The sequence below is a fragment of the Ruditapes philippinarum genome, unplaced genomic scaffold (assembly GCF_026571515.1).
Source record: "Ruditapes philippinarum isolate M1 unplaced genomic scaffold, ASM2657151v2 ctg3268_1_1_1_1, whole genome shotgun sequence".
Taxonomy (NCBI): Eukaryota; Metazoa; Mollusca; class Bivalvia; order Venerida; family Veneridae; genus Ruditapes; species Ruditapes philippinarum.
The window spans coordinates 1-112,357 of record NW_026859261.1 but is presented as its reverse complement, the minus strand read 5'-3'; the positions used below and the strand labels follow the sequence as shown (position 1 = coordinate 112,357).

At 31.4% G+C, this 112,357-nt stretch overlaps 6 protein-coding genes and 1 long non-coding RNA gene across 7 annotated transcripts; 5 read left to right on the top strand and 2 right to left on the bottom strand.

The window, feature by feature from the left end:
* The first annotated feature begins 15,676 nt into the window (after positions 1-15,676).
* On the top strand, positions 15,677-42,376 carry LOC132755869 (uncharacterized). The gene is made up of 28 exons (XM_060746804.1): positions 15,677-15,861; positions 18,054-18,354; positions 18,882-18,905; positions 20,089-20,207; positions 20,434-20,504; positions 21,158-21,294; positions 21,907-22,245; positions 22,659-22,781; positions 23,414-23,557; positions 24,023-24,179; positions 24,784-24,962; positions 25,362-25,406; positions 25,734-25,872; positions 26,172-26,335; positions 26,961-27,149; positions 29,114-29,377; positions 29,624-29,713; positions 30,255-30,331; positions 35,840-35,903; positions 36,604-36,758; positions 37,383-37,581; positions 37,809-37,904; positions 38,975-39,061; positions 39,507-39,582; positions 40,476-40,645; positions 41,062-41,231; positions 41,412-41,649; positions 42,198-42,376. The coding sequence occupies exons 1-28, from the start codon at positions 15,829-15,831 to the stop codon at positions 42,374-42,376; spliced, it is 4,029 nt and encodes a 1,342-aa protein (XP_060602787.1). The 5' UTR covers positions 15,677-15,828.
* LOC132755873 (uncharacterized) lies at positions 29,622-35,904 on the top strand. Its single transcript, XR_009629260.1, has 3 exons — positions 29,622-29,713; positions 30,255-30,331; positions 35,840-35,904. It is a non-coding gene; the product is annotated as an uncharacterized LOC132755873 (long non-coding RNA).
* Positions 42,377-42,451: 75 nt separating the features above from the next.
* LOC132755868 (uncharacterized) lies at positions 42,452-61,659 on the top strand. Its single transcript, XM_060746803.1, has 29 exons — positions 42,452-42,470; positions 42,799-42,942; positions 43,542-43,727; positions 44,000-44,104; positions 44,526-44,758; positions 46,567-46,678; positions 47,266-47,379; positions 47,759-47,845; positions 48,203-48,523; positions 48,902-49,033; positions 49,472-49,606; positions 49,896-50,163; positions 50,329-50,444; positions 50,986-51,054; positions 51,479-51,579; positions 52,261-52,424; positions 53,882-53,988; positions 54,206-54,457; positions 54,789-54,908; positions 55,061-55,245; positions 57,153-57,300; positions 57,744-57,857; positions 58,472-58,596; positions 58,817-58,880; positions 59,381-59,513; positions 59,935-60,110; positions 60,763-60,843; positions 61,166-61,381; positions 61,622-61,659. The coding sequence occupies exons 1-29, from the start codon at positions 42,452-42,454 to the stop codon at positions 61,657-61,659; spliced, it is 4,065 nt and encodes a 1,354-aa protein (XP_060602786.1).
* A 2,309-nt stretch (positions 61,660-63,968) lies between these two features.
* LOC132755874 (uncharacterized) lies at positions 63,969-80,699 on the top strand. The gene is made up of 22 exons (XM_060746807.1): positions 63,969-64,191; positions 64,623-64,768; positions 66,431-66,617; positions 66,905-67,051; positions 67,316-67,636; positions 68,271-68,663; positions 68,927-69,031; positions 69,286-69,429; positions 70,323-70,537; positions 70,888-71,041; positions 71,571-71,687; positions 74,513-74,695; positions 75,098-75,314; positions 75,610-75,791; positions 76,446-76,556; positions 77,263-77,431; positions 77,826-77,974; positions 78,479-78,592; positions 78,850-78,912; positions 79,546-79,659; positions 79,941-80,064; positions 80,512-80,699. The coding sequence occupies exons 1-22, from the start codon at positions 63,969-63,971 to the stop codon at positions 80,663-80,665; spliced, it is 3,732 nt and encodes a 1,243-aa protein (XP_060602790.1). The 3' UTR covers positions 80,666-80,699.
* Positions 80,700-81,091: 392 nt separating this feature from the next.
* LOC132755872 (chymotrypsin-like elastase family member 2A) lies at positions 81,092-86,969 on the top strand. The gene is made up of 7 exons (XM_060746806.1): positions 81,092-81,192; positions 81,599-81,776; positions 82,136-82,230; positions 83,540-83,734; positions 84,141-84,310; positions 86,223-86,379; positions 86,809-86,969. Exons 1-7 carry the CDS (start codon positions 81,123-81,125, stop codon positions 86,817-86,819), a joined length of 876 nt encoding a protein of 291 aa, XP_060602789.1. The 5' UTR covers positions 81,092-81,122; the 3' UTR covers positions 86,820-86,969.
* A 600-nt stretch (positions 86,970-87,569) lies between these two features.
* LOC132755870 (uncharacterized) lies at positions 87,570-98,364 on the bottom strand. The gene is made up of 11 exons (XM_060746805.1): positions 98,095-98,364; positions 96,163-96,405; positions 95,560-95,714; positions 95,076-95,136; positions 93,945-94,162; positions 93,299-93,497; positions 92,411-92,512; positions 91,598-91,633; positions 90,101-90,229; positions 89,391-89,474; positions 87,570-88,908 (listed from the first exon to the last, which is right to left on the bottom strand). Exons 2-11 carry the CDS (start codon positions 96,394-96,396, stop codon positions 88,642-88,644), a joined length of 1,485 nt encoding a protein of 494 aa, XP_060602788.1. The 5' UTR covers positions 96,397-96,405; positions 98,095-98,364; the 3' UTR covers positions 87,570-88,641.
* Positions 98,365-101,254: 2,890 nt separating this feature from the next.
* On the bottom strand, positions 101,255-108,911 carry LOC132755875 (uncharacterized). Its single transcript, XM_060746809.1, has 10 exons — positions 108,622-108,911; positions 108,131-108,291; positions 107,700-107,760; positions 107,197-107,396; positions 106,557-106,755; positions 105,788-105,889; positions 103,616-103,651; positions 102,988-103,116; positions 102,641-102,724; positions 101,255-102,190 (listed from the first exon to the last, which is right to left on the bottom strand). The coding sequence occupies exons 1-10, from the start codon at positions 108,847-108,849 to the stop codon at positions 101,924-101,926; spliced, it is 1,467 nt and encodes a 488-aa protein (XP_060602792.1). The 5' UTR covers positions 108,850-108,911; the 3' UTR covers positions 101,255-101,923.
* Positions 108,912-112,357: the final 3,446 nt, after the last annotated feature.

Genomic DNA, 112,357 nt, shown 5'->3' with positions numbered 1-112,357 from the left:
TGAAGAGAAAAACATGAACATATACAGGAACATTTTCCCACCTTTTCACACTTATCTAATCTAAGGATGTCTTCAATGTTCATATTTACCACATGACATCCCTGAAATGGATTAGAAAGCTGCCGTAACATGCATGCACACCATTTGATTAATTGAAATAACGAGAAAACCAATTTCATGCATCAATTTGTAAACTTTGTAAACAGAAAGTGTAATTTGAAATTTGATATAAATTAGAATGTTCCATCTAAACAATTATCACAAGAGTTTTAATGCGTTGAATGACTCAGCGAAATCACAATTATAACAAGATATGTTTGTAAAACATGTATGCCCCCTATCAGCAGCCAATTAGTCATGTGATAAGGTTATTATGCATGACTTCTGACCCAGTGATCAAACAATTAATAAGGGTTATAAAGTATCTACTGGTCATGACCTTGACCTTTGACCCCTTGACCCAAAACTCAATAGGGGTCATCTGCTGGTCACGACCAATCATCATACAAAGTTTGAAGTTCCTAGGCCTAGGCGTTTTTAGTAAATTGATCAGAAACCGTTTTTACCTACAAGGTCAATGTGACCTTGACCTTTGACCCCTTGACCTCAAAATCAATAGGGGTCATCTGCTGGTCATGACCAATCACCATACCAAGTTTGAAGTTCCTAGGCATAAGGGTTCTTAAGTTATTGATCGGAAAGCATTTTTACCTACAAGGTCAATGTGACCTTGCCCTTTAACCCATTAACCCCAAAATCAATAGGGGTCATCTGCTGGTCATGACCAATCACCATACCAAGTTTGAAGTTCCTAGGCCTAAGGGTTCTTTAGTTATTGATCGGAAACCGTTTTTACCTAAGAGGTCAATGTGACCTTGACCTTTGACCCCTAGACCCCAAAATCAATAGGGGTCATCTACTGATCATGACCAATCACCATCTCAAGTTTGAAGTCCCTAGGCCTAAGGGTTCTTTCATTATTGATCGGAAACCGTTTTTACCTACAAGGTCAATGTGACCTTGACCTTTGACCCCTTAACGCCAAAATCAATAGGGGTCATCTGATTGGTCATAACCAATGACCATACCAAGTTTGAAGTTCCTAGGCCTAAGGGTTCTTTTGTTATTGATCAGAAACCGTTTATAATTAAAAGGTCAATGTGACCTTGACCTTTGACCCCTTGACCCCAAAATCTATACGGGTCATCTACTGATCATGACCAATCACCATACCAAGTTTGAAGTTCCTAGGCCTTAAGGTTCTTTAGTTATTGATCAGAAACTGTTTTTGCTTACAAGGTCAATGTGACCTTGACCTTTGACCCCTTGACCCCAAAATCAATAGGGGTCATCTACTGGTCATGACCAATCACCATACTAAGTTTGAAGTTCCTAGGCCTTAAGGTTCTTTAGTTATTGATCGGAAACCGTTTTTGCTTTCAAGGTCAATGTGACCTTGACCTTTGACCCCTTGACCCCAAAATCAATAGGGGTCATCTACTGGTCATGACCAATCACCATACCAAGTTTGAAGTTCCTAGGCCTTAAGGTTCTTTAGTTATTGATCGGAAACCGTTTTTGCTTTCAAGGTCATTGTGACCTTGACCTTTGACCCCTTGACCCTCAAATCAATAGGGGTCATCTACTGGTCATGACCAATCACCATACCAAGTTTGAAGTTCCTAGGCCTTAAGGTTCTTTAGTTATTGATCGGAAACCGTTTTTGCTTACAAGGTCAATGTGACCTTGACCTTTGACCCCTTGACCCCAAAATCAATAGGGGTCATCTACTGGTCATGACCAATCACCATACCAAGTTTGAAGTTCCTAGGCCTTAAGGTTCTTTAGTTATTGATCGGAAACCGTTTTTGCTTTCAAGGTCAATGTGACCTTGACCTTTGACCCCTTGACCCCAAAATCAATAGGGGTCATCTACTGGTCATCACCAATCACCATAATAAGTTTGAAGTTCCTAGGCCTTAAGGTTCTTTAGTTATTGATCGGAAACCGTTTTTGCTTACAAGGTCAATGTGACCTTGACCTTTGACCCCTTGACCCCAAAATCAATAGGGGTCATCTACTGGTCATGACCAATCACCATACCAAGTTTGAAGTTCCTAGGCCTTAAGGTTCTTTAGTTATTGATCGGAAACCGTTTTTGCTTTCAAGGTCAATGTGACCTTGACCTTTGACCCCTTGACCCCAAAATCAATAGGGGTCATCTACTGGTCATGACCAATCACCATACCAAGTTTGAAGTTCCTAGGCCTTAAGGTTCTTTAGTTATTGATCGGAAACCGTTTTTGCTTTCAAGGTCAATGTGACCTTGACCTTTGACCCCTTGACCCCAAAATCAATAGGGGTCATCTACTGGTCATGACCAATCACCATACCAAGTTTGAAGTTCCTAGGCCTAAGGGTTCTTTAGTTATCACTCGGAAACCATTTGGTCTACGGACCGACGGACCGACAAGTGCAAAGCAATATACCCCCTTTTTTTCAAAATGGGGGCATAAAAACTAAAATATAAAATTCAGTTGTACAGCTTTAATAAAAGCTGTTAGTTTTTTTTCTTATCTGGACAGAACCTTGCACTTGAATCAATGTATATTGTTTAAATTTTAATTGATTAGTCTTTTATATAAAATAAAATGGCAGGGAGTTAAATCAGTGCAGTATACCTTATGTATTTATATATTCATCAAACCTGATTGTTACATAGAATAAAAGACAACAATTTACAAGTTTTCAAAATTACTGTTTTTAGTCTGATTAAAAAAACGTTGTCTGATTGAAAAAAAAACAACGTTATTATATTTAAATAACACATTGGTTTGTGGGTAACAGTAAAAATATCATCGTTACCCGAGGCGATAGCAAACTGAGAATGAATGGAGATAAAAAGGCGGTCAGATTTTATACTGTTAAAAAATTGTTAACCTGTAATAATACATATTTCTTAGTCACGTGGTACACGTGCATTGACAGTATAAATAGCTCCTTGTGGCCTTTGGAATATCAACATTTCACAAAAAGTGAGGGGTAATAAAACATTATTACATTTATTCTATGAAATTTAAAGCATTTAATGTCGTTTTGTCTAGTAAAGAAATTTTCAGTTGATATGATGCAAATTCGTATGAACACATAATAAAATGTTGTCATTTTCAAGCTTCAATTAAATTGTTAATGATATCTTCATTAATTACCTAGGCTCAATTCAACATTTTCCATTTCACAGGAATCTCTAATTACACAAGGGAAATATCAGAATTCTAGAAAAAATAGAGTTGATTGATATTAATTTAATGAGCTGACACTCATTCCAAAGATATTTTTTTTGTCTTTACTATAATCAAATGAATAATCAATCAATAGCCAAAGACTGGTTGATGAGTTCGTCTAAATCGGTTGATATATATACTATGATAACAGTTATTATGTAAACAAAGTAGTATTTTGACTTCCATACAATATTACTAATTCACTTTTATTATACCAATTGCCAACAATGAAAACGAAGCAAAGATAGTTGATATATATGGCAAATGAGTAATTCTTTGGAATTTGTAACAAGATACCAAAATACAAGTTTGGTATATTGACGTGTAAGCATTTCTCATATATTCCTTTTTAGTGTTGTGCATATATCGTGTATGATCACATACCCCAAACTCCTCACAGTGATTACCCCCCTTGGCAGAATTGTAATCACTGCCTTCACAGACGTCACATGAAGATGAAAGTCACAAGACGTAACGTCGAAATTCAAATGTAAATATCGACCGTTACATAGAAAATCTAACGTCATTTTTCTCTTTCTGTTTTATTTTTAACTTTTTGTACCTACGTCTGTTATATTTTATCAATAAATTATCAAAAGTATACAAAATAATGAAAAATAGATTAAAAAGCTAAAAAATATAAATATCCAAATATTGATATTTCAATGTTTGTGATGGCAGAGATCTCTGTACTGATAAGGGGAGATCACTGCGTAGGAGATTGCACATACCCGTGCCGTTTTTTGCGACACCGTAAAAATGGTATTGCACGGTCGTGCATATATTTTGATGTGACGCCATTTGCGTTACAAACATAGCGTTAAGACACGCTTAATATTATTGTTACACTATAGACGCGTCAATGAAAAATGGTTGTTATTTCACTTCAAACGGCATTCGGAACTGCCTCGGCTATTATCTATTATAACCTCGGAAACAATACGGATTGAGAGTAGTTCTACCACGTGGTTTCAGATGTAAACATAAACAGAGATAATGTAAAACGAATGTATATATTTGACATCTAATGTCTGTTCCGGTACTCTTTTGCTTGAAAATATGTCTGACAACAATATGCCCACTGATGTTCAATTTTAAACAAATCCGACTAAATGTCAACAGGTTGGATTTTTGTACTTTCGGTTTCTACAACCATAATACAAAATATATAAATAATGTATTGTTTGCTTTTGTACCTATGAATTCACTTATTTTAGGTGGACTTTTACTACCTATATTGATAAACAATGTATGTTTTTTTCTCAGAGAATTTTCTTTAATTTCTCGAAAATATATTAAATCAATTTTAATTACACGTCACTGGCTAGTTTAGTCAACACTGACAAAGAAAGAAAGAAAGAAAGAAAGAAAGAAAGTAATAATGAACTATGTAGCACAATGCACACATCTTATTCTTTTCCATTTGAAGTCAAAGGAACAAGAAACAATACAATTTTTTTAAAAAGTAGGAAACCTTTTGTTTTCTTAAGTTCACTTTTCCGCAAACATGGCTATATCTGCAACGAAATCTAACTTTACCTTTATTCTGAGATGGAAACAGTTTCTGCGAAATTTATAAACCAATTTAATACTTTCAACTAATTATGTTGTACTAACTTTTAAAAGAGCTTAATTAGGCTCAAAAGTTTCCCTAGGGATATGTTCTCCTTTTCAAATAAGATGTCTGTTCTTGCAAAATGAAAAAAAAAATCATTAAAAGTTAGTTAATATGTAGGCCGGTATAGCTGTAATTTTATTTCGAGCTGAATTTTAAACCGATAGACTGGTTATTACAATAGCCTTATAGTATAAAATAAAATATTGGAAAGCCGTTATAACTCGAATCAAAATGCATTATTAAGCAAACCAAATGGGGTAATAATGTAAAAAGGGCGACATTTAGCGAAAAAATACTTAGTTACGCAAAACGCATGGCGTAATAACTCGATTGAAGGCGTTTTACGTGAATAAAATCGTTATAAGGCGATGGAAAAGGCGTAATAACGCGAAAAAGGCAATAAGATAGATCATTCAAAGACGTTATAACGCGATACAAAAGGAGTTATAACACGAATAAAGGCATTAAACACGGACGAAAAGGCGTAATAACGCGAATCAAAAGACGTTTTAACGCGAATAAAGGCGTTATAAAACGGACCAAAAAGACATAACAACGCGAAACAAAAGTCATTATAATGCGAACTGAAAGGCGTAATGACGCGACTATGAAAAGTTGATCAAACCCCGTCAGGGGCAAGCCGTTGTTTTCGTGAACAAGAAACTTTACATTCATTGCTTCGTACTGGTTGGTTCCAGCAACTGATTCAAGAGTGTTCCAATTAGCATAAAGCTTCAAACAGAATCGAACTTTGATAAAACTAAACTAATATGTGTTATATTTTGTTAGAGTATAATTGTACAGACTGAGTATAATTCTCAAACAATGCAATTTTAATGAGTAGCAGACATTTTGTCACCTCAATGATGTTGCCAATGTTAACAGGACTAGACTATATCTGCAACATTGTGAAATAATTGCTATCATTGAGAAAGGAAAGTATAGAATTTGAAACACCTTATTGTCAAACTTCAAATAACATGTCTCTACTCGCATAAATATCAAATAAAGATACAATTACGATCGCAATATTGTGAGATAGTATAAAACGTTTAAAAAGAAGACTTAATTGCTATCATTGAGAAAGGAAAGTATAGAATTTGAAACCGATATAATGTATAGTAATTGAGCAACAACCATCGTAAAGCAATTAACATAATTAAGAGAATAACCCAATAAAATAAAATCACACAATTATTTAAATCACATCTACAACTAAACTGAACCAAATTACAAGCTGACATATCGTGCGACGATTTGGAGTTGATCACCTGTACTCCTAGACGTCGTCTAAACCTCCAGACAATAGACAATAAAATGCAAAAGTCGTGACATGTAAACGACTACAATAAGATAGTCTCTCGTAAAAAGCAAATTATCATCCCGGTCCATCCGTCAGTTCAACAACGTTTCAAGATCTTATACACGAGCTTTACCAGAAAAGCGTTACACTTAAATCAACGAAGCATGGAATATAATAAGACACATCAAATGAATAGGACAACGAGAATGAAAAAAAAGGCAAAATAGACCACACCCAAAATAGCAAATCGCTATAATTAGCCAACATATCACAAACAAACTTCAACATTTCATGTTTCATATAAAAACGTACAATGTTCCCATTAAATTGGAAATAAAGTTTACATAATATGCTACAAACATTTTCTTGTTGATTATACTGTGCAGCCAGCGACAACTGATAGACATAAATTCGTCACCAATTTAACCTTTCTTAATTATACTGCATGTTCCTCTCACTGAATTTCAAATCGATTCTTAGTAATCCGTAGAGTTGGAAAAAATGACCTGACATAATTATAATCGTATGTTACATACACCAGATTCATTCATTTGTTAGATCGAGTGCCTCGATTCAAATCATTCTTCAAGTCCTACAACAAAGGAAACTAAATCTTGTACGAGTACCCCTATTAGACCCACATAAACAATAAACCGATACTTCCCGTACGTGAGTCCCAATATAGAGTTATTCCCAATATAATGCAAAAATTTATTTATGTAATATTATTGTACACATATTATCCACTATCAAGATATATCTCTACATTTATTATATCAAACTATAAGACGTTCTTTATTATTACCTACATCCTATTATTCTTAATTGCGAATTATCGTAGAGAGAAATAAACAAACATGTATATGTACTCCACACCCCACATGAGACCATAAGTACACAATAAAAACTAGTAATTAACTAATCATATCATACTGATCTTGGTATATTAAGAGCGATGCGCGAGTGAGCGTGCCAGGCATTCTCTTTCATATCATTTAGTATATATACAATAATACTAAAACCGTGTTTTACCAAAACCTGCTCTTCTGAGCACTATTAATTGATTAACTTATCTAATATATACAAAACCGATTTTTATCTTTCATATATAAGCTCCCTTACTGTCAACAGTTTTGAAACCATGTACAGCCCTCGTAACGGAATTTTCAGTGCACTATACGAGCTTAACATAAATATCACTTAAGAACACCAATTCTAATCGTTCAGTAAGGACCCAATAAGTAGTTCCATACCCCTTATACTCTGAAAAGTAGCTCTTCACTACATCGCAAAAGAAGTAGTATTCTTCTGAATTGGAATATAAAGAAGCAGCACATATTACTCACCATTACGATTAACATGAGACTTAGTTTCGTACAAAGAATTTCTTAAGTGTCTTTTTTGCAAACATTTGATATTATTGAAGTAAAATCTGTGTGAGTACATGTGAATACCAGGTATTATGAACGGAACCACTCAATGTGCTATAAAACACTTAGTATACTTACGCAAATTGAAGTTGTACGATTTGTAAACTGATTACTAGATAGATATGTTTAATCCGATAAAAATATCCATCATAAAAAATCAAAACTATCTCACGAGTCTATTAAATACTGAGAGAAAAAAATCTCTTCTCCCTAAGACCCATCTCGTGTATATAAAGATTATAAATGACATGAAATGTCCCTGAGACTCGGACCCAGCGCAAACCAATGTGTAGATCTTGTTCCCGGCTCATTCCATTCTCCTAGTAATACCTCATTAACCAAAAATTTTCGACAAGAACCACTAAGAATAATACATTCTATGTGAACTCTAAAATGTTAAAGAACGTGTGAAATAAATAGATTTAGGTTTGTTCCAATCAAACATATCCGCAATAAATCTTTTATTTAACTTCCATTACTAATGTCTTAACAATCACTATTGTGTACTTAGTATTTATAAAACAACAGACTACTGAGTTAGATTCTTGTCTTGTCTCTAGAAACTTCAAAATAACTGAGTACTGAAGTATAATAAAACCAGCATCCCAATATCTAAGACGACACATACATTAATGCCATAAACGACACAGAGCGCTATAACATGTTCACAATTCTCAGTATTATAAAAGAATATTTTATTAGTGTCAAATTCATTACAACGTACTAAAAATAAAACTGAAAGACCTGTTCCAACAATACCACATGACCAAAAAACTATAGATAATCTATTAACATCATTTTACAAGCTCTCGAGTATATCAGATAAACAATAGCCATGTCTATTTGTTCGCAAAAATCAATATGAACAGTAAAAAAAAGTGAGCGAGAGAGTTTCCTGTTTACATTCCCCTAAACCCATATAAAGAGAGATCGGAACTTAAATAAAATGCACATCATTTCTCCTTTTCCTCAAACTTATTACATATAATTAGAATACACCACTAGCACATCTCTGACAAAAATCCACACAAAGGAAATAATCTAACTAGACTCGGGAGGAGAAATCTTAAAAGCTCGAGAAAAGATAAACTAGTTCATAGCTTTAAGCAAGAAACACTTATATTGCAATATAATGCCTGAACAGTTCCAGCTCTTACAGACTAGTACAAACGAGTAGCGTTAGAAATAGAGCTAGAAAAATCCTTATAATCATGCCCATAAGATTACGCTAAGCGACATGTCATAAATTCTGTTTTCGCCGCATTAATTACATATCAGAACAGAAATTACTAGACTACAACTGATATCAATTACGCATACATAATTGTTTTCTACCTAATATAAGATATATATATAGATATTATATACTACCCAAATCTATAATCTTACTTTCACTAACGTTAAAAGTAGCAATCTAATCTCGACATAATAAATCGCAATATTTACCATTCATAAATCACGGGCTTCCTGAACCCATGCCTTCTATATTACCTGACAAATCATTAAACGCAGTAAGATATACGATGGCTATTATCACTATTGATGCGAGCCCTATTAAATAGTTATGAATTTCTAAACAACTTGTGCATGAGCCATATGAAAGATAAATTCTCTCGATTAATTTAGTACAACTAAATACTATAAATAAAAAATCTCATATGGAGATATAGTAACTAAGAGTTTGCATTATCGTATAAATCTTTTACCTAAACAAAATCTCACAACCCAAAACCCGCGCTCCGAGAGAGATCTGTGTGATACCAAGGTGCACAGTCGATATGACTGAATATCTTGAGTGCTTCTATCCCAATAGCTTTCTTGATGAATTATAATAGTTGTGACAATAATGATAAGATCTTTTAGGATACGTTCATGTCGTAATAATGAGTTGTAATACAACACTATCATATAAGTCTATAAACCGAACATTATAAGAAAAAATGCAATATACCACACCACGTATTTAATATCATGCTAATCACAACTTTCACTATTTGATATATACATCTATAAATATAGCATTACACATCAGGAAAAAGAAAATACTATAGTCAATTTCACTCAGCAATCAGAATACATTAATCTAGTCTCTACTAATCTAGAGCAATGCACTATGATTATTTCCCTATAAAAAATTACTCTCCTCAGAAAAGCGCAAACTTATTTGCATGCACCAAAGAGACAGCCAGACCACCACATATTAGAAAAAACTCATACAAACATATATAAATGTGAGCATCAAAATCTTCTCGTTCTTGCACTTCCAGATTATCAATGATTCGAACATCGAATGTCATAACCTAGTCGCCGTATTCATTGCAATCCACATAACCAAGATAAAACTGGATTTCTGTATTCAACCAACGAAATCGTCAATCTAAGATCAATGTCCTCCTGCCACTTCTCTAGCATCCGAACTAATCAAAACCAAATCGATCATATATTAAATCTTACTTATTCAGCCGAATGCAATTACCATAAAACGGTAAGATCAGTACTCGTGTATGGCGTAACATACCCTATATCGATATCCACTGATCACACTTCGATAGCAAGGCAAATATCTGGCATGGAGCTCATTTCCAATTAAGCCAGGACTGGTGAACACGCAACCTACTTTCCACTCTAACCACAAAAAAGATATTATCTTACGCCATCAATTTGTTAACTTTGGCGATGCACACCATTTTCATTAATTAAATAACGTAAACAGAAATGTGTAATTTGAATAATTTGATATAAATTAGAATGTTCCATCTAAACAATTATCACAAGAGTTTTAATGCGTTGAATGACTCAGCGTAATCACAATTATAAAAACTAAAATATAAAATTCAGTTGTTAAGCTTTAATAAAAGCTGTTAGTTTTTTTCTTATCTGGATAGAACCTTGCACTTGAATTAATGTATATTGTTTAAATTTTAATTGATTAGTCTTTTATATAAAATAAAATGGCAGGGAGTTAAATCAGTGCAGTATATCTTATGTATTTATATATTCATCAAACCTGATTGTTACATAGAATAAAAGACAACAATTTTACAAGTTTTCAAAATTACTGTTTTTAGTCTGATTGAAAAAAACGTTGTCTGATTGAAAAAAAACAACGTTATTATATTTAAATAACACATTGGTTTGTGGGTAACAGTAAAAATATCATCGTTACCCGAGGCGATAGCAAACTGAGAATGAATGGAGATAAAAAGGCGGTCAGATTTTATACTGTTAAAAAATTGTTAACCTGTAATAATACATATTTCTTAGTCACGTGGTACACGTGCATTGACAGTATAAATAGCTCCTTGTGGCCTTTGGAATATCAACATTTCACAAAAAGTGAGGGGTAATAAAACATTATTACATTTATTCTATGAAATTTAAAAGCATTTAATGTCGTTTTGTCTAGTAAAGAAATTTTCAGTTGATATGATGCAAATTCGTATGAACACATAATAAAATGTTGTCATTTTCAAGCTTCAATTAAATTGTTAATGATATCTTCATTAATTACCTAAGCTCAATTCAACATTTTCCATTTCACAGGAATCTCTAATTACACAAGGGAAATATCAGAATTCTAGAAAAAATAGAGTTGATTGATATCAATTTAATGAGCTGACACTCATTCCAAAATATTTTTTTTGTCTTTACTATAATCAAATGAATAATCAATCAATAGCCAAAGACTGGTTGTTGAGTTCGTCTAAATCGGTTGATATATATACTATGATAACAGTTATTATGTAAACAAAGTAGTATTTTGACTCCCATACAATATTACTAATTCACTTTTATTATACCAATTGCCAACAAAGAAAACGAAGCAAAGATAGTTGATATATATGGCAAATGAGTAATTCTTTGGAATTTGTAACAAGATACCAAAATACAAGTTTTGTATATTGACGTGTAAGCATTTCTCATATATTCCTTTTTTTGTGTTGTGCATATATCGTGTATGATCACATACCCGTGCCGTTTTTTGCGACACCGTATCAATGGTATTGCACGGTCGTGCATATATTTTGATGTGACGCCATTTGCGTTACAAACATAGCGTTAAGACACGCCAAATATTATTGTTACACTATAGACGCGTCAATGAAAAATGGTTGTTATTTCACTTCAAACGGCATTCGGAACTGCCTCGGCTATTATCTATTATAACCTCGGAAACAATACGGATTGAGAGTAGTTCTACCACGTGGTTTCAGATGTAAACATAAACAGAGATAATGTAAAACGAATGTATATATTTGACATCTTATGTCTGTTCCGGTACTCTTTTGCTTGAAAATATGTCTGACAACAATATGCCCACTGATGTTCAATTTTAAACAAATCCGACTAAATGTCATCAGGTTGGAGTTTTGTACTACAACCATAATACTAAATATATAAATAATGTATTGTTTGCTTTTGTACCTATGAATTCACTTATTTTAGGTGGACTTTTACTACCTATATTGGAAATAAACTTGTCAACAACTCCCAGCATTAAATTACTATTTGTTTACATGTTTAGTTTCTTAGCGTAGGTTAGACCGAAATACCGCATCCGTTCTGTGTATTCATACTATTGTGTCCGAAGATTGACGGAAAGGGCCGAGTAGTTGCGATTGTTCAAACGGTCTATATTTTGGTATATGATAAATAGAATATTAAATTCGTGTAAATTCATTACTGAATTTATTGAACTTGTTGAATAAAATAATATCATGCTCGCTAGAGGCTCGCAAAATATAATTTTATTCAACTCGTTCAATAAATTCAGTATTAAACTTACACTCATTTAATATCTTCTATTTATTATAAATCTAATAAATCTAACCCATCGACAATCTGCATTTGTACCTCGTGACCGTCTAATATATTCCTGTATTGGATCCAAAAAATATTATTTTCATATTGGGCGGTTGGGTACATGTGCACTGAACAACCGTGCATATATTTTGACGTGACGACAATTGTGTTATTTAAACATAGCGTTAACTCGTACACAGCTTGAAAAGTTATATTTTCAGGCTGTGTACTCGCCCAAATATATTCCCGTATTGTACAGTAAAATGTATAATAACCTACAAAATTAAATTAAATCAAATGGAATGCCACCATTGAGCGGATTAATGCTAGACAATATAAAGGGAAACAACTGGTATTCGTTAATGTCATCAAATACAAGCTTGATTGTAAACCTTGATCAGGGCAGGTAGAGAAATTCATCAGTGGAATAATTGGCTTATCAATATGATGCAAAAACATGTATAGGATAACAACGAATATAATACAGAGTAAACATCTGAATGGACAAAGTTTAGAAAAGGAAAAAATACTAAAAGATTTTATTGTTTTGTTTTTTTTTCAGCAAAAACATTAAAACGATGATGCAGATCAAAGCATGACAAAGCACAAGTGTGTAATTACACGTGTCATTTACACGTACATATATGAATACGTGGCATTTATCTGAGTTTGCTATTTGAACAAAAATACACTAGTGAAACCTGAGTATTTTGTAAAGTCATGAATGTTTCATTTATTATTATTTTATGTCCTGCAATAAAAAATCTAGAATGTTATCAAAGGAAATAAAATGTTTAATTTTATCAGTTAAATTATGTATCGTTTATATCATCTACGTAATAAACAAAATTTTAATAAAAAAGTTAGACTAAATATGCATGTATATAAATGTATGTAAAATAATCTTTATACTTTGAAATAAATGAAATAAAATAGAACACATGAATACAGTATATATCTAAAATAATGTTTCAGGGTTCATTCTAGAATACCGATATCAGTATGTTAAACTTGGACTTTTTTCTAATAATCTCCAATTAAATTTGCATATTTAAACAAAAAGCATGTTCTCCGAAATTTAAGGTTCTTTTTGTAAATGTGGTTCCTTTTCACGAAATTAAAGCATTAGGAAGCAGCCAAATTTGAACAATAACATTTTTGAAATCAATGATTACACAAGATCTAAACTATTTTACAACACTGAGACGAAGACGGGGACATCTTGCTAGTTGTTGTCAAGATTATCGCATTAAGAGAGCACCTTGCTAGTTGTTAGTTGTTGTCATGGTTATAACATTATTTAGAAAAACAATTACATTACAATGTCAGTCACATGTCCAAGATAAGTAGTACGTCAATTTAGACGTAACTGTATGATTTAATTCAATTTTGAAAACCCCCCAATTAACATCTGTTAACGTACAATTGATATACCCCAGCATGATGTTCGTGTGTATCGCCATGATGTGACAAAATATTTGTATGGAGTTCACAAATCATGCTGCGTATAAACTCTATAAGATTGACAATCAAAAAAGAAAATATCTTTAAATCGCTATATTTCTTGTACACATTTTGATAAACTATATATTTATGTAACTTTTATTTTATTTGTAATTGTGTTCGTCTATATTTTAGATATCTTCGTTTCTTGATTAACGGCAAAACAAATCATTTTATAAAATAAACGTTAATCGGTATTGAATAGTAACACATTTTTCTCCTGTCAAAGTTTTAAGAACATATTAACTATGTCGTATATTTCAAATTATTGATTTATTTATTCTGACTAAATGGAAATTTAGTTTTTAAATAAGATGATAAAAATAAATATAGTTATAAGGCGTGTAGTGATTTGATATACACAAAGCATCTTAAGTTTTCATTTAAAACATTTAAAAATCAAATATCTGAAGTGATAGAGGAGATATCGTAGGTTTTAGTGATTGACAAAAGCTGTGTCAATAATAAATAAGATATAACTTAATAAAATCATTACAACATCAAAACACTTCAAGCCTCTATTAACATCTTAACAATGTTACACAAAAATATTTAACAAAAGAAAGCTCTTTTCAAGTTTGATACTTGAAGAAGGTAGTTTCAAATTCATACATAGTTGCGAAAACGGTAAGATGTTTTATGTCTGAAATATAAACGTTTATTTTTTCGTTACAAAACGTTGCTATAAACCATGTTTTATTCGTTAAATAAAATTAGAAATTTCAAATACCGAGTATACGAAGTTAATTTCACTTAATGCACCCAGACACCAAAATATTTCTTTCCCTCTAGTCAGTAAGAAATACATTTTTTTTTAAATTTTTAAATTCAAAATTGAACATAAATATATTCAATAATAATTATGAAAAATCCGCAGATAAGTTCATGCGGTGGTTTTTCACAAAATATTCAGTCTCAAAACCCTTTCGCGCCACACCTTGAACAGTGCCGTATGGATGACGAGTAAATAAGCAATTGATGTAATGTCATATGTATATACAGTTCAAGCTTGATATAAATGCGATTAATCAAAGAAAAATATATTGTGATTTCTTTTACATTTCAAATTTTAAAATGGCGCTAGTTCCTATTAAGATTGAGTCCATGTTAAATGGTTGGCTTAAGCCGGTGCTAAGGGGCGTAGTGGTAGCTTGCAATAACAACTTACATCCATGAACAGGCTTTCAATTTTCCCGTGTTGGACTTTCTGTAGGGATTCTGTTTTTCATCTTTTTCATTTTTTTAAAAGCTAAAGAAATTATCGCTACAATTACAACGATTAATTATTTTAGGAAAAAAATCACAATAAATTCTTACTAAATAACGAAGAGGGCAGACCAGACATTGACCTGGCAACACGGTGTACCAGCTAATCATTATCTGCACCGGTTGCATTGGTACACGTGCATTGGTACACGTGCATTGGTACACGTGCATTGGTACATGTGTATTGGTACACGTGTATTTAGCTGACTGAGGGTTCACTGAGCACAAGAACCGAACAGAACAGAGCATTCACAACTTTATGTCGCAATATTTAATCACATTTTTCAACTAATAAAGTGAAATAAGAAGACTATCTTAAAATTTTGGTTAACGTCTTATTTATAGCTGAAAGTAAAGAAAGCGCACTTGTTGAGAGCATTGTATTCAAAGTTTCATAGTTTTTTAATGATGAGACATATCATATTTCTTGGAGGATGAGCGGTGCACGTCTCTACCTTTGTCACTTTAATTGAAGCCGCTTTTATTTGTCAAACACGTGACACAAAGCCCCGACATTTACAATACACACACATCTGGACAGTTTAAAGTGATTGATACTAATTATATTGTAGGATAAAGTTTAATATGTTGATAAAAGGATTACAATTATAAATTTAAAAAATGTGGAGTCGCGGAAGACATGGCTCTGATCAGGTGAGTCTAGAATTTGAAGTTATATTTTGGAAAAACAATAATGACAATCTAGCAGTCGGACTGTATTGATGAAATGAAAAATGTCAAGATTTTATTCATTGAATCTTTTAAAAATGAACATTATCATTATAATATTCATAAAGGACATTTATTTGTTTTTAAAAAGATCGAAATATATTTCACACAGTAAACACCAGTTACAATATTTTCACGAGTGGCGTAGCCATAAGTGAACATATAAAAGCTGGCGTTCACGAGTAAAATGTACACAAAAACAAAACAAATTCTCTATTTATGTCAGTTTAACTGATTTTTACCGTCTCTTATTCATGACGTCATCAAACAACTTGTTAGAAAATAACTCACAAATGTTGTGACATTTTAACATATATGCAGCTATTTGTGTTTTCATTTTTAGTATTCAAGCACATTTTACAAACGACGGAGTGTATTTTTGTGTATTTCCACTAAGATATTAAGATCTATAACAAATCATTTTCATTCGCATTAAAGTATGGCAGGCTACTGTGAATAATAGTTTCACTGCGAAAATATCAAAATATAATTTCAGTCAAAAAGCATGGAAGAAAATAATATATTTTTTCATTAATTTAACATACCTACTCGTGTCTAATACATATATAAGCGCGGTTTTTCCCTGCCAGATATTTCGAAAAATTACCTCATTCTTGTTCATGTTATACTTATGGCTTAATAAAGCCCAAATATCAATCTCATAACATGGTTGTTTCTTATTTCTCCATACAAGCTTCAATTGAGTTTTTGGTGGTTGTTGCAGTTAATATAAATAAGCCATGTATTTTCAAGACGAGAAGATCTAGAGCTATAACGTTACCAGTATCTGTTTGTATATTCATTGCCGATTTTCATATCATTTAGTAAATCACATGTATATTTCAACGTTGTCTTTAATGTTAACATTATTGTTTCGGAATTATATGTTGATACCAGAAAATACCAACAAAAGAATGAATACGATATACAGTATTTAAGACTATATTTCTGCCGCCTGTGGTGTTAAAAAATCCTCTAAAAGAAATATAATTGTATATATCCTAAAGAGCTAATGGCGCATTCACAAGTTTCTAAACGACACTTGCATAATATTTTCCGAACATTATGTACAATATTTGAGTTAAAGATCCTTATGTTGTAATCAGGGTCTTCTATTTGAAAAGACCCTGGTTACATTATACAGGATCCTTAACCCTGTTGTAATTAAGTAAGGGAAAGTTTATATATGTATATAAGTATTCTTTTAAAACAATTTCAAACATTGCAGAATATGTTAAATGTTTATATGAATTATAAGTAATTATTTAAAAATACCAATTCATTTCTAATTGAAAAAATTGGCTCAAACTTTATCAAAAATTAATTTCTAATTGCCTCCCTTTATTTAGAATTAAATACATGTATATATTAGGGAAATCGACTATATTTTATATATTTTATGGAAAAAAAATCATTAGATATAGCTTCATACACTTTTCAAAATCCTTCCGAAAAATAGCAAAAGAGAATGATAACAAACCATTAAGAATTAAAATGTGTTTGTTAATGCACAAAAACGATTATCAATTTATGAAATGTACACGTAGTTATTTGTAGTGCGTCACTTGTGTTAAAATTTAGTGTTTTTACGTATTTATGATGATCAACAGCTCACATGTTTCAAAAATGGAAAATGCATTTGTTAATTCCCTGCGAATTCATTTGCAATGAAAGACATAAATAAGACATTACATTGTATAGTACGTAATGCTTAAAATAAATGATTGTTTGTTTTAAAACATATCTTCAACATCATTATCAATAACAAAAGCAACAGCAGTAAATAACAGTAACAGAAGCAACACCTAAGACGACAACAGTTTTATCAGTTTCTGGGATTCATTTGCCATGGCGAATTTAAAAACTATGCTATATGTTGCGGTTCCGATCGGAATATCCGCCCCGAGGGTACTTACCCATTGGATGGTTGCGGGGCTTGACGGGTATCATCTAGCACCCCCATATCATGTGAATTCTTAAGTCTGAATTACCTATGCAAGAAATAATAAGAAATCAGTTATATATGTATTGTATGAATAAAACTCTTATTTCGAAGGAGCTGTTATAGCATGAACGATAAATATTCATACAGTCATAATATTTTTTGTCATATATAGAAAGACAACATACAACAGTTAGCATATCGTCAAAGCTATTATGATAAAACTGGTTACTATGACAACCGGAGTTTTGACGATGAGGCACAACCGCCACCAGTCCGCTACAATGGCGACAGTGGAGACGGTGTTGGTCGATACAGGAACAGATCTCCATCCACACAGAGAAGATCTTCTAGAAGTTCTAACAAACGAGGATGTAGCTTAAAATCTGTGGCAGTCTTTGTTGGCATAGCAACGTTTGTGTTAATCATTGTGTGCGTTGTCATAGGGGTGGTTGTAGGGGCATTTGATAGCAAAGGTAAGATAAACTTCATTCATAAAATTCATATATACAATATATGAGACATGATTTAACAATACTGGTAAATTTTACTGATGAAAGCTTTGCAAAAATTCATTTTAAAGTCGTATAATTTATGGAATCAAAGCTTTGTTCAAACAATTGTTTTGCCTCATAAAGTTATTATGCTCACTGGTCTTTAACTTTAGAAGGTTTGAAGTTGTTCTATTTACTATATCGTTGTTGAAAAAATATTTTATGGAGAAAAAAACATTACATAAAGGTAAAGGTAAAGAGACATTCTCACCAGAATTAAATATGAAAGAATATATCCATTATTATGACATTTTTATGTCTCAATGAGGGTTCAACATATATTTTTATTTTATTTGTAATGAAAATAACTGATACGTGTAATATTATTATGGAATAAAACACGGTTATGGCAATTTGGCCTAACATATATTTGAATATTATGAACGCTTGGTGGGTATTCTTGTTCATTTAACGTTACTACTATTTTTCTACAAATATTTTTTATACAGAATCTGAAGATTCACCTGAAAAAGGTAAGTTAACGGCAATAATGTTCAGATATTTTTATCATATTTTTAAAAAAAATGTTCAGTGTATTGAGTACATAATAAAACCAGAGGAGCATTACATTATAGAAGAATTGTTAATAAATTTAAGAATCAGTTCTATTAAGAAAAGTTTATAGAAGTAACTAACTAACTGACTGACTGACTGGCTGGCTGGCTGGCTGACTGACTGACTGACTGACTGACTGACTAACTAACTAACTAACTAACAAGCCAGCCAGGCAGCCAGCCAACCAACCGACCGACCGACCGACCAACCGACCGACCCCGACCGATCGACCGACCATCCAACCAACCAACGAACGGACGGACGGACGGACGGATGGAAACGAAACGAAACGAAACGGAACGGAACGAAACGAAACGAAACGAACGAGCTGAACGAAACGAAACGAAACGAAACGAAACGAAACGAAACGAAACGAAACGAAACGAAACGAAACGAAACGAAACGAAACGAAACGAAACGAAACGAAACGAAACGAAAACGAAACGAAACGAGCGAGCTAACTAACTAACTAACTAACTAACTAACTAACTAACTCACTCACTCACTCACTCACTCACTCACTCACTCACTCACTCACTCACTCACTCACTCACTCACTCACTCACTCACTCACTCACTCACTCACTCACTCACTCACTCACTCACTCACTCACTCACTCACTCACTCACTCACTCACTCACTCACTCACTCACTCACTCACTCACTCACTCACTCACTCACTCACTCACTCACTCACTCACTCACTCACTCACTCACTCACTCACTCACTCACTCACTCACTCACTCACTCACTCACTCACTCACTCACTCACTCACTCACTCACTCACTCACTCACTCACTCACTCACTCACTCACTCACTCACTCACTCACTCACTCACTCACTCACTCACTCACTCACTCACTCACTCACTCACTCACTCACTCACTCACTCACTCACTCACTCACTCACTCACTCACTCACTCACTCACTCACTCACTCACTCACTCACTCACTCACTCACTCACTCACTCACTCACTCACTCACTCACTCACTCACTCACTCACTCACTCACTCACTAACGAACTAACTAACTAACTAACTAACTAACTAACTCAGTCACTAACCTGATATTGATTTATTTTTTATAAAACAAAGCCACGAGACAGGTGAACCTGACGGGTGATGTGATACTAGCAGACACAGAATGGTCATCAGATCTTGATGTAAAAGACTCGAACCTGTACAAACAAACACAAGACAAATTTATTGCTGATGTAAGTTATGCAGTAACACATATATAATAGACAAATAATTCTTGATTTACTTTTAGGAAGATATTAACTTGAATGTTCTAAGACGAAATTCGAAATAAATCATAAATATTTCAAAGAAAATACTATCAATTATATTATGTATTATCATTTATTGCTATCTGTGAAATATAGTAAATATTGTTTATAAATTGTTTCACTATATTTTTGGTTGTTTGACCCCGTGAAGATGGACAAACTATTCAAAGCTGATTCAACTACAAAGGATATATATAGTAAAACAGAAGTTGAGGAATTCAGGTAATGAAATATCTATGTTTATTAAGTGGCTACCTGTATATTGAGAAATTTGATAATTATTGAATTGTTATGTCAGTCCCACATAGCTCAATCGGTAAGAGCGCGAGACTTGTGATCTCGACATTCTGGGTTCGATTCTCGGGCTGGCCAACTAAAACTACTAATCAGTCTTTCGGTTGAGACTTTAAATCGAGGTCTCATCTATGATTAAACATTTGGCACTTTAAAGAAAAGGAGATACTTTTGGAATTTGGGCATCTTTCTGTATCTTGCACTACCCTCCAAAATATAAAATGACTAACACTCTTCTGGAGGACTCGCCCTTGTGAGCAACCGATGGCAAGTATAAATAAACTCAAATACACACACATCCTTGAATTTATAAAACTTAGTTTGAGGGACCCAACAATGATGCAAATGTTCAAACTACATTGTACTTGCAGTAAAAGTACAACTAGAGATCTCGTATATAAGTCACATAAAACATGACTCTATTCGCTTGGAATTTGCTTACACTTTTGTGTAAGAAAATAAAAATTGTCTTGATTAAACATATTTGAAATAATAATTAGATACTTACATTTCTAGTGGTGTACCAAAATAGTAGAAAAATAGTGTAATGTTAATGTTAAAACTTATGTTTTATTTTACAGACCTGGAAGTGTAAGGGTGATATTTGTGATCATCTTAAATGTTCAAGTCGACACTGCTGATACAGATTTGATAAAGATATGTATTACAGTTCTTAAATCATCAAATAAAATAAAGCAAGACAGTGTTTTAGTTTATGGTAAGTTAGAAGATAACGCATTTTATTAATAATATTTACCTTAGAAGCAATCACATGAAATGTTGCAGATTGTTAAATTGAATTAACGTTAATTTTTATCTTTGGTAAAGGCATTTTTTATTTTATGTTATCCAATTCAGTCTCAGAGTATATCTAGCATATTGATTTGTTTGAAACTTTTTTTTAAAAATTACATAAAATATTTGTAACAGTTTGTATTTATTATCAAATATCATACTTTCCTAACACAATTAAGTAAATAACAACGCAAGGATGAATAAACACAATCTTAAATTACTATATTGCGTAGTGTTGACGAAGCCATTATACGTGCGTCTGTTTCATATGCTTCAATAAAAACAGCAGAAACCGCCTAATTTTTCTTTATAGATAAAAATAAGATTTATCTATTATAGCTATTTGCTTTATATCATAAAACTAAGAAGTGAGGAAATCACTTTTTGTCAGTAGCAATATGAGTACAAGTATAAATTTATTCATATTTGCATTATTGAAGGATAAATTCTTCATGTTAAAAAGTCAAAATGTAATTTCTATACTAGTTTCATTAAACTGTAGAAATAATTTCAAAATTAAACATCAATCATACAGTAGGTGCAGCACAGCCGACATCGACCCTTAGTTCACAAGTCACAAATCCAACAACGAGATCAGTAACGACACCTTCTAAAACAACTGGAGAAATTACATCAACATCCGTACCAAGTACGACTTCTCAAACAACGACAACACCTGGTCAAACGGCACCAAACACAGCATCATCCTCAGAATTAACCACGCAGACGACAATGACGTCATCAACAGCAGCGCCACCTGGAGACTGTCTAGGTAACGAGTTCCGGTGTGTATCTGATGGAGAATGTATACAGGGAGACTGGCAGTGTGATGACTGGGACGATTGTGATGACGGCTCCGATGAGGAGGGATGTGGTAATGTTGATTTATTGATGAGGAGGGGTGTGGTAATGTTGATTTATTGATGAGGAGGGGTGTGGTAATGTTGATTTATTAAATTTAAGTTCTTTAGATACATGGTTTTTACGTGTAAGTTTTAAAGTGAATTGAAATTATTTTTAACTAAATACCCTATTCATGAATTTATTTATGTTTTAAAATACCTATATTTGTATGCATTTTGATTAGTTTGGTTATAACTGAATGTATCGTATGAATATATGTTAAGAACTTTGTAATGCTCTTCTGCTACAAACAAGACAGTGAAACGTGCTGCAGTTTAATTATTGTTCTTTGATAGCATGTGTTGTTACCATTTCCAACATTTACATATCTACTATGCATTTTGTACACATCCATTGATTTTTTTCACCATTGTGTTATATTAGGATGTGGGGAGGAGGAGTTTAAATGTACCGATGGAACATGTATACCTCTATCACAAAGATGTGACGGGAAACCACATTGTGCAGACTTTATAGATGAAGAAGATTGTAAACCACGAACTGTTGGTAAGACAGCAAGTTGTAAAGTATTTATGCCGCGACATGGTAAAACCAACGTAGTGCGTTTGCGATAAGCATCCGAACAGTCTGATCAGGATCCATGCTGTTCGCTAACAGACCCTATTACAAGTACAGAAACTGATAGCGAACAGCATTTATCCTGAATGCTGGTTGCAAACGCACTATGTTGGTTTTGGCATGGCGCGGCTCATTTATGGAATCAGAATTTTAAAATCAGCTCGACAAACTATTTTAAAACCATACTTAACGGCTCCGATATTTAGCGTATAAAGCAAAATAATAAAATGGAATGTTTTAATGGAATATCTAGTGAATTTAAATCATGATTTCCAGTGATCAAAATTTTGAAGTAAATAATCCATTTTTTTGCAGGGAAAGTCTTTTTTCCAACAAACTTTAATAACGTTTACTCGATGCAGTCCAGTGATTTTACAAAATGCAGGATACCAGGATACTGGTGTTATGCTATGTTGTTGCCAGTACATGTATTTACTTTAGGCACACAAGAGGGTATCAGGAATACTTGTTAAATGGTGCAGATTATTCTGGTAATTGAAAGAGGCAAAAGTTATGCTAAAACTTCATTCATTTTGAAACCTTAATACTTGTATTTACAGAATGTGAAGAAGAAGAGTTCAAATGTATTAAATATGAGGAATGTATAAACAGTAGTAAAGTATGTGATGGTGTAAATGATTGTAGAGATAAAAGTGATGAATGGTTCATGTGTAACACCACGGACACTCCCTGGGAACCTGTTGGTAAAAACATATCACGCTAGAATTTTACATTTTCTTTTGTATTCATAAAAACACATATGTTTTCAAGAATGAGGTCAAACAGTCAATTTCCTGGTGACTTTCAACGATATATTTTTTCGTAAGAATAATTCTATAGTTTTTAAAAACGATATAAATGAATGCATTCTGAAATATAAGAAGAATACACATCGTATTTTAGGTTTTTAAATTAGAAACATGTATTATTCAATATTGATTATGCTGATAAAAACTTCAATGTGAAAACAAGTGTCATTTTGTCTTAAGTGTCAAATGCCATTAAGCCGGTGCTTGAGCGATTCTGTTTCTCTCTCTTTTTTTTAAATATAAAGGGTACATTTTGACATTTTGAACAAAGACAATAAAATGATATTGTTAAACAAAATATTTATTCTGTATTTTTTTGTAATTTTGTATTTATCTTACTGTTTTGCAAAATTCTTGAAGATTTGGAGGTGAGGTTGATAGACAGAGGTAAAGAGTCGATGGAGAGAGGTCGTGTTGAGGTTAGAGGAAATGGTACAACGGATGCTTTTGGTACAGTATGTGGTGACAACTGGTCAATAGAGGAGGCCATTGTTGTATGTAAGATGATAAACTCCAGGTAAAATTAGTTTTCTTTGTAGAAATATGTTTGTATTTTAGTAACGTAAAGATGAACATTTCATATACAATAATTATGTCCAAACACAAGTTTGAAGAAACACTTAAAATCTTAACAAGCATTACTTTCATTTAATTGCGTGCAAGAAAGTGTGATAGCAGAAGATAAACATAAAATATCATCTGCGTTTATTAAAAAACTTTGTTTAAAAAGTAAAATGCCTGCTGTGGATGTAATGTTTACAGGCACATATCAGTGTAATCGCACACTAAAAGATATACAAACTTTACTGTATCGCTTTGTGTGTGTGTGTTTGTTGTGTGTGTTTTTTCCAGTGATATTTAGCTACTTTAAAGAGAAAGTTATTTCTTATCACATTTCGATAATAAATAGAGGATATTGAATGAGTGTAAGTTTAATACTGAATTTATTGAATGAGTTGAATAAAAATAGATTACGCCAGCCTCTGGCAAGCATAATATCATTTTATACAAGTTCAATAAATTCAGTAATGAACTTACACAAATTCAATATTCTATTTATCACATACCCAAAATGAAGACCTTTGATAGTTAACTCATCATAAAGGATATCCTCATCTCAGTTTCAGTGGTAATGTATATGCCTACAATACGGCTGTGTTTGGGGAAGGTATGGGTCCGATCCTGATGTCAAGAGTGAACTGCCAGGGCGATGAAAGTAATATAGGACATTGCAAATCAAATGGGTTTGGATATGGGCGTGTCCACTGTGCTCATAGCCAGGATGCCGGTGTTTCTTGTGGTAATAACATGCAACTTGATATGGTCTTCATCATACATGTTTTTGTTATTTAAGTGATAATCGACAACACAATTAATTTCTAGGAAAAAAGGTAAAAGAAAACCGTGAGGAACGCCGTAAAAGCTATAATCAGAAAAGTTGCAGGCTCTGTTTGCTAGGTTTGGACGGTAGTGGTAAAGGTAATGTACCGATCACGCCATAGCAACGGATTCAATAACACTTAATGCGATATCTGCTTTCAAGGTTTCGATCATTAAAACGCTAAAACACATTTCGCTATAATTCAATTGACAGAAATTGATAACTGACTAATACATGATTGACAAAAATAATTCAAAGTATAGACTTTTGTTGTTTTGTCCTGGTTATTTTAATTTCTATTTTATTTTTTTTTTTAAGATGGAATTGAGGTAGCAGCAAGTCCTGCTCCAGCCATTGTGACACGTAAGTGAGCTAAACTACAACTTTTGTACGTAATGGATTGTTTGTAATTCATAAAATATTTTCTTTGTATCATGATAAAAATCCAACCTAGGTACCTAAAATTGAAGAATGGTATTTGTAAATAATCCATTAACCAACAAGCCCGAAATATTCATTGAAATAAAACTTTACTTTTTTTGGTCACCTGAGCTATCCCAGGGTGAGCTTTAGGATCGTTGAATGTCCGTCGTCCGTCATCCGTCGTCTGTCGTCCGTCGTCCGTTCACACTTGTTTGTAAAATGTTATAGTGTATTATCCTTTTAATTGACTTTATATTTTTCTTCTAGCGGACGTCCGTCTGGTCAATGGTGACACATGTTTGGAGGGGTTGTTGCAAGTCCGTTATAATGACGAATGGCGTTTTGTCTGTGACGATTATTTTGACAGTCGTGACGTCACAGTTGCTTGTAGAATGCTTGGCTACAAGTAAGTCGTGATTCTTTTGTTGTTTCGTTCTGTTTTTAACGGAATGAATAAGTTTTAATAAAGCATGCATGAAATGATTATTGTCTACAGAAATGATAAGTAAAATTGATAATTGTTTATACGAACACAAAATATAATAAACATGTATTTATGTCTTCAGTAGTAAATCTTTTATATTCATTGAAAGGCCGAAACAATAAACAATAGCAGCGAGGTTTTGATTCTATAAAGTAATGAAGTAAGATTTAACTTTTTTCAATTGATTTTATGACTGAAGATGATTTTGGTATATCATTTAGCGCCAGGCCAGGTTATGTAGATGATAGGTTTGGTATCGGAGACGGTGTTTTCTGGCTGGATCAGGTGGACTGTCGAGGAGATGAGCATCATATTGCCAACTGTTCCAGTAACCCCTGGGGTGATCATGATTGTGCTTATTATGAGGCAGTCGGCATTGTATGTGGTGAGAACAATTACATATATGAGGAGTATCATCCCTTGACAAAAGTAGTTTAGAGTTAGCCAATATAACTAAAATATGACAATACATCTTATCGTAAAAATCGAGTTGGTTAACTATTTACTTAAATAAAAGTTAAAAGTTGAACGTTTTGAAGAATTGTTAAACAACTTCGAACCGTTCAGTCATACACAAAACGGAGTATCAAGTTCGAGGTTAACTTGCGGTAATGAAGCTCTGTAGCGCCACGCTTATTACTTACCCGAGAACTGAAAATTTCCTTCCGATGTTTCATTCATTTTCTTGCACTCTACATATAAATCCTTTTTAATAACGGATACTAATATTCTTTTTTCTTACAATAGGGTATGAATTTGCAACTTCATTAACTAAGGCGAAATATCGTCATCCTAACCCACAATTCATTCATTAAAGGCGTGTTGATGACCTCATTTAAATCATGCGACATGTCTTATACGGAGGGGTCGGATATTGGGGGGGGGGGGGGGGGAGTGTGAGTGTAAAATAAGACAGGCTTTTCTAACACCGGTGTCGACAGCAGAAAATATTGTCTGATATGCAGGATAACTGATGTGTGAGTGTTTAACATGTGAACTTTATTTAAAAGGCGGGGAGCCATCGATCGACTGTGCTGAGAAAGGAGAATGTATCTCTAACGTTACTTGTACATTTGATTACGGTAACTGTTGTTACCAGTTTCTTGATCCGGGCACCAGTGGTAAAGGTAGTACACCGTGGGTGAGGCATAGAGCGTCACAGATACGACAAGTTGACCATACACAGAATAATAGACAAGGTAATGCAACAACGATTTTCTAGAATATCAGTATAACTTGATGTAAGAAATATGTATTGAAATATGTATTTACGAAATGTATTTACGAATGAAGTGACGTTCAATAACTCAACAACAAACACACTGATGTGCCTGGCAAGCAACCTTGTTTTTTTTGTATTAAAAGATAATGAAAGGATTTTTTTAAAATCCGGTATCTTACACATGCTATTAATTAAAACTCATTTTATTGAAAGTAGAATGGATTTTAATATGTGTAAAGTTAAATGAACAGAACTTAAATACTAGTAATATAAAGAATAGGAAAAATGTAACTGATAATCTATTTCAATTCAAGTTCTTGTCTACTATATACAGCAATAGTAAATGTCTTTTGTTGACAAATATTCCATTTTCTATTGCTGTTATATATATTCAAATATGTCGACAGTTATCCATTCCGAGGTTTCCAAAGTTTTATATATTTCACTAGATTCATAATAGACTAACTCCGGAATAAGAATATATGTGTTTTTCCAATTTAATTCTGGGCTTAAAGTTACAGCTTCGAAATTAAACGCGGCAGGTTGACTAATCTATTGATAGATCCCTACTCTGACCTTTAATAGGAATAACAAAAGATTTAACCACAAACACGAACATATGCTTTCTTGTTAACAAAGATGTGGTGGTGAAATTGTTATTGTATCCACTAATCTGATAATTAGAAATAGCTAGGTCAGGGATCTATGCATTGTGCCCGATAGTGCACCGTGAAGCTATAACGGTTGTACCGGGGGATTAACATGGAAAACCCCGCATTTGCCGAGTTCTGGATAACATCTATCGATTGATATGTAAACCGGTATTATAGCAAAATTTCGAAATAATCTTGCTTTAATTCCAATCACACTCTTTATAAAACGTCATTGTCTTATTCACTGTGTAGAAACACGTCCACTTCTGAAGGAGTTGAAATATATAAACGTGCACTATATGATACAGTGTGTAATTATTATAACCTATACACATACAGTGATTCCATCACAGTGGTCTTACTGGACAAAATACATGAACAGCGTTAAACTGCCACCTCTCCGAATTGATATATCTGATATTTAACATAAACACCATGTGTTAGAAAAGCAACATTAATAAACAAGAGCACAGTTTGCGATCACAACGCTCGTTTGTTAAAAATTCTAAGTTATAAAGGGACATAACTCTAGAAATTTTGCTTTTAGAATTATGCCCCATTTCTAACAACTGCATCTTGTCATCAAGTGTCATGTTGATAAGTTTTAAACTGATTGAATAATGGGCAATGTTAAAGGCTTTACACGACGCCAACGACGACGAATCCGAAGCCATTTTCGGCCTTTCTTTAAAACAGACGAGCTAGCATGAAATGTTACCCGAGTTTCGAAATAAAAATAATCTAAAACAAAAATATAAAGTTAAACTAAAGAATGATATAAGTAAAATGATCTAAACCTAATAAGTATTCATGTCAAGGAATTAGAGAATACGAAACAAACTTACATGTGAATATTAAATTCCTTATTCCTAATGAATGCACATCAAATAACACAATTTTTCGAAATCAAATAAGGTAGTGCAATGGGTTAACGGGACTTTGGGAAACAGGTTTTAATAAATTAGGCTGTTAAAAAGATTTTAAAGACTAGTACATGTAAACAGTAGGCAGTTTTTATTGATATTATATTTATCATAATTGTTAACATATTGCATATACTTACTACAATAATAGAAAAACACATTTAATGGACAATGTTGAATTATGTTTTTCAGTTCAATTGTGTTGGAAGCTATAACCAGTACTAGATAATGAGTGCATAGTTTCTTGCTTATGGAAACCCTAATTTATTTTGCTAATTACTGTACAAAATATTTAAAAGTCATTCTATAAATACTATATTTCACTTCTAATCTAAGAATGTTAAGTTCTTATTATTATATTGCAGGGTTGTTGGTGTATTATAGAAATATATTTGGCAACGCAGACGACTTTGCATATCTGAAGCTCCCACCTATAACAAGGACGGATACCCCACAAAAACTTGAATTTTACTATTTCATTACCTCCCTTGGGAAAGGTTCTTTTTCGTTGGAGTTGGATACAGATGAGCGTTCTCTAGTATGGGAGTCACGTGTTCTCACACCGGAAATGGATAGTATCTGGACATACGGCTGCTTGGACGTTAATACAGCATCTTCTACAGACGAAGGTAGCACATTTTAATGGGAAGATCCATTATGTCTATGATCAATCTTAAATTTTGACGCTCTCTTTCTGTCACATTTTAATTTAAACCGACAATTTCACTTCACGTGCACCACGTGCATTATTCACGACCACGTGGTTAAGTTGATATGGTAAACTATTACTCTAGTTTGTTGAAACATTAAGGATTAAAAGTTAAATGTTGTGCATTTTATTCTGAAAATTAAAATACTGTTACTTCCATTTACAGTGAATGTGCAGTTTGTAGGTCGACGTGGTGCAACAAATACTAGAGTTATTGCCCTTGATGACGTAAAACTGTCAGAAGGCCGATGTCCAGGTAATATGCTTTCCATTCCCTTTTCGGTTCAAAAATAGCCTTTGGAATTATTTACTGAATAGAACAGAACGTTATTCACTTTTATTGAAGACTGAGAGATAGTATATTTTTAACAAACACTTCTAATATACAAGAAACATAAAGTATCAAAGTGATTTACTGCTTTTACCAATGATTATTGAAACAGTATAATTTTAATGTTAATTATCTTCATAAGGCAAAGCTTAATACCATTTAAAGGATTCTTCTAGGAAAACGTTTGACCAACATAATTGTTTATATGAATATAAAGTAATTACAGGCTGTGACATATGGAGTTTATCATTTCCATATGTTACATGATTTAATCTCTATTATTTATTAAAACAAGCCAAATGGGTACCTGGCACGGTCAGTTCTTCTTTTGTAGGTAAAAACAAACTTTTACCGTTATAGCTTCACGGTAATTATTGATTGTTAAGTTGTTCATTCTGTTTTACTAATGAATTAAAATGTATTAGCATTGAATAAAAATAGTTTCAAAGTATTTCTTATTCTTCAGATATATCGACTACCAAGTGTGATTTTGATGATTTCACCTCGTGCAATGCTAGAATACTGTGTGATAACTGTGAAAAAGTAGGTTTGATGCCATACAGATTTTTCAAAAAATTGTATTTATGTAAAAAGAGATAAAATATGCCAACAACACTCCTTAAAGGGAAAAACAAGGTTAGAATAAAAACTTGATTGCAGAAAAAGAATACTATAAATAATAAGTCTGCAAATTTTCTGCCGCCAAATAATAATATTAAACGAATGATAACAAAATTTAAATCGCTAAATCACCGATTTCTACAAATCGGTAAGCGCGGCCATGTTTGTGTATTGGCCGTATAAAAACAGGTGCGCGTGATGTCATTTCCCCACATCTTTAGATTCATGATAAATGCAAAACGAAAATATAGCTATAAAGAGAAGACAACTCTATCTGTCTTAAGTAAAACAAACCCCAGAAAATTTTGGAAATACGTTAACAAATATAAAAATAAATCTTATTCCAGTAGCAATGATATAAGCATGCAAGAATTCGTTGATTATTTTAAACAATCATCAAATACAGCTCATTATAGTTCATTTAACTCAAATGACTTTACAGATAATACAGATGTTCCAATAAACATTGAAGAGTTAGATTGTCCCTTTACTTTAGATGAAATATTAAGAACAATTACATCCTTGAAAAGGAACAAAAGTAGTGACTTGTATAATAATGTCGCCGATTTTTTCATTGACTCAAAAGACTTTATTGCACCATATTTGGTCAAAATATTCAATTACATATATGACAAAGGCATATATCCGGAATCATGGTGCAAAGGTGCAATTGTACCGATATTTAAAAAGGGGGACCGTAACAATCCAGCTAACTATCGTGGCATTACCTTAGTTAATATAATTGCAAAAATATTTTCTTTATGTCTTAGAAATAGAATAAATAAATGGTGTGAGAATGAAAATGTATTTAATCCCCTACAGTTTGGTTTTAGAGATAAACGAAGTACCACAGATTGTATTTTCATTTTACACACTATTATACAAAATGTTTTCTTACAGAAACACAAACTATATTGTGCTTTTATTGATTATGAAAAAGCATTCGATACTGTCAACCATGAAGCTCTATGGAATCACGAATAAGTTGTTAAATATTAAAAATGATACAAGACATATATGCAAATGTTAAGTCAGGCGTTACAAATGCCAACGGCTTGTCATTTTCAGACTTTTTTGATGTAACGATTGGTGTTAAACAAGGAGGCCTTATCCCCGCTTCTGTTTACATTGTTTTAAAATGACATTAAAGACTGTATTGATAACCTTACAAATAACGATTTAGAGCTGTTATCCGTTTTATGTTATTATTTGCTGATGACATTGTACTTTTTACTACAAATCCAATTAGTCTTCAGTCGCAATTAAATGCTGTCCACCAATACTCAATTACAGGGCTTTTAAGATAAATGTGAACAAAACCAAATATGCATCTTTGAAAAACATAGAACACATTGCAATTTTAGGTGGAATATAAATGGTGAAAGTATTGAAATTGTTGACAGTTTTTTTTTATCTAGGTATAAATTTAACTATACTGATAACATGACAAACATTGTTAAGACATTAATTGATCAAGTATTGAAAGCATACGGTCACTTATTATCATTTTTAGCCGTGTTAATGTAGATGTTAAAACGAAACTAGAATTATTTGATGCACTTGTCACTCCAATTATTATGTACGGCTCTAAAGTTTGGGGAATTTATAAAACTGCAGAAGTTGATAATTTACATTATAAATTTTGCAAATATGTGTTACGGGTCCGTCCTACATCCAATGCAACCGTTTTTGGAGAATTATGCAGATTTCCCTTATTATTACAATGAAACAAAGATCATTAAAATATTTCATTAATATACTTAATAATCCGAATTCTTTGATGTACAGTGTTATGATAGATCAATTTACTTTGTATGAAAGAAATGATATAAATACTACACGTTCATATGTATGGTGTAAATCTATAAAAACTATGTTAGATAATCTTGGATATGGATTTTTGTATAATAATTTGAACGTAAACTTGTTCTCAATAGATAGCTTAACTCAAAGACTTAAAGGTCAATATGTCCAGGAATGGAATGACTTAATATGTAACCAACCTAAATTGAATTATTATAAATTATTCAAAACAGAGTTCAAATTTGAAAAATACATTGTTGATATTGTTAAAGAAACACACAGAAAACAGTTGACTAAATTTAGATTAAGTGCTCATTGTCTAGAAATAGAAGTTGGTAGATTTAATAATATACCTAGGTCGGAACGTAAATGTAAGATGTGTAATCAAAATGTTTGTGAATCAGAATATCATTTTTTACTTTGTTGTCCAAAGTACAACGAACTACGCATAAAATGCAATATTAGATCAACTTGGCCTAGTATAAATAAATTTGTCTCAGTTAAGTCTAGCCAAAACACCAATGCATTGAGAAGATTGTCAAAATTTTTGTATGACAGTTTTAGACTAAGAGAAGAAAGTTTAAATATTTTAGCTGCTTCATAGTAAAATCTTTGTATTTCAAAAGAATATAGATATAATACCACTATTATCATAATCAAGAATTTTTGTTCAGTTCGCACATAACTCATTAACTTGTGATTTTGTATTGTATGAATTGCAAAATTGTAAAGATATTGTCTTGATCTTTATTTGTATGTATGTTTGTATATATATGGCCAAAGGTTTTTGTACTGATTTGCCAATAAACTTTGAAACTTTGAAACTTTGATAAATCTAGTTGAATCGTAAGGAAATTTCAATATAATAAAGTATTGATCAGACAATTTAATTTTCACAGGAGGTGTAGAGGAGATTTTTTATGGTTCAAAATACGTAACAATATCAAAAAAAAAAAAAAAAAAAAAAAAAAAATAATAATAATAAATAAAGAAACGTACGGCTAGCCAAAAGTTCTAGCCGTACGTGAGTCACGAACGACTAGCCAGGACGCACTGTATTGTCTAGCCGTACGGCAATTTTCAAAATTATATGGAAGTCGAACGTTATAAAATTGTTGATTTACATGCTTATCATTTGTTGTTTGATTTGTATGAATTATTAAATCATTTTTGTTTTTATTTTATTTTTAGCACATGGATCGAATAAAAAATGATCGGAGTGGAGTAAATAAATAAAAAGAACATTGAATGGAAAAAAAAAACGGTGAAATGCAAAAATGATTATATAATTTTCAAAACAGTAGATAAATATCGAACATAAAAGCACAGTCAATCAATTAATTAGCCTTAATTAAAACCTATCCAGGGACTGACAATAGAATTTTAGAATGCCTTTCACGTAACATGCAAACTTTCCTTGATACAGTACCGTCGGTAATTGTCGCAATTATCAAGAGCCTAACAACAATCATTTTCAGTGTTTGTTTTTTGTTGTTTTTTTTTCATATAAAAGGTGTCGAAAATTAAACTTAATGAAACAAAAAAGGATTATATATTATCAAAAATTTGTAAACTATTTCAATTGGTGTAAATGCAAGCAAAGGCTATTTTTTCTCGACATCTTGCGATGACAAAGATCGATATATATAGCGATCAAGGCGATTAATCTCTAAAAAGTTAACATCCAAAGACAATTAATGCTGTTTCTTGGTTAAAATCCTCGCTTAAAGTCATAGCGTGTCCTTGCTAGTCGTACGTGACTCACGTACGGCTAAGACTTTTGGCTAGCCGTACGGGCCCGTGCGCTAGCCACTTCCATTATAAAAACCCTACTAAAACGTGTTTTTAATAGTACATATAATTAATTTTTTGCAGTTTGATTCTGACTTTCAAATTTAAAGGTGTCAACATATGTTATAATTGATGTACACATTTCAAAAATATAAGCAACTGTTTTGAAAAGTAAATTGTTAACATGTCTGTCAACGTATGATGCTGCGCATCGTAATCGTAGCCTAATATTAACTGCAGGCAAATCATTTTTATTGGCTGCTCAAAAATCTAATTTGCATAATTTATTCACACAATTGCTGGTTCTTACTACTTATGTCTAATATTGCGCATTGTCCATTTTAATTGTTCCTAATTTGCACCAAATGCTCCTGTCATACTGTGTACTGACGATTTTTATTGGCCCTTGTATGCCTCTGTGCCGGCAGACCTTTTGATCATGCACAATGTTGCCCTAATTGGTTAATCTTCCTTGCCAAATATTATAATGACGAAATAGACATCAATTTTTTTACGCTTCATCAGTGAACTGAATGACCTTAGGGGGAAATCGGTTCCACACCTGCCAAATTATACTGTAGTAAATTACAGCACGTAATAAAATAGCAACACATTTTTTTTCAGTTACCAATAATCATTTTTAAACATTAAGTAGATTTATGATTTTTTGTTTTATTGGATTAAATTTACGGTAAAAGAAATGCGTATCTGTCGGGGAAAGGAATTTGGTAAGTAGATAACGTGGAAAAAAGCTTTGGGGAACTGGATAAACCCGAGAATATGCGTAATTATAGGGGAATGGGCAACCTAGCTGTTGGTACCAGTTTTGACTAGGTGCCTAAATAACTTTACGGACAGTTTTGTTTTCATTTACGATATATTCCTGGCTGCCGATTTTCTGCGCCTTTCTCATTTTTAGCGTCAATGGCGGAAAATCGCGTCCTCAGCATATTGGATTTAGTTGATATTTTACCTGAAAAAAGATACATGACCGGCGATGTACCCTATTTGGATAGCTTGTCTAGCGAAAATTAAGTACAAAATAAAAGGATATATCGTCAATTTGAAGAAGTTTCTCATAGTACCCAATGTAAATTTATGGTTTATCTTTGAAAATTAAGCAGTCATTGCTTACATCATGTGGTTGGATCATCAGCAAGCTTGAATATCGCTTCACTTTTATGAATATGTGGAAACAGTTTGACTTCGGCCTAAAAACTAAGCATACATATAGTTCCGTTAACCTTTTTTTTTTTTAATTTTCGATGTAAATCTCAGAAATTATGATTTCAAAAACGAAAATGTATACGAATTTTAACATGCTAATGAATGCCATAATTAGTGTGTGCATGTGCAAAGACAAAAGAAACGTTACAATGTTATGCTATAAAACGGGTTAGTTGCTATGTGACACAGGGTTAATGTTGGTTTTCCCATTTCAACCAAGATGTGCAAACACCCTTTTATCGTTATATCTTTCCGTTGCACTAACCTACGGTTCACACGAATAAAAGAAAATATAACACGGAAATATAGCAGTAGATTATGAAGAACGACCCCTGAGCTGCTTCTTTAAAGCCGTTTTTGTTGATTTTCTGTTCAAAATTGAATGACCCAATGGCGGAGTTTCTCATACAAACAAAATTGTACAACTTGATTTCGCCTAAAGGACGTTGCCGACTTTTGCGCGTAAAACCCTATTTTAAGCAGTCTTGACAACAAAATAAGAACTAGAATCGATTGGAAATCCATTTATAAATATAACTATTTTTTATGAAATATATATAATGCATCATTAAGTAATTCAATTTTCACCAATGATTTCTTTTTTGACAGGATTACAGATGGCACTGGACCAACAATTCTCAACTGCTCACGGAAAATGATCAAATATTAAATGGTAACTACTAATCTTTTCCTCGACGTTAATCTTAAACTGTGTTTACTCACACGAAATTATGTGTAGTTTGAAACATAGTTTTATATTAAAAATTTAAAGCTTCTCTCCCGCACAAAACGGGTCTAAAAACTTCAACATATTTGTTTACAGTTATTAAATAATAATTATGCATAAAAGTAAAATTTCCTGTTTGCACGTTTTGACCTAACGGTTGTTATGTTTTACTTGAAAAAATATAAATAACCCTTTTTCACAACAGTGAACATGTTGCGAGTAGGTTAGAACTTACTATATAAATGTCAGTTTTTAACCGGATTACCGCAACCAACTGAACTACTTGGAACCAGTTAACGGGTATGTGTATAATTTAAGTCAATATTTACGAAATAAAACGTTGCAACGATTTAAAATTACAGCAAAACTTTACTTTTTTAGTTTTTTATCTTTTTTCTTCGGACAAGACATGTACTGCAGTACATGTATTAATCATCTAATTCCATATAAATGCACGAGCCTGTGGTGAAATTTCATCTTTTGATGGCATTTTATTTCAAAAACACCCAAACTACAATATGTGGGATAGTAGCTTAAATGAATTAACCATATCTTCTTATTGCTATTAAGTAATTATGCATCCATACAATTTTAAATGATGCACTTCAAATTGTAAATGTTTTAAAATAACATTTTATTTCATCAGGATCAGGATATTACGTGTACTCAGATTCGTCATATGGTAGAGATGGAGATGTTGCTAACATAGACTTTTTTCTCACCTTGCACACTGGATCAAAGAGAGGAGTTACATTTAGATACCTATATATTCACCAGGAAGATTTTAAAGATAGGCTAAAGGTTTGTTTCATAATGTTTTATAGTGTTTAAAACGTTACAAACGTACTACACGGCTGAACCTTTACAGGAACTCCAATGAGTTAAAAAAAATATTTCCAAAATATCAGACCATTGGTTATCTTCGTTTTTTTCCCCAGAATTGTCATTTATATGCTGCAAAACACATTAAAATGTAAGACGTTTAATCGCCGCTTTAACTCATATTTGGATCGTAATCGCACTATATATCGTTTCCCAACTTAATCAGAGTAAATTTAATTATATTTTTTTTGTATATGTTTCAGTTTTTTTATTGCACCTTTTATTATATATAAGATTTTCAAATTTTACACTTAAGGCTTTCGGTCATTAGTATTTTTTCATTCATTTTAATCTAATATGCAAATATTCAAAACGGCATTATCACTGGCTATAATATTAAAATATGCAATACACCCATCAATAAAAATATGATATAAGGTATATTTAGTTATTGATAAATCTTCAACGGCGGTTGGTTGAAGACATTTTAATTTTACAAAATTAAAGTTCTCATTTTTAATAAGTCAAATGTATTACGTCATATGTTTTGTACATGGTTTTAAAATGTCAGCTTAGAAATATATTTATTTTGCAATGACTCAGGTCTCAATGACGGCAAACTCTCAGTCGTCATATGTCTGGACCAGCAAATCGTCAGCAGAAGGAGGAAAATGGAACCACGCATGCGTGAACATTCCGGATATAGATGGCGCCGTGACTGTTTCATTTGAAGCTACACGTGGGAGTAACAGATTTGGAGATATTTTCATTGATGATGTTGATATGATTCAATTTTGCAAACGTAAGAACATATAATATAGTTTTTCCCTTATATATTGAAATGAAGCCTATGTGAACGTTAATATATTTGCTTAATTGGCTGATCATATTAAAATTATATGTGATTAATTAAAAAAACTAATAGTATAATTTTATGCCAGTCAATGCCGATATATGTGGAAGCGTTTTGAGCAAAGCAAGAAAAGCATCGTTCATAAACCTTTCATTGTTTATCCATTCAACATATAGATCCTGCGACATGTGATTTTGAAACAGATAATTGTGGATATGAGGTTAATGCAGTTAAGGAAGATATTTATACATGGGATCATAGTAAAAACTCAGGTACGTTTATACTCGTAAAATTGTCATGATCAAGTATTTTTACATATTATCATCATGAGATATTAAAAAATTCTTATTTAGGTGTTTTATCATTATATAAATATCATGATAAGTTATTTTTCGACTGCATGACTATCATTAAATTATTCACTTTAATATGATTTTCATTATCAAAAACATTTAAACAACATGCTCTAGTTTATAAATTTATGAGGAAATCGTACTTTCAGTATTTGTCTGTTCATTACATATAACTATAGACCTATTTACGACGCGGTCCGTTGCTATGAAAATGTGACCGAAAGTAGTAGTTTTTCCCCCTTACGATCACGGACCTGACATTGAAATTATTGTTGTAAAATAATGTGGAAATATATATATTAGCAAATAAAGAAGTCAATTCAATTGTTGTTGAAATCGTCCATATAAAAGCTATCTTATAACATATAATATATGTCAGAGATGCCAAACAAATTTTTTTAAGTCACATATATATTTCAATAATTTTTCAAACTCTTGGGAAGTTAAGATGGGTGGTGGAATAACACACATTTTGTCCGGTTCCTTGTAACACACGTCACGTACACTGTCACCTCACAAAATCATTTATTAGATTGGTGTAAATAAAAGTTACCTAAATTACGATTAATCAATTTCATAGTTTTAAGTAATTAACTATGTCATGTTACTAAAACGACCCGGTTAAATGATAAACTAGCTGGCAAATAACAATTGATAATCAATTCACGTTTTAAGTACTTTCCGCTTCAATTCATCCCAAAATTTCTTTTTTCTGGGTGACATAACTTGAAATCACTCCTTTTAAAGTCATTAAGTACACTAAAATGTATTCTATCTTTATTGAGCTTTTGCCCTACGCAGAATGCGCATGCGCGAAATGCAACATACGTTGCTATGCTATGGTAAAATCGTACTGTAAAAAGGTCTATTAACGTAATAAGATTTCATTTGTTAGTTCAGATGAAGATATAAACTACTCAAGTTTTAATGCTATGTTTATTTCTCCACTTTTTATATGTTTGATGAAGAAATTATTTTTATGATATTAGGGAAGTACAACATTGAAGAAGAAAAAGATATTCGTCTTGTTGGTGGAGAAGTACCTTATGAAGGAAGAGTGGAAGTCTTACATAACGGTTGTTTGAAATGATATATTAACATTTTGATCGTATATTTCATGCTTGTAGAAAGCCATGGTTAATCTCTTCCTCTCTCTGTTTATTCTATTTTCATTTTTCATGTAATGTTTTTATATCATTTACTTGTTCAATATTTGTTTGTAATTTATCTTAATTTGTATAACACATTTAATTTTGGAAAGAATAAATGTTGATTTTAAGTAGTTTGCACCAACGACTCTAATATATACACTTCTATTGCATCTTATTTAATCACTTTTGTATCAATGCAATCGGTCTCTTGTTTCCAATAAACATACATTTTCTCTTTTTATGTTCTCCAATTAACCATTTTCTATAATGGTTTGCTTCAAAGCATTTTTCGATTAGCAAGATTATTTAACTACTGAAAAATAACAAGAAAGTACTATTAATCTAATTTATTAATGACATGATTTGATAGGAGAATGGGGTACAGTGTGTGACGATGGATTTGATAAGAATGCTGCCATAGTAATATGTAAAGAACTTGGATACGGGTATGATATAACGTTGCTATTACCTTTACATAACTTAACAGTTGAGCAATGTAACATTGCTATTACATTTTCATAACTAAACAGTGGTGCGATAAAACAATGCTATTCCCTTTATTTAAAAGTTTTTGCTATATAACATTGCTATTATTTTTACTTACCTTAACAGTTGTGCGATGTAACGTTGCTAATACCTTTACATAACTTAACAATTTTGTGATATAACATTGTTATTACCTTTACATAACTTAACAATTATGCGTTATAACATTGCTATTACCTGTACATAACTTAACAGTTAAGCGATATGACATTGCTAATATCTTTACATTACTTAACAGTTGTGCGATTTAAGATTGCTATTACCTTTACATAACTTAACATTTGTGCGATATACCATTGATATTACTTTTACATAACTTAACAATTATGCGATATAAAATTGCTATAACATTTACATAATTTAAGAGTTTTGCTATATAACATTGCCTTTTATCTTTGCCTTTTATTTTTACATACCATATTAGTTGTGTGGTATAATAAAACTCATGATAACTGAATATCTATGAATAAAGAATGTTGATATGGAGAACTGGTAAAACAATTGTCGTGAGTTTATTTTGTACTATTATCGCATTTTATCAATAGCCTATCAATGCAGGTACACAAAGATATAATACTGGTTTTTCATTGAAATTGACATTTATTTCAAACCTTATAAAATGCGACCAATGAATGTCAAACTTAATATTGTACTTAACAATGCATAATAATTTCATAATATTAGAAAAGTATTTTTTCTTGCAATAATCTCTTTACGGTATGTTTAAGCTGTATGAAATACATGAATATTTTAAATGCTTTCATCAGACAGTTCTGCCTTTATCAATTTCTAGTTTTACCGACGTAACTGCCTTCACAGAGGCTCATTTTGGTGAAGGTGAAGGTTACATCTGGATAGATGAGGTGGAATGTCTTGGTACGGAAGATAGTATTAGACAATGTTCATTTAATCCGTGGGGCGATGAGGACTGTGCTCATTCTGAGGATGCCGGTGTTAGATGTGGTAAATTTAATTAAAAAAGTTCATATACCTAAAATGTAAAAATTATACCTTTATTTAGCTTTAACATTCAACTCACTAGATGTGGCGAGCACTGCTTTTCTTACCTATAATTATACTTCTATTATAGAACAATATGGAGTAAGAGCTAATGTTGCAAGTTTAAAGTGGTTGTTTGTTCATGTGTGTAGGGAAGGGTAAACGCACTGAATCTCCATTTAGTTCGAACATTGTTAAAGAAATTCCTATCAAAAAGTTCAAAAAGAGAGTTAATAAATAACTAAAAATGATGCAGCTGTATTACGCCAATAAGTGTTTAAATTAATGTGATTTTTTGTTGTGTCTTAGAATAAAAAATGTTGAAATATATTTATACGTTGATAGTCTTATACACAAATAACAGTTTTACACAATTTTAGGTGCACCCAGTGACAGTTCACTGCAAATGACAGGAAACTATTTTCGGGTATTTGATACAGACGCTCCATTTGGAACATGGGCGCAATTATTGTCACCAAGATTTGATATAAAAGAAATGCCATACAAATTATCATTCCAAATGTCAAAGACAGGAACAGGCGTTCTGCAGGTAAATAAATTGTGATATAAATATCTGAATTCTACAAGTACTTTATTTAAGATAAAATTGTTTACCGTCCATAAACAGGCTTATTCAAACCAAGCCTACAACATTTTCAATTTTGTCGTTTTGTGTGTTCTTTAGGGATTCTTTAATGTTCTCTATCGTAAAATTTTTTTATGCTTTGAGGTATATCTTCTTGACGAGGGAAACATCAAATATCCTTTGGACATATCAAACTCAGATTATGAAGATGATACTAACACCGTAGAATCGGTATGCATTAACTTGAATGACCTGAATATTGTGGACGCTCGACTTGTGTTTGAAGCTACAAAGGGACGTTTGCTGGGTATTCAAGGAAGTGATAGAGATACAGACATTTTTGCTGTTGATGATATAGATATATCCGGCGGTCATTGTCCAGGTTTGTCATATGATTTGTTTTATATTTACTATTATCTTTATGATGATAAAGAAACAATTCCTTTTAAATGATTTAAAATAGATATTGATGAAAAGAAAAAAAACAAACAAATACCATTTAAGCAAATTTTTAAGAGATGCATTTGGTAGAAGAAAGGGGCAATTATAATAACGAAAAAAAACAAACTTAGACCTTTGCTTTGATTTGTATTAAATTGTAGATATACCTTAGATAATCCAAACACAATATTATGCATTGTTATGTACAATATTCATTCAATGTATTTTTGCTTTTGTTACATTTATTTTTGTGTGTTTTCTATATGATATTTATGTTTGTATTGTCAAAGGCAGATATCTGCCGAATTGAAATTAAATTTTTACTTGACTTAGATATAAATATGTGCATTTGACAGTCAGTGTATGGTATCTTTTCTATTTTATTTTATCGCAACGGGAGCTTTAAATTGACTATAGAGTGACAAATACTGCCTTGATTATTATGCTTTTTCATTTGATTCGCACAAAAACTCGCTTTTACATTATCAGATGTATATAGCTGTACATTCGAACACGAGCATCGTTTGTGTAATTACCAAATCGTTGATAACTACAATGACAATAATTTGTGTGAACCAGCTTACACGTGGAAACGACGAGGTGGTAAACACGACTTGCATGGATTCGTAGATCATACGTACGGCGATATATCTGGTAAAGTTAAATAACTTTTACTTCACAATGTGTATATTTTTTTGCCCTTCATAATTTAATGAAAAACTGCATGGACATCTTTGATAAGAATGAAGAGCTCGGCAGACTGTGACACTTTCTTTCCAAAACGGACAACTATATTTTATGCTTAATTTTATGATAATTTTAATTTTAATATTTATATTATGTGTATATATTTAATATGTTTTAATATAAAAACATCTCCTTTATTTATTTTTACTATCTTTGATTATCTTACCAAAATAGAAATGAATACATTTCTAATTGGAAGATAACGTTTTCAATATTCACAAATGTATTTTTTCAAAGATATCGCACACACAGTTTGTATACCATCTAAAATTATCATTTCTTAAGATTAAGTATAGATGCTAATGAATCAGATAGTTGATATATGTAAACATCATTGTTTCAGGGCACGTTATGTCTGTATTAGCGAGAAAGGAACATCGTCCATCACCTGCAGAAATTATGTTTAAATTTGGCAATCTCGATGTCTCCAAGACGAAGACATTTCGAATGTTTTATAAAGTTCTCAAGGAAACAAGTGATTCTGCTGGTACGTGAATTAATATATTTTCAATCTCAATGCATAATTGGAAGGCAGTATCAAATACCATATCAAGTGTTATGAAAAAATTCTGCACAATGTATGTATATATTCATTGCATATATTCCAATGGCTTTTAATTTCATCAGATGTTGTGATATTCTTACAGGTAAATCAAATTTCTCTTTTAGTTCCGCCGCTCTTGTCATACCTTAAGCTGTAATTTCATTCTTTTACTTAGAGACCATACGCCATTTTTAATGGAATAACACGTACACGTCAAATTAAATGATGAATGATCACAGCCGTATTCACAGTCTGCTATTCAAACTTTCACCATCAAATGTTTGAATGTTGATGCTGCTTAAGTCGGTAATAGGAAGCGTGGATGATATCATGCAATTACCGCGACTCTCAATAAAACCGACTCTGCAAAATTTTCAATTATGTCAGTTTGGATGTTCTTCAGGAATTCTGTTTTACTCAAAATCTGACCCACCTTGTATTGTTTGATTCAAGTAATATTAAAGTTGGATTAGTTCCATTTTCATTTCTAAGACTGATGATGAGAATCATAAGTTATGTCGTAGTTTAAAATTTCTTTTCAGCTTTTCATTTCAAAGTTGGTAATATTGAGTCTAATATACAAGTCAGTAGCACCAATCTAAATAGTTGGATACCATTCTGTACTGAAGTAACTGTTGAAAAAGAGTCCACCGTATCTTTTGTGATCACGGCAACTAATGTTAGTGTAGCAATAGACGATGTATCTTTGAAGGACGGTGTTTGCCCGGGTATCATTTTACCTTTTTGTTTATTACAATGTTACTTGTATTACAGTGCTTACCTAGATATTCAATTAAATGTGACACGTTTTATGGAGGTACCATAATTTGTATATTATGTCTTTAAATTGATTGAACATCGTAACTTTTTCTTATACTTATTTGAAATTTGTTTGAGACCTTTATTAATGGAGTCTAATTATTAAATTGCAATTAAAACTGTGGATCCTGATAATTATGATCATTTCTGTATTTTTAAAACATATTTTTTTATTTAATAGAGGTGTCAACGAATTGCACATTTGATGACGATTTTCTGTGTGGTTATTCCACCGAGTATGGTTGGAAATACACCAGTGAGATGGATAATTCAAAGAATAAGATTGGTAACTAATGAATTATGAAATTACTTATCTCGTATTCTTTATCACAATAATTAAAATGTAAAAGGTCGTTATCAGTGGAAGTTCTATGTATGTAGACTAGTGTATTGTCGCTGATATGTTTAATACGATAATACTTTATATTTAGAATTTAAAATCAAATGAAAAAAATAAAGAAATTCATATATATTGAAAATTGATGCCTGGTTACGTAATCATTGACCCTAACAATATAAGTCAAATAGTTATTTTATATTTATTTATAGTTATTTCTAAAATAAGTCCACGTTATACTTGCAAGTATCAATTAAGTTGTGACAGATATTTTGTCACGAACATTGGTAAAAAACTGTTTTACATCATATATGAAAAATAAAGTCTTTATCAATGTGATATTTTAAAAGTAATGTTTGGTCCATTACAGGTTACGCAAGAGTCGTTCAATCAGGACAAGAACTTCTGTCTCCACCATTTGAAAATATCGACAGATCAAAAGTTTGTATAACAGCTGACGTAAGGACGTCACAAGATCAAGAAGTTGATACAGCCCCACATTTACATCTAGTTCTTAGGGATGTTGAAACAAATACAGAACTTCTGCTAAGACATGACTCACTGCCGGTCATAAGTGCAGAATGGCAGACATTAAAATATCAGGTAAAAAGAATAGATATAGTATTTTTAACATAACCCATTAGTTCATACTGCAAAATAAAAAGTAAATATCGCGTTTACAGAGGTAAATAATTGATATTTATGATCATATTATATAAAAAAGATGATGTCTCGACCCACCTCTGAAGACTTAAAGACGTTTTCGGTAGTTTTCTGTGCGCATCGTTATGCGCATCCAAGAAAGATAATCACGGATAATTACTCTTCAAATGAAGGTAAAGTTGAATACTATTCGGATAAGTGTTTAAATTTCGGCTGTAAGCAAATAATGAGTAAATAATACAGAATAGATATTTCTAAATGTTCAAAAGGAGATTGGTTCAAAAGAATAAGAATGTCGTTTAGACAACATCACATAAAGTATTTCTCCAAGCATTAGTACGACAGCATTGATGATAATTCTGCGCGCGTTACCCCACCCACTTGTGGTATAATAGTGACAAAAGTGCGTCGCGACTTGATTACTGGCAGACAACTGGGCAAAGAAGTTTAAAATGATATATTTTAAAAGTGTTGAATAAAAAAAACAAAATTAATATCCAAAAATGTTCAGAATTTCATTATTTTCTTTGTACATTTCTGAATACTTGCTTACTGTTCGGGTATGTTAGTCGAGTGAAAAAAAATAATATGGCCCTAGATATGTTTTAAAAAAAATCAGTATCATTTACTTAATATAACATCAAAAGAAAAAGAAATTCTTATTACAACATGTTTTATATTTGACAATACATTTAGTATAACACTGATATTTCTAAGAAAGCGTGGTAATTTTGACAGTTGGCATATGCGGTAACCATGGAAACTGCCCGTTTACAAAAAACTTACACTTCAACATATATATTTTATTTCTATTTTTGAATCCACAATCAAATGTTACTTGGTATATCAATAATGTAGAAAATTCTATAAAAGAAATTTCGTGATAGCTTTAATTTTTTACAGAAAATTTTCATGTTTATTTTTCTCTTTTTTTGTTTAGTTAAAAAGCATGAAAACTCATTTTTTAAAGAAATATGTCCAAATTATCGTTTGTTTTTATACAGAACCCTAAGATAAAGCAAGCTTTATATAAAATTATGTTTATTGTGAGTGTAATAAGCTATTTTATACATTATTATAATACAGTTTGGATATTTTGACAATTTTGAGATATACGGTTACCATGGAAACTGCCATTTTTCAAAAAATCCAACACGCCAACATATATTTTTCTTTTTCTTTTTGAATTTGTCATTAAATTTTACACAATATACAAAAAAATTAGAAAATTCTATGAAACACTTTTTTCAATATCTCTAATTATTCTGAGAATTCATGTTCATTTTTCTCATTTTTTGTTCGGTTGAGGAACATGGAAAACTCATTTCTTAAAGAAATATGTTCAGATTATCATTTGTATCATACAGAATCATTAGATAAGGTTATCTTTGCATAAAACAATGCTGGTTGTGTGTTTTAAGCTATCTTATACATTTCCTATTCATTATAACACAGTTAGGCTATTTTGACAGTTTTTAGATATACGGTTACCATGGAAACTGCTATTTTACAAGAAATCCAACAGGTCAACATATATTTTTCTTTTTATTTTTGAATTCGTCATTAAATTTTACTCATCATACAAAAAATTTAGAAAATTCTATGAAAGGATTATTTTTTCATAAAACTGTAGAAAATGTCTTTAACTTAAAAAATGTTGCGTTTGGTAACATGTTTATAAATAATCAACAAATAAAGTGTAAATATATGCATTTTCATGCCTTACATAACTACAATTTTGCTTTCAGGTTTCAAATGTCGTCGGTGAATATAACATTGCTTGGAAGGTAACTCTTGGAGATTCGGAGTATCTAGATATTCGAAGTGTTAGCATAATAAATGGGGATTGTATTTCTCAGTGTAAGTTAGCATGTAAAATCATATAGTGATTTCGCTTACAAAATTGTTTATTGAAAAAGAATTTAAGCAATTATATGTCATTCTGTAAACATTACAAGTTGAGCCAACATGGATCTACATATTAAGTCCCAGTGTATTGTAAATATAGACTTCAAGTTAACATAAAATTGCGAATATATATATATGTTTTAAATTTGAGATTTGAGCCTGTGCTAGGGGGTGTAAGGAATGTTGCACTTTTTCATTATCCCTCATGTACAAACTCAATCAAACCGAGTCAGCAATTTTCATGTAATTTTGCTGTTTTTAATACTTCCAAGAGATCACCTTTTTCGGGTATTTAGTATTATATTTTTTTTATAACAAACCAGTTTGTGTGTTGATACATGTATTGCTGTGCTGGGCAATCTGAAATGTTTTCATTTTGCCTTATTTAAAACACAGCGTTGCTAAAATAGACATTTTTTGCTATTATTTACTTCTGAAATAAGTTTAGTGTAGTTTCTGTCTTGCGATCGGAATATATATTCCAGCATTTTCATTTTTTTTTTGTTTTTATTTATCTTTCTATGCAAATATGCAAACAGTATGTGCAAACGATCAGTTCGAATGTAAGGGAGATGATTATACTTTCTGTATGCCGTTACAACAAGTTTGTCGAAATATTCACTTATGTCCAAATGCTGCAAGTACAGTATGTCGTATGTATAAGTCATTTCCTCACTTTCGTAACACACACCTATGATGAGCTAGCAGTTAGAAGTAAAAATATGGAAAAAAATATAATGTTTTCGAAAAGATTATACCAAAAAATAATAACAATAATTTTGTTAAATTATGCATTGAAAAGTCGCATTGTCATTTTAATGAACTTTCCTTAGTGTATTCATATTTATTGTTTTAAATAACCATTATATTCATAAATTGTTAAATGTTACTTTGTCAATATAGTTCTGCAATTTTAAATTTTACTTTAAAAAAGCTCTACTCATTTAACAATTCTTAAATTAACTAACGATTAAGCTTTCGTTCTTTATTCGCCAATGCTATGTATGCTATTAATTAAGTGTTTCTACTTAGGGCCAACGGTTTCTTGCGACTTCAATGACAGCTTTTATTGTGGTTGGACTTTGTATGGTGCATCGGTTGAGAATGGCGAAAGCTCGGGTATATCCATATGATAATATTTTTGTGGTTCAATATACCAATTAAATTACCTAGTATATCAGATTGACATATCGAAACTCTAGAATTTCACTGCATGCAAAATTATTGAAAGCCAATGAAAGGGTTTGTGGACAAGGCAATATTTTCTTAGTGTTTCAATATAAATAAGGAGAACTAAGATCAAGAAGACAAAGGTATAATTCATTGATTTTAAAAGATTTAAACCATTTAATCTGAATAATACTAAACCATATCGTTTAACATTAAATATTGATATTAAAACATATTTTGATTGTCATTTCGAATGTAATAAAGAATTCAAACTATTACTTTTAAATGACAACGTGTCTGATTAAGGGATGGTGCTTTTCCTCGGAGGTGCTCAGTATACATATGCCGAAACACCACTAATAGAAGTAATGGACATTTCTTGTATGACCTTGACCATGTTGAGGGACTTCAACAATAATATGTGCAGGCTATTGCGAAACGATAGCAACAATTTGGTAGAGGTGAACAACTTTGACATGTTCAAGTCACAAGGTCGGGTACAGAGTGTTCAGATTGAACTTCCAGTTGGAAACTACACTTTGGTGTTTGAGTGTCGACAGATTAATGAAGAGACATCGTATGTAAAGATCGACGACGTATCTGTTATAAGTGGAACTTGTGACCAGAGTCAGTATTAGTATAAATTTAGACTTACCTGTTGTAATACTAGTATATTTGTAACTATTCACGCTTAATATTAACTTCTTAGTATTAAAAAAAAAAGTCTGTACTCATCAATTTGCGATCGGATTTCTTATTTCCAATTTTGATTTGTGTGTGTTTTTGTTTTACATATTTTGTGTTTTTGTTTTACATATTTTGATGAGTTAATCGTTTTATTTTTTCGGTTTGAAATTATTCATTATTTTGGATTACAATTGATATAATATGTTTCTCTTCATTTAATTTGTCAATAAAACTTGTTTAACACATTTGACAGATTTACATGAAGGATTATCTTCTGTTTTTCTCTATTTTATCTAATGAAATATGTGTGTCTTACAGTTGAATGCAGGGGCTACAAATGTAAGAAAGATGAAACCGACAAGTCAGGAGTAACAGTTTGTTTCGACAATGATGATGTAGTTTGTGATAAATTCATCGATTGTCCGTATGATACTGATGAAAATAAATGCGGTAATACTATAACTTTCAATACCTTCCTTTCTGATTTGTCGAAACAAGTTCTTATGTACTGAATTTGAAATGATAACTTCAATATCAGATATAAGGTTTTAATGTATAATATCATATTGATGCAGATGAAAATGAATGCAGCAATACTATGACGTTGAATAACATGTTTTTATGTTCTGAACTTGAAATCAGAAGTTATAATAACTTCAAATATCAGTTATAAGGTTTTAATATATCATATCATATTGAAATAGAGTTGGTCAAGAATAGTGAATAGGCAAAAGGTACTAATGAAATTTCTGTTTCAAAAATTGTAAATGAACATTCATCTACACGAATGCTACACTTCATCTTAATTTTAAGCAATGAATCGAATTACATAAATGACTCTTTATTAATATGGAAGACGCAATTTCTTAACATTATTCAATTTTTCAGATTACACTTTTGAATGTGACTTTGACACGGATATATGTGGATATGATGTTTCCGGGGTAATTTCACTGATCAAACTGCCATACTCTATAGATGGAACAGATGTAACCATACCAACAGCGAATGATACTGGAAATGGTAAAAAGATACAGTCTTAAAATGTAAAGTAGTTACATGTCGAATTATCTAACGGAAAGTTTGAAGTAACATATGAGACTTAAGATCAATAACGGGGGGGGGCGCTATAACGCTACAAATCCTAAAAAACGGCGACGTCGGAGGGGCACCATATGGGAGGGGCGGGTTCCTTCTTAACATTTTATGCCATTCACATTTCTTGATTTATGATGATAAAAATTTCTGTCTGCAAGTCTACATGAGTAGCATCATTATCAATTGTTGGAATCTATTTTCTATTCTTTGACAGATAGAGCTCTGCTTTATAATTCAATGTTGAATGATCGACTTAACTTTACGACCGGACCGATAGTCGTTCCAGATGACGCATGCGCAGTGACGATGGACATGTGGATTCATATATTTCAACCGTTTAGTCCAGGAGAAGCTTTTTTGTTTATGACTGCTGGCTTCAGTGATAGGATTCGCCGAATAAATACTTTTACCAGAAACATCAACTTGAATGTTACAGAAACCTGGTTCCAGTTATCTATTCCGTTGTATGGAAGCTCTTTTAAGTAAGTCCATTTTTTATTTTCATTCAAATAGACAATGTTTGTAATCAGCTATAATTGTCATTGTAATTGCCTTTTAAAACATTTTTTATTTTATCTTAAATCCAACACGAAGTTATTACGTCCTTTCCCTTTCAAATTATTTATGATCACACCATTTTGTTTCAGCCCTAACGATTGGTCGGTTGGTTTTCTATCAACTGGAAGATATATTCCAAGTTTCAGCTTTGTTGCATATGGAGTCTATGTTGCCATCGATAATATATCTACACAATCATGTAATGGTAAGTTTGATCAATTGCTAAATTGATATATTTCAAATGTTTATAGTGTACGCCACAAAGGCTCTGAAGGGACAAATGTCTTCAAGGCAAGCTGAACTCTATCTTACAAACTTAATTTGTTATTATTATAATAATAAATCACCTAAATTGTGTTTTCATTCGATTTATGAATTAAAGCACCACGTAAGGTATATATTATTACTAAAACCATACATTTAATATAATTTTACCTTTTCTGTTTGACTATTATGTAATATGTGGCGAGCATGTGCAACTAAACAACTAGAGAAAGCAAAAGTTCATTCGGCTATTTTTTTAACGGAATATAAATTTATTTACAGAAGGTAACACATTTAGACATAAACAGATTTTAACACATTTACTATGCGGCCTTCTGACTAAAAAACAGTCAAAAGAACACATATCAATCTTAGAAAATATAATGCATAATTGTTCATTAGTAGCGATGGCATGATTCTTAACTGGCGGTTTCAATAGCTTCGGTTTTATTTTTGACCTCTACAGTTGTTTCTTCTTTTAGAAACTGATAAAACCGATGAACTGCCTCCAGATTTTGATGAAAACAATAGAACTTCAACCAATTTACCAGGTAACTAATATTTATTGCACCATACAATTATTTAGTTTTGTTCTATTTACTTAAGCCATTTACAAAAATCTAAATTAATATGATTTGCTTTGATTTAATCATATGCTATAACAAAAATAAAAAAGTTAAGTGTTATCAGTATGTTAAATATTTTGTTGTCTGACCAACAATTATATCGAAGTTAAGTTATTAAATTAGCCAATATAATAAATTTAAGGTGGATTCTTTCAAATTGTAATGTCAATTGTACAACAACAGTAATTGTGGTACGAAACTTATCATAAATGACTCGTGGCTACCGCCACTCATGAAATATTTATTTTCATACCACTCGATGAAAATAAATCCTGCATTTTAGAAAAAAAACTTGAATATCCTCTATATATATTTTGATGTACTATTATTTAGAAGCATCCGATTTCAGAAAATTTCCCAACTACTGTGATTGACAATGCTCATGTTGTGGCCGATTTCCTCGATACAGTGTCACTTCTTTGCAGCGTCGAAAATCTAGGACAAAGCCAGGTTAGTTCCATCATTTATGGTACCATTATTGATGTGAAAACATATTTTACCCATATTACGTTGTACATACAGTAATAATGTTATAATTTATTGAGATTGTTTTTTGATGTATTGAGTTTTTGATTATGTTTAATTATTGAAATCGACCAACTTGCCCTACATTAGATATTGAAGATTAGGTTTCCAGATTTTTATACTTCACAACAGCAGGTGTCAAGTGCTGTTTGGCAGCTGTAAAAAGTTGCCCCGTACTTCACTTCAGTGTTGTTATATTTTTTTGGTCCTTCGGGATCATTGATGCCAGCACTACTAAGTGTTGAGAATTGAGTATCGCTCAAGCTGGTGCTAGGGGGCCTGAGGGATGTTGCACGTATTCATTATCACTCATGTACAGACTCAATCAAATCGAGTCTGCAATTCTCTTGTAATTTTGTTGTGATAAATGCTTCCGAGGGATCACTTTTTCCAGATTTTTTTGGTTATAACTAAAACAGCTGTGACAATATTACTTTCTTGTTTACTGAGCTTTTGTCAACGTTTTCTAGTAGACGTGGTGTGTTATAAACAAATGTGTTCTAGCATACAGTAACAACTTTTTTGGAATTTTTGGTATACAAGTATTTGGTTCTTGAAAAATTGAAAATCATATATTTGTATGTACATGGCGTTCTTCTGTTACAGGTAACACTACATTGGTATAAAGACGAGGTCCAGATATCTAGAAACAATGAAATTATAAACCAGGATGTTACAACAATATATGATTTGGAGATGCTTAAATATACAGTTATGATAGATAATGATCCTACATCGGGAAAGTTGAATTATTCATTAATACTTCATAGGTTTGTTCATTTAATGATTTCATCCAATTGCTGACAGTATAGTATAAATATTATATTGTTTAAACATGTATAAGGTTAATTTGTTCATGACAAGTTAGTGCTTATGACGATACAAGTTGAATATTTACATTTGATATATAAACATAAACTTGTAGTAGATAATGTTTAACTAACTGTTTCCAGAATGATATATAAACAGTTACTGTTTGTGTATTTCAGACAATTCGTAATTCATGTTAGGCTTCATTTATTATATATCTTCATTTATTATGGTTGTAACAAAAAAATCATGACACATTTTCTGAGAGCGCTACAACTAAATTTTAATATCATTGTCAGGTTATCAAGCATACCATTCTCTATAAAAATGGCAAAATTCCTTATACTTTTTCCTGTTTTATTTATTCATCTTTCACTGATTGGAGATAAAGAAGTATTGAGGCACTGACCAATATTTGTAGCAAGGAATTTAGTGCACTAATTGCACATCTAAATGGGTTTAATTATTACATGCTTTTCGGTGTTTTATAGAAATATATCAGTGATATAAAACTGGTAATTTCACTGTTTGAAACAGTGAAATTACCACTTTGATAATTTCACTGTTTTGAATTTAAGCCCCTTACGATGTTTCAGTGAAATACCAGCGTGCACAGTACTGGGTACCAACTTAATGACGTGAGGTCGTAAATGACGTCACATTGTATTATTATTTGGCGCGCTTTTCATTCAGTATTATGTTTTATGTCTTTTTAAATCGTTTCTTTGCATATAATAAAAAGAAAAATTGTTTAGTTTAGTGTAAGATCGAAATATATTTCACCTTGTGAACACCAAAAGTTCATATTTCACTCGTGGCTGCGCCACTCGTGAAATATACCTTTTGGTGCTCACTCGGTGAAATATATTTTGATCTTACACTGAACTAAACAAATATCCTCTATTTAATAGTTGAAATGCATCAGAAATAAATTTTGTATTTTCAATTTTAATTGTTAAGGAACTTCACTGAGGTCCAAAAGCCTAAAACATAAAATTTTAATTTTTTACAAAGATCAGCTGGGGCACTTAAAACGGAAAGATACTCAAAGATCATTAAGAAATATACCCGGAAATAAATTGAAAATCGTATTGTAATGCTATTTAGTTGGTTGTGACTTAAAAGCGTTGCTTTTCATTATCGGTCATTTTACAGAATTAAAATAATTATCTTGGAAAAATGAAGTGAGTGAATGATCTAAAATTTTACACACACGTTTTTAGTCAAGACCTTCATCAAACTGAACATTAATCTCGAAAATTTATCCCCAGTAAATCTCAGTGTAGTCCCTTTAATATGATGATGTCCGTTATAAAAATAATCGACGCCTAGGGGGGTCAATTGATGTACTACTCTTATAATTGATGCACTAATTGTATAAACGTTATTTCGTTACGGTTCATTCATTTTATTACAGGGTGTCTAAAGCGGACGCTGGGGCATATTCATGTAAGATAGAATTAGATGGATTAAGTGATGTATCCAACATTTACGTTACTGTTAACACACGACTCGCATTATCAGGTTAGTTATTAACATATTTTGAAGTACATGTCCTGTGTTTGGCAGCAACTTGGAAAGTAATTTACGTGATCGCATAAAGTTTAATTTACCACTGTTTACGATTATATTTCTTTTTCAAATCGACCTTGTTTTGACCTTCAGTCTTAAGATTTTTCTAATGTCATATTACATTTTATCATTATTATGATTATTATTGTTTTGAAAATACATATTTCAGAAAACAATTGCTACAAAAACACACTGCCAACATGCCAAGCTTTAGGATTTGATGAAGTTATTCCAAAAGGACCTCTTGGTTTTCGGGAAGTACAAGATGCAGCATTACATATACAGGACATAGAACATTCTATAACGTTTGAAAAGATGTCAAAATCTTGTCAGCGTTCTATAATGACATTGCAATGTGGCCTTTTACTGCCGAAATGCCAAGATGGAAATCCCATTCATGTTTGCAGAGAACACTGTGAAAGTAATTCATTCCTTTGTAATCTTCTGAGACAGATTGCATTTAAAAGCTGGCCTGCTAAAATAAAAATAGAAAATAATACCTGAAAGATACTTGTCATAGAAAAATGAAAAAAATCACAAAAACGATAATATATCTTACAAGAATAAATTTTTTAAATTTTTTTTTTAAATACGAAGAGGTATTCTGATGTTATTTGCATAATACATATATGAAACTATTTGGCGGTCATTGGTTTTATTTTTATTCTTCTAATTAATACTTTAGCTAGTGGATGAATGTAAAAAAGCTTATTGTTCCTTTATATGTATCGTTTATATTTTATTTACTTCAGGTATAATAGAAGGTTGCCATGTAAACAATTACGACAATAATCTCTTTCTGAAGTTACAACAAGGTTGCAAGTTTTTGCATTTTGTTAATGAAAGTGGGCAGTGTCTTCCAATTACTGTAGGTATGTACATATCACATTTTTACTGCTTTAAATATTTAACAAATGACTATTTGCAACATTTATGGGACCTATCGAAAATAAAACTGTCAATTGTTCTTTAAGGTTCTATACGTTTTCTACTTTTTCACCTATTGTTCGTTTGTTTATTTCAGGATGTGGGCTGGAATATACAGGGCACACAGGAAGTATTGTATCTGTCAATTATCCGGATTCATACCCCGTAAACTCTAAATGTGAATGGCATATAGCTGTAGAACCGTATCATATGATTCAGTTTGAGGTTGTATATTACGATGTTGACGCTAATACCGGAAGTTCATCTGAATGTGGATTATCTGTAAGCTCATTGTACATGAAGTATCACATTTATGAAACCGTAACTTAAACATTGTTAGTCCCCTACCGGTTTACCGGAGGGGACTTTAGGTTTACCCTCCGTCCGTCTGTCCGTCTGTCTGTCTGTCTGTCCGTCTGTCCGTCCGTCAGTCCGTCCACAAAACTGGATCCCGCGATAACGCAAAAAGTACTGAAAATATTTTAATGAAACTTGATATATGGATAGATGGCAGTATGGAGATTATGCACGTCTTTTTCTTTTCTTCCTATGTTGAAAATTCTGGTTGCTATGGCAACAAATAGACTGAAAATATGGCAAATTTTACACATAACCTGGATCCCGCGATAAAGCAAAAAATACTGAAAATATTTTTATGAAACTTGATATATGGATAGATGGCAGTATGGAGATTATGCACGTCTTTTTCTTTTCTTCCTATGTTGAAAATTCTGGTTGCTATGGCAACAAATAGACTGAAAATATGGCAAATTTTACACATAACCTGGATCCAGTGATAACACAAAAAGTACTGAAAATATGTTTATGAAACTTGACATATGGGTAGATGGCAGTATGGAAATTATGCACATCCTTTTCTTATCTTCCTATGTTGAAAATTCTGGTTGCTATGGCAACAAATAGCCTGAATTTCAAGATTTCTGATTCTAGTTTTTAAGTTTTTTCACTATAAGTTCTTTATTTCTTAAGGTATTTTCTTCAAACTTTAAATATAAGTTGCTTGTCATCAACCACATCATATGTGACAAGGTTTACAACTCTAGCACAAAATTTATCAGAATTACCTCCCTTGAACTAAAATTTTCATGAAAAAAACATTTTTTTTTTTTTAATAACTTCTTTTTCTGAATGTATCTACTTCAAACTTCATATAAATGTTTCTTATTATCACTCAACATTTGTGAGTGTTCAATACTCTAGCAAGACTATTTCCAGAATTATGCCCCTTTTGAACTTAGACTTTTTTTTGAGAAATTGGTAATTTTTACTCCAACTTCTTCAATCATGATAGGATTTTAAAAATGTTATATTTTGATAACAGGGATGTTTAAAAAATAACTTTAGAGTGTCCTTCAGTCTGTCTGTCTGTACATAAAAATTGTTTCCTGTGATCACTTTTAAAGAACTTTTTCAACAAATTTACTTAAAATAGGAACCTAAGTGAATGGCCAATGGCCCTTCAAAATGTTTCTTGGGCTCTTACCGGTAGGGGACTTATGGATTGCTTGCAATACTATGATAATTGCTTGTTTATTTTGTTTCATGATGATTTATTTTATAGTACCATAATAATTGAGAACTTCTTTTCAGTAAATGAGACTGTTCAACTTCAGTAATGGGTTAGTCGTGAATAGCTTGCACAATGTATTCCATTATTTTTAGACCACAAGTCTTTGAATATTTCAAAACAGTGTCTTTTTTTAGTTCAGCCCATTGTTTTCTCTTTTAGGGCTCACAAATTCTTTTACTTTGGAACCATATGACGCTTTTCATGGATTGGCGCAAAAGTGTCACATTAAAGGTTCCATAAAAAACGCCGTAAAAACACATCTACAGATGTTTCTAAATTGAAAATTTCACCATTTGCGTGTGTAAATGTTGAATTCTGCTTAAGCCGGTGCTAGGGGGCGTGGACTGTTATTTGCTCTTTCCAATACCGTCATCAAACCAAGCCTGCAACATTTAAAATTTTGCTGTGTTGGGCTTTCTTTGGGGATTCTATTTTTTTCTCTATATTAGATGCAGGTTTGTTTGAATCATGTATTTCAGCATTAGCTATAAAAATTCTAAATATTCAAAACTTAATAAACAATAACAATTAATGAAAGAGGGTAAGGGAACATAAATGTTTCTTATAATGTAATTTTAGTAGATCTACTTTGTTTCAGATCAGAGATAACACGACTGCCTCATTAGCCTTTAACTGTAGTGAGAACGTTCCTTTAACGTTTCAGTCAAGCGGGAATACGGCCACGCTGACATTTCAATCCGACTCTGAAAGCTCTGGAAACGGATTTTATATCAAATATAGGCAGAGTAATGCTTCTTGCTGTTTTAGTTAATCTATCATTTTTTGCGCGATCAAAGCTGACACTTTTACTTTCAATTTTCGCACATAATAAATGTCTTTATTTCAAAGTATAAAGCTAGTTTAACTGATTTCTCAAGCATAGGTATTTGAGCAGAACCAGCATCAGTTATTCGTTTATTATTAAATTATTAGTTTTATATTATTTTTATTTTATTAATTATTTATTCTATTACTCTACTTCCTTTTATGATAAAACTATGTTTATTTATCATATCTTAGTTTAGGCACATTATCATACCAGTTAATTTATAATATCTCACAGAGTAAGTTTCTAAAAAAGCTTTTCAAGCATCCTATTCAATCCGTACATTTAATTATTTGTCAATTATCATGTAAATGAAATGTTTATAAATAAAATATTGTTTAAAATAATATCTTTATTGTTCAGTACCAATGGATACGTGTATATCAATGTCTGGAGAAAACATGCTACATTTAAATGCAAGCAACAATCCTTTTGATGAGTCATGCAACAAATTAAAAATATATCTTCAAGACGCAAGTAAGTCAGACTTATACAGGTATAATGATATGTGGTAAATTGATATTATGGCGTGTTTGCTTATATGTGAGTAAAGAAAATAATCGCCGAAACTTATCAAAATCTATGGAATTCTTACTGAATATGTCAAATATGAATAAAATAATGAATAAAATATGCATCGGAAGCTGTGTTCCTTATTACATGTCAAGTAACGTTTTAATTTCTTAAGAAAAACTGCCAGTTTTTTTAATGACACTCTATATTTATATTGTGTCTTCATTAAGTGTAAAGAGTTTAGAACATACTATATCTACTTTATGTGAAGTCAAACCATACTTATTTCATAAAAACAAAGAGACTGCAAAGCAATTTACAATATTTTCAAGTATCATATTTGAGTATATTATATCTTTAAATAATCACGCTTTTACGATGGCTCTTTATGTAAAAGAATAAGACTGTCTTGTGTAAAAGAATAATATAGTCTTATGTAAACAAATAAAACTGTCCTATATTTCTGGTAAAGATGCACATTATTTCCATCGTCCTTTCATTGGAAATCAAGTAGGTTTAGTCATAATTGATGAATTTTTATTCTTATAACCACTATTTTTAATAAATTTATTGTAAAGGAGACACTCTTGATGTTATGATTGACTACCTGGCAGATGGATGTATAACACTACTAGACAATCTCCAGCTGAACGTAACGTTATGTAATATCACTGAAAAACTACATTACGAAGTCCAAGGATACGTATGTGATTTTTTATGTGTTTGCCTAATTTGATGGACTACATTTTTCCTGCAGATATGCAATTACTTTAATTCCTTTATTAACTGAGTGGTATATTAACTTTGATCAACAGTTAAAATGATAGAATGTTTAAAAAGTTTCTGTTTTCTCGATTTACAATTACTGCAACATATGCATTATATTGTTCAATTTAAGTTCATTGTTTACTTTAAAATTTCAGATGGATATCAATATAGAATCGCTATCTACGATTTACCAAATAAAGACTCAAAAACGTTCATATGGTAAATTGAATCTTGTTTTTGCATTTTATTTTTATTTAAACCATCTGTATCATTTATGTCTAAAAAAACTACATGAATGTGTGAAGATGCTTTGAAAGGTGTAATACTTGACAAAATTAATAACCTATGAAATTAGTGAACATTTGAAATGGTATGACATTTCAAATTATTCAAAATTCAGACAGAATCCGAAATAAGTCTCATATTACAAATATACTTATGTATCCTTTTTTCTATTTATGAATATACAATAAAAATAGTGATTTCTTTTCAATCTCGAGCCGTATGGACATCTATGATATGTTGGTACCAAATGTTGTTGTAAGCTTTAAAATTGGAATCATGTCATGGTTATAATATAAACATTGACATAAAATGTTGAAAATGGTGTGGTCGTATCTGGAATAAAAGGTTAAGATTTGTAATTTCATAAATTACGTCTGATTAAAGTAATAGAACTCGAATAATTCTATATTGACTTCATTTTTTGATTTTTGTAGTTAGGTCAGTTCAAGAAGTGACTATTGATAATGCTGGACGTTTGCAGATATTGTCAGAAGGAGAGTTTGGAACCATGTGTGGTGATCTGGAACAATTTGCTGCAGATTTGATCTGCAAGTCCATGAATCATGGGTAAGCATTGCCAAAATGTCGGAGATTTAAACTTCAGGAAAAATTAATTGTGTAATGATTTAGCTGTCTAACTTATTCATAAAGTGAAAATGAAATTCGGAAAAAAGTCCACCATGTTTTATTCTCAACATATATTATCATAACAAAAATAATGAGAGAATTTTATCAGTATAACGATAATATTTTAATTAACGCTGAGCTGATGATCTACCAAAGAATAACATGCAACGAGACAAAAGGAGATCGGTCGTGCAAGATGGCCAAATTAAAGATGATGTTGGCTTACTTTGATTGAGCTGTTTATGGACGGCAGTAAGTAATAAATACATTCTGCTGCCAGCGTTCCCTAGCAACATCGACGTCATTTAAATATGTATATGGTGAAATTTGATGACTTTGTAAATACCATTTTGTGTTTCAGATGGCCGGCAAAGATAGAGAAAGGACTGACACTTCCTGAAATTCTTCCAAGACTTGCAAGTGATATTCAGTGTAACGGCGAGGAAGCACATATTACGCAGTGTCGTTTTGTTTTCACTCCGCTCGAAAGTGAAACGTGTATGGATAGCTTTTACACAAGGCAAATAATTAACTGTCGTAAGTGATTCAAAGTTTATGTAAATGTATTTTTGTTTAAGTGTTCTCTTCTTGAATGGCAGCATATTTATCTTATACAACTTATAACACATATTGAAATATTTTTAAGTTAGCGACAGTTATAAAATTTAGATGTATGTTTATTGTGCATTTGCGGTAAATGATTATGTTCCGAGCCAACAAAATACTTAAAAGGATATAATATAAACTGTTTAATTTGAAAAGTAAAAGAAAAGAAACTTTTGTTATTGAAAATGACCACAGACCTTTTGTATCGCCATTGATTCAGCTAATTAAATTAAATGTTAAACTTTTTATTATTCCTCATTTACAGAATTTTGTTCTGTTTCCAAGGGAAAACACCTTATCCATATTTTTAAGCTTCACAACGGCAGGTGTCAAATGCTGTGTAGCAGCTCTAAAAGTTGCCCCGTATTTCACTTCAGTGTTAATGTTGGTATATTTTTCTGGTACTTTGGGATCATTGATTCCAACAAGTGATGAACATTGCTAGGAGATTAGGGATGTTGTACTGTTTATTATCCCTCATGTACACACTCATTCATCCGAGTCTGCAATTTTCATGTAATTTTAATGCTTCCGAGGAATTACACTTAACTCAGATTTTTAAATGTTTTTCTATTCATTGCAGCACAAACGACAATATCTTGCGATTTTACAAAGTCTACATGTGGATATGTACTGGATGATCACGTCAAATTTTCACCTCTCTGTAAGTCTTTGACTTCTATTATTATAATGAATGTCAACTTCTTAAATCCTGTAAAGTAAATTCGCAGACTCGCTTTGCTTCAATACGGTTTATACTTACATTATATTGGAAATTTACCTACATGTCATTATAACAAGTCATTACACATAAAATTTACGTTGGCCTTTTTTGCTATGCTCCAAATTGTAAGCTTTAAGAATGCGTTTCACAACCTTTGTATATATGCTATTAATTAAGACTTTTGGTATGTATCTTTTATCAAATGGATAACGTTTAAAGTAACGATAATAAATAAAAAAGACTATTATCTATATTTATCTAGATGGTCTATATCACGTGGGTACAAACCATTTCTCAAATGGTGTCGCAATGTCAATACCTTTCACTTACACGACTGGTGTGTATATGTATGTTGAATACATCATTAGAAGGGGAGATATCGGTGCTGGTATAACTATAAATTTAGTACAATCATCTAGTAATGCATCCTTTGCGGTATGGAAATGGCAATCGTTTCAGACATACGGTATCTTCAAAGGTAAGTTACACCCAAATTATTATATTTATGGTTTTTAAACCAGTGTATGTGAACGATAAGTCAACAGTGTTGTTAAAGAATATAATACAAGGTTTAAGACTTTTGCCGGCGTTCACATCATGCTTTATACATCATTGTTTGGCTGAAATGTCTTAGTTCTTGGCTATCATCCAAGGGTACCATATGTTTATGTTTATACTATACGATTATAATTATATAATAATATATTCTTTTTTAAAGATGTCTGGTACCACTGGATAAAAATGTTTGATAAGTAGTCGGTCAATTACGGAGAAATTGATGTTTTCTCATTACTTATCCAGGAAAGTCTATCAGGTGGATCAACCGCCTTATTTTGACAAAAAGATTTGTTACAATTTGAGTGAAACCCAAACAAGCAAAACACACAAGTTAATGTCCGGACTGTTATACATTACATATCTTGTTATGTTGTCAACTGCAGCTTTAAATAGTTGTTTCTTTATTTAGGATTGTACACTTAACATTCTACATAGATTATACTACAGTTGTTTCATAAAATATACAATAAGGAAAATAAACACTTTTTTCTTTTCAATTTAAGGATGCACTAAAATGCCCGTGTTAAACACAAATGAAGATGATTTGTACCAACTTGTAATTGAATATACATCTGGAGATATTCAGTTTACCGATCCATCAAACGAATATACTGGACTGAAGAATCTAGAATTATCATTCGAAATGTGTACAGGTAACATTTTGCTTTACATATATTTTAATAGAGTTCAAGGAAAAAAATGTATAACCTGCAAAGCAGAATTTAATATCAATTGTGAGGTCTAATTAGACAAAAATTACGATCAGCTACAATAAGTGTTTAGCTCAATCTTGTGTTTAAGGTGAACCTGAGAAATTGATGAGCTCTTTCGAAGATCTTGACATTTGTGCTCATTTCATCAATGTTGATTACATATCATGTCCTGGGAGACAAAACAATAATGGAACTATAACCGTCACGTCAAGACGTTCATATTCACCCAACGAATGGATTCAAACAGACCATTCATACAGAAACAAGACAGGTACATTATTTGATTCCAAATTCGTACATTGCTTATATTTAATAAATACAATTATCATTGATATAATTAGTTAATTCCTTTTAAATTAATGATTTTAAAACATGCCTAAATTGGTACATGTTATTGTTTTAAGTTTTTATATTTCTTTATACTTTATATTATAGCTATATCTCTTTTTGCATAATTGTTTATATAACCTGACCATGCGAATTCGTTATATGCCTTATATTTTATATAGATTTGTTTTATTATTATAGGTCATTATTTACTCGTTGATGAAGGAACGCTCGTGCCTTTTATAAAGTTGTCCAACATACCTAGTCAGCTGAACTTTCTGCGATTCTTTTTCGGCATTAGTAATGGGGTTGATGCAAAGAAAAATGCGGTATCAGTAATAAACAAAATACAATCTGATTAACTTCTATAAAAGAACTGATTTTTTTTTGTATATGTACACTTGGAATTAAAATCTTAATAATGTAATAATTAAAACAGTTTAAACAGTAGAATTAAAATAGATTAATAGAATTAAACGTATGTTTCATTATCTTTTCAAAAAGATATTTTTTAAAGACAAAAAGCAATTGTAAATAAAGAAAAGTCTTTCAAATAAATTATAATGCCCCTATAACAAATGATGCTTTTACATCTCACTTCAGACGTTATCGTTGTCAGCAGATGATCAGATCATGTTTGAGACATCAGCGACGGGCTCTGGTTGGACTGAAGCTTGTATTGATATCTCTAATATCAGAAGTGCAAATATGATAAATATGGACTTTAGTGAAACAGGTAATTCAGTGGAACAGCACATAATTGAGCCGCGTCACGACAAAACCAACATAGTGCGTTTGCGACCAGCATGTGCATCCGCGCAGTCTGGTCAGGATCCATGCTGTTCGCTATCAGTTTCTATACTTGTAATAGAGTTGGTAAGCGAGCGGCATGGATCCTGAAAAGACTGCGCGGATGCGCAGGCTGGTCTGGATCCATGCTGGTCTTAGACACATTATCTTGGTTTTGTCATGGCGCGACTCATATTATATTGAATCTATTACCCGCCTTACGACTTATTCTTGTATCTCATGTTAAGTACATTTAATAATTTATAATTGATTTTGATAAATTTAAGGTATGCTTTAAAATATATATTCATTTATTGTTCTCAAATCGTGTACATATTTTGCAGGGTATTTAGAACGGAAGACGGCATCCTTGGCAATAGACGACCTAAGCTTGTCATCTGAGCCTTGTGCATGTAAGTAAACAACTGCTAACTTCTAACATATAATAAATGTAAGATTTCTTGATGAAAATAAATTCAACATAATTTTGTTTCATTTTCCTTTAAGAGAATAAATTGCCTTACTTATTAAGTATTTTGCGTACATGCATTGTATCTTATTCCAAAAGTCATTGAGTAAATGACTTAGTTCATTTGTCAGTTTATTTTTAAGGTAATTGTTATTGGCCGAACATATTAGTCTGTTAATCTAATTTATAGAAAGTAAGTCTTCGGAAAAATGGAATTGATTTACAGAATGGATGCACGTGATTTTATTTTGATTCAACTTATTTTAGATTACATGAACTGTGATTTTGAAAGTGATTGCAGCATGAACTATAACTCGATCATATCTGATGATGAAAAAGAATATTCCTGGATATTAGAGAAAGCAGCAGACGACGTAAATGACGGAAGTTATATGCCAAGTTCTGATGCGACATACAGAACTATAAATACAGGTACAAATGTAAAAGTTGCATTTAACATGTGTTATTTTGTCAATGAATTAATAGCTATATAATATTAAATATGAAATACTATTCTTAGTGTTGTATCTCCCAGTTTTAGACACATCTTATTAAGTTTCATTTAATAAAGGCTATTGTTGAAGATTTATGTCATATTCAGAGTGTTTTGTATTTCTAATACTTTTCAAGCATTCCCTGACTCTGCAATATTTGCTTTAGTTGTACGATATATCAAGCTTACCACCGCAATTTTAACACGAATTACCTTATTGCTATTGTTTCGTAATAATGATGTACAATACTGCAGTGTTTATTAGTTATACCTTACTATTTTCTTGTTTTCTTCTTATGAATTGTCATAATAGAAAAAACACGTAAAGGCATGGATAGAGGTTGTTAATGTTTTTTAGTTTACTACATAGGTTCATATATGAGAGCTGACTTTTCCGGTGCCGAGGAAGGTGCTTTAGCTGTGCTGAAGTCACGTGCTATTGATGAAACAGATTCTATCAAATGCATCAACTTTCAATATTACATACATGGGAATAAAAACCCTGGATCATTAAAGGTAAATTTTGTATTCCTGCTCTTAAGGAACTCAACTGAGGTCCTAAGGCCTATAATATAAAATCTGAAAATCTAACAAATATCATGAGAAGCTCTTAAAATGGAAAAAAATCTGCACAAATAATTAAAGAGAAATATTCTCAGAATTGAATCGATTAGAATTCGATTTTCAAGCTGGAATTTAGTGAATAGCGTTTGCAAATTATAATTTGCTCACTAGTAATTGGTCTAGACCTACAACAATTCTTTTACATATCTTAGAAAAAAATCAGTCCCGTCATGACAAAAACCTTAGTGGAATCCATTTATACTTCTTCTTCATACTAAGCCCATCAAGTTTCACAAATTTTATATTGCGATTGCCTTTGCCTTGTTGATTTTCGTTCTCGTTATGCCCCCACAATGTGGGAGCATATAGCGTTGCACTTGTCCGTCCGTCCGTCAGTCCGTCCGTACGTCCCGAAATCTTATGAACGCAACTCCTCTTAAACCGGATGGCAGATTTTGCTTAAACTTACAGGGATGAACAACCTTAATGTGTAGATGGTAGTAAAGGAAGGAATTTTTACTGCGACCAAATTTAACAGAATTATGGCCCTTTGTTGATTTTTTTCACTAGATACTATGTAGAAATTTTGTGAACGCAACTCCTCTTAAACCGGATGGCAGATTTTGCTTAAACTTACAGGGATGAACAACCATAATGTGTAGATGGTAGTAAAGGAAGGAATTTTTGCTGCGACTAAATTTAACAGAATTATGGCCCTTTGTTGATTTTTTCACTAGATACTATGTAGAAATTTTGTGAACGCAACTCCTCTTAAACCGGATGGCAGATTTTGCTTAAACTTACAGGGATGAACAACCATAATGTGTAGATGGTAGTAAAGGAAGGAATTTTTGCTGCGGCTAAATTTAACAGAATTATGGCCCTTTGTTGATTTTTTCACTATATACTATGTAGAAATTTTGTGAACGCAACTCCTCTTAAACCGGATGGCAGATTTTGCTTAAACTTACAGGGATGAACAACCTTAATGTGTAGATGGTAGTAAAGGAAGGAATTTTTGCTGCGACCAAATTTTACAAAATTATGGCCCTTTGTTGATTTTTTCACTATATACTATGTAGAAATTTTGTGAATACAACTCCTCTTAAACCGGATGGCAGATTTTGCTTAAACGTCCAGGGATGAACAACCTTAATGTGTAGATGGCAGTAAAGGAAGGAATTTTTGCTGCAACCAAATTTAACAGAATAATGGCCCTTTGATGATTTTTTCATTATATACTATGTAGAAATTTTGTGAACGCAACTCCTCTTAAACCGGATGGCAGATTTTGCTTAAACTTCCAGGGATGAACAACCTTAATGTGTAGATGGTAGTAAAGGAAGGGATTTTTGCTGCGACCAAATTTAACAGAATTATGGCCCTTTGTTGAGTTTTAGTTTTCAACTTGTGGCACATGTAGTCCAAAAAATATTTGACCTAGAGTCATAAGATTGACAGAACAGTGGCGTGTGGGGGCATCCGTGTCCTATGGACACATTTCTAGTATTTTATGTATATGTATAGCCCTTATCATAGTTGATAAACATTCATACATTTTGATTCTAGAATTGTATGTTAGGTATTTTTTGACAGATTTTACTTTAATTTAAGGTTACTGTCAATATGGGAGTAAGCGGATCTGAAGGTTTTGAAGTGCCAGATGACAAATTCGAAGACAAATGGCACATGTACAAAGTGTCCATTGCACATAATGTACGCTATTTAGAGTTTGAAGCAGTGAAAGGGATTGGCGAAGGAACTATTGCCATTGATGACATCAACTTTACGACATGTAATGGTATGTTCTGTTTTACATAAATATCTGTTTTGTTAAATGAACAATTTTAATACCTTCTTCATCCATGTAGATTGATCATAGATATAAACAGAAAATGACTTTCTTCATCAATCGTTATTGTTTTGTTTATCCACCGTGTTTAATTTGTTGTTAAATATTGCTCTTAGGTTTCCGATGTTTCGAAGCTGATTTGTTATGTCATTTCCAAATGAATAAATACTGCAAATATGAAAATACATAAAATGAAAAAGTTATGTAAACTTATGAAGCAGAACGTTTGTTTTAAGGTTTAGATGGGCTAGACGAGTTGGAATACTGTACGTTTGAAGATTTGGAGCAATGTGGAATCGATGATTTCAGTGACGGTTGGAGGAAAGGAATAGCAAAAGATTTACCGCAGTATATAAAGTTTGATGCTGATTTGACCTCAGATGGTAAAATTTGAACATTTTGAAATATCTTTTGTTTCATATTCTGAACTGTTTCCTTATTATTGTATTTTATTTCGTATCTGTCAGTAAGTTACTAAGATTCTTGTAAAATATATCTTTTTATATCCGAAACTTTTATTTTCGGAATGAAAATTGCATTTCTGAACATGTCTAAATATGTAATTATGAAATTATAAAAAATATATACATTAATTTCGGTTTTAGCGAACACAACTTGCTTTCATTCTCACAATTGATCTTTTCCAGGATATGTCTATTACATTACTCCTGCCATGATACCAGACCAAAACGAGGCTCTTGTTCGTTTTGAGGTGAAGACGAATAAAACTGCCTTCCAGTTTTCTTATATATTTACTGGCGAATCCGCGGCAAAATTCTTTACTGAAATAAACGACCAAAGAAAATACATCGATGTTCAGATTGCAGACGCTTGGATTGTATCAGAATGTATTTCTGTTCCAAATGAATATGACGGAGATATAATCATCGGACTTGAGAGTGAAGACATTGGTGTTAGTTTCCTAGCCATTGACAATGTAAGGCTGCTTCATACAGAAAATTGTGAAGGTCAGTGTCACGTGATTAGTCAAAGTATTATTTAAGCATTAAACATTTCTTATAATTTAATTTGTTTTTTTTTAAATGAAATGCTTTGAGCAGAGTCAGTCTCTTTCCACAACCTTGCTCTATTTTATACATTATCACATTGTAAAGGAATTTCATTGTATACTTTTCCTGGTCACCTTTAAGCTTATTGGTTTGACCGTTTTTCATTTACTTTATACCTAGAATACATACATGTAGACATATTTTGCTGCATTTACTGCGTGTATCACAATCACGATACCGACAGAAAAGCAAACCATATTATATACAAGTGTGAGGCCTGATGACTTTGCTGACATTATATCATTACGTAATAGTTTATTTTTATACTCTAAATCTGAGGAATAATAAAAGGGGTCCTTTAGAGGGATCTTGATATATTGTGTTTGGCTCTAAACGGATGAAACAATGGATTCTTTCCAAGTAAAATCATCCCGAAACAAAGTACAATTGCCATATCAAGATATCCCTATAATAACTCTTTAAATTAATAACCTCTTAATTGACTTATGATTTATGTTTTACAATTAAATTTATATTCATAATTATTAGGAAAATATTTCACCTAATGTCTCTCGTACAATTTCACTTTCAGAATCATCTCTTACTTGCAATTTTGCACTTGAAAAGGAATGTAATTTCAAATCAGATAAGAGTTCTTGGACATTTTCGGATAAGTTCGTGGCTACTAGATCCGGAGTTTTGCATGCACCTATTGTGGTTTCAGAAAATGGCACGCAACATTGTTTCGCGTTCATTTACAAACTTGTAGCAGTTGATTCAATTGATACGCCACCGAATTTATATTTGTACAAAGATACTGTAGAATTATGGAAGAGTCAAGGTCATGTTGGATTGCCGACCAAAACTTCAGGACAAGTGACAGTAGACGGGGGTGTTTTAAGGCTACAATTTGCAAGCAAGGGTTCAGGATTGTTCGAAATATACGAAACAAAATTGACCTCGGGTGGTTGTGTAAATATAGCCGGTGAGAATACATTTCAAAAGTAAATTGTTTCATATTTTAACACTGTAGTTTGTATATAGCACTGGCATATCTCAATCTTGAAATGATATGTTTGCTAACAAATACAGGTCTAAGATAAATATTTCCCGTAACATCAAACAACGAAAATTCTGGAAAAGTATTTGCAATTAGATGATATTATATTACTCTTTGCTTTTAAATGTACAAATAGGTTAAATATTAGATGCAGTCATATACAAAAAAAAATTCTTATTATTTGACAGACTGCTCTGAGTTCCTATGCAGTGATAAATGTCTTCCAAACGACAGAAAATGTGATAGAACAGTAGATTGTGTATCCGGAGAGGACGAAAATGAAGATTCGTGTGGTAAGTAAAGTATTATGTACTCCAGGACAAAGTAAATATGATGTACAGTAGTGATGAATATCCGATTAAGATCTTATGATACCTCAAAGGTGACACATTATAAACTTGAAGTGAAATGTTTGACGCCGCCAATGGCAAGATAGATTTTATCATTGGCATTGTATTAATGTATTTATGTTTAGTAACAGGATACACAATAAAAATAAAAGCCATTGATTATTAATCCTAAAATTCATAGTAATGTCTTTTTTCAGGATTCAAATTCGATGTAGATTTTTCGGAAGTTACAACTTTATCTTCAACTGGATTTGAAACTCCTCTTACGTCAAACAATGCATGGAAGTTGTTGTCCAATTCAACCATTGTTGTTGATGAGTTTGAAATAAGCATTTCTGAGCGTAAGTTAATTAATGAGTCAAACTTTTATATCTCGATCTTGCTGACTTTGACATTTGTTTTCATTAATAATGTTATGAAAAATTGTCAGAAGTTATTTATACTGGTGTTACAAATCTTTATGACTTTAAATTATATTGATTTTGTAACCTTTCAGTTTGTATTGTCAAAATCTTCATTTAGGTAATCTGTAAAAGTAGTCAGTGACTTCCTTTATTCGCTTATCGTAACTTTTCATTTCATTTCAACCCAAAGAAATAATGATTGCTTTTGTAAGTTGAATGGGTATTTCAAAGTGTTATTAGTAAAAAAACAACTTTTTTATTACATTAATTTTCGGCAGGTAATATTGTTAGGTAAAAACGGTTATATGGTTTTACAATGAGCTTTCAGGCGACTGTTATAATTGCAAACAACCGGTTAATCATGGTTATATAACCTGTCAAACATCTTTATAACGAATTTGATAAATCAGCACAATGGCCACATTTAAGGTAAAATGAAAATTACTTCATAAGTGTACAAGTATTTATAAATAAAGATTACATCAACGCTAAGTTTATCCAATGAAAATCTACCTTTCAAACGTGCAGTATTAAAAGTAATGATATAAAATTACTTCATAAGTGTACAAGTATTTATAAATAAAGATTACATCAACGCTAAGTTTATCCAATGAAAATCTACCTTTCAAACGTGCAGTATTAAAAGTAATGATATAAAATTAATCCATACATGTACAAGTTTTTATGAATAAAAATTATATCAACGCATATATTATCCAATGAAAGACTAGCTTACAAACGTGCAATATAAAAAGTAATGATATAAGTAAGTAATAATTTGTACTTATTAAAAACATTTTTTTTAACATAAATAAATAAATCATTTGCAGAAATACTTGTGACATATTTTACAAAAGTTAATCCAAAGCCAAGTATTCTAGAATCATTTGAATATCACCTGGATGAGGAGTCGTGCATACAGATAAATTACTTAAGTGACGCGGCATTTGGCAAGGTTGAACTTAACTACCAAGCAGATAACGACGAGAAACACACTGAGACTGTTTTTCAAATAGAACCGTCCACATCTACAAGACATATTTCTGTAAGTAAAAGACAATATATCTTGAGCAAAAGTATTAGTTATACATAGGTTCCATTTAATCATAACAATTATTTTCGATTTACCACGAATATATATAGATCTCGTATCAATGTTATCTCGATCTTCGTAGTTTAGTTTAAACGAGATAACAAAATATATGTTCTTCCTTCCGTGTTTCTATTTGGTTCTATGGTTAAATTCAACACAGGGTGATGAATAATTCAAGAAAATTAAGGTGCTGGTGTTTTATGTTAGAATATGATGTCAACTTATACACTTTATTTTCATTTTAATATCACATGAGAGTAAAACTGAATACATACAAATATTTATCTAATTAACATTTGCAGGTGCCTGTCCAAAGTGGTAATGTAAGAGTCCTATTGTCAGTATATATGCTAAAGTTACATCCCATCTACAGTGGTCATATTCAGTCGTCCGCTGTATTTGCAATCAAACAAATCATAATGCATGCTGGGAAATCATGTCAAGAACTTTTTGTAGGCAAGTTTCAGTTTCACATCTTTGCTGTTTTTGCTGTGTTTTTTTTTAAACATAATCAAGTTAATGTTGATCTTCTTTGCAATCATACTATAGATTTAATTTGTTTTTAAGCCCGTAAATCTTTAATTTGAGAATATGTTATGTACAGTATAAAAAAGACAAATACCATCTTGTTCTGTACATGAACGCAGAAGAGATATTCTGAATAAATATACAAGATGCAATGAAAATGTTGAATTTTTTCAAACACGCAAAGATGTAAATGTTGCATGTTTGGCTTATGATCAGCACGCAGCCCCTGCCGCCGATATGAGCCGCATTTAAATTTTAACAAGATTTATAAATTGTGTTTATCGGAAAAGGAAAAAATTGTCTTACCTGACAAGACGTATACTTTTATGAAACACTAGAGGTAATGCACGTTTCATCGTGCATGAACATTTGCAGAAACACTCAGAATTATTTAATTCGTGCGTTACGATTTAATATTAATAAATACACATTGACAAACTGTACTACTTACTTTTAGACTGCCCAGATGACATTCCAAACATGTGCTCTGACAAGCGTTCATGTTACACTGATGAGAAGAAATGTGATTTGATGCCAAGTTGTTATGATAATTCAGACGAAGTTGATAATTGTGGTAAGTAGAAATCTACTTATAATGTAATTATATTTTTATTATATTATTTATAAAAGCATAGCCGTTAAAGGAGAAGGAAACATACGTGAATATATTTTATTTTAAGTGCATGATGACAGCAAAAATATGAGATAAAAACCAATATATATGTTCATATAGCAAAAATTAACATGACAGTACATAAAGAGATAAAAAATGACAAATCACTTCTTAAAATTCGGAATAAAATCTTATTATATTTCCGTATCTTTTTTACCGGTTGAATATCATTAAACATATACATATGACATACGTATAAATTTATGAAAGAAATGGCATAATCATCAACAACATTAAGCTTAATTTTAAACGAGTGGACAAACTAATACCAGTGCCTTGTGAATTATTTGTGAAGTATTTGTGTATACATGTACATCACGCACCTTTTAAAAGAACATTGTATTCCTTGTTTAATGGAAAAACACAATAGGTACAAATGTTATTAAGTACTACTAAAATAATAAAGTCACAGCAATAACACGTATAATATCATTTTTTATTTTTCCAACGTTTCGGCAAATGTATGCCTTTTTCAAGGTAAATAAATAATAATAATATCAACGGACGTGACGTCGTAATTTTACAATTAACGTCACGCCCACTTTAGCGGAAAAACGAACAAATACGAACAATTCCAATTCATGATAAAAGAGATAAGTGCACCAAACAAAGCATCAAAATATAAAAACGACACAATAGATATCGGATTAATAAATACGAATATTTCCTATAGGGTTTAATTATAAAAAATGATAATAGGAAAAAACGAATATCTATGTGGCGTAATTCTAGCATTTGTAGCGTGGATTGATATTTTATGAATTATTTAATTGAGTATAACAACTTTGTGTTCATTCCTTCTGGAAAATGAGTTTTTTAGCTTATGAATCCAAAATGTTTCTTTGCACAAAACGATCTAAAGTATTGTAAACAACATCTATGGGCATAAATGAAAAGTCGGTAAAATTATGATCGTCCTTATTAAAATGATTTGCAACATTAGTGGAGAATGCAGGATCTACAAAATTGCATATATCAAATTTATGGCTATTCATTCGTTTAGACACAGGTTGTTTGGTTTGACCAACATACTGCATGCTACATTTTTTTACATGTTATCAAATATATACAATTCTTGGTTTGACAGTTAGTATGTTGACGTAAGTCAAATATCTCTCCTGTATTTGAACTGTAAAATGACGTACCACTATTAATACGAACACAATGAGAACAGCGTTTTTCTACAACAACCTCCAGAATGTGATGTAAAGTCACTGTCAGTATCAAATCTAGATCTAACTAAAAAGTCTTGTAAGTTTCTTGGACGTTTATAGGCAATTATGGGTGTGTAGTTATTGTGAATATTTTTAACACCTTCGTTTTTTGACAGATTTAGTAGGTCCCAATATTTATGAATAGTATTTCCAATATTAGGTAAGGACGGATTATATGTCACAATAAATGAGAAGAACGTTTTTTCTTTTCTTTATCTTGTGGCCGTAAGGCATCCTCTTGTGTGACATCTGTGACACGTGAAGAAACGCTGAATCTATAACCCGTCTCAGGGAAATTTCTACTTATGAAGAATTCTCGTAGTTTGCTCAGTGAAGTAGAGAACACGTCGTCGTCGGATATAATTCTCCTGTAACGCTTAGCCTGACTGTGGGGTATTCCGTCTTTACACCGTTTTGGATGACAGGATGTATAATCAAGATATTGGTGGTTGTTAGTTTCCTTTACATAAAACATTAGTTTGAAGTTCGTACGATTTTCCTTTTGATACTTGAACATCAAGAAACGAAACAGATTGTTGAGATATGGTGTGGGTGAATTTAATGCTTGGGTGAACATTGTTGATTTTGTCAATAAATGTGTTAAGTTCTTCAAGAGAATGATCCCAAAGCATAAAAATATCGTCTAGAAAACGAAGCCACAATGACGGTTTAAGCTGACTATCTTTCAAAAACTCCTCTTCGAATTTCCCCATAAAAAGTGCTGCGTACGCGGGGGCGACTGGGCTTCCCATAGCGGTACCCCATTTTCTGAAGAAAATAGTCGTCCCCGAACTTGAAGTAGTTATTTTCAAGAATAAGTTTCAAAAGTTTAACAATTTCATCTGACGAAAGTCTGCTGTTATTATTTCCTTGTCTTAAATAATACAAACACGCATCAGTTCCATCCGTATGTGGTATATTAGTATAAAGTGAAGAGACATCTAGTGTTACCAAATATGTGTTTTTGCTTTGTAGTTTAATATTACGTAATTTGTTGATGAAATCTGTGGTGTCTTTTACATATGATGGCAATCTAAGCATATGTGGTTTAAGTATAAAGTCGAGATACTTTGAAATATTTTCTGTCGGTGAGTTACATCTCCACTAATGTTGCAAATCATTTTAATAAGGACGATCATAATTTTACCGACTTTTCATTTATGCCCATAGATGTTGTTTACAATACTTTAGATCGTTTGTGCAAAGAAACATCTGGATTCATAAGCTAAAAACTCATTTTCCAGAAGGAATGAACACAAAGTTGTTATACTCAATTAAATAATTCCTAAAATATCAATCCACGCTACAAATGCTAGAATTACGCCACATAGATATTCGTTTTTTCCTATTAAGTACTACTAGCATATGATCTTGACTCGTTACGGATTATAGATTTTATAAGTACAAAGAGATAATTATGGTTAGTAATTTGATGAATTTTGTGCACTGTAATATGTTATTTAAGGTTATGGAATAGTGTGTGATTTTGAGCACTATTATATGTTTTTTCAGGTTATGGAATAGTGTGTGATTTTGAGCATAAGAACCTTTGCGGGTATACAAATAATACTGTTGCTAGGACGTACTGGGATGACCGTGACGTCATAGAAATGAAACAGAGCCTGTGGGAGCGTACTGCAAGTATGACAATTACCAGACCACCCACTGACCATACCTATCAAGTTTCTGGTAAAGGTAAGAATAAAACATTGATATTGTAACTGAAAAGTAATATGAGATTAACAAAAAAAAATAGAAAAGAACAAAAGAAAAAATAAAGCAAACAACAAAACGAAAAAACAACACCCCCATCAAACACAACAACAACAACAACGACCCCAAACAAACAGAAAAGATCGCAGATTTGGTAATAGAGATAATACCTTATAATAGTATATTGTATATTTACCTAATAATAGTATATTTATTACATACCGTTCTGCGTTTCCGACTCATTAAAAAGGTACGTACGCAAATGAGCGTGATAACGTGATTGAATAATGTGTATACGTTAAAAGTAAATAAAATTGATAAAAATATAAATTCACTGGAAACATCAATATAATTCATTGCATAATTTAATTTGATTCCATAAAGGTCATTTTATGACGTCAAAGAACCATGAAGGACTATTGGACGAGATACGTTACGTTGATGTTGAGACAATGACGTCACCATTCCAGACGTTCATTGAGGATGGTTGTGTTACATTCTGGTACTATTTAAACAGTACATCTCATCAACCAAAGTCCACATCAGCTCAGATATTTGTGTATTTACAATATAAGGACACTACAGAAAAACAATTGTTGTGGTAATTTACATCAAAACTATACCATCTATAGTTATTAATTTTTTTAACGATTTGAAAGAAAAATAAAACAAAAAGGTTTTATCAACATTTAATGTGGTCTGAATACGGAATTTATTTAATCATTTAAAAATGATACTATCACTGATGCTAACACAAAGCCTTTAAGCAGTTCTCTTTTGTATTTCGGCATTTAACATTTCATAATTCACTTTGAAATAAAGAAGATCAATAATTCCTGACTTATGTTGATTAATTGTAAACAAATATAATTACATTTCACTGCTCATCTTATTAGGTTCGATCATATCAATCGACCATTTCCGACATGGAGTCAAGGTGGTATATCTGTGGAGGGCAACCGTTCAGCCAGGCTGATTGTAACAGCAAAAACGTCGATACCGTATGACGCATACACCGGCGTTGTTTCTTTTGATGATGTTGAATTTATATCAGGAGACTGTCTTATTCCAAAGCTTGGTAATTTTACATATCATATTGAGACTAATTCGATAGAGAGATATAATCTATTAGATATTATGAGAACATTTCCGCAGTGGTTGGTATGCATTTTCAGTGTATTAGATTTTTTTTAACGTCGGTTCATTAATATGATGTATCTTGATAAATGAAGTTGGTTGACGAATCTTTTTATCATATTATGATGTGATATATTTTAAAGATTTTTATCATATAGTAATATTACTTATTATAAAGTTTTTGTAAAAAGCAATTTATGTAAAAGAATGTAACTGTACATTTATAAACTTTTGATAGTTATTTACATTATATCTGTTTATTTTGATAATTTAAATGTTTACATCAATTTAAAATGTTTGATATATTGATGTATTTATTTTTTAAAAATAATGATATGTTTATTTGAATTTAATTCATTATTCAATAGGTTTAACTTAAACAAATTTGATTAATTGATAATGAGACATTCACACCATATTAGTTTTATATAAACTAAAAAACTAGTAGTTATATAAATATGATACATATTTATATAGATGAAACAGTTAAAATAAATTTAATTTATTGATAAATATACATTGACATAATATTTTTCCACGTTCACTAATAAATTAACATTGACATTAATTTTAAAGATGTATATATTTCCACCAGACTGTGACGAAGATATGTTCAAATGCTATGAGGACAAAGTTTGTATACCTAGAAGTATGGTTTGTGACGGTGGTCCTGATTGTTTAGATGCTAGTGATGAACTTCATTGTGGTAACTTAATGAATTTTTTATTATTATATCTATAATAAACATTGTTCGTATGTCATTTCTTTCATGACATACATGTGATGTTGTTAGTGAACATATGCAGTTTTACTACGACTGCTAATTTCCTGAACAAATCTCATCAATATGTAAGTGTTATTGTCATGGGCTGGTACTGTTCACTTTTAAGAAAAGACTATGTGTAAACGCGGAATAGCTTGATCGGTATAACCACGGAACGGTACTCCGAGGGTCCCCGATTCAATTCAAGTTCATATTTTACTCACCCTGTTACATTTGGCGCCCAACGTGGGGTCTTGGCTGCATATAGCTCAGTGTTTAATTAACATTGCTCTTTTAGAAAATTGAGATTGAATTTTGATAAAGCGGCGGGGGGAGTATGTCACGGTTCAGAGTATGTCACGGTTCAGAACTGTTCATTTTAGGTGAGGTGTGTAAGAACCGAATTGCTCAGTCGGTAGAGCCCCGAATGGTATTCCTTTGGTCCCAGTTTCGAGTGACGGTCAGGCTGCATATTTTATCTCTCCCTGCGACAAAACTATTTTTAGTTCTAAAATAAGTTCGTTAAACTAGTCTTCAATTGAATACATTTGTTTAAATCAATTCTACATTTGTCATGTATCGAAAAATTATCACCAATGATTAAAATGTTTTAAATTCAAATTCTATAGGATATCCACATTCTTTCTAGATCGACCAGACGGTGCAGTGCAGCTAGTTGGCGGGGACGGCACGTACGGAAAACTTGCATATTTCTACAATGGTGTATGGCGCCCTGTGTGTTACCCTACCACCGACTATGAACAATCTTTGTTTAAGTTACATACAGCACACTATGTTTGTAAACAACTACACTTCAGGTATGATTTAATGCATGAAATATGTTGCACATGTTTTAAAAATACACGGATCATTAACTTAACTTATATTTTGAGCATACCAAGACCGTGTAGTATAGGTATTCCTGCAATCGTGAGACAAATAACATGTTACAAGGAAGGAATTGATAGTTACTACTACAAAAGTGGCGATGTTCCAAATATCTAATAAACATACGTGTATTTCTGTTTTGAACTTATGAATGGCCGACGATTTATAGCCAACAAAACTAAATGTCTTGGATACGATATTTAAGATGTTCTGTATTGTCGCATACATTTCAAGAGTAATGTGTGTATGTTTAACATTTACTGTAATATTTTATGATAATTAGTTATTTATCCTTATATTTTAATTTAATTACATATATCTTAGGGGGAACTCGGATGCCTTTAGTTACCGACTATGGGAACAACATAGTCCGACACAGATACAACTTTCGTGTGAGGAAGATGGTTCGTGTTCTGCACGTGCAACTGTCAATGAATGCAACATGTATGCCTATATAAGATGTTCAGACGATGGTTAGTCATTTTCTTTTCTTTAAACTTAAAACAAATTAAGTAAGGAAAGGAAACAATATCAAATTTTAAGTGAAGCTAACAGTAAATGTGCTGATAGCTCTTTAATTCTAATATTGATGAAAGCTACCTGGAATTTGTTAATGAAAACTTAGTAAGAAATGAAGTTGAAAGTTATTGCAGAAATGTTATCATTTCCTTTATTATATGTCTTTTTTTAATCCAATATGTTCGCACGCCCTTTAGCCAATAACGAAAGCTGACATATATTAGGTCCTGAGGGTCCTAGAAGAGCCCGTTATTTACGTTTCAGTTCACGAATACATGTCTTATGATATTTGTTTTTCGGCTTTATTTAGATTATTGCGGGAAAAAAATGTGTAAATACGGGAACAAAATGTAAATCTGCATAAACTGAAATTGTGTAAATAATGATACTCAGTCTTACAAAAATCAAACTGTCTTGCACTTATTATAATTTATAATGATAAATGTTTATTATTGTAGTTTGTTTCTCCGGTGAAAGATTATGTCCAGGGACACGTGCTAAATGTGTTCCTGAGTCGTTCTTTTGTGATGGTCAGCAGGACTGCCCAGAAAACATGGACGAGAAACAGTGTTGTAAGTTTGCATTACTTTTACAAAGCTTTTTTATGAGATTTCGAAAATTATCAATACGATGTAGGTCACATAGCACTGTTTTAAACTGAGTAAAACACAGAATTAAGGTTACAGTTCTATAATTTATTGCGAGGCAAGAATTATCGCACTTGAAAATATTAAAAGATTCACACTTCACTGAAATCAAAGAAGGGTCCTCTGTAATCACTTAATAACGATGATAATTACTTTAATTCTTATTACACACACCTTTGCAGTATGCTTTGAAGGTGAAGATAAGTGCTTACATATACCCGATGAGTGTAAAGATCGACAATGTGGTAAGATAAATATGTTGTAAACGTACTATAATTACCATTTCATTTTCACAAATAAAGAAATTAATTTAAGATTAAAAGGAATGAAATGAAACATAAAACAATAAGACTTTAATAAAACATATGGTAACAAATCATTGAAGTGTTGTTTGAAGGTTTGATTCAAGCACGGAAGTGTTGAAGATTTAATTCCGCTTAAGCCGGTGCTGAGGGGTGTGTGTGTGTGGGGGGGGGGGTTTGGAAGGTAATGTGAATTTACTGGATCAATTCTGAGTCTGCACTTTTCATGTAATATATTTATTTCAATTGCTTCCGAGAGATCTACGTTTTCCAAGATTTTAGTATCATTTAATTCAATAAAAATAATTATTATTATATATTTGATGAACGTTTTGTACTTCTATGATTTTGACATTAATCATTATTGATGTAACAAACCAAGTACAAGCATATGACTTTAAGGACACAGAATTGTTCATAAATTTAATTCATTTGACAGATGTCCTTAAATAAATAATTTGTTAAGTCAGGTCAATATTCAGTTTATATGTTATATTATTGATATTAAAATTATACTTTGAATAAACAAAATGAACTGATTTTGTACGTTTACATGTGCAATTATTGTATATATAGAAACATGTGAAGATAGAGAATCGTTTGAATGCCAGGATCACCAATGTATACCATTAAACAACAGATGTGACGGTGTAAAGCAATGTTATGATGGTACAGACGAATATCGTTGTGGTAAGTATCCAATTGGTAAATGCGTACATAAACCGATTCAATTCTAGCATTATTTGTTATTTGTTGATTGACAATTAAACATTTACAAATGCCAATGTCAGCTCATATCTAAGTAATGTGTCAACCGAATTAATAACATAAACATTTTTTTTTTCACTTTTGTATAAACATTGCTGACTTTAATGTTCATATTTAACAAGTCACCTTTTATACCAATATATCTATTTTCTTTGACTGGGTTTTACGTCGCACCAATACAGTAATATATTTCTATATTTCAGTTCAAATTGACAAAGACTTCAAGGTGACAGTATTCCTTAACTCGACATTAAACAGAGAAACCGTTTGTGGAGAAGATGTGGATCTTGGTGATGCTGAAAGTTTTTGCAGACTTGCAGGGCAAGGGTATTGTCGTATTTCATTATAATTTCAAAATGTATCTTTTATTTGATTTTAAAGAATATATATTTAAGTTTGATCTTTAATTTTGTATTATTCATTTTCGACTTCGCTCCCTGGAATTTACCAGTACTGTTGTCATACAAGGATAATAAACATGATCTTGAGTAAAGCTCATATCCCCAATTGCCGGGTTGAGCAACATAAACCATAAACATTTGTTTTTTTATATAATTCATTTACACCATCTCAAACATATACATGTACAGATATCAAAATCATGATTAATATATGATTCAAACATTCTTAAGTAAAGGGATACGATATACACTATATGCACTGACAAACCTTAGATATAAAGGAATAGCATGTTTGACTACTTTTAAACAATAATTAAAAAAAGTTATTTCTGGTTGTCACGATAAATTAGCCTAAAACGTTTTTAAATTGCAGATATGTTTCTGAAATAAGTATTAGCACAAATCAAATAGAGAAGGGTGTCACTGCGAAAGGTTTCAGTGAGAAATTGTATGTACTTACCATATATTATTTTGAAATTTATATCTATGTACTTCTGTTATGTCATGAATTGCTTGAAATATTTTAGAAGAATAATTAATAGTTACGTTAGTATGTAAGTTTGATGTACGAAAACAGCTACCAAATAGTGCTTAACTTGTATGCTATGTTAGTCGTGTTTTGTACCTAATTTGTTTGCTATGTCTGTCGGGTTTTTGTACCTAATTTATATGCTATGTTAGTCGTTTTTTAACTTAATTTGTAGGCTATGTTATTTGGGTTTTTTGTACTTTATTTATGTGCTATGTTTGCTATGTTAGTCGGATGTTTGAATAAGTAAAAAGGCACTGAATGATATCTTGCATTTAACAAAGGCTAAATAAATCTGAGTCTGAAACCTTTTCAATTCTGATTTTTTTTTTCAATTCCGATTTTTTTTTAATTGAGTGTTCGATTTTATAATCCCAAGTCTAGAACTACTCTAAAAATATTATATTTATTGCTTGATATAATGTTTTAACCAATCATACTATTCATCATCACTTATGTTAGTAAAACACAATTTTTTCTTCTTCAGAAATTGCTATCCTCTTAACTTGCGGTGTCATCTTCCAGGTATGCAAAGTATCAATATAATGCTAGAGTCGAACTGCTGAAAGGTCAAAACTACCTGTTCGTTTTATGCAGATTATTAGATGTCTTTAAAAAAATGTTACATATAGCAATTTTCTATTTTGTGTATGCACTGAGTGCTGTATAACTTGATGTGCGGCGGCCATAAAAAGTCACTCTGTTTTATAATAGTTCATTCCATTTATCAACCTCTTAATCTATCAAACTAGTAAACTAGTAAACTATCAAACTGGTTGATTTGCATTATTGTATTTACTGTCTTAGACTCAGTACATTAATACTGTATTAATAGATGTTTCTTGCTCGATATACTGATAGACAAATTACTTTGATTTGTGGGCATAAACCCTTTATTAATAAGTCAAAAAGAAGTTCTTTTGTAATACAGAATGTGGAACAACGGTTATACAGGACAACATGATACAGCCCCATATAATCAATGGTCGTGACTCAACAGTAGAAGAATGGCCGTGGTTTGGTGTACTATTGATGGAGGAATTCTTTCTATGTGGCGTGTCACTTATACATCCATCGTGGGCTCTGACGGTGTCACACTGCATACATGAGTAGGGCAATTTTATTGTGATATTACACAGGAAAGATGCATATATTAATTATATATTGCTTTATTTCTAAGGATAATGATATGCTCTGTTTATGTCTGAAAAGTTGCATAGCATGTGTGCTTTTTGGTTTGTGACTGATTATTGTTAATTACATAAATGTGTACGTTATATTGTCAAAGTGAAAAGAGTACCACTTATTTATGTATGATCTTATCTTAATGTCTAAGGACTTTTACATGATTATTTGAAAGAATTTATCCCAGATATTATAACATACTCTTGCTATCGTTTGGATTGTATAATGCCCACATATCCTAACATATCCTTGCTATTTTTGGGATTGTATACTTTCATTTAAGATTTAAAGGCAAGAAGTTCAGAGTAGCTTTTGGAATGAGCAAGTTTGGGTCTGGGGGAGAATTTTATCAAGAAATAAATGTTGTTAGAACTTATGGTAAGTCTTATTTAATCATACGTTTCCATTACAGAGCAGTGTGGTTCATTTATATCATTTTAAATGATACTAATATGAAAATTAATTTTAAAAACTTTAAGATTTACCTAAGTAAGTTTATCGTAATTGTGTTTTTAGATCTATTTCTTACTCTATTTTTATTATCAGTTTCAAGAATTGCATTGTTTAATATATTGTTTTATTTTGATAATTAGACTGAGCTTTTACATCACAGAAATTGACATATGTGTGTAACCAATTGCTTTTATTTCACAGTTTCAACGCACGGTAGGTTCTATATGTCAGATGTATAAAATTATAAACGGAAACTGAATAAATTGTGTAAATACGTAGTTATATATACTTACATATATTGTTATAATCTTATTTTATCTTTTAAAAATGAGGCTGAAATAGTATAATTGTTATTGTAGTTCTAGAAACTGTTTATATAATATTAATTGTGAACGAGAATGAACTATGCTTTACATGACTGTATCATATAATAATCTGGAATTATTTTCTCTATTTTATTTTTGTTTCATTATTGAATATGAAAATGTAATAAATGCGAAAAATAAAGGGACTCCACTGAGTCTTTTTTGACATGAAGGGACTGAAAATAAATTTAAGTCATTAATGTTCCATCTGATATAGGATAAGACCAACAACAATTTCAGATTATTTTCTCACTCCACTTTTTCCCAGATTGATAATTCTTTATTAAGAAATATCATCAACAACTAATGCTTTCCACACAAATCCGGCTGATAATTACAATTTTCAATGTATTTCTTATATCAATTTCTAATTATAATGTTTAATTATCCTTTGCATATCTTTTAGTTTTAGTGCCCCGTCAGATCTATGTAAGAATTTTTAGGCTTTCGAACCTCAGGGGAGTTCCTTTAAAATCTGATCGGTGTATCGATCAATCTCATTCTTGTATAAAATATTTCCTTCAGTCTATCCCAATAAACAGATGATATTGATAATGCAAAACATTTTTCTTTATTTATTTTTGTAATTTGAACTTTTGGGAGCCTTCTACTATAAAATTATATCATGGTATTAATATAATTATTATTTTCAGATTAACTCAATATCTAATTGTTAATAGAAACATGTAATGAATAAATATATATACAGTGGAACTTCTATGAGTCGAACTTCGATTAGTCGATTTTCTCGATGTGTCGAAGTAAGATAAAAGTCTGTATCACTGTATACCTCGGGTTGCTGTTAAATACTTGTGCTTTTATCTAGTATTTCATTAATCAGTTTGCAATTTAAAAACTGTTTCTTACAGGGTATGGATACATCCCCTCTGACTACCCAGCTCATGACATCACGTTACTAAAATTAGAACATCCGGTCATCGTAAACAATGTTACCCGTCCGTTGTGTTTGCCAACGATGACGTCACTTGATGAAGTCATTAGCCGTGGGCCACAAGCTGAATGCTATGTTATTGGACTAGGTTTAACGGAGCAGTATTTTAGTGGTATAAATGGTTCTACAATATTTTCATTGCTATGGTAGTGATATTTATTTATACACAACGAAGACTTTGCGGTCTATTAGAATGGGAAGCATTGGCTCATATTTCATGGGCGTTTTTATGTCGTCATTCAGTCTAATTAAAAGCAAATGCCCAACTTTGTACCCGGCATTAGTGGGTGAGATGTAGAATGTTTAATTATCTCTGACGGATACAGGCAGTCCTTTTGTGTACGTGAGTGTCTTTAATTACCTTTGCATTCTTTCCACTGTCATCTTAATAGGTGATCATATCAAAAACTTATCTACGATAATGTAGTTAATATCTTGAAAAAGGAATAATCTTAATGAAGAACACGAAATGAATATTGCAAATATAATGAAATATTCTTTATATTGTTTATGTTTAGATCCAAGCGTTGACGGAAAATCACCGGATGTTCTTCAGAAGAAAAGGGTTCACATTGTATCATACGAATACTGCAAACAAATTTGGTTGTCCGAGACCGAGGGTGATGGACCGTTCCCTACTGACGTTGTATGCATTGCCACAGAAGGTCCAAGTTCTCCAACATGCCTCGTAAGATATTATAAAGTCCAGTATAAAGTGTTTACTTAGAAACGTATGTTTCCCAATAACTTTAATTCAAAAGCAGCTTTCTAAACGAGTACACTGTTACATATATATTATAATAAGCCTTATCAACTATAGTCAACCTTACGGTTAAGCAACATCTTCTAATCCAATTTCTTTATGGTGAGAGAAACAGTGCAGACATGTCTCTGCGATAGCCCTATGTGTTCCAGTATTTTTATTGTGCTGCCCTGATTTACATGTTGCAACAACAACAACAACAACAATCACTTTTATTAGAAGCCACGTCACAATAGTAACAATATGACTGATTAACATAAAATAAAGAGTGGGTAACATGATACATAATACAAATTCTACTTTAAACTTTTTTCATCACATGGGGACAGTAATTATATTGTCAAAACTGCTGAAATGTTGTTTATGTTTCCAAATATACATTTATGATTAACTGATAAATAGTTAGTACATGTACATACATGTATGTAATACAATATATATGTTTACTTCTAGAAAAGGTGTAACAAAAGAGTAGTAGAGCATTATGATACTAAAAAAAAATAATAATAATTAACACATTTTGTTATTATTTCTTCTATAAATTGTATAGTTATTTATCAAATTATCATACATACTAATGAAAACTAATGCAAAGGAATATCAGGTGGCGTGAGAAAATACTAATACGTCACTACAGGTGCACGCTTTTCACGTACATAGACAATACTACGATATTGCAAATATTTACAACCGCTAAGAAAGGCTATAAATATTAAATCGTTCGTTACTAAGATAGTCAGGGAGCAATATATGAAAATGATGAAGAACTTGAATTCATTTGGATTTAACTTAGAAAATCGTTAGGCCTGTCTTGTTCTAGCTATTAGTCTTAAAGTGTTCAATAATAGAACGTGCTAAAAATACAATATTTTTAAGAAGATCAAAATTTTCTGTTGATAATAATTCCTTAAATTTCAACACGTTTGGTCTACTGAAAAAGTAAGTTGGGATGTATCGCTTTCTTTGCAAACAGAAAAAAGGACACACTAACATATAGTGAAATTCATCACCGACTTCATTTAACATACAAAGATTGCATTTACGCGCTTCATATGGAAGATATGAGTTGCGCCACCTTCCTATTTCAACAGGTAATTTATGATTTCCTGTTCTAAAATGGAAAAGAGTGAACCTTAGATTATTTGGTAGTATATTTAGATATGCTTCAAATGATATATCATTTTTAAATAGCCTATAGTTTATACCTTTAGATGAATTTTCAAGCTGACTGTGCCATTTTTGTACGAATTGATCAATTAATACCCTTTTTACATGCTTATAAGTATTGGTTAATAAGAGCGAGTTTTGATATGTCCAAATATATGTATGGCCCGTTTGGTTTAATATGTTTTTTATGTGGTTTAACCACTTGTAGTTAACAGTAGAGTTCAGCATATGATTATAACAGATGTGAGATATTTTCGTTGTATTACTTGATAATAGTTTACTCCAAAAATGAATCATTCTCGATTTGATTACAATTTCAAGTGGATATCGTCCAAGTTCACCATATAACATGTAAAGTGGGGTGCTCTTTTTACTTTTAGTAATTTTTCTAAGGAAATCGGTATGTATTCTTTCAATCATGTCTAGATTTTAATTGCAATTGTTAACTGTGTTTGCATGAGATTGTAATAAGAATCTTTTCGGGGCGGTAATTATATAATTAGGTCAGTTCTTGACGGTACACAATAACGCATATGTCATTAAATTTATAAATGTCTTCATGTTGACCGCCTCTTATCCTTTTCATAGTTTGATCATTACTCGTATGTTTCATTTAAGAGCAGCCTATAATTATTGCAAAAAAAATTGGCGTATCTATACTTTATTTCAGGGTGACTCAGGAAGTCCATTAATGTGTCGAACAGATACTGGAAGGTGGGAACTTATTGGTGCAGTAAGCTTCGGATACGGAAATTGCTTTCATGACGTCATACCGACAGTGATGACGTCAGTCACGAACTATAACAAATGGATAAGAGATACAACAGGCAATATATTTTTAACATCAGTTTGATAATATATGCATTTACAAGTTATGCCTAACTTTAAATCATGTCTGCTATTTTTATGTTAATTTCGAGTTTAAAATGTTCACAGCATTTATTCTAACTTTGGAACAAAACGTAAACTAACATTTCAATCAATCGTTCTGCTTTGCATTATTGTATATCAAAGGAATAATTCACAGTAATAGTCGCATCAATTTTTCTGTTTCAAAAATTCTTAAATGAATCGGGACGAAATGACTGCTTTGCAATGTATCAATATCAATGTTGTTTATGCACTATAATTGTTAATAAATATCAAGGTATTTCAAGGATATCTTTCATTCCCTCACTTTAACCCTTGAGTTGTTGGATAAAATTGCACCGAATTTCCTTTAAATGTAATTTCCGTTTTGTACTTTCTCATTTTAGGTATAAATTAAAACAAAACGTGCAACCAGACCATCAGTTTTGTTTTGAGCTTGATGACCTTTGTCAAAGATACAGAGACAGCGTTGTGATCATAATGTAATACGTGTGTGAGAAATGCATATGTTTCAACCAATTTACGATTGTTTATTGAACAATTTGAATAAAAGATGACACTGCTGTATATCTAATGTTTTTGTTCTGCTTCTTGAATATTAATGTAACCAAAAATATATCAGAGTTGTAATATTTGTAAATAAATATCTTAAAATGATGTTTTTGTGTTTGTTTATTCGTAGAGTTAATGGCATTCAAACGTTTTTTTCTCTTTTTAAGCATCTGAATAAACCTTTGGATCATTCTTATATAATGGTTAAACATATTGTTTTTGCTGAATGAGTGGGCTACAATAGACCCAAATTTATCAATCAGCACATAAATTGCTTGCGGCAACTATACAATCATAACATTAATGCAATATCTTATCAAATGAAATCCATTATTTTAGTAATGTGTTGTTGTTTTCAAGACCATTTTGAAGCCTATAATATTTCTGTCTGTGTTCATTTACATCATTTAAAGGAATTTTCAAAGCAGTACAGGCTATTGATCCTAACCTGGCACTTAACCTACACTCAATACGATGATTATTGATTTTCGTTACTTAATTTTTCACAAGAAAAAGAGAACTTTAAATTAGATTTTAAAAAATCAAATAAATAAACAAACAAACAAATAAACAAACAAAAAATACCAAAACAAATAGTTTTTGTGCATCTTTTAAAATGTGCATCACTTTGGTTATAATAATGGCAATCAAAAATACATTTATTCAATTCCTTTCTTATAATGTCATTGTTAGGTTTCCTTTAACTGTGGCATACCCTTTAATTGTCAATGTTAGAATAAGTTGCTTGGATTGAAATGGATAAGGGTATACACTGATGTTGTCTTTCCTCTTTGATTGTATCAGTTAATAATTATATCAGTGATAAACATTTGTTCTGCTTCAGATTCAACAACAACAAAAACTGAAAAACAAAAACCAACAACACGCACACACGTATGCACGCTCACACCTTTGTCACCTTTTGAAAAACCCGAGAAATCTTTATAAATAATTTTTGATACAGCATACATAAGTTCACATCAGCCGTTTATATAAAACTATATTAATATCACGATTATCTCATGAAAAACGTTACAAACGTGCAGTATTATCAAGTATGAAGAAGCACTAATGGAGTACATTATATGCCATGCAAAGATGCCTGACCTGTCGAATTCTAATTATCAGATAAGTGGATACAATAATAATTTTACCACAACATATTTGTTAACAAAATGCACATGTCAATGTTTGTGGATCCATTGTTATTCAGAAGATAGGTCAGAGTAGGGATCTATCAATTTTACAGTTCGTTGTCATTATATATTTATAACATGGAAGCCAAACGTAGCCTGACTAGGTCCTCCTGGGCTCCTTGCCGCTTGTTCTTGTTGCTGGGTCGTGTGGGGGTTGCGTTCATTGAACGCCACCTTCCTTGTTGATCTTGTCTATCATATTTGTCTATTATATATAAAGCACACTTGCTTCGAATGTTATGTTTTCTTTTTATATATTAAGAACTAAAGTTTTATATAGTATGCTAATTCGAAATACAAAAACACAAGATTATGAGGATTATCCTCTAGCATACAGAGCAATTGCAAGAGTATTTAAATCTTGAAAAAAAGAAACCAGTATATATTTAAGTATATACAAATATTTGCAATAACACTTTACAAAAAATGTTATACATTTGCATGATAATCCAAAAAATGATGTATTGTTTTTTATTTTCGAGCTTCAGCAACACCTTTTCCAATAAGCGGTCCATTTTCATGCAAGTACAATGCTGGCCATACAACGAAATCTACTGTTGGACCGCTTTTTGTGTATTCTTTAAATTTGTTTTTGTCAAATCGCTCTCCTTCTTCACATGTTGTCAAGCACATCGGTGGTGATTGTACAACCATCATCCATCCAAGAAATATACATTTCTTGATGAAAGGTTTGAGCTCCAGGATACATTCGCTCTTCCAGCTCGCTGCTATGTAGGCCTATTGTATTAAAACAAGTTCAATTGTTGGAAACAATCTAATAACTAATAACCTAATAAGTTATTGAAAAGAAAACGTATTGAAAATTTCTATTAAAAAACTTATATAAATCGATTTCCAATAGAACAATTTACTGCAGACTATTTGTTTGCGTAAATGGAATCAATGCATATCCTTATTCATATCCAAAGCTTTCATGCCTTTTGGGCGGTAGCTTGCATGCACTTACAACTTATGATTAGGAATAGAATATTACTCAACATTTTCAATAGTATGATCTTTTAAAATTCCGTTTGGTGTATATTTATTTCATTTACCCCTCATATATGTAAAATAGATATGCAATCGTAATAAAAAAGCAAGTGGGTTTGACTTCCGATTTTTTATGTATTATATGTTATGCTATTCATAAGTGATGAAATAATTGCTTTTAATAAGGCAAATCAGTTATCAATTTTTGAAAATTAAATTGTTTTCCGCACCTTTTGTACCATCGGAACCATAGACTCTGCCACTTCCTTTCTAAACACCTTCAATTTTTGTACAATGACATCATGTTTTTGAACCTGAAAAGTAATACATATTTTAGTGTTTAATCCTCGGTATGTATTACAAGCGAAAACTTATTGCTTCAGAAAATATCTTATGTATGTATCTTTGTATGAAAAAAAATAATAGAAAATCTTTATTATTGAAATTGATGAACCATTATTTCCCCTTGTGGCGATTGGTTGAGATGTTATCACTTAATAGTAAAAAACAGTCATTGCCCAAGGCTCGTGTAACAAACTAAAAGATAAAGCCTGTAGCTAAAGTTATGATATTAAGTCTATTATTGAGAGACAATCGATAATGGATTGTAGGGTTATATAAGGTACCGCAAGACCAATCAAAATTACGTTACGTAAATAATCATCTTGAGTAAATTTCAGTTCCGATCATCGTTCTATTTATCAAAATACGCTGATGAAATAAAAAGATAATTTACATCCCCTTATTTTACCCGCTTTAAAATGGGATATACCTAGTCATTAGAAATCATTATATATAATAATATTGTCACTTTAAAATATTTCTTTATAATTTAATAAAAGTTTGTTTATTAAAGGATAAAGGAGTATATAATCATGCATTCATATTTTACCTTTAATTCAATGTTAACACAATAAATTGATAAATATTACTTTATTACCATTTCAGATTCTTGTTCTTTCGCAGGTTCCTGTTTACCATATTTTGGTTTCCATCTCTTTTGAACATCTACACATTCGTCCGGTTCACCGTCAAATGAAGAATCTCGGGCTTTCAGCCACTGTTCTGACTGTTCGATAAAAAATGTTGCAATGAGCTGCTACGTTCTTTACTTTAGACTAAAAGTGTTGCAAGTTAACAAACTACGTTATTTTTATATTTTAAATATGGCTTTCTATCATATATTTGTTGGCATGACTGCTATCAAAAGAATTTGACTGACAAAAGGAGAAAATACTGCAAAATTGTGTTCATGTAAATGAAAAAAAAATAAGCAAAAAGCAAACAAGCAATCAAAACGCACACACACACACGTGCGCGCACATACACACAGAATACGTTCCTAACGAGGGTTGTTCCAACAGGTTGAGGACAACTGCATTTAAATATATATGAAAAGAGTACTGAACAAGTGTCTGTAAAAATTTTACTGATTTTAAATACACCATTGTTGAGATAACGTGCACTGTGTCTTGCGGTATTATTTTATGTCATCAGCCAAATTGTATCTCTAACTGGCTACAAAATGCGGCCAACGTGTAGAATATAATTTTGAAGTCAATGAGACATACACTTATTTGAGGGATACAAAAACTGTTCGTTGAATTTCGTTTTAGAATAATTCTTTTTCTTTTACAGTCTTAAATTTCTGACATTCTCAGAACTGTTTGGTATTGATGATGACTCGACTTTCGACAACCTGCTACGTTTTAGTCAACCATTACATATTTATCATGACACTTGTATATATGTATTAATATTCACGAAACTTTCAAAAGCTTTAAACTTAATCAACATATCCGTAGGTGTTATTCCGCAGTTAGAGCAGAGAATGATAATTGTCCGCCGCTAGGCCGCGTGAGCGTCTTATAACGTTGCAATTTATATTATGTTTTTCTTAGCAATAAATGTGAAAACAAGCACTGTAAACGCATAAGTAATTTGTCGATTTCGACGAAATTACGTCACATGTCGTCAGACAATCAGTAAATATTTTTCAGATCTTGTTACGTTGTTGACAACTTACCATATTTTGTAGGTTTTTAATACCGGGTATACTTATTTTCGGTGTTGGTCGGATACCAGCACCTCTGTATTAAAGATTCAATATTCAGTGTATGCATTATACTTTCTTGAAAATTGAAATAATTGTTCTCATTTTACTTAAAAATAATTGATATTTACGTGTGAAAAAGAAAATTATGCTCGGGCATTATATTTTCGTTTTTACAGCAATTGTCCACGACTTTATGGCACAGTCCTCGTACTTTTATGATATTTTACCTCGTATATCAATGATATTTTTACTTTATATCTTGCAACGACAATAGCTGCATTTCTTTTAGATGATCAGTTACTATGTAAGTGTAATTCATATCTAGGTTTGAACATTTACTCACGGAAAAATTGAAAATAATATAAAGTATCGTTTCCTTACCTGTGACCTCTTAAGTGTCAAGTGTTTTTGACTTTTCTAAAATCAATGAAAGATAAATATGTAATTTGTTATGTTATACTAATTCTTTAACATTATACATGAAAAACGTACACATTAGTTTCTAAGTTTGCACAATTCTTTTTACGACTTTTATTCATGAAAGCTATGTTTTATTTTCTGTATATTGATTAGCGTTTTAAACACTGTATGTTACGACATTTGTTATAGACGTAAGGCTGAAAACTGCTGTAGTCAGGTAGCATTTTCAATCAGCTTTTTAAAAATATTTCATTACAGCTATAAACCAGTGATAAAAGATCGCTCCCGGTAGCAAATTGTCTCAACGAACCAATGTATTTGAACAATCTTGAATTTAACCTTTACGAAAGAAATATTGATAGTTTTTTCAAGAAACACTATATTTTAATGTTACGCATTATACACTTTATCCAATAAAAAATAAAATATTTAAACGATTATGAGCAAAAATTACAACCTAAAGCAATCATTACACATCATAGTTACGCTAAAATATGTTTGCAATTTTACAAACATTTTCAACTATATTGACTGCAATACAAAGAATGATTTACAGTTTACACATCACTGTCACTTTATGACATTATAGTCACCATGGCTCCCCACCCCCTCCCGCAAAAAATGTCCATTGACGCCAACATTACTTTTAGATATGATCCGAAATTAAGACCATCACACTTTTCAGGCGATTTTTCTTCAGGACCGCATGCGATCTCATTAGCGGGACTTTACTGTTCTTATCAATACATTGACTACAATATGCAAGAAATGTACCTTTTCTTGAAAGTCTCTATATTCTTCGAAAAGAAAGTTCACAGCTTCCTCGGTTTTCTTGAGAAGATTTGATGACTTGCTCTTACAGAATTCTAAGACATTCTTTTCAAGTAAAATAAAAGCACGTTAACATTTATTTTGATGAAAATATACAGAAATGTGAAAAATATAGTAAATTATAAATTAAAATTATTTTGCCCACTTTGCAATGAAATTTTTTACTATACAAATTGAGTAGTTTAACCAAATTGTCAGTAAAAGTAATTCATATTATTAGCTATGTAATATTTAAACAGTCAACACTACGTTTACTGTTTTTAACTATTTTAATATCCTTTATTTTAAATACTTGTAATAAGATAATACATGTTTATCACACACCCGTGTCGAATTTGCGACTCTGTAAATATGGTCGTGCATTTTGACGTGCCGTCATAAGCGTTAAACAAACATATTAAGACGCGCTAAATGTTAGTGTTATACTGTAGGCGCGTCAATGAAAAATGACTCCTATTTCACTTTAAACTGTCTTTATGTTGGGTATGTGATAAATAGAGTATTAAATTCGTATTAGTTCAAAACTGAATTTATTGAACTCGTTGAATAAAATAATTTTATTCAACTTGTGCAATAAATTCAGTATTGAACTTACACTCATTCAGTATCCTCTATATATCATTCGCAAGCGACATAATAAATCCACATCAAATAATTCACACTTGCATGGTGGCAACTCTGTACCATATTCTTTTGTCTTTCTGTGTGGTATTCTTTCAAGTGACAGTCACGCTTAAATTAAAGTGAAATTATTTACTTGCAATCAGTTTCAATTAGAGTGAAATTACTCATTTACGATCAATGTGAGTTTGAGTAAAATTATTCACTTACAATCAGTGTTAATCGCAATGTTACAATAGCATCTTTGTCGTCATATCCAGACTTTGTTAATGCATCAAATGCATCCGTCCATTCATTGTCGTACAACTCACTGTAAAATTCGCCTAATTTTTGTGGTCTGTTAGGATCACTGAGGTCTGCTATTGCTGGATTGTCGTCAACTAAACGTTCGCTGACAATTTTACTAAGACTGAAAAAGGCGTAAGAAAGAGCATGTTGTTTATACAATATTATCAAATGCTGCATTCATAATATCAAACAAGGCAGTTTCGTTTTGTTTTGTTATCGTATGTAATTGGAAACATTTGAATTTCTGATCATCACAAAACTCAAACATTTTGAAACAACCTGTCGGATATTTAAACTATACTGTATGATATGTTATTTATGTGTCACGGTTCAGAACTGTTCACTATTTAGGGGAGAATATGTGTCAGCGGGACAGTTAGGTCGGTAGAACTACGGTACGGTATTGCAAGAGTCTCGGGTTCAAGTCCCGGTCAGGCTCACCCTGTGACTTATGTTATTAACCAAAATTTAGACAATCCTTTTATAGAATCTTATCTTTAATAATGTTTTGTATGACCGTTTTTACATATTTTTTTTTGTAAAATAGCAACAATCGTAATTAACATACCGTTTAGTCAGAACTTCCTTTTCTTCAAGAAGTGTTTTATTTTCACTTTCTATCTTCTCTGTTTTCTCGGAGAGGGACTTTATAAAGCTTTGTGCACTTTCGTTTTTTATTCTCAATAAACGAATGTCTTCTTCTTGGTCTTGCAGTCTTGAGTTTAACTGTTTCATTATTTCTTTTAAATGGTCATTGTTTTCCTTTTCTGTCACAGAACGTTGCTTCTAAACGATAATTATAATGGACTATTCAGATCTCTGTTTAATATTGGACTGCTGATAATAATGATAATCAGTCGAGAATTCATAAATATTAGAAACAACCGAGATATTATATATTAAAAACTGCACTGACAATAAAACAATAGTTTGTATTTATGTCTGGGAAGGATCTCGTGTGATCGCAAGGTATGTTTTCTAAATTATTTTAACAGTTCTGCTCTTGAAATTCTTGCTTTTAAATGATATTTTTTTATGATACACAATTTGATGATTGAATGTTGTCCCAAAATGTCATATACCTAAACGGAAATAATCCTATTTGTTAACATACAGGTATTTAATATAAAAAAATCAAATCATACTTCTATGGTACTATTCCGTGTGAGGACTAGTGTCTGTTGTTAGATAGCTTTAACCAGTAAGTACATATATATATAGGAGGAGATTTGATAATTTGTGCGTCCTTGAATTAGAGATTAAAGAAGTGGACTCAGATTACTGGCTTATCATTGCTGAGGGCTACACTCCCGCTAGGGACTTTAGATTATTTTAGTTTAGGCAGTTACTTGAACGTCCACTTATTCATGAAATACTGTCACTTAAAGGGATATGCTAAGCTAACCTATTGATAAACAGCGGTTTGGAACTGACAGAAATTATTCAAGATCTGCTTACTTAAGAATGATTACTGAAAAAAATTTAAGCGACAATAATTGGAAGGTAACCTTATGTTATCTTTAATTTAGCATACGCCTGTCGAATCCAATAAAATATGTAACGGAATTAACTCACCATCTTAAACTGATGTAATTTATACCAAAGTACGAACAGACATTTATAATTAGTACATGTAAATACTTGTCGATTTCCAGTTATACAGACAAAAAATAATTGTAAAATATAGTAATGTATTAACCTGACTATTGTTCTCTACAGTAGCCCGTTGAGCATTATCTGTAGATTTCCGCGATACACCGCTGAAAAAGAAAACTATTACATAATTGCGTCAAATGTGCCATACCAAACATTCTAAATGAAAATTTCAGTAGTTTTGTCTTACATTTTCATGGTACATTGGGACCATTGATTCTATCATTTCTTTGTATCGAGTATTGATAACCGCTCCATCCGGTGCTAGGGAGCGTGAGTGATGTTCCATTCTTCATTATTTCTCATATCAGAGTCAATTGACAACTACCTGCTTTGATTTCATTGTTTTCGTGGGATAATCCCTTTTCAGCATATTTTAAATATCAGGCATAGTTTAAAAAAATCATGTTTCATTGCAATGTTTTTATAATATATGCGTTATGATTTATAGTGGTTATATACAAAAGCTGTTTTATAGTAGTTATATACAATATCTGTAAACATTAATGATCTGATAGTAACCATGCTACCTTTGTGTCGCTGTCAAGTGTCCTTTCAGTATTGTCTCAGTTTTTTTATTTTCTATTACAAGACGTTTGTTCTCCTCGGAAAGTCTAGCTACTTCATTTCTAAGACGATGCAATGCCTCGGAATCGGCTCTGTCTAGAAAGTGAACGGGTCCGACCTTTTAAATTAAAAAAGTATTCTGAACTGAGAAGAAAAATGAACTCATGAAAATGCATATAAATATATAATTCTTACAAGCATCATGTGAACACTACCTTTCCATCAATCAAATAGGGCAGTCAAGTTCATTATTACACGGTATATGACGAATCGGATCTGTTTGGAATGTGAATCGGCCCCCACCTTTTTAATTGAAAAATGTTTACATAACTGATTTCAAAAATTTTCTCATGACATTTTATATATATACATGTATATAATTCCTACAAGCTTCACAATATCCCCCCAATACAAAACAAATAGGGAAGTCAAGTTTATTGTTACACGATATATGCACGACATGATAACAGGTATACTTGCAAGACTACAACTGTGCTCAACAAAGCACTTAAAATTGTTATCTATTTCTTAAATAATATATCGAAATAGAAGTAAATCATTCATACCATGTCCTTATTGAACTTATGTAATTTTTTCTCCAGGTCTATCGTTAATTGACATAATAAGGATCTTCCGCGTTCATCAAATCGTCTTCCTTTTTGCAGACTTGTTATAGTATCCGAAGTTTTATTACATTCATTTAACAGAATAGAATATAATTCACCGGTTGTCATATCACAGTAATTGCGCTGCTTTAAAACCATTCTTGGGCCAAGTTGTTGTTCCAAAACATTTCCCATCTTTTAAATCTACAGAAGAAATAAATTGCTGGTTATATTGTTTAATGTATTTTCTTTAAAATAGTAAGGGAATGAAATAAAAGCAATTCATTTCGCATATTGAGCAATCAAATTCATTCGGCCAAGTTTTAATTATATTTTGAAGTTGAAATTAGTACATATTAATGCTTCAAATGTAGGTTAAGATAGTTGCATAAAACCTTTATGGTTGACATCATTTAACTAATTCTCTGTCGTCACAATGAGTAAACCCCAGAAAAATGAGCAAATGGGTATGCTCTGGAGTGCGAGTAACTATACCTGCACTCCAGTTAACGTAATATCATGTATATGTTTACGATTTAACTCTGATACATTTTCAATAGAAAGGTCACCACATTATGATACACGATCCATATTATATGGTTAATTTGTATTTTGTTTGTTTCTACTGATTGTACACTTATCGTAAGTGCGTTATACTTCTAAGTTAACAACGAATGTTCAAGCAGAATCAAGAAACGGAATAGTAAACTAAAACTTAAAAAAAACACAAATTTACTACACAGTGGATATTTGAAAGAGTACGGAAAATCTTTTTATCAAGCTGTACACTACACTAAGGTGTACAGTTAAACCCGCATAAAAACTTAAGATCGTATTTGCAAAATTTAAAGAGAGTTTTCATCTACCTTTGATATACAGATATGCATGGATAATGTTTATGTTTACGTTTGAAATATAGATTGACAGAATCAAAATATTAACTGGACGCAGTGTCCTAGTGGTTACGTTGGCAGCATAACAACCAATGCATCCATGGATAGATAATTTATTGAGTATACATTTAGTACTACTTTAGTCATTCAACACACATTTGTATAGTATGATTAAAACACAATATCATGGTACATGAACAAAAGTTGTAGCACAAAATATTCAGTTTACATTTTTTTTGGACAGCGTAAACTTAGCTATCATAAATATAGAAAGTGGCTTGAAACTTAATCATATACTGTGATAAGATTCCCTAAGAACAGCTGTTTAACAAGTTTCATGATTGACACATAATCAAGTAATTTCAAGAATAATCAATACCACTATTAGATATAACAAGACCAAATTTACACATTGATTTACAGAGCATTTAGTAATTCAATTCGATGCTTTGTAGCATAATACAAATATTAACCTAAACCTATTAATTCAGACTTTTTTCCAGTACTTGACAATTATATCAATGTTTCCTCATATACTAGAGTGGATTAAGTAAGGTTTGAGCTTTTAGCAAAAAATTTCTTAAATAAATACGTTTATGATTTTAATTAGTATTTAAATATTTTGAACAACTGCAATTGAAATGCAGAAAGTACATACAATAAAAAGATATAAACATTTATCCGACAAGACGTACTGATATATGACCCATGTCAAACGTAAAGTAAACAGTTTTACAAATATACTATCAAATACACGAAATATTACAGTAACAATGGTTATTGTTTAAATAGCAAATCATTTAATATACAGCAAACAAACTACGACAGAAGTCCTAAATGTAATTAAAGCTCATTCTAAGTGACTGTTAAAGATACATTAAAAGTTTTCTCTGATAACAGTCATTTTACAAATCAAGATCTACTTCAAATGTCAACATATAAGAGTATAAATGAGATGATCGTATGCTTTTAAAATATCATTGGAAAAGTGAAAACTTACATATATTTAAACAATTTGCAAAATTAAGTGTCCACCATATAATCTACTTCCTGTTACGATTCCTTGAAAAGTGTCTCGCATTCGAGAATTCAATTGCAAATAGAGCGTGAATAGATAATTAACCTTAGTCTATAAATACTTCACCCCTATTTATAGACACCAATAATCGACAAGTTAAACATTTAAGCAATAGATGTTGTTAAGGCAAGGTTAGTGATAATGATTAAATTATAACCGCCCTACCTAAGCATAGACCTCCCACTAAAGTTAATATAGAAAGTAACTGGTAAATTGTAACACATGCTAAAAATGTCATTATCATTTAAGTCTGAAACGAAAAGAAAAAACACAGCTTGTTAAGTTTATGTTTGACCGGGCTTAATAATTATTGATAACAATATCTTGACTCGAAACGTGAAACGTTATTATCAACATGTTATGAAACAAATATGTTTCACAGCGTTAATAATTCCAGTTAATCCTTTCTAATCTTTTTAATTTAATTCATTAAAATCTTGAAAAAAAAACATGTAAATTCTTTATATTTATGATTGAGATATCACGTTTTGTTTACTATTTCAAAAATACTTAAATGATCATTCACAACATAATTAGATCTTAAAACAGATTGTACTACAAAGATAAGAGACATAATATTGAGTCATAAAAAACCGATTTTGTAGATATTTAACATTTTAGTAATGATTTAACAATGACATTTATGTTTATAACGGGTATTAATTATGTTATTTGGAAAAGATAAACTATTTGAATGATACTCATAAGTTTATTCATAGATTAAACAATAAACATCTATGTTGTTGTTGATGTTTTAAACGCGTATTTAAAGTTGTATCTTAAGAATCTAAGAGACAACTGATTATTGCTTGAGCACCATCACTGACAATGCTACGAAGGTTGATGACCACTTTGATGTGCCCTCATCTGTAGTAAACGTTAATACTGTTTTATTTTCAGTAACTTCTCGATGAGTAATTTTTCATATGTCTGATACTTTAGTTTCAGCAGTAAAACAGGAGCGGTGACATTGTCCGCCTAATCATCTTTGCACTTACCTTTTATTAAAGATTAATTAAGATTATACCGCATCATTACACTCAACTACTGTGTTTAAAATACATAATCCTGCAAATATAATCGACCTTATATTGATTAACACTCACTCAATATTGAAAACGTTATTCTTTGATAAACAGGCATGCAATAAAAGAAATGGTAGTACATTTTCGGAAATTAATAAAATTGTCAAAAAAGATTACATCTTTTGAGAAGGATATCCATCATGCGATAACGTTCGTATCAGTGTAAAATAATCTGCGTGTTTCTGTATTTTGCTCTCGTTTGACATAGAAATAGTGCGTCAAACTGTGCCTTCATCCGATAAAAGAAATATCAAATTTGCCGTCATTTCATACATAAACTAATAATTTATATATAAACATCTGCATTTATTTCATGATTTTCAGTGTTTTATTGTAATATATCAGATGATTATATTCTGATTAACCACTAGCGAAATTTATAAAATATAATTTTCACTGTAGCCGGACTATATCTGAATGCGAATCTATAAGATTGAAATATTTCATTCGTGAACACCAGTTATTATATTTTCAATCGTGGCTACGCCACTCGTGAAAATATTGCATCTGATGTTTACTCTGTGAAATTATATTTCAATCTTACAAAACAAACAAATATCCTCTATATCGTCATTGACTGGTTCTTGATAATATCATAGGTCTACATAAGTGCTTGGGTTTTACATTGGAAAGTATATGCTCCATAAAAGTTATTGTGCATTTTTATGTTTGTGTACCTACATACCATTATTCATACAGCTTAAAGGCAAAATACATATATGGTAGTCAGTTTTTGTTGTTAGGGTATGATACCTGTAACAATTTATATATTCTCGTCTCCTAAAATAATGTACATTGAATAAGATATGCACGTATTAGATAGGTATAAATACTTAAGTGATACAAATACTATGCTATGTAAGTTTAATGGGAAATAAAATTATTTAGATTTTATAAATAATGTTGAATCATAGCAACAACTACAGTACAATTTATAATATTTAGTTAACATGATTTACACTATGAAGTCTCTTATTAAAAATAATAGAAGATTGGTAAATATACACACTATTTACCTGCTTTCTCTGTTCGCTATATTCTGATCGGCCATGATCAGTTTCCCAGAAATTGTCTCAGTGATCCGTTTTAGTAAAGTTTTCTAACATCTGGTGGTAGGTGATTCATATTCTGCCGCGTGTTGTCCCAATATTATCCCATTGGGTTGGTGGGCTACATAAGAGCTCCGAATTAGAAAAAAAATCCCAATTCAAACAGCCTTCTTTTTTCGATGAAGGAACACATGCAACCATTTAAATGGCCTATTGCCGTCAATATTATCAAAGAAATAAAAGGAAACAGAAACAATACACATTTACAGGTATTTTAAAAAAGATGTAAAAAGATGTTATAAATCTTTATTTTCTGAATTGCTTCAACTTTTGATTTGCTATAAAAATTAAACATACATGTATTTAATCAGGTGTACGCATGATGTTGTCTATATTTTTGCAAACTTCGTGGTTTGCAATTATGTATTGTATTTTATTCCTGTGGCGGATATGTTACAAGTTTAATAGATTTGAACATTTATCATATATTTAGATAAGTACATGTATTCATTTGGAATAATTTGATTTGCTCATTTGTTGTTATTGTAGATAGCATGTTTAGAAGGTCGCATTTTTTGTTAATAATTATGATTTAATTTTGCAAGTGGAAAATAAAAACCTATCCATTTCAACATATGACTGGCACGGTCTTAATGAATCCAGATTTGAGAAGGTTGGTCCTTGCTGTCTTGCCAACTCTGGTTCAATAACCTCCAGAGGTCACAGAATACTTTTGCTTAGTTTGTTCTGCGATCATAACCATCATCACCTTTCTCTCGGACCCAATGATAGACATATATGGTCGCCTTTTGCCAACGTCAATAACATACACAGATTAAAGGACGTCGTTATATTTTTTACAGAAGATAATACAAGTTTTATGAATTGACGAGGGAAACACCAGAAAATCTTATTTGATAAGATTACTGTTAAACGAGCATATACACATAAGGCACGAATCGTATGTTGATTTTCATAATATTTGCTCCATTCTTACCCTGTTACAGTTTCGTCAGTCATGTTTGACGACAACAAAAACACCGTAAAAGACTAAGTAAGATCTCTCATTCCCGTCTTTATAAGAGACTTGCAGACTTTTTTTAAAGATGGCCTACCTAACCGAATGGCAAGAACATCGGGGATTCTGGGACAAAATTGCTGTAGCAGTCGAAGCAATAGATGGAACATCCCATCCAATTTACAGACCATAAAACACAAGAACAGTACTGTTCAGGCCATAGAAACCACCACGCAATTCATACGCATATTCATACTCAGTGTTTCATCAAATACGACACGATTACCGCTATTTTATATAAAGCACTCTTGTTTGACATGTTATTTTTCTTATAGTCGTATGTTTTTCTATACATTACACTAACACAATGAAACAACCACAATTATTGTATTTTAAAGTATGTCAATTTTGAATACAGAAACACATGGTTAACATTTCTTTCATACAATGTACATGCATATCGATTTGAGCAATTGCAAGAGCATTAATATTTAAGAAATCAATTTAGTATAGATCTAAGTATATTATAAATATTTGCAAAAACACTATACATAATATGTATACATTTGCATGATAATCCAAAAATAATGTATTGTATTTCATTTTCGAGCTTCAGCAACACCTTTTCCAATTAGCGGTCCATTTTCATGCAAGTATAAGGCTGGCCATACCACGAAATCTACAGTCGGACCGCTTTTCGTGTATACCTTAAATATGTTACTGTCAAATCGCTCTCCTTCTTTACATGTTGCCAAGCACATCGGTGGTGATTGTACAACCATCATCCATCCAAGAAATATACATTTCTTGATAAAAGGTTTGAGCTCCAGGATATATTCGTTCTTCCAGCTCGCTGATATGTAGGCCTATTGTATAAAAACAATTTTTGAACCAGAATAACTAATGGTAATGTTTCTATTTTACAAACTTCAACTTAAATGATTCAAATCAAGGAAAAGAAAAGTTATTGAAATTTTCCCTAAGATAACAGCTCTTAATATTTATCAAAACAATATACTTTATACTATTTGTTTTCGTTAATGATGACAATAAAGGCATGCTCCCTATGCATATTAAAACTGTCAGTTATTTTGTGGACGGTAGCCTGCATTTACCACTACTGTACCTCTGTCAATAAATAGGTTATTAAATCGAGCATGCCACATTTTCAATTTAGCCGTTTTGGGAAGGAATTCTTTTAATATTCCGTTTTTTTCTTCTGTTTTTGTTTGTTTTAATAATATGTTCGTGCTCTTGACTATGTTATGTTATGTTAATTTTTAATACCGTACGCATGTGAAAAATGCAAAATGCACCTTTTGTACTATTGGAACCATTGACTCTGCAACTTCCCTCCTAAAATCCTTCAATTTATGCACAATGACATCAGATTTCTGTACCTGATAAGTAATAAATATGTTTATAATAAAGGATTTCGTGTTTTCTTCAAGTATCTTCTTAAAGTGAGAAATGTACGTGGTACAGAGGAAAATTGTTTGCATGTATTTAATTTTGGTAACATCAATTAGAAAATCTGTTTAGATAGTTCTTTATACCTTTGAAACGTTTATTAGTTCACAGAAAATGTTACAGCAATTCTTTATTTGGTTTATGTCCCTTTAATTAGATGAAAACAAAACAAGTATCAATATATTTTCATCACCACTTCGGGTTCTTGTTCTTTGGCTTGTTCTCGATACATTTTACCGAACTTTGGTTTCCATTTCTCTTGTACGTCCACATACTCGTCAGATCCACAGTCAAGTGAAGAGTCGTTCAGCCATTGTCCCGACTGTGATGTAAATTATCATTTATAAAGGCTTCTATTTAAAAGAAATATGTTGCCAGCTACCCAATTACAGTAAAACTTTGATTATAGACAGTATTAGATGGATATAACTATATATATAAGAAGAGAGAGAGACCACATAAAATGAATGCATTGATAGCCGACATGAATTATCATTATAAAAGTAGATACACGATTTCATTGTTACCTGCCTTGGAAGCCTATACCGTATTTTGCAAGCCTATAAAATTCAATATTAACCGTGTTTTGCGAGCCTTTACAATTCAATGGGTATCGTGTTTTGCGACCCTATACATTTCAATGTGTACCGTTTCTTGTGAGCCTTAACTATAGAATATGTACCCTGTTTTGCGGTTACAAGCACGTGCTACTTCCGATCACTGCACCTTACTTTGGAATCTATATATTTTCAATTATTTCACAATAAAAGGGAGATACCGTGATGCAATATATTTATCTAGTAAAATAATTTACTTCTTACCTGTGAGACTTTAATCGTCAAGTGTTTTTGACTTTTCTAAAAATATTAAATACGAAAATTGAAGTGCTATACAATAAAACGTTTATTTTTTTTTACATAGAGTATAAAATGAATACATCTATGGTAATCACTTTATGATTTTCATTTCGATAATGAGACCTAGCGTATCTTTAGTATTTATGAGAGTTTTTTTAGCAGAATATGTTAAAAACTTCTTTGAAGGTTTTCAATCAAAGTATGTTGTTTACCTCATTTTACTGAGGAAACGACTGAAATGTAATTGTGTGTTGCCCGATCGCCACGGCGAGTCGGTATTACGTTAGGCTTTTAACGAGGAAGCAATAGAAAACAACCTAAAACTCCAAATCTATCTGAATTGTAACCGAGGATTGGCTTCTAGCTTTTTACATGATTAACCTGTCTGAGCTGGACTTTTTTAAAAACAGCAAGAATTGCTTTAATTGCAAAGATATGATCATGTAACATTTTTCAAAAAAAAAGTTAGTCTTTATTATTTCTTTTTAATCAATTAAATTTACACTGACGTTTTGTTTACTCCTTTCTTCTAAAGTAGTATTTCGTTTGGTGAATTAACATTAGTGTTCATTCGGTTTTGCGCAGTTTTGTCTTTTTTTTATCTTTTTTTTTTAAATCAAATTTCGGGTCATTTTTGAGTGAATATACTCTGCGATATGGAGGTACCCGCGGTCTTTTCGAAAAGATGTTCCCATAAACTAACATTATGAGAAATGATCCGTAATTCTACCTTAAATTGAGTTATCATGCTAAAGAGGGGATTTTTTTCTGTGAATGAAATGAAACATAAAAATGATCTTGTTATATAGGGGTGGCCAACCAATTTTCTTCGCAAAATGACTTCAAAAAGGATTTCACTTGAAACATTCTACAATGTTTCCATGCAATAGTAGTAAACAAGTAGTTAACGACAGTCTGCAAGTGCAGATAGTTCTAACAACACTATTTTGAATGATAATGCCGCTTCACATATGCATTCTATACAAACAAACCATGCATATGGAAGTTTACATGATGCACTTTACAGGGAACCCTATACGTTTGGCCCATCCAATGGGGTACTTGCTTTTTATCACATACCGGTGCCGATTTTGCGGCTCCGTAAATATGGTATTGCACGGCCGTGCATATATTTTGACGTGACGTCATTAGCGTTATACAAACATATTGTAAAGACGCGCTAAATGTAAGCGTTATACTATAGGCGCGTCAATGAAAAAATGACTCTTATTTCACTTTAAACGGACTTTACGTGGGTATGTGATAAATAGAATATTAAATTCGTGTAAGTTAATTACTGAAATTATTGCACTCGTTGAATAAAATAATATTATGCTCGCCAGAGGCTGGCATAATATAATTTTATTCAACTGGTGCGATAAATTCAGTATTGAACTTACACTCATTCAATATCCTCTATATATTGACTTGTCAAACATTCCAATACTCATTAACCTGTAACAATTAAACTTCATATTCGAAGACACCTTGATGAGTTCTACCTACCACATACATTTTCAGATAAAAAGGTCAAGGCCACTGACACTTGATATATCAAACATTCAACGGGATATAAAGGGGAAGAGAGAGAGAGAGAGAGAGAGAGAGAGAGAGAGAGAGAGAGGGAGGGAGGGAGAGAGAGAGAGAGAGAGAGAGAGAGAGACCTCTCAATTTGACATTTAAGCACACTCAATGTAATAGAAATGATGAATAGCGAGCCGTTACTAGCTTTTTTAACTGCAAACCTTGTTATTATGTATGTGTGTTTATGATTTACATGTGTTTATGAAAGTCTGTGTTCGTGTTGCGTGCGTTTTAATTGTTTATAGGTGTTTATATTTATGTATTTTTATTATCCATGTGTTTTTATGAGTTATGTGTTTTTAATGATTCGTGAAAGGATGCGTTTATGATTCGAATTGATCACTTTTTCTCCATCTGACCAAAATCATATCCAACTCACGAAGTGACAGTTAAGCTTTTTCTTTATCTGGCCTTTATCAAATCTAACTCATGAAATAGCGGTCACGCTTTTTCTGCCAATTCATTGCCCTTCATAAGTTTATCTATCTTATTTATTATTGTTTCTCTTTAACATAATATTATCATATTATTTCAAAACAAAATAATTATTACCTTTTCTTGAAAGTCTATATACTCTTTGAAAAGAAAGTTCACAGCTTCCTCGGTTTTCTTGAGAAGAGTTGATGACTTGCTGTTGCAGAATTCTAAAACATTCTATTAAATAGAGACAATGCATGTGTATATATGCAAGTAAACAGTTATATTTAGCAATAAATGAAACCCATGTACTGATTACTAAGTAGTTGTTAAGAGGAACACAAAAAGCTTAATTAAATATATTCATATAAGTTCATTAGATAAAACATTCAAATTTCAGTAGTGTCATCAAAATATCAGTAAATAATGATTACAATTTCAGCATAGTTAAATATATAAACAACCTTTGATAATTAAATATTTAAGACGACATACCAGTCGCAAACAAAGTTCTCTACTTCTATTTTCTTGCATTTATGTAACAGCTTTTAACTTGTGAAATGCTTTTCTATGACAGGAATTCGAATATACGAATACACAACTGACGATGACTTTATCGTGGCATCGTGCATGCAAACCTTGACCTTCAATCAAAATAGCTCAAGTATGACTACATCTACGGATATTTCTGAATACAAAATTTCAAATTTATATGTTTAAATGTAGGATTCTGATTAAGCAGATGCTCTGGGGCGTTTATGGTAGCTAGTACCGTTTATAAACAGCCTCAGTCAGACTGATCCTGCAACATTTTTAATTTTTGCCATTTTGGGATTCTTTAGAGATTCTTAGTTTTACTATTATAATTATTAGCGGGTAAGTTTGAATGAAATTTATATCTTACAATCAGTGTCAATTGAAGTGTAACAATAGTATCTTTCTCGTCATATCCGGACATTGTTATAGCATCAAACGCATCCGTCCATTCATTGTCGTACAACTCACTGTAAAATTCGCCTAATTTTTGTGGTCTGTTAGGATCAGAGAGCTCTGCTATTGCTGGATTGTCGACAACTAAATGCTGCTCGGGAACTTTACTAAGTCTACAAAATAAATGGATGAACGGTACATTAAAGATGGTAATTAGCTTTAAAATGTTGTAAGTATGCCCAATTGAAATTGCATGTCATTTGAAAAAAAATATTATAGAAATGATAAATTAGGAAAATTTAATAAGTAAAATAGTCATAAGCAGATTCTTAACTTATTGCCTCTTAATTATGACAAAGTAAACTAGGAACTGTTAAGGCCATCAATCAGGATCATTAAGATGTAATACGTAAAAAAGCGCAAACAATAAAATGATAATTAAAACAAGCTTATTCATAAAAGAAAGTTTAGGCACCTCAAGGTGCACGCATGTTTGTATGACCCAAAGCTTCAAATACATTTGATGAAAATCACGCTTAAATATATAATTTGAAATAAATGGTAAAATGAAAAAGTGTTTTCTTCTTAGAAATAAACAAAGAAAATATTTTTACCGCTGAATCAAAGCTTGTTTCTCATGATTGAGTGCATTCAGATTACCCTCTAACTCTTTTTCTATGCCTTTAAGATGATCAATAAGTTTCATCGCGCTTTTGTTTGAATCTATCAGGAACGTTATTTCATCTTCTTGATTCTGTACTTTTAACTGTAACTCTTTTATGCATTGGTCGGTATTTCGTTCTGTTCCTTTTTTCTGTTAAATTAAATTAAAACAAGATTATTGTTAAATAGAATGTTCTAGCTCTTTCTTTATTCAAGTGAACAGATGTAATATGTCTGTCAATTGCTTTTATATCTTTTAATGTTAAATACTTAAGTAAAAACGAAAGTGTTTAGACATAGATAATCAATTAAAACCTGTGACTCTTGCTTCAAATCATTTATCTGTTATGAACGCATAATAAATTTATCATACTACGGTGTTAAATTTGTGTGTACATATTCTTAGATTCTGACAAACAGATACATTAATTATAATTAAAATAAATCACTTTACATGAGTTTCTTGTTTAGATTGTTCCTGTCCACGTCCTTGTTGTGCCTGGTGTGAATCATTTCTAGATTGAATTATTCAAAACTTGATAATTGGAGGTTTGCATATACAAAATGTACATGTGTATGATAATAAAATGACTTCTTATGTTGAATAAAATATTAAAAGACTTCATATATTTATAATGATTAAATGTCTTGATATATATTATAATCAAATAGCTTCATATATATAAAACGGCATATTGTCATGTATATATATATATGAGATACCTAACTATTTTTTTTATTTTTTTTTTAAAGTAAATAAGAAAAGTATTATTTACAATTAGGACAAAATAGAAAATATTCTATGTTTCAAGTAATTTTCAGTATATAATTACAGAAACATTTTAATTTGTATCAGGAACTGTTTGAAGAATTCTGATAGGATACCTTTTCGTTTCATTAACAGTTTGAGACAATACTGCCTCGATATCTTTATGAGCCTTTCTGAGCCTTTCATTTTCTTTCATTTGCCTGTTCAATTCTGTTCTTAGATGCTGTATTTCTTCGGAGTCGGCTTGTCTTATGTTCGATTGACTGGCCGGTCCCATCTTTTAGATAAGAACATTGTCAATTGCTAAAAGCGCCTTTTATATGCATGTATACAAATACAAATTTATTCTCAATTGTATTTTGTATTTCAAATTTATTACACCAATCATTGACTGACAGGTATCTACTTAACGTTGAAGTAGGTTAATAGGTCAGTATATTTTGTATTCAGTTATCTGATTCAATATGAAAACATATATGTATTATAACTATAATCAAATACAATTATATCTTTACTTTAATCAAAGTGATACAAATAAACGTTTTGATATAATAAAATCTGATATCATTCTTGTATAACCTTTCATGTATTTAAAGTAAATACATACCATGTCCTCATTGAATATATGTATCTTATTTTCCAGATCCTTCATCATCTGACAAATATAGGATCTTGCATTGTTATCAAATCTCCTGTCTCTTTGTAAGCTTCTAATGGTACGTAATGTTTTACTACATTCGCCATCCAACACTTCATACAAATCAGGGGTCCTCATTAAATGGTAGGGTACTTGGGTCTTACTTAGACCTCGGTCTAATACATGTACATTGCCCATCCTTTATGTCTTTAAAGAAAAACTGTTATTATGAAGTAGAAAACCAATCAATATATGAATGTTTATATATTTGTTTCCTATATATGTATTCCCATCTAAACACAATGGTGAGGTGTTAAATGAATAAAAAAAGAAAAGTTTACAGGAAAATACAACTGTATTTTGGATTAAACCCTAGGAATCTTATACTGAAGTAAAACTCGATAAAAACAGTACTGATAAAACTTAAATATTTAATAATATTCTATATATTAAATTAGAATGTTTTATAAAATATTTCGTGTTTCATTGTAAGTAGGTTATATAATTATCTATAAAAAACAACTAAGATTTAATGACAGATTGTTATCTGACGGATAAAATCAATACCGTACTGATATATGACCTTGATAATAATGCTTGAAATATACCCATGTTATAATAAACTTGTTTACTGAAATAGATAAATATTTAGAGTGTTTAGGATCTTCATTTAAATGGTTTAACTATAGAAATACTTTCAAACATGATTTTAAACAACAATTGAAATGCTAAACTATAATTTTGAAGGTTGTTTTGTGTAATTGTTAAAATACGTAAATGTTAACTGTTATATAAATGTATGATAACAATAATTTTACATAATAATCGGTATCTAGTTTAAACGTCAAGACATCGGGGACTTTTATGCATTCAACTATCATAAGCAGATTAAAAATATTAACTTACATATATTGTAAGTATTTTCAAATCTAAATATTCACCATATTATTTACCTCCTGTTTCAGTTCCGCGAAAAGCGTTACACTGAAGGAAATTCGATTGCAACTAGCGTGCAAAGTTTAAATTGTTAAACTTGGTTTAAATGCTGTTATTAACTTCAAAGTGACTTTATCTCTGTTTAGATATCAATGATTAGACTATAAATGGTCATGTTTAAACAGAAGGACTATTTACATAAATGATATCTCTGCCCAAGCGTAGAGTTAAACTTTTTACATTAACATATCAATCATAACCCGAACAAAATCATACTGTAGTGACCCAAGTACACTTTGAAAAAGAAACCAATGTCATTATTAATGATTTTCATTCTAAATTAACAAAACTGGGAATTTCTGGTTGTCTTACATGTTAGACTGTCAATCTTGACTGTCCTAAAGGGATATTAATTAAAATATTGATAACAACATTTATATTGCTTTATCATAAACATATTTAATTGAACAACCAATACGAAATAAGAAATAATACAATTCCACAAGTTTATCAATCAGCCCTCGTACATCTGTTAAACGTACAAAATTAAAGGAATTCTCAAAATAAATCTAGTATAAAAGTTTTTATTTAATTTATAAAGATCCTGTTAATTATTATATTTTTATTCGATGTCTTTATGTGATCATATGTTTTGCACTTTTATTTTAAACTACGTAATAATCTTTCATTTCCTCTCTTAAAAAACCTGATTTTTAAACGGTTTTACTACAACGATAAAATATATTTTAACATATACAATGACATTCATGTAGATAAAGATATTATATTTATCATTTAGATATGAATACTATATCTATAAGCAATTTAAAGATGGTACATACTATTAAAATAGTTTAATCTTTTTTATGATAAGCTTGTTCTTTTATATAGGAAAGAGACTGTTCTCTATCGAATGTCTATATCTAGAAAATTATCTAGAAACCTGTGTACATCAACACAATCGCCGACAGTGCTGAGAAGTCAGCCATGCCTTGATTGTTTTGCTAACGTCAATACTGATGTATTGTTAGTTGATAAAAACACGTTGAATAAGTTCCCATTATTAATAAGAGGTGGGTCAACCCCTTGCAGCCATCTATGATGTTTCGGGAGAGATTTAAATGTAATGTCAGCCATGCCTTTTTTTGCTTATGTCAATACTGGTGTATTGTTAGTTGATAAAAACACGTTGAATACGTTCCCATTATTAATAAGAGGTGGGTCAACCCCTTCCAGCCATCTATGATGTTTCGGGAGAGATTTAAATGTAATAGTTTCAAGAGTTTATTCAGCATAAACATACAATATGTTCATTGCCATACATATGATATAATGTGCATGTAATATGACAAGAAAACAAACAAACAAACAAACAACAAAAATAAAATACATTTGGTAACAATGAGAATAACCCAAACAAACACACACACACCCACAAAAAAATATTTTTGAGAAAAGTGTAAAGAAATAGTAATTATTCAATATGTATTTAAACAGTCAGATTTATTGATTATACGTATCTCGTTTACATGTAGCTAGGTATAAATACTTTGCCAGTTTATTTATAATACTTTTTTGGCAAGATGTCATAATATTTCTAAATTTCTGGATACTAGGCCAAGAACAGTAATAATTATGAAGGCAACGATATCTTATTTCTCTATAAAAGGGACACACTAATAGAAAATGATACTCATTTCAACAACATTCATGTTACAACGTAAACAGATTCGTTCAGATCTTGGAATATTCCTGTGTCTACCTTCCTCTATCAGTAATTTGTGAGCAGAACATCTAAATCGACATAAAGTAGTACGATAATTTAAATTACTAACACACAACAAATATTTTTCCGCAACATGTTCATTTTTAAAATATGCAATAAGTTTCTAATTTAGGTAAACTGTTGATTTCACTTTGCCATTGTTGTAAGTATTGATCTTTTATTCGTGCTATTAAAATATTTAGTTGATCATTTGTAATATTTTGATTATTCCATAAAAACGGAAAACCTAACTCATTCAACAAATCTCGTACATCACTGGACCACTTGTTTAATAAAACATCATTATTATTTCTCATACTATAAATTCTATAAATAAGTTTGTCGTTATTCTTAAGAATTCTGTACCAAAATTTCAATATCCTTATCTTTCTATATACAATTAATGGAAATCTTCCTAATTCTGCATACACTGTTGTATTTACAGTTTGTTGCCTAACACCTAACAACTGTTTCAAAAATTTCAAATGTACTCTTTCAATGTCAGGGGCTTTATGTAGCCCCCATATTTCTGATCCATAATTTAATATAGGTAATATCATGGTATCAAATAATTTTAATTTAATATCTGGTATCTCAAAATTAACTTTGTCAAATAATGCATTTAAAGAAAACAAAGCTTTTAAAGCTTGATTAGCAAGCGATTTTTGTGCTTGATAAAAACGACCATTAGAAGAAAGCGTCACACCTAAGTATGTAAAAGTTCTCACAACTTCTAGTTTTTCACTATCATAGAATATATCATAATCTTGAGTTCTGTTTCCAGATTTACAAACCATGACTACAGTTTTATCAGTATTAACAGTAATATTCCATGCTTTACAATACATGTTCATGTTATTTAACAAATTTTGTAGACCTTCAACAGTATATGAAAATAAAACAGTTGTCTCAGCAAATAATAACATAAACATCTGTATTTCATCTAGACTGAGAATATCATCAGATTGAGTCAACATACAATTATACATATCATTTATGAAAAAT

Bases quoted from the DNA above. Each gene is read 5' to 3' on its own strand.
- LOC132755870 (XM_060746805.1), bottom strand. From the start codon at position 96,396: ATGGGAAATGTTTTGGAACAACAACTTGGCCCAAGAATGGTTTTAAAG. The intron at 95,137-95,559 runs GTAGCATGGTTA...TTTCTTTTTCAG, and splicing joins CACTTGACAGCGACACAAAG to CGGTGTATCGCGGAAATCTA. The intron at 90,230-91,597 runs GTAAGGAAACGA...TTTATCGAACAG, and splicing joins TGACACTTAAGAGGTCACAG to TCAGAACAGTGGCTGAAAGC.
- LOC132755875 (XM_060746809.1), bottom strand. From the start codon at position 108,849: ATGGGCAATGTACATGTATTAGACCGAGGTCTAAGTAAGACCCAAGTA. The intron at 107,761-108,130 runs GTATCCTATCAG...AATTCAATCTAG, and splicing joins ACTGTTAATGAAACGAAAAG to AAATGATTCACACCAGGCAC. The intron at 103,117-103,615 runs GTAAGAAGTAAA...TTTACATCACAG, and splicing joins TGACGATTAAAGTCTCACAG to TCGGGACAATGGCTGAACGA.
- LOC132755868 (XM_060746803.1), top strand. The intron at 54,458-54,788 runs GTAATTCATTCC...TATTTACTTCAG, and splicing joins TTGCAGAGAACACTGTGAAA to GTATAATAGAAGGTTGCCAT. The intron at 60,111-60,762 runs GTAAGTGATTCA...TATTCATTGCAG, and splicing joins AAGGCAAATAATTAACTGTC to CACAAACGACAATATCTTGC.
- LOC132755874 (XM_060746807.1), top strand. From the start codon at position 63,969: ATGGAATTGATTTACAGAATGGATGCACGTGATTTTATTTTGATTCAA. The intron at 69,032-69,285 runs GTAAGTAAAGTA...GTCTTTTTTCAG, and splicing joins CGAAAATGAAGATTCGTGTG to GATTCAAATTCGATGTAGAT. The intron at 75,315-75,609 runs GTAATTTACATC...TCATCTTATTAG, and splicing joins ACAGAAAAACAATTGTTGTG to GTTCGATCATATCAATCGAC.
- LOC132755872 (XM_060746806.1), top strand. From the start codon at position 81,123: ATGTTAGTAAAACACAATTTTTTCTTCTTCAGAAATTGCTATCCTCTT. The intron at 82,231-83,539 runs GTAAGTCTTATT...TGTTTCTTACAG, and splicing joins AAATGTTGTTAGAACTTATG to GGTATGGATACATCCCCTCT. The intron at 83,735-84,140 runs GTATAAATGGTT...GTTTATGTTTAG, and splicing joins AACGGAGCAGTATTTTAGTG to ATCCAAGCGTTGACGGAAAA.
- LOC132755869 (XM_060746804.1), top strand. From the start codon at position 15,829: ATGTGGAGTCGCGGAAGACATGGCTCTGATCAG. The intron at 27,150-29,113 runs GTAATGCAACAA...ATTATATTGCAG, and splicing joins TACACAGAATAATAGACAAG to GGTTGTTGGTGTATTATAGA. The intron at 39,062-39,506 runs GTTGTTTGAAAT...ATGATTTGATAG, and splicing joins AGTGGAAGTCTTACATAACG to GAGAATGGGGTACAGTGTGT.